We start from the raw sequence: 119,445 nt of genomic DNA on the forward strand, positions 1-119,445 counted from the left end.
TTCCTAATATCGGAAGGGAAGAGCGTTTCAGACGACCGCAGAAGCGCATCTGAAAGCGCTGCGCGATGCAGTGACCGTCTTTGTTCGATGGCTCCCAGCCAAAAGCCGCCGCTGCTGCCGCGAGGATGACGACCAGATGAGATGGCGTAATTGATGGTGTATAGCTCCTTGACGAGATCAACAACGAGATACTATGGGTTAATTTGTGGCCAACACTTTGACACACCATTTTATCGCACAAGGCTATAATAAATGCGCTGATGTTTCACAAATGGCCATAGCTTGCAGTTGTTTTACATGGAGGGATGATGTTACCAGGAAGTTTTACCCAATTGGGTAATTTGCGTGGGTGACCTCATTTGGCAGATGTGGACCATGACACCGGCACACGTGGCCTCCTCTTTTGCGAACACCATCAATGGATCTTTATCGTCCACTGTGACGTGGACAGCACGTAATAATCACGTTCAACACACCCCCACCAAATGTTAACCGGTGCGCCTGTGAGCTTGAACCTCAGCTGTGTGTGGGACAGTTCGAGACCGAGACCAGGAGGTGATATTTTACTCATTACAGACGTTGATTCACCAGGACTGTGCCAAGATTCCTCCAAGACGCCCCGTGATGAGATTCTGGAATCGATCTTCTACTCGCAACTGAATGAGTTCGACGGACCGAATGGCCTCTCATTTGTTACCCGTTCTGTGTTCTTGTGAACCACGACCTGAAATAAACGACGAACGTGCTACCCCGAGGCCATGTCACTTGCACGTTTCCCCACGTTGCAAGCGCTTTCCGCAAGGTGTGTGCTTAATTGAGATGAGCCCCGTCAAGAATGGACTTGCTCAGTGGTTAGTACCAGAGGTGTGGACTCGAGTCATGTGACTTGGACTCGAGTCAGACTCGAGTCATGAATTTGATGACTTGCGACTCGACTTGGACTTGCATAACAATGACTTTGTCCCACCTATGAGATGTGGACTCGAGTCATGTGACTTGGACTCGAGTCAGACTCGAGTCATGAATTTGATGACTTGCGACTCGACTTGGACTTGCATAACAATGACTTTGTCCCACCTCTGGTTAGTACGTTTTCAAGACACTTTTACACTTTCAACGGGAGATATCACAACGTCATCATTGTAAACCAATTAGAGATATTTGCATCAGCATGCCCACGTGATATTAGCTTGGACGGTGGTGGCCTAAGAATGTGATCTAGCACTGAGAGGCGAGGGTTGGTGGATCACTGCACAAATGTTCTGAAACTTCCCTTCCCTTGGGCTTCCAGAGGCGCCATAACCCTGGCTCGCCAAGAGATGGCGACGCAGAAAATGGGGACCTCGCCTGTTCCCTCTGTCCAGGGATAGAGCATTGCCCCCTCGCATGCGTGGGTTTTTTCCGGGTGCTCTGGTATCCTTCCACATGTAAACACTCATTAATTGGCCGATAACACCTGCATATGTAGAGGACCACAGAGCTCGGGCAATTGGTGGCGCCGGCTCCTTACCGCCTGGCTGTCTTCCTGCCTGTCTGTCGTTCCTCGCGCCTCTGAATATTTCCCTTTATTCGAGAATGAGTGAAGACTGTGCGTTACAAGCCGAAATTATATATATGGAAATTATATATTACATGCGTACTGCCGGTGGCTATGCACGCTTATAAACCTGCACTGTCGAAGCGAGGGTTGGTGGATCACACAAATTCATGAAACTTCTTTACCTACCCCCTGGGTATGTATGTATGTTGAACTTTCACATCGTACGTAGCCAACCTTGCTAATCGGAGATGCAAAGGAAGGACAAGAAACTCAACACAAGCAGTCCTAAAAAAAAATTGTTTTCAATCTAGATGATTTAAAAGTGCAAATCTACAGTGGCTTCCTAACATTGGAAGAGCGTTCCAGACGGTCGCAGAAGCGTACCTGAAAGCGCGCGATGTTGTTGTTCGATGGCCAGCCAAAAGCCGCTGCTAGGATGACCGGAGTTGGCGTGACGGTATCAAGGTCACCATCTCCTGGCTTGCCAGGGTTTGATGGCAGTACGGCAAGTGGACTCACTTCCATATGTATGGAGATTGAGTGTTGCTCTCCTCGCACGCGTGAGTTTTCTCCTGGGACTCCGGTTTGTGGGGAATTTTCTTTTAAAGGCACAGCACTGAAATGTCTTGCCCACAGCACTGCTTGGCAGAAGGGCCTCCAATCGACGGACACTTTCAAGCTGGCCAGACATCTTGGAAGCAGTTTGGAGTACCTACACTTTACCCCGATCAACAAACTATGGCGTACCCATGTTTGCTGCTGGGTGGAGAGCGGCGGGGGGGTTAATAAACTTGCACCAATTTAGCAAACTGCCGTGCCAGAAGATCGAACCGGTGGTCTTTTGCAAGGCCAGTGTGCTAACCGTTACAATGGGACAGCATTCAGGTTCAGAGAAACATTTATTTTCTATTTTACCCAGTAAGGCCTACTGAGCTACGTAACTCATTTTCAGAAACGACCTGGCCACAAATGATAGCTCAACGGAGTGGCTTATCACGTGGATTTTTTTTTATAGCAGCCAAATATTCTAAAATGCGTGATGTCGATTCTAAATGTGGAGGAGAAAACCAGAGGACCCAGAGAAAAATTAACGCTACCACTGAGAGACATGCAGACTCCAAATGTACAGCAGGCATCAGGGTCGGGATTGAACCCACGATCTCCTGTGCATACCAGGCGAGGTAGTTAACATCTCACCACCGTGAATCATCTACGATTCACTCTGCTCATACGCGCGTGGGGCGGTGCTTATGTCCAATGGTGGCCTTCGGCGGGCGGTGGATGTTCCTTGTTCCCTCACGACGGTGCCCAAACTTAAACGTCGGTTGGACAACCGATGTTGACCCTCAGTTATTCATACACGACAAGAATATCCACTCACCGCAGTTTCATGGCTGATCGAGACTCGCTGTTCATGACTGGGTTAAACACGAAGGAACGTCACTGTCGTTTTCGGCCAGGAGGTTCAGAAGTCAGAGCGCCGCTCTGTTATACTGCCAAGAGGCCTGGATTCCAATCCAGGTCTCAGCCGCCGGTGATGAAGTCATGATCTCAAGTTTTGAGGGTCGATGGTCTCTTCTCAGTAAATGCTTAATCCGGACACATTTACAGCTCGAAGGATTATAAAGTGTTTTTATTATACGACAGACATTTTACAGGCCAGGTGGGAAAATGCTTCCCCTTCTACTGTGTGGGCCAGAGGTCAGGTGAAGGATTTCAGAAGTGGTTCTGCTATCTCCTTCTGCGTTTCATTACATGGCACCGATGGGGGAATTGGGACAACATTGGGGGCATTTTTTTTTATTAAGGGTGGACATTTTTTTTTATAGCCGCACCTCACGACGTGCAAACCTGTGTAGAAATGGAGACACGGCAATCCTATCCAGTGCATCCCCAGGACCCCTTGGCCATCTGTCCTGGCACCAGAGTAAAGAACGATACGATTCGTCGCAATCGAGTAAATGTGCTTTACGATGTTGGACCTCGCAACATTACACACAATCTTACGGGCAGTCAGGACCACCTGTAAGTCAACTAAAACCGATGATTATGAATATTTCACAATCACAAACGATTAATAAACTTAATATCTTGAATACTTAACATCAACATTATTAACATACTTATCTCAGTTTAAAGCTTTCGTGACTGCAGGGATTCATCTTCTTGGTTGTTTCGGTAAAGTCATGTAGAAGGGAAATAATAAAATAATAAAATGAAAACATAATAAAATAATTCTCACGACAGCTGTCTTTCCGACAGACCTGTTCTTCACCTGAGGACGGCTACTTGCGTTGTGGCCGAAACGTCGTGAGAACTATTTTTATTATTTTATTATTTCCCTTCTACGTGACTTTACCGAAAGAACCAAGAAGATACTTATCTCAGTCGGACGCGCATTTGGAATGATGACGTCATGACGTCCATGTTGCATGGGGGTTCTCCTCCCCGCACGTGATTGGCTGGTGCGGTGGGAATTATGACGTCCCGAGCAACGTCTCTTACGATCGAGTTAAGATCTCGCTTCGATCGCCGCGTTCACCGACTGGCGATCTGTTTTCTCTCGAGACATTCTAGGAACGTACGCCAATTTGTGGCCTGCCCATACTTAAGACAAATCACAAGAGAATCGTCCGTACTTCAGCGCGTGTTTGTGTGTGGGACACAAGTGTACATGGGGAGTGAGAGAGACAAACTGACACGGGAAACAGCCCTTCCGCTCGTGATAAAAAGAAAGCTTATTTTATTCTTGTTTACTCAGCGATTCAGTTATTATTCACGTTTAAGGGATATATTTCTTGTTTAATTGTCCCGCATGCAGATCATTACCACGCTAGCTAGACTAGTTAGTAGGCCTAAGAGGATGAGCTTGGCATAAAGCTTGTTTTTTGTGCGCGTAAATACAAATCATAAATCAAAAACCAAATAAAACACAAAGCATACAAATAAAGACGACAGTGTCCTTTACGCGAATGTTTTTAGTTTTTACCACAAAATGCATCCGTGTGATCGAAAAGCTACAAGACTTTGTTATGTGAAGGTGGCCAAACGTGGCTCGTGGCAAAATGGACGCTTATTTCTCTCTCTTTGATAAATTAAGCTCAATATTTATCAGTGTTTTGTGAAAATCAACGTTTTACACAAACGGTCGTTCCCCCGTCGTCTTGATCTGCATCAGCAACATTTTTTTTACTTTTTTTTATTGTCCACTAAAGACAAGTAACCCTTAAGCCACTTCTTGTTCAGCAACAAAGAAATTGACAGGTAAGTCACAGTGTCAATTCCTGATTATTTCGATTTAACTTCCGTACGTTTTTCAAGGCATTGGAAAGTTTATATCGAATGAAAGTGCATCGTTAATAACAACAATAATAACAGCAATTATAACGGCGACAAAATTAATTGTAGAACAATAATATCTAAACAAAGAATCAGTAATGGCAGTGGTTATTGTTTTTAAATACATTTTCATACAAGTGTTATTCTTTTTTTTGGTATATACAAAGAAGCATGCTGCCAAAAATCTGCAACAGAAAGGATATATTACAGCTATTTATATATAGATCATAATCAGACAACGTCATAAGCAGAGATACTTTGTTAAGTTGTGCTGTTTACACACGTGTGTCTGTACACAGATTTTGCCTGGTTCCTTTAGCAGGAGGGCACTTGGAAACGAGCAGCACATTCGGTGCCCAATATTGCTTCGTGACAACAATAGACATCATAAAAGAGGGGGCCCTGTCACATTTGTGTGTATCGTTCGAACTTCATAGTGGTGGTGGTTGGTGGTGGTAATGTTATTGGGTTTCAGTTGTCACTTCATATATTGGCCAATTGGGCATACAAGCCAAACCGGCTTGACTTTCTGTAATTCTCCGAGCGTCACATATACATGCAATTGGAAGATTGTATATGATGCACAATGCCCACACACGAGGCTCTGGTAATATAGCGTATTAGTGCGGAAATCAACAAAGAGGGGGGAGGGGGTGGAAGGGGGGGTTAAGGGGGAGGCCTCTGGCTCGGCGTGGCGGATGATGGCCCGGACTCATCCACCACGACCACTGTGGTTTTTAAGTGCCACACACTCACATGCACACCCTAACCTAATGTACAGCCCTGGGGTCCCCCCCTTCCCACAAAACCCGATAAAGTGATACTGCTCATTTCATCTTCACAGTCGCTGAATTTTAAACAAATATATCCCATTTTTCAGGGGTTGGCGATGCGCCGAGGCCCAGTGTTTAGTTATTTACAAATATGCATCGCGGGCTGCGGCGGGGTGCATCCCTTCCGTTTGGTGTGGCGAGCGGTGGGGGGGGGGAGAGTTTTGCACAATTTCTTTTGAAAAATGCACGCCAATCGTGAACCGCACGAGGGGGGCACCATGTAACCAACTGCCCCCCCCACCCTAACCCGACTACTCCATCCCTAGCCCAGCCCCTCCCCTAACCCTCCCCCCCACTGATAAACCAAAGTTAAAAAAAAATCTCAAACTCAAATCCAAAACCACAAAACGCAACATTGCACCGGGTAAACAGTGGAACACAATGATTGGCTATCGTTTTCCGCACTCTCGCGCCGAAATTCATTCGTGACATTCCTGCCCGGTTATCACAAAATAGCGCCGCGTATCCCCATCTCGCGTAGGGTGGGGCCCACGTGTTTTAGAGGTCAATCGCAACTTGCATTAGACATTCAGAACGCATGATTTCATGCAGTCCATGTTTTTTTTTAACATAACGCCTCGGCATGCCTCATGCTGTTACGTGCGTGGAACGAAAACAAACAAACAAAAACAGCGCTCACAGCCGCCGTGAAACGGCGACGCGCCAGCTAGAAAAAACAAAACGCGTCCCTCACAAACGACGGGCGATGACAACGCCAACAAAACAATAACCAAACACCTCCCAACTCCGGAAAGAAAACATTCCCCGGCACTTTTACAAACGGTCGACGGCGACCGCGGTGACAAAATCAAAACGAAAAAACCTGAGAACAAAAGACGGGAAAAGAAAAAAGAACATCCAACGGCGATGGAAATTTTTACGTGAAAACAAACGTACGCGCCACCACCGCTTCCACCACCACCGCCAACACCCCTGTCCGCGTGACTCTTTTGGACGTGCCTCGCGCGTGTGGCAGCAGAGGACGCGCCAGGTAGCGTCGCAAGCGTCACAACACTCGGGGGGCCTTGCTGCTTTGGTTCCAGCGTCCGTCGTGATTCCCGTCGCCGAGCGTCCGAACGGCATCGGACTGCTCACAGCTCCGCGCCGACATTTTCGCCTTGCTAGCCGCGTACGTACCCGCTCGCTCACTCGCGCGCCTTGTGTCGCCACTCCCCAGGTCTTAACCCTGGGATGGCCACACTTGCACTTTCAGGGGGGGGGCCCGTGTTGGCCGACAAGTAGGTGTGGTGTGGACGCAGTGCGGAGCGTGGGGAACGGGTGATGGCGCTGGACGGGATTACAAATAAAAATCAAAGACGGAGAGAGACGCTAGGTTGAAGTGACTTGCAGCTAAAAGCAGTTTGGTGGATGGGGTGGGAGGGGTGTTGGAAGAGGGCGGCGTTTGCAGTGCTGCGCGTGTGACCTCTGTCGCTGTAGTCGTGTTTCTGTAAACATCAATACGGTACAGTCTCATTTTTGCTAAAATTGATTGCCTCCCAGTGCCCCTAACCTGCAGGTAAGTTCTCGTATTTTTTGTTTATAATTCTTTTCTTAAATTTGTTTTTCCCTTTGCGTTTTTTTTGTTTTCCTTTGGCACAAACGTGCACTCCACGCTAATCCTTCTGCTGGTCTCGTTTCTCGTCCTTATCGGGGTCCTTGTCGTCTTTGCTCTTGTCCTTGTCGGACTTGGTGACGCTGTCGTAGGAAGGGGGGGACCCCGCCGGCAGGTTCAGCTCCTTGTCCTCGTAGCCCTGGCCGAAGTTCGCGTTCAGGTTGTCGGCGATGAGCCCCTTCTTCTCGGGCGCGTCCTCCGTGATCACGTTGCCGTCGCTCTCCTTGTTGCGGAACATGAAGGAGGCCTGCTTAACGGAGCGCTGCAGCAGGTGGCGCCGGTACGCACGCTGGATCACCGTGGCCGCCACCTCCTCCTGCTTGCGGCGCAGCGTCGTCGTGATGGGCTCGTAGGACACCTTGGACGGGTTGGCTGTCATGAAGCGCTCCTCCATCTGCTCGCGCAGCATGTCCATCTCGCCGCCCTCGCCCAGCACGCGCTTGGTGAACGCGAAGAGGATGTCAAGGCAGTGAATGCGGTCACCGTTGACCATGGGCAGGTCCATGGTGATGAGCTTGATCCGGTTGGGCTTTGCGATGCGCAGGGGGTCCTCGAGCGCGTCGGCAAAGTCCGGCAAGCGCTCGAAGTCGATGAACTGCGTCGCGTCCGGGTCGAACTTCTCCCACACCTCGTAGAAGGTCTCGAAGTCGTCCTCGCTTAGCGGCTCGGCGCTCTCCTCCGTGGCCACGCTGAAGTTCTCGAGGATGATGGCGATGTACATGTTGACGACGATGAGGAAGGAGATGATGATGTAGCTCACGAAGAAGATGATGCCCACCATGGGGTTGCCACAGTCGCCGGTGTAGTTCGTGCCCGGGTTGTCAAACTGCGGGTCGCAGTCCGGCACGGCGCTGTTGAGGATGGGGTTGAGGAGGCCGTCCCACCCGGCCGACGTGGTGATCATGAAGAGGCAAATCATGCTGTTCCCGAACGTTTCAAAGTTGTACATGTCGTCGATGCCCGACTCCTTCTTGACGTAGGCGAAGTTCGACATGCCGAAGATGGAGTAGATGAACATGACGAGGAAGAGCAGCAGGCCGATGTTGAAGAGTGCGGGTAGCGACATCATGAGGGCGAAGAGCAGCGTGCGGATGCCCTTTGCCCCGCGGATCAGACGCAGGATGCGGCCAATACGAGCGAGGCGGATGACGCGGAACAGCGTCGGCGACACGAAGTACTTCTCAATGAGATCAGCAAGCATCAATCCTGTGGGGGGGTAGTGTGGGAGAGGAGGGGCAGAAGGTGTAGAAGTGAAACTCGGTGGTGGTGCAGAAGTAAAATTCGGCTCAATCGACAGGCCAAAAGGGTCACAGTGTGAAGTGATTTCCTGCTGCTGAGAGCCAGTGGTGAACATTCCAAATTCCTGTGACGGGGGGCGAGTCTATCCACAGGACAAACACTGCCTGATTTCCCCATGAAGTGGTAACCATTTCACTGAACCCCCCAACCGGGATTTGATCTCTTAAGTAACAGGTAGGGGTCCACATACTATAACAATTTATTCAGGAAAGCCACAGTGAGTCTGAAAACTCCTTTTAGGAGGCTCCTGCTGCATCCAACACCAATGACGTTGTCTTCTTGGCGATGGCAGGAAGCCGTGGAGCCCAAAGGAAACCCATTCAGAACACGCGGGGAGAAAATACAAATTCCACACAAGACAGCGCGCCCGATTTCGGAATCGAACGCAGGCTCTTCTTGCTGCAAGGCCACGGGTCACCACTGTGCCACCAGAAGTCAAACAGTCCAACTTTACGGATGTATATCATAAAATAAAAACAACGCACGGTCATTTTGTTCATCGACTGCCGGATGAAGTCCCCTGCCATTACAGTGTCAATCATTGGAGGGTTGTTTGACCAAACTTTCCCGGGCTGACCCACTTCCGTTTGAAGTGACAGGGTGGCGGGCAGTGCCAAACACTTGTGACTCACGGCACAAAGGGCCCAGGTTCGATCACTGACTGGAGGCGCCGTGGAGTCTTTATGTTCTCCCCCTCTTCTGCATGGGTTTCATCCGGGTTCTCAGATTTCCTCCCATAGCCAAATAAACGCACACGCGACGTCACTCGTATTGAACTAACATCCCGATGCTGAATTATTACCTGCAAACTACTCAATTGGGATAAACAAATAGCAACGTCACCCCGTCCCCCCTAGTACTGCCAAAGTTGGCAGGACTCACCTGAAAAAAGAGTCTTGAGACTTTGTGAGCTTTCTTGGAGTGTAATGACGGTAATAATAATGATAATAACCGGCTATGCCAGCGGTTGCAACCTCGGGTGCACCCACCCCCGAGATGCCCTTTCTGGGGGTGCTAGACATGCAAGATTTTCTTTCGAAGAGAAATCATCGAAAACAAATTAAGCACGGGCACGTAAGTACAACTACTTTGTGTCATCAAACCGAGGTATTTATTAACATAAAGCATTTCACAATTGAACCTTATGGCGGGACGCACAGGGTCCCATAAGCCCCCGGCTCTCGCATAAACTGTGTTGAGACGTCATTTTATGTCTGTTGAAGGCGAATGATAGGGCAATCCATTCCTCTCGACGAGCTCTGCACGATGCACTAATCAAAGTTTCAAAGTTTTGTTTATGACTATGGAATTTTGCCAACGACGGGTGCTTGGTGAAGAACGAGAGGATTGAGTTCTGGTGGGTCGTGGCGTTGATGTGCGCAATGGGACGGAGTCGACAAAAATACATTAATTTATTCGTTTATTTGGGATGCTGGGGTCCCGCCATAAGCTTCAATTGAGAACCAAAGGGGTGGAAGGCTGCAGTAAAGGTTAAGAACCACTGGTCTACGCCTCCCTAGCCAGGCCGTCTCCACAGCTCCCACTGACAGCGCTGACACGACAACAGGAGGCGCTTATGAGACGTCTCCCTGTGAGCGTAGGCTGCGAGCGGTGGCTTGAGCCGAACAGAGTCGGCTTGCCCCCCCGCCCTTCGAACGGATTCGCCGGCCCGAGTGCCAACCACGTGCGGGAGCGCTCCGCGAGGCGAAACGTCTCGGAACTGGCGAGAGAGAGAGTGTGCATTCACCCCCACTGGCAGAGCGCTTGGGCCGCTCCGCCAAAATCGGTGAAGCCGTGCCATCTAATTTATTCAGACGATTAACATCCAGAAACGTACGTAGATACGTACATATGCTGAACTTCTTTCGCACCGTACGTAGCCAATCATGCTAATCGCTGGTGCGGGGAGGGGGGGGAAGGACCACAAACTAAACACAAAAAGCAGTCATGAAGAAATGCGTTTGTCAATCTAGAGGATTTGAAAGTGCGCAGCTCCAGTGGCTTCCTTATATCCGAACGAGAGAGAGAGGGCAAGAGGTCGTCCCCACCACGCACTCTGCCAGCGGCCCCACCACGCACTCTGCCAGCGGCGACGTTGGTCAATCACCACCGTCGCCGCCACCATCGCCACTCACCCAGGATGGAGAGGATGACCACGACAAAGTCAAATACGTTCCAGCCCACGGTGAAGTAGTAGTGGCGCAGCGCCAGCATCTTGCAGACGCACTCGCCAGTGAAGATGACGATGAAGACCATGTTGACCTTGTATAGCGTGTTCTCCATCTCATCGCTCTGGTCGTCCGTCTCCACCATCATGGTCACCATGTTGAGGCAGATGAGGATCATGATGGCAATGTCGAAGGCCTGTTTCATCACGAAGTCGAACACTATGCCCTGGAACTTGTTCTGTCGGCCGCAGACGGGAACAGGAGAGAGGGGGTGGGGGGTACGAGGCGGTTACCGGCCGATCGTCGCACAGCAGCGATCCACTCCCCTCCTCTGGGCTGCTCGGAGGGAGGTTCCTGGAGGCCCAGAGTATGATGCCACATGGAGCCCCCTCCGACCCCCTCATTCATTCGCGACAAAAAATACAGACGGAGATGACTGGAAAATGCACCACGTGTGTTTCCCACTGTGCCATCTGTGTTCGAGCCCCCCCTCCCTCTGCTCATTGTCGTGAGTGCCGTCCCCTCCATCATTGTTGGAGGGCGACTGCTTCCAACTTCAACTGCGAACCTCCTCCACAGAGGCTGATTTTGACATCGCTTGTACCAGTCTTCAGCAAGTCCACTCAGCTCTACATCCTCCTAGGAGGTACCACTTCAGTGCATCTCTTCTCCAGCCCATGCCATGCCCGTTTAGCCCCCTCCATCCGGCCAAATAGAAGCCACTTGGGCATGCGGTGGCTGGGCATGCGGGCTATGTCACCCAGCCACCGCAGCCTCGCCTGCTGGAGGAGCTCACCGACGGGACGTGTGCAGTTCTCCGAGCTCTTCACACTGTCACCGAGTCTGGTTTAACGCAGGATGGATCGTAAGCAGGTCGGCCATGACAGCAACACCTGCGCCGGCATGAAGCTCACGATCTCCATACACAAATGCCCATATGCACACAGCCCCGTGGGAGTCTGAGGAACCTACCATGGGCCTCGGGATCGGTTTTTGAGGCTTCTTGGAGCCCAGCTTTTTCATGGCATTGTAGTATTTCTTCTGCTCCTCCGTCATGAAGATATCCTGACCTCCAAAGTGCACAGCCCGGCAACAGGAACGTGGTTACAACCAAGCACTGCCCACGTGTACAAACAGCTCCCATTGAGGATAGAGATTGACAAAGTAATGATTTAGATTAATCAGGTTGCTGCAATGGCTTCAGCAACTCAACGAGCATTGCATTATATTTCAACCAAACCAATCCCATGCTGCAATTTAGCCAATAAGGGGACACCCCCAGTTGCAGCTGCCCCTGTGTGGCACAAGGTGCACGCAGGCAACGGGCCTGCACGTGGGCTTCAGTCGGTCACAATAGGGACAGTGTTGCTATGTGGCTTTTCCCAATAAAGTAATTTGTGAGTAAGTTATTAAATTTGGCGAATTCGGAACCATGGCAAACGTGTTCGGTTGGAAAGTCTACATGGCAGGGTTTTTTTTACTTTGTTTTTAATCTAGTAAACCCCGTAGTTATATTAGTACGTGCAGGCGGACTACGTGCCGTCATAGTGTCACATGTGCAGACGCTATGACGTCACAACGACGTCGTGGTGTCACAGCGTCTGTACGTGTGACCGCTGATCTCTACATCTCACACCTCGTCATCTCAACACATTTGAAAGGGGGGCACACCCTCCCCACCCACAGCTCTTATCAATAACAAATGATTGTCGTCATCGTTATCATCATCGTCATTGTTGTCCACGTACAGCTCTTTTTGTCAATGTGTGGCTGGATGAAGGCCTCCGTGCATCATGTGGGGGGGAGGGATTATGTTAACATACTTCAACACGCTGGTCAGTGCGGGTTGGCAAAGGCGGAGAGCAGAGGAGTGCAGTGCAACACCAGATTTCACCGCGCTGTTTTTCTGCCGCCCCTACCGCGTATCCCCACAGCCTATAGCACCAATTACGCACGTCGGTCACCCCCATCCACGCACGAATACCGAGGGTCCATCCCGCTCAGCGACCCAAGGTTCTGGACACTTATCTTTTTCTTCTGCTGGTTGAAGTTGTCGATGATGACACCGATGAAAAGGTTGAGTGTGAAGAAGGAGCCGAAGATGATGAAGATGACGAAGTAGATGTACATGTAGATGTTGCCCTCGTAGGTAGGCTGCAACTCCACCTGCGGACAAACGGAACGTCAGCATCGACAGGCAAACGATGGAGCTCGACAGGATAGACAGAAAGAGACGGGCGGCCAATACGCCTCCTCGTTCACACACCAAGGATCAACGCGATCCAGCACCGCCCCCTGCACCGACGATTCACAGACAATGGATCACGTGATCCAGCACCGCCCTCTGCACCGACGATTCACAGACAATGGATCATGTGATCCAGCACCGCTCCCTGCACCGACGATTCACAGACAATGGATCACGCGATCCAGCACCACCCTCTTCACAGTGGATTCACAGACAATGTCACAGGCACCCAGCAAGCTTCCGCAGGGGCTACTGATTGGCTTGATGACCTGGATATCCACACAGATAATGCTGCTAAATTCACCTTGCCATACAAAAGAGAATTATAATAACTTCAACTTGTAACGCTCCGCCGCACAGAATTCACCTCACTCTCGGAGGGACAGTGACTCGAAGGTGCGAGGAGGAACCACGGACAAGCAGCAAGGCATCCACGGGGTGATCCGGCGGCCAACAATTAGCGAAGCCCTACAAGTCCTCTTAATGAGTGTGAATGAGATCATGATGACTATTGTGAAGATGATCCAATAATACATTTCATTTTTGTATCAAATAACAGTTAAATTGATGAAAGAGTTGTGAACTGGTGATACAACCAGTACGAAATGGATGAGCCATTTCGGCCAAAGTGCTAATGTCACATATGCATGCTTTTTCTTCCTTGTTGCAGCCGGCACCACTTACATCTCTCGAGTCGACCGCCGCGTACATTATGTCCATCCAGCCTTTGAAAGTGGCCTGAAGTGAAATGACACAAAGACAACAATCAGCCGAAAAACAAACAAAAATAGTCACGTGAACACAAACTTACAGAAACTAACAACAAATAGCGGCTGTCACCTGTTAGTCGCCACCAACGGCCATCATCTCTTATAGCAAATGATGTGGGCGCCAAGGTGGCGAGATGTTGACTACCTCGCCTGGTATACAGGAGGTCATGGGTTCGCTCCAGGCCCTAACGCCGGTATGTTTGGAGTTTGCATGTTCTCGCCGTGGTCGGGGGAATTTTCCTCCACATTTAGAAACATTCCACACGATGAGCCACCTCGTTGAGCTGTCATTTGTGGCCAGGTCGCTTCTGAAAAAAGCGCTAAAGCTCAGTGGGCCTCACCTGGTAATATAAAGATAGGTAACAGTAAGAGCGTATCCGTCTCAAGCCCTCATGCTTAACAGTCAATATCAGTCGGGTCAGCTTGTGGCAGGAAAGCTATGCTGCTGCCTGCTGTATGTATTTGATTATCTTTTGTTACCTTAATTCAACAGGGAAGTTCAACCGATGTAGGCCCCACCCCTTCCTGATCAGTCCCCGTCAAATCATCCTCCTCCAGCCCTGCGCCCGTCCCTTCTTCTGTAGGCCACGCCTCTTTCTGTTGACCCACCCTCTTCCCCCGGACAAGGGGTGGGGCTGATTTGGGTCGTGGTGTTGGTGTGTTGTAAAAGAGAGGGGAGTGGATGTGCAGCAGTAATTGTGGCGAGCGGTAGTGTCGTAGCAGTTAGTGCCCTGCGCCACAAACCCGGTAACCCGAGTTTTATTCCCGCTAAGTCTGAACCGGTCCTGGGCCTCCCCTAGGTCGACTCGGCCTCAATTGAGTAGTGTGACGTGTTGAAATATTGCCACTAGAGAGACAAAGGCGACCAGGTGTGATGCTGGCCACCCACCCACTCTGTACCGTGCTCGCCAACAGCACTAGCCCCAACAGTCTCTTCAGGCAAGACAGGGGATCTTTGTGGTGGGTGGGATCAGTAGGGGTGGGGCAGCTTCACGATGACGACGAAGATCCCTTTTGGGGCAGCAATAGAACAAGAACAGATGTCTCTGAAATTGATTTCTGATCCATGCGTCTGTCTCTCAGTCGCTCAGCATAATTCCACGCGTGCACACCTCTCCACACTTATACGCGCACTTTTGATCTTTTGTCCCGTTTTCTTGGTAAGCGTCTGCCATTTCTGGTCCGTGTGCATCACAGCACGGTGATGCGCACCAATTAGTCAAGTACTCAGACTTCACTCCACAACTGGGGGACATCTGTCAGAGGTAACGCAACCAGAATTATATGGCACGTTTGTCAATAGCACTGTGTGTGGCCTTAACAGAAAAAATTATATAATCAGTGAGGTTTTGGGCAATGGACCTTCATGTGCTGCGAAGAAGAGACCTGCTCAACAGGTTCCGTCCATGTGCGGCCAATCTCCATCTACACCTGGGGCCAAATGCGACCACGGCCCACTCTGTGGACGTGGTCAGCGACAGACTGTTGTGTCAGCTCACACTATGCACGAGTGGCCTCCCGCCTCCATTGATCGGACTCGACGGTGGCCTCAGGTGGCCTCGGGGGAGAACTCGGATGGGCTCAGGGCCTTCCCTCCACGCTGCTCATAAACGATCGAGTACCAACAAACCGCCAAAAGCGCGCCGCCAACCCCCCCACCCCTCACTCTGCAACTCTCCGCGTCCCCCAACTTACCACCTGCAGCAGCGCCAAGTACCCCATGCCCACGTTGTCGAAGTTGATCTTGACGTTGACCCAGCGCAAGTCGCCCGAGGAGTTGACGTTGATGCAGTCCGAGTGGTTGTTGACCTGCGACAGCAGCATCATCTCGCCGTCCGTCGTATTGACGCACTTCCAGTACTTGCCAGCGAACAGGTTGACGCCCATGATGCTGAAGATGAGCCAGAAGATGAGGCACACGAGCAGCACGTTCATGATGGAGGGGATGGCTCCCACCAGGGCGTTCACCACCACCTGGAGCACCGCCCCCGCCCACCGAGCCGAGCCGGTGGTGCCGGCGTTGTCAACGTAGGAGAGCGTGTTCGTGATGGCGGCAGCGTGGTGGTGGTGGTGACGGTGGCATGCGGTGGTGACGGGTGCAGTAGATGGTTGTTGGCATCAGTTGTTCCGTGGAATTCGCCCATCCGTCCGTCCGTCCGTGGGAAGGTCATCGGGGAAAAAGCAGAAGGCAAAGACTTTAGCAGGAGAGCGATGGCGTGTCGCACGATGCTGGGCGGCCCTAGCCAGCCTATCAGAGGAGCAGAGGGCGTGTTCACGGGACACCACATTGGGACACTTCTACACATAGACACAGTCTTGTTAATTATATACTAAACTACCATTATATATCATTATTATTATTGCGACATACAAAACTAAAATTACATAACACATTATCATTATATACAAAAAATATATATTAGGAATTATATACTGAAGTTGTATATTAAATTATTAATCATTATAAACTAAACTGTACATTCACCGATCCGCATTGACCAGCTAGGTGAAGTATGGTCAAACGACATCCCCATAACCGGTAACAGCCTGGGTGGGCCCTTCATCCAGCGGTGGCAATTATCGCTGTATGAAACCATAATGACGAACTCAATTATCGTCAGAAACAAGCTGCGATTAAGCCCCGAGCTCTGATTGTGCTGGTATCACAATGTGGGAAGCCAACAGTAATCAGTAGCTGTTAAGTACCGGCGACTCATCGGCTCCAATATTTTTTTATATTTATCGTTTCACCCAATTTAATACAGCGAATATGCTGGCCGCAGAGAACAAATAAATAACAAAACCCTCGCTACCGTCAGCATCGTTAACCCTACCTTATGCTAGAATTTATTTTATTACTTTTTAATGTACACCGCTTTCAGATGTTACGATATGACAGACGCTTTGTTATTTATTATCACTATCATAAAACTAAACTGTTGGCCATATTGGGCAGTGACCTCTTTAAAAAAAAAAGATAATGGATTATCATTACTATTTGAAAGGATGTCTTATAAAAATTTTTTACGATTGGCTGTGTCCCAACCTGATACCAGATGAATTCCCCGGCAAGGATTTTGCCCCCAGAAAATGTTACAAAAAATAATTGGTGCCAAAATGCGAGTGGCGCAAACATATCAATTTGCGCGCCACGAAAATGCACGTTTCAAACATTGAGCCAAATGGACTGTGGGCCACGAATTCACGATCACCTCTGTTGCATTACGGAAATAAATCCGTCAATGAATTGGAAATATAATTTGGTGGGCCATCTCTGTGCACATGGCACAATACACGGCACCACCATCGCCACTGCCACAATGGCGGCGGCGGCAGGCGCCGTGCCCCGAGGCAGCATTTTCGATTTACCATCGCTGAAACTTTGCAGAGAAGGCTGGTGGCAAATAATCTTGTCGGGGCTGAATACGGTCACGTGAACGAACGGGGCCCGCGACGCACGCCAACGGCGAGCCTGGCCAACGCAAACCGCCGCGGCGGAGGCCGGTGCACTTCAAATTGATGGCAGCCGTCCTAAAATGTCAAATTCGTCACAAGCTCGCCCTCGGAAAATACCGATCGTTTCCAAAAAATATATATATCTACAAACCTCAAGCATGCCCCTTGAGATCAGCTCGTGAGCTTTGTTGAAGTTTTTAGTTTGTTTGGCAGAACCAAAACGCCAAGCCAAACGGCACTAGCCGTCTAAAAACGGTACATCTCAAAGTGCCGTCTGCAAAGTGTCAGATTTTTTTACATCACATTTATCCACATTGCACACACGTAGTATATGTATACATACAGTATATATAGTCTGCTTCCTCTAAACCACACGCTGCGTAAATTGTACGTACGTATTCAAATTGCTTCAACGTCTACGAACAGCACTTGCTCCAACATTCTGTTATGGCTACATGGGGGATCTTTGTCTATATCAGACACGTGCACGTTGAAGCAGCATGCTGTGAGCTAACACGTGAGGGTTAGAGGAGAGGACTCGAAAGCATCTCTAGGAATCTACGTTTAAATATTAGTTATTCACCATCGTTCTTGGAGTAGAAGCTTCTTGAACAATTGCGCGGTGCGACTGAACGAGCACGGCTTTCTTTGTTTCTTATTAAAATATCCAACATCGTCGTTCTTAAACGATCGGAAGGGAGGCCAAACCGACCCGACTGGTGTTCTCGTCCGAAGCTTCTACCGCAGCAAGTATGGTGTGAGTATTTTACATATCTATATACCAACGACACACTGGGGAGAGGTCAGGCACGGGGGGCTCAGTCACCGTACACAGTTATAGATATATAAAATACGCAGTCGATGAGTAAGAGGGTGAACCTGGCAAGCCGTACGACGATGTGCGCTTCAAGCCACTCGCGACCGATCGGGCGTCGGTAACAAATGGGCGGGCGAATGCGTCCATTCAAAAGGGTGCGACGTCTTTACAGAGGCATTCGGGGTGGCTTTTTTTTTCATTGTAGATTTAAAGAAAAGGTGCGGGGCCGGGCGGCGTAGTTCAGTGGCCGGGCGTGCGACTAACTAAGAGCGCGTGGGGTTCCCGCGCTCGCGCTGCTGCCGTGCCCCTTCTACCAATGCTGTGTTTACGTTGGTACCGCGCGCCGTTTTTGGCACGAGGTCCGACGTTTCGCTCCCCTTGCCAAGAGCTTCTTACTGAGTTGAGCTGTGGGAGGCCAATTCCTTCACTTCCTCAAGAATATAAAAAACAAATTCCCAGATCGATTCAGTTGCTGAAGAAGCTCCCACCGGTAAGTGGAGCGAAACGACATTGTGTCAAGAGGGCGACGCACGGCACGATGCGGACGCTGCATCGGTGGGCTGCGCAACAGCGCGACCACGGACACCCACGCGCGGTTTCACCAAGACGCTCGCCCCACCACTGCACTGCCCAACCAGTTTTATTATCTCTTAAACTGCACTCGTCAAAGATTTTTAAAAAAAAGTTTACTAGGTGAAGGCCCACTGAGCGATGTAGCTCTTTTTCTGAAGCGACTTGGCTATCACAAATGATATCTCAAGGAAGTCACTTGTCACGTGGACATTTATAGCAGCCAAATACTCGAAAGGCATGTTGATTCTAAATGTGGAGGGATAAACCGGAGGAACCCGGGGAGAACACGCAAACTCCAAATGTACAGGTGTCAGGGTCAGGATCGAACCTACGACCTCCTGTATACCAGACGAGGTAGTTAACATCTCGCCACCATGGCGCCCTAAATTTGATCCGAATAGATTATCGTGAACGTCACATCCTTTGGAATTCTCATGACCTGACGCGAGTGCATATAGAATTTTAAGCCTTTGAACAGTGGGCGAATAATTAACAGAACTCCATTTCTGCGCCTCCACGTATAAAAATATATTTGAGGCTACCAGCCTATCGGCTTTTCTCACCACCAAAATTTACAAAACGGCATTTGTTTGGATCGGTTTCAATCTGTCTGGGTCTCATCAATCGGGCCCATTGAACAAATTCTGCCAGATTCAAGCAAATGAAGATATATTTGTATACAACGTAGGGACGACGCAGACCAGAGTTCGGCCTCATGTTTGCCCACGGCCGATATGAATTCACGGCGACAACACAAGTTTGCGTGTGCCTCACAATAACGACAAGCTGAATGGATCAAATGATGTCCGTTCTTCTCGAACATTCATCGCCGCCCAATTCGGTTTGCATCCCTTGTGAACAAATCCTCTGCCTCGGGAATGGACGAAGAAATCAGGAAAAAAAAACCAAGCGCGTGAAACCAACAGGTATAACAATAATTATACAATAATACAAATTAAAGATAAAGTGAAAAAAGGAACAAAAAAGTGTGTGTTTTTGCAAAGCGCATTTTGAGCACTTTTAGGGGTCGTTAGGGGCCATGCACAGAGTTCCATGGGAACCGTCCCAAAATCGTGGGCAGGCAGACCATACCAGTGTTGCCAGACAAGAGGGATCATTACCTCTATCTTAATGAGAAACCAAAAGGAACCCTCTAGATTTGTAAATATTACGCTACATGTTACACGACGCAATTACCCGGGTACAGTCCTCTATAGAGTCGTCCAGATTGCGAATGTCCAACCAGACTTTTTAAAACAAGTGAAGACTAACTTCTCAATGAACAAAGCTACACGACCAATCGCGACAAGTGATTTGTAGATGGGTAGGGAAACTACATGGACGCCCAGTCACAGACTAATAATCTGATTTAAAAAGGTCACACTAATAAAACACAAAGTGTTCGCCACAAATGAACCCCAATACCTTGCTGAACTCGTCAAAGAGCATAAACCATCATGCAAACTCCGGTCATCCTGGCAGCGGCTTTTGGCTAACCATCAAACAAAACGGTCAATGCATCAAAGTGTACCTAAGCCTGCGGCACAAGCGCTGCGGTGACATCACTGCCACTTAGTGTGCGAACGGTGGCTGTTATTGTTGCGTTTGTGTGTATCATAAACACAGTTTGACACTGCACGTGGCCTGAAAGTGCCCCTATCCTGCCACTTTGTGTGCATGTTGTGCCAAATCTCAACCGTGTTCGTCACCACAACACCGTACTAATGGCAAACGTGACAACCGTTTTTTGGGTTGCTAACTTAAATTTTGGTGGGTGGGAGTAATGTCGCAGTGGTTAGCACACTGATATCACATCGCAGCTGTGTTTTTTGAGTTGTCCAAATCGTCTTCGTAGGCCTTAACGACCAATATGATTGAGATTCATAATTAGTTTAGTTTTTGTAAGATCATGGTCCGGTGTACATTGTATGTATATTCAACTTTTGCACCGTATGTAGCCAACCGTGCTAATTGGAGGTGCGGGGGAAGGATAGCATACTAACACACAAGAAGCAGTTCTAGAGAAATTCGCTTTTTCAAACTAGATTAAAAAGTGTATAGCTCCAATTGGCTTCCTAACATCGCTTAGGAAGCCACTGGAGCATTCCAGACGGCCGCAGAAGCGCATTTGATGTCAATTGTTTAACTATCGCCCTCCACTACCCAGCGACAGAGAGCCAATATATTGTTATTTTTATTTTGACAGGTAAGGCCCACTGAGCTATGTAGCTCTTTTTCAGAAACGACCCAGCCACAAATGATAGCTTAACTAAGTTATAGCAGCCAAATACTCTGAAAGCACGTCAATTCTAAATATGGAGGGGACCCAGAGAAAAATCTACGCGACCACGGGGAGAACATGCAAACTCCAAATATATAGCAGGCATCAGAGTCAGGATCGAACCCACGACCTCCTGTATAAGAGGCGAGGTGGTTAGCATCTCACCAACGTGGCGCCCGACAATCAAGTTATCACATCGTGGGAAAATACGCGCCAATTTGTTTTGTTTATCAACAATACTGGGGGAGAGGTAGGAGGCAGAACGTTTAAAAGCCAAAGCAACATCTTTTGACAATTTTCATACAAAAGATAGAAACGTTTGTCAAAATCTTTACTCTTTGGCTCTTTCGGTAAAGTCACGTAGATATAAAATAAAATAAATCACGTTTCGGGTGCAACACAAGCGTCCATCATCAGGTGGGAAAGCATGGTCTGCTGCTGAGGCAGACTGTTTTTAAAGGTTTGAAATGGGTGTAGCTCAAGGGTCATAAAGAAGTGGCCGGGGCTGGTGATGTTAATGTGAGAGATTAGCATGTAACTGTAAGATAGGAGAGCGGCCTCCTCGACGAGGGCACGGAAGTGGCTATGTTAATGTGAGGGATTAGCATGATGTTAATGTGAGAAATTAGAGGGCACGGAAGTGGCTATGTCAAAATCTTGCTTACGTCTTTCAACATTCCTCCCCCACCTCCTGCTCCAATTTCCCGATAACCAGATCAATCGGCGCGTATGATTTTGCCCACGGTGTGACAACTTTAATTTGATTGCCTCTGCCGTTGTTGGTTGCTGGGGGCTGCAGTTCAACATTGATGTCTTGTCTACGTGACGATCTAACCCAAGATAAAAACAAAAACGAATTAGAAATCACACAGTAGTTTTTGTTGCAATTACAAAAATCAGTTGCAAAAGCCATTTCGATAATCCCCAGCTCAAGCCTTGAAAATAAGGCCCTTATCCTGGTTCTCTCGACTTCGCGCCTGGTTAAACAAAGTCAACCCTGAACTCAACTTATGGCCCGGAGCATCTTTAATCTGCCACCGGATTTGACAAAAATGCCTTCTCTCCAAGACTATAGCGAGCTTCAGCTCTGAAGACAAAACAAAAACTCGCTCTTTAAAAAACATTGCAGACTCCCCCCCCCCGACCAATGATCCCCCACCCTGTGCACGCACACTTACTCGCTCAGTCACTCTCTCATTCGCTCGCCCTCTCACACATTCACTCGCTCTCACTTATGCAGTCATATGCTCGTCCTCTCACTCGCACAGACGTTCACTCTCATGCGCTCATTCGCTCACTCTCACTCATGTGCTCGCTCTCACTCATGCGCTCGCTCTCACTCATGCGCTCATTCGTTCGCTCTCGTGCGCTCATTCGCTCATTCATGCGCTCGCTATCTCGCTCTCACTCATGTGCTCATTCGCTCGTCCTCTCATTCGCTCGCTTTCACTCACGCGCTCATTCGCTCGCTCTCTCACAACCTTTTCTTTTGTGACCAGGACAGTGATATTTTGAAATGTACCTATTTTCCAGAACATTCCAGATAGATTCAGTGCTGAGTAAACTTGGAGTAACTTCTAGAACATTCTAGAAGTTTCCAGTAATATAAATAGGAGTATAAATACAGTGGCCTTAAGCCCACCAGTTCAGTTTAGTTCCAGTTGCCTAAGTGGATACATATCTGTATTTTTCTGAGATGGTATCAAGAGGCTGCAAGCATCCGGCAGACGCATTTTGCTATATCTGCGGCCAATTTATCAAGACAAGAAGCATCTGCTAAGATGTGTGAGGCCTACAAGGCATATTTCGGCATGTCTGTAGGGGATCAAGACAAACCCTGGGCACCTCATTTCACCTGCGAGCAATGCAAACAAAAACTCCGGAAGGTAAGATGGACAATTGTTGCTCAGAATTTTACGTTATAAAATTAGTTAAAAGTAAACGTTTATAATTTTAAAATGATTTACAATTTTCAATGTTATTGAAAAAATATATCATACATGAAAAATGTTGCGATAATCTCTTACAACATTAGTCATGGGTGAAATAAATGTATTTTTGTAGGATGGTACAGAGGAGAAAAGAGAGCCATGAAGTTCGCTATCCCAAGAATTTGGCGGGAACCCACTGACCACTCAAGCAACTGCTACTTCTGCATGGTGGACCCTTCCAAACGTCGGACTGACAAGAATGCACCTGCTATCACGTATCCGGACCTTCCTTCATCCATGACCCCGGTGCCACACTGCCATGAGCTCCCCGTACCCACTCCTCCGGAGAGAGAGCAGCCGTCTTTAGAAGAGAGCAGCAAGTCAGAGAGCGAGGAAGACGTTGTAGATCCAGATGACAATTTCAGAGGTGGAGCTGAGAGAAACCCATACTAAAACCAAAAAGACCTCAACGACTTGATCAGAGATCTTGGTCTCACCAAGTCCAATGCCGAGCTTTTGACGTCTAGGCTCAAGCAGTGGAACTTGCTAGATGAAAGTGTGCAAGTCGCAGATTCGAGGAAGCATCACCAAACTTTTTGCAGCTTCTTCACCCGTCAAGATGGGCTCTGCTTCTGCCACAATGTGACCAGTCTGTTCGAGGCAATCGGAATCGCCTGTAACCAGAATGAGTGGAGCCTCAAAGCCGTGCTGCTCCATAATGGTAACAAGTACCCGTCTTTTCCCCTGGCTTACTCGGTGCACCTCAAAGAGGATTACAACAGCATCAAGACCTTGCCGGACGCCTTAAAGTATGAGTACGGCTGGGAGGTCATCGGAGACTTCAAAATGGTGGCATTCCTGATGGGTCTCCAAGGCGGTTTTACCAAGTTTCCCTGATATCTTTGCCTTTGGGACAGCAGGGACACCAAGGCGCACTACCACAGGGCGGGACTGGCCACAGTAGACCGAGTTCTCTGTAGGGAGGAACAACGTCAAATGGGAGCCACTGGTGGACCCCCGGAAGGTGCTGATGCCACCACTGCACATCAAATTGGGCCTCATGAAACAATTTGTCAGAGCTGTAGATAAGGAGTCTGCAACCTTCAAGTACTCTCTGGTTTTTTCGGTAAAGTCACGTAGTTAGTTTATTTCTAACCACGTGACTTTACCTAAAGAACCAAAGACTATGGATTCCTGCAGTCACAAAAGCTTCAAATCAAGCCTTCAAGTACCTTCAAGACTTCTTCCCTAAGCTGTCTGAGGCAAAGGTCAAAGCCGGTGTCTTCGTCGGACCACAGATAAAGAAGATCCTGGAGTGCGATGAATTCCCCAAGAAGCTCACTAGCAAGGAGAAAGCTGCTTGGGACAGCTTTGTCGCAGTGGTTCGTGGCTTGCTGGGAAATCACAAGGTCGAAAACTATGTGGAGCTGGTTGAGACTCTGGTGAAGAACTAGGGCACAATGGGCTGAAGGATGTCCCTCAAAGTCCATATCTTTGATGCTCATTTTGATCAATTAAAGGAGAACATGGGAGCGTACTCAGAGGAGCAAGGCAAGCACTTCCACCAGGATATACTGGACTTTGAACGCCGCTACCAAGGACTGTATAACGAGAACATGATGGGAAACTACATTTGGGGGCTAATTCGTGAAAGTGATGTATAGTATAAATCTCGAAAAAAGACTCACTTCTAAATCTTTTGTAGTAATTTTTGTATTACTTTAGTATAAATACATGTTAATTTTCATTCATATGTTGTTGTTTTCTGACTATGTGAACGAAAAGACACAAATTCGCTCGTTTTCTCATGGAAAATAGGTACATTTCAAAATATCAAAAATATCACTGTCCTGATCACAAGAGCAAAGTTTGTGGGGAATAATAACCATTTTCTATACTTTTTAGGCATAAGCAATTTGGAAATAACACTTACTACCCAGGAACAAAAATTGTGTCACATAGTGTTATTTAACAAGCGTGACATCACCATCTACTTTTATTCGACGCACACGGAAACTGGCATCGCTAAATATTCGCCACTTCTAGCGGTCAAAGTTTTATATGACAAGAAATTCCCCATCGTGACGAAAGAATCTAGCGCAGGCCGGAAAACGGTGAGTGTCAAACGACGGCCACAGACAAGCGTACAAACAAGCACTCCGCATTTGCGCGTTTTGAAAAAAAAAGTTCCTGCAGAACTACGTTGTGGCCCTCTTCTCTTTTAGTGGAACCGGATTCTTCCCTGGCCCATGGACTACCTGCCTAGCACGCTTGCCCACACGCACACACACTCACACGCTCGCACGTACGCTCACACGTACATACACGCCGTCACAAGTGAACAAAGCTAGTCTCAGAACTTGATGGATTCCTCGATGAGTTGGAGCATTGGTCACAAAGGAAGTGCAAATACCAACAAAAAACTCAACACATTCCATGTTAATAACACAGTGTGTGGCCTTAAAAGGTCTACGATGTTTGGGTCTCGAAAGGTGTTAATTTTGGACTGTATGTGCAGTAAAATTGCATTGATTCGGAGATTTGTTATGAGCAATGCCAGGTGGCAGCGGTGACGGTGGTGGGGATGGTGGTGGTGGCGGTGACAGTGGTTGTGGTGGTTCTGGTAGTGGTGGTTGGTGGTGGTACGGCGGTGGTGGCGGTGATGGTAATGGTGATAGCGGTGGTAATGGCACGGCGGTGGTGGTGGCAGCGGCGTTGGTGGTGGTGGCGTTGGTGGTGGTGGCAGTGACAGTGGTGGCGGCGGCAGTAGAGATGGCGACGGTGGCTCCGTGGGCTGCAAGTGAAACCGAGCGGTTGCATTGTTTGCATTGCCGACCCAAAATCAACCCGCGAATCAGAGAAGACACGAGAGGCAAGCAACGCCCGTCGTCACAGCCACGTCCAACGGACATTCGCGGAGCCCCAACGTAGCAGTTGTGGTGTAGACCATGCCGTACATGCCTTTAACCTGGACACAACCACGCTGCTGTGCCCAACGAATGAACTCCGTGCCTTACTTTCAAATGTCATGACTTAATCGGAGCCATTTTCCTTCCCTCAACTTTTCCCTGAAATTCCCCTTTCGCAAATCCCCTTCCTCTATTTCTCTGGCCGTTTAATAAATTAATCCGATATTACAATATCAAAATGAGTGTTAAGTACTGCTACTTATGGCTGTTATAGCGGTCCTTCTGCAAGCTTCCTTTCAATCACATTCTGCTCGAGGGTTTTGTTTTACTAATCTAAGGAGAGAATTGTTCCCTATTGTCCGTCGTGTACCAATATGGTATTTGTTTAAAAAGCGGAAAGAAAAAAAGCTGCAAACACTTCCTCTACCAGAACGTTGGGCATTCTACACTGCTCAGCCCCCCACAATCAAACACCGTATTGCAAATCAGCAAAACACAAAAAGACAAAAACAACAAAATACAAATTATGAAAACCTAACCGCTAACGAGTGTTCGCTCATGGAGGGAAGCACCCAAGGTCATTTGCAAGACAACATACGAAGCCCAACCACTGTACTGGAATTCTACAAAACAACGTTAACCCCCAACCACAATGGCCCCTCTCACTGTTGTACAATAACAGTGCGCCTCTCAAATCTATGGGGTGCTTGGGGTGGGGGGGCAGGGTGGGAGGACAAGGGGGTGGGGGTTGGGAGTGGGGAAAAATAAAATGTAAAATCATTTTCACCCACGACCTGTCTCCTGTCTGAGCAGGGCGCGTGAAATGATCGCAAGCAGCCTTGGAATGGAGGAAGAAGGTTTGGGACTCCGGGGGTGGGGGAGGGCAGGGCAGAGTCGCAACAAGCCTTGGGAAACATTCAGAGATTCTCGCCATCGAGAAAAGCATCTCCCAAAAGCAGGTAAGGTGGGGGGGGGTTCGTGATTTAGAAGGGGTTTGGCAGGTCCGGGTTGTTTCACAGAATCACGCGCCCACACCGGGGTGGTTGGTGCCAGGAGCCAGCCACCAGTTGGTCCAGTCCTCGCCTTCCTTGCCTCGTCAGGGGGGGTTACCGATCATTTAAATTAAACTAACTAAGCTATTTATTTTACCAGGTTAGGCCCGTTGAGCTATGTAGCTCTTTTTCAGAAGTAACCTGGCCACAAATGATAGCTCAATGAAGTGGCTTACCACGTGGAAATTTATAGCAGCCAAATACTCTAAACGCATGTTGATTCTAAATGTGGAGGGAAAAACCAGAGAGAGCCATGCAGACTCCAAATATACAGCAGGCGTCAAGGTCGAGATCGACCTCCTGTATACTTCGCGAGGTAGTTAACATCTAGCCACCGCGGTGCCGGTGGATGCGGTCGATCAGCGCCTATCGCCGCCGAGCGAGACGACTCAGAACGCCAAACACCGTGCGGGTTATCGCACGGCGTTTGGGCCAACATCCAGGGGGACGAGGGGTTGGTCACCACCTCCGAGGTAGGAGGACCGTGGAGCCATCTCACGGGAGGAGGAATATCTTACGACGCCAGGAGAGGGGGGAGAACTACTTGCAAGCGAGGTTGTCTCCAGCGAGGGCGTGTGGTTATGCTTATTACACAATTGACAAAAACGGGGGAGGGGGGGTACTTATTCAATTGATGGGACTATCCCAGGAACAGCCACTGCCAGCAGGGAGGCAGGTGGCGGTTGCCTGCTGCTGGAGGACTTGACGCTCGCGTTTCGGAGAGGAGTCCCGTGGAAGCTGCGAGTCTGTGAAACCGCCCGCCCAACCCCCTTCCCCCCCCCCATCTTCCCATTTCTCCCCCCCTCGTTCGATGAACGACGGGAGTCAAGCGGTGCTGGACAGGGGGGGGTGCGGTACGCGAGCTCGCGTGGGAGCAGGGGGAGCGGGGGGGAGAAGGGGCGGGGGGCCAGGAGAAATCGTGTGCTTACAGAGACCGCATTCGGTCGAGCCGACAGCCCTGCTCATGGATGGATCACCATTCCCGCATGCGACGCTGAAAAGTGGCGAGCGGGGGAGGGGGGGATGTTTTTGTATTTTTTTGCGATTCTTTTTTACTTTAAATGTTTTTTTGTTCGCTCGCTTTTGTCGTTAAATTCAAATCAGGTTTTTGTTGTTGTCGTATCATGCAGGATGACGTGTCACGGTTCGCTCTTACCCTCATCCCTTCAAACCGCGACAAGGCCCTTAGAGGTCTCAGTGCTCTCAGAGTCCTAAGGGACTTAATAGCCCCTAGCTCCGAGTAGCCCAGTGCATTAGCTGTAAGACTGACTAAAGACACCTACACAGAGAACAAAACAGCAACAGTCCAGCGCGTTAGCATTATCGGAAGAATTCCTTCTGCCCAACACCCACAGCCTTGAGCACAAAATGGCGCGCCAGAATTAAGGCCTTGTGCTATTTCGCTTAAGGCCCTGTGAATAGGAGGCCGCACCATTCCGGGGCAACCTGGAAAGCAAGGAAGGTAGGAAGAAAGGAAGTACACAGGGTAACCGGTCGTCGTCGTCGTTTTTAAACAAAAAGAGGCCAAGAGACAGAGAGGATGGCGGCACACGACGCACACAAACGGACACAGCTTGAGTCGGAGTCGGTGGGCAGGGATAAGAGAGGAAGCACCACGACAAACATCTAGCTACGACTGTGCTTTTTAAGGAGGTGAAAAGTCCTTACCCTGTCGAGTTTTGCCTGAGAGGGGAGCGGAGGTCAGCCAGGGGCCATAAGGCCCAGAAAATTAACCCACACAAATTAAACGTACCTACGAAACAGAATAACAAACGATAGGTCGAACACCTGTTGTTACGCCGTTATCGATTGTGAACGGCACGCAGCGTTACATTGACATCGCAACGCCGCCCGCGCAGCGCACCAGGGCCTCCTCTCCCGCTCCCGCTCTCTCTCGCTCTCGGCGCGTCCCTGCAAAGAAAGCGGCGGTGTTAATCAATGACATCGCACAGCATTCTCATCCACGCACGGCTCGTGAACGAGGGGGATCAAGCGGCGGCGATGGCAGCGTCAGCCGCTGCAGGGCTGCGCGCTCCGCGAACTCGATGGCGCTGATGCCGTCCACACGCGCACTTACACATCGGCCATGTGATCTTTTATAAAATGAAACGATTGCGTTCGGTCACGTGACTAAAATCGATCGATTGCGTTCGGTCACGTGACCCAAATTAATCGATCATATGGGTCATGTCACCAAAATTCATCAATCGCGTTTGGTCATGTGACCAAAATTAATCGATCGCATTCGTCACGACCTAATTAAAATTAATATTGAGGCAAACGACGGTGCCTTTTCAATTTCCTTCAGAATCTACAAGAAGCAAACCAAACTGGTTCCCCACTGGGCTGCGAGGTGGCCAGCAGATGGCAGTAAATTAAGTGGGTTTCAACCAAACCAGAATTCTCTGCATCATCAGGTGATCGATGATGCATCGATTTGCCTATTCAAATTGATTATTAATTTTGAACCGTGTATGTGTAATAATGCTTTTAGATTCATGTCCGGCAAAACAACCCCCTACCTCCTCGTTGGTGCCGGACGGCAACGCTGTGGTGAGCAGTGCCGTGGGGCGAGGGACAATTTAAATTGGCCATTTCCCTCATGGCGTTTGTAGCCACCACAGTGGCCAAATGGGGGCTGGTAACCCCTCCACCTTCAAGTAACTTACCACGATACCACGGAATAAAAATCTAATTAAGCTTGTGCCGGAGGCCTCGGGGGGACAGGCGTCCATGACGTCTCCTGGCCAAACCCCATTTGGCGGAGCCAGGAGATTGAATCCTTACCCTCGGGGTTCCTCCAGAAACAGCAAAAAAACCACTGCGGGTGACCACGTGGAATGTTCGAACGCTCACTGCAGAGGAGGCTGCCACTGCTCTGTCGGGAGCTGGACCGATACCTTCTGGATCTCTGGTATTCAGGAGATCCGGTGGACCGGCTCTGGCTCCTGCCACCATGAGGGGTGGACAGTTCTCTACTCGGGTCAGGAGACTGCCAAACAACAGGGTGTGGCTCTTCTTCTGAACAAAAGAATGAAGGGGGCGTTGGAGCGTGGCGGTGAGGTGTGGGAAGTTGTAAGCCCCAGGCTACTTTGGGCTCACCTTCCCATCAACCAGAGGCGAGGAGTGGTGGTCGTGGTTACTTATGCCCCCACCGACGATGAACATCCGTGGAGGGATACAGGCAAAGCTGATGAGTCAGATGCCTTCTATGATCTCCTTTCCTAGGTGCTAGCTAAAGTGGCTCCTCGGGATAGAGTCATCCTGTTTGGTGACTTTAATTCCCGAGTTGGTCATGATGCTGACACCTGGTCTGGAGTGATTGGAAGGCATGGGCCAGATCAGCTCAATCACAACGGTAGGAGGCTGCTAGATTTTTGTGCAGCCCATGGGCTTGTAATTACCAACACGCTGTTCTGGCATCGGCGCATCCCCACAACATCATAGATGCATGCCGGGTCTAATCAAGCACATCTGCTGGACTACATAGTGACGGAACAGTGGATGCGGGCCTATGTCCTTGACACCAGGACCTACGTGGAGCTGATCTACCCACTGAACCATCGACTTGTCATCTGTAAGATGCACCTGCCATTCTTCCACTCCGGTGGTGGGTGTACACCCAGGTCCCCATTCAAACCCAGAGTGGCCTGGTCTCAGCTAGCTGATGAAAGTTGCAAGCGAGAATTTCATCATCGCTTGCGGCTGGGGTTGGCATCGTCCTCCACTCCTCCTGATGTTGAGGGAAAATGGGCGAGGTTTAGGACTGTGGCTCATGCAGCTGCAATGGCTGCGTTGGGTACATAGTCCAGGCCTCCCCAGAGACCCTGGCTGACAGAGGAGGTGTTCAGGCTGGCTGAGAAAAAGTCACATGGCCCACTCTTATCGTCTACAGCATCCCACGTCAGCAAATGAGGAGGCTTACCACAGCCTTCGCTCAGATATTCGGAGAGCCGTGAGGCACTGCAAGGATGGGTGGTGGTCGCGGGATGCTGAGGAGATGGAATCTGCCTCAGTGGCCCGTGATCACAAATCGCTCTTTCATTCCATTAAAAAGTAACTGACAGCACCACACCTATTATCATCATTAGGGAAAGAACGGTGATCCAAACTCCGACCCCCAGGAACTGGTTTGCAGATTTGCTGAGGATTTCTGTGAGGTCCTGGGGGAGGGGAAATCCCTCAGCCTGGAAAACATCATGGGGCAAAGTGGGGATGACCCTGCTGAGGCTGCGTTGCCTCAAATATTAGAGGAAGAAGTCACCCCTTGTGAGTGGCTGGCTGAGGTGCCATCTGTTGAGGAAGTACTGAAGACAGTCCAGAGACTGAGACCAGGAAAGGCACCTGGCAGAGGTGATCTCCCAAGCAAAATGCTGAGGGTGGGTGGCATTTGTGCACAGACTGCCCTACATGACATCATAACAACAGTTTGGACCACTGGACGGGTTCCGCAGGATTGGAAAGATGCCCTGCTGGTCCCCCTCTTTAAGAAGGGGGACCGCACAGACTGTAACAACTACAGGGGCATCTCACGCCTCAGTTTGCTGGGAAAGGTCCTGGCAAGGATTATTCAACATCGCCTTGCCAGATATTCTGAGGAGAGGCTTGCAGAGCCCCAATGTGGTTTCAGGAAAGGGCGGTCCTGCACAGATGCCATATTTTCTGTCCATCTGCTCCAGCAGAGGTGTCGGGAATTCCAACAAGACCTGCATCTCTGCTTTATTGACCTGGTCAAGGCCTATGATACCATCAGTAGGCCTGGTCTCTGGGGCATTCTTCGTGTTTTCGGAGCCCCTGACCCTCTGCTCACGATCATTCAAGACCACCATGATGGTGAGCGGTTCAGGGTAAAAGTATGTGGCCGGGAGTCGGAGCCATTCACTGTTCACCTTGGGATGCGACAGGAATGTCCTCTGTCTCCCACATTATTTAACATCTTTTTCAACCACGTAGTTCGTGAGTCCTTGATGGCTGTACCGGAGGAATTTCCATCTGGTACAGATACAATGGGAGGCTGATCGATGCCTGGGTGAGGTCAAGGGATTGCTCCCTATTGGTCAACCATGTTATGTATGCCGATGATCTGGTAATTTCCAGAGGTGTGGACTCGAGTCATGTGACTTGGACTCGAGTCAGACTCGAGTCATGAATTTGATGACTTGCGACTCGACTTGGACTTGCATAACAATGACTTTGTCCCACCTATGAGATGTGGACTCGAGTCATGTGACTTGGACTCGAGTCAGACTCGAGTCATGAATTTGATGACTTGCGACTCGACTTGGACTTGCATAACAATGACTTTGTCCCACCTCTGGTAATTTCTGCTCACTCAGAGGAGGCGTTGGAGGTGCTACTGATGAACCTGAAGCGTGCCACTAAAAGGTGGGGCCTACCATCAGCCCCACCAAAACTAAGCATTTACCTGGGTATGTTGTACCATTGGACACTCCACCCCCACGACTCCCAATTGGTGATGGGGCAGTTGTGGAGAGAGTGGAGAGTTTCCCATACCTGGGAAGTGTGTTCATGACTGGCTCCGGTTTGACAGCAGAGGTCTCATTCCGAATCAGTCGAGCAGCATTATTTTTTCATCGGTTGCATAATGCTGTGTGGAAGCTACCTAGTCTGTCACTCCACACAAAGCTTCAGGTCTTCTTGGCCACAGTCATGCCCTCCCTCCTCTACGCTTGCGAAACGTGGACCCCCCCTAATGGAACATCTTCGCCGGTTATAAACATTTAGGTTGGCCTGCCTACGATCCATCCTGGGTTTAACCAGGTTGGATTGTGAGGAGCTCATAAATCTTCTAAAGATTTGGACCAAGTCCCATCGGTGAGCTCCTCCGGCAGGCAAGGCTGCATTGGCTGGGTCATGTAGCCCCCATGCCCAGCCACCACATGCCTAAACAGCTTTTGTTCGCCCGAATAGAGGGGGCTAAACGGGCGCGCTCCATCTCCCACGGCGGGCGCCCTCTTGAATGCATTTCGTTCTCTGGACCACCAGCCACGCCGTCATTAATCTTGGACCATGAGCCACCGTCGTCGTCGCGTTCTCGCGACACGTGAATCTTTCCGCGCGTAACCACTACAGCGGCATCAGCGTCGTCGGCGTCACAATCTGGCAACAATACAGGTGTTCAGAATCAGACTGGAGGAGGAATTCGATGAGCGCATTAAGCTATTTTTCACGGATGTCCAGTGGTAAGAAGTTCCAACACCAAATCGACACCCATTACAAGGCATCAAGTCTGAATTAAGTATGAGCCTTGTTCCGTTAGTAAAATTTTACTGTGGAATTGTTTGGAGGTGCTGTGTGTTGTTGTCTTGGTGTAGTCTGTTTTTGTTGCCTTTCCCAAGCTCAGGAACTGATGTACTTAAGCAATTTGAACCTCTGTACTTGTTTTAAGGGGCGCAACGGCGGTGTGATGTTATCCTCCTCATCTGGTATGCTGGAGGTCGGGGTTCGATCCCGACCCCGATGCCTGCTGTATATTTGGAGTCTGTGTCTCTCTTCCCGTGGTCGCGTGGATTTTTTTCTCCTGGTCCTCCAGTTTTTCAGACCACATTTAGAATCAACGTGCGTTTAGAAATAGTTTTTATTATTTGGCTGCTTTCAATTTCGTTGAGCTTTCATTTGTGGCCAGGTCGGTTCTGAAAAAGAAGCTAATCGTTCAGTGGGGCCTTACCTGATAAAATAAAAGGTTAAAATGTTTTGAGTGACTGGCTTACCTTTTTTCTACTTAGCACTCCTATTGTGTTGCTTGTATCGTTTGTTGTTGTAACTCGCTGAACCCCGTACCCCTGCTGGACATCAGTGAAAAAGAGCTTCATAGCTTTCCTCCTCCAGGATCAATAACGATTCAGAATCTGATTCTGCTTAACCACGCGTACTTGAAGTGAATCATGAAAACAAACGATGATTTGATAATGTACGCATTGTCCTTAAAAACTGATTGGCCTACACCAGAAACAGCTGCTTTGATGGCTTTATTAAAGCATATGTGTTTGCACATTTTACCACAAGTATGTGTGGTTAATGCAGACTTGATGCCTTGTGTTTTAGCATCTGTACACCTCCCGTATTGTTTCCAAACAAGGGTAAAGCCTTTTTATCTTTTTAAGCATCTTAATACCGACAAAAGGGTCCTGTAGATAGCATCACAATCATCATCACAATCATCATTATCAGCATCGTCATTGTCACGGTCCAATCGCGAAGTTCGGCAGAATCTTCCGCACCTCACACCACGATGCACTCAGCTCCAGGAAGCTCTCCGGCAATCTGGCGACTCGGCACAGTGAGCGATACGGTGTGGGTTAATTTCATGGCAGTTCAGTGCCACCGCGCCCCCGACGACTGCAGATTTCCCTCGCTCTATGCAGGTTTGGTTTGTGCGATTCCGCGTACCTAATGCGTATGCGGCTAACTTATTTCTGCCCAAAATTTGGTCTTATGCAGTGTGAATAATTCACTCTACATGCGGCTATGCGGTCGAACGTGGGACAACATTGTGTGTACCGTGTGTGTACCGTCTGTACTGTGCGTAATGTGTGTACTGTGTGGGCATCTGTGAAAGACTGGACATCTGTGAAAAAAAGCTTTATAGCTCATTGCATTCCTCCAGGAAAAATAACTTCAGATTCTGTGTACTGTGTGTGTGTGCCGTGCGCACTAATCAGCAGGCAGCCGTCTCCTCGTGCGGTTACACTTTGCGTGGCCTTTGTTTTGAAAGCATCTACTAGTACTACTACCGCTGCTACCGCACAGAGCGAGGGGAACCTGTACATCCACAGCTGCGCAGTCGTCGCAGAGTCACGTCACCATCCACGTAGAGGTACAAGGGATTCACTCCCACGGCGATTCGATTTAACTATCGCGATCCAGGGCTGCAACGCAATTCGAACAACAAATCGTATTGTCCGGTTTCACATTGTGGCGAGCGTAGCAGCCCCTAATGGGTGCAGGGGTCGAATTAAGTGAGTCCATCGTGCGTGCAATGCACGCGAGCCGAATGGATTCGCACGCACGTGCGGACGATCGATTATTATTTGGCCGCGAGCTCCAGAACCGATGCCAACTGAGGAATCGCTCACACCTCTACGCTGAAGGAACGAGAAACATCGTTCTATCTCATTCTCCCCCCCACCCCCCACCTAACCAATGATGACAAAACGCCACGATGGCTTGTTTTAGCGCATAACGATAAAAAAACTCAATAGCAGCAACACCGTGCGTTGCTGCTGGCGCGGCGGCGTTGTGTAGCCGCTCGTTCCCCGGGGGCGGCCGTGTGACGAGCGTTGCGTTCAGAGTGGTTGAGCTCCAGAACCGATGCCAACTGAGGAATCGCTCACACCTCTACGCTGAAGGAACGAGAAACATCGTTCTATCTCATTCTCCCCCCCACCCCCCACCTAACCAATGATGACAAAACGCCACGATGGCTTGTTTTAGCGCATAACGATAAAAAAAACTCAATAGCAGCAACACCGTGCGTTGCTGCTGGCGCGGCGGCGTTGTGTAGCCGCTCGTTCCCCGGGGGCGGCCGTGTGACGAGCGTTGCGTTCAGAGTGGTTGGGCTACTTTAACTTTCCCAATCGATGGTAAAGCGACTTCATTAAGCTATTAATTGTGGCCAAGTCGCTTGTGAAAAAGAGCTACATAGCTCAGTGGGCTTTACCTGGTTTAAAAAAAATACAAATACCCATTGTTTCTGCTGCTTCTTTTCCTCTCGAGCTTTTCCCCACACACTACTTTGCTGGCATCTTGGGCTCACTGCGGCTTCCGCTCCGACGCGTGAAGGATGCCCGCAAGCAGTGCGTGGCGGCGCAAGCTGGAGGAGAAGCCTCAGGAGCCACGCTCGACACCACGGCGCCCCCCCCCCCCCCCCCCCCGTGATACCTCCCAGGTTACATCGTGACCGCCCGGCCGCTTCCGTCAAGATGCCCTAGAATTATTAATTTTAGGGAACACCATCGGAAGTGAGCCCGCGGAACTTACGTCAACGATGAGGAAGTCGAGCCAGCACCAGGCGTTGGTGAAGTACTTTTGGAAGCCGTACGCCACCCACTTGAGCAGCATCTCCACCACGAAGATGTACGAGAAGACCTTGTCCGCGTACTCCAGCACCGTCTGGATCGTCTTCCTCCGCTCTATGTAGATGTCCTCAAAGGCCTGTGCACAGGCCGTGGGCAGGGTCGGCGCAGACGGACGAGACGTGTAAGTACGTACGTATGTTGAACTTCTTTCGCACCGTACGTAGCCAACCATGCTAATCGGAGGTGCGGGAGAGGACAACAAACTAAACACAAAAGGCAGTTCTAAAGAAATGAGTTTTCAATCTAGATGACGATTTAAAAGTGCATCGCTCCAGTGGCTTCCTAATATCAGACGGAGACGCGTTAACGCCGCGAGGATGAGGAGTACTGTGCCAGGCGAGCACGTGGCACAGGGCGGCAGTGCAGTCGCACCGCCCGCACCCTCGCAGCAACGAGAAGCGCCTGGGCTCGATACCCGACTCGGGTGCCCATGTTCTCCCCCTGTTCTGCAGTGAAAGTGAGTGAGTGGAGTTTGTATGATCTCCCCCTGTTCTGCAGTGAAAGTGAGTGAGTGGAGTTTGTGTGATCTCCCCCTGTTCTGCAGTAAGAGTGAGTGAGTGGGGTTTGTATGATCTCCCCCTGTTCTACACAGAGTGAGTGGAGTTTGTATGATCTCCCCCTGTTCTACACAGAGTGAGTGGAGTTTGTATGATCTCCCCCTGTTCTACAGTGAGAGTGAGTGAGTGGAGTTTGTATGATCTCCCCCTGTTCTACACAGAGTGAGTGAGTGGAGTTTGTATGATCTCCCCCTGTTCTGCAGTGAGAGTGAGTGAGTGGAGTTTGTATGATCTCCCCCTGTTCTGCAGTGAGAGTGAGTGAGTGGAGTTTGTATGATCCCCCCCTGTTCTGCAGTGAGAGTGAGTGAGTGCAGTTTGTATGATCTCCCCCTGTTCTACACAGAGTGAGTGAGTGGAGTTTGTATGATCTCCCCCTGTTCTGCAGTGAGAGTGAGTGAGTGGAGTTTGTATGATCTCCCCCTGTTCTGCAGTGAGAGTGAGTGAGTGGAGTTTGTATGATCTCCCCCTGTTCTACACAGATTGAGTGGAGTTTGTATGATCTCCCCCTGTTCTGCAGTGAGAGTGAGTGAGTGGAGTTTGTATGATCTCCCCCTGTTCTGCAGTGAGAGTGAGTGGAGTTTGTATGATCTCCCCCTGTTCTACACAGAGTGAGTGAGTGGAGTTTGTATGATCTCCCCCTGTTCTACACAGAGTGAGTGAGTACAGTTTGTATGATCCCCCCCTGTTCTGCAGTGAGAGTGAGTGAGTGCAGTTTGTATGATCTCCCCCTGTTCTACACAGAGTGAGTGAGTGGAGTTTGTATGATCTCCCCCTGTTCTACACAGAGTGAGTGAGTGGAGTTTGTATGATCTCCCCCTGTTCTGCAGTGAGAGTGAGTGAGTGGAGTTTGTATGATCTCCCCCTGTTCTGCAGTGAGAGTGAGTGAGTGGAGTTTGTATGATCTCCCCCTGTTCTGCAGTGAGAGTGAGTGAGTGGAGTTTGTATGATCCCCCCCTGTTCTGCAGTGAGAGTGAGTGAGTGCAGTTTGTATGATCTCCCCCTGTTCTACACAGAGTGAGTGAGTGGAGTTTGTATGATCTCCCCCTGTTCTGCAGTGAGAGTGAGTGAGTGGAGTTTGTATGATCTCCCCCTGTTCTGCAGTGAGAGTGAGTGGAGTTTGTATGATCTCCCCTTGTTCTACACAGAGTGAGTGAGTGGAGTTTGTATGATCTCCCCCTGTTCTGCAGTGAGAGTGAGTGAGTACAGTTTGTATGATCCCCCCCTGTTCTGCAGTGAGAGTGAGTGAGTGCAGTTTGTATGATCCCCCCCTGTTCTTCAGGGGGTCTTGCTCCTGGTTCTACGGTTTCCTCCCATAGCAAAAAAAAACAATATAACCGGTCCTGGGCCAAAAAACATCCTAGTGCTAAACGATCATCTGCAAGCTACTGAATTGGGATCGCACACAGGAGTAGCAGCAACGGCAGCAGCTGCATCACCTTCTGCCTGCCAACCTCTGCGAAAACTTGGCAGGACCCTCCTGAAGGCAGTGTCTTGAGGATTGGCGAGGCTTTCGTGGGTAAACAAGCGGATTGATCGTCATCATAACGACGACAACAACAACACGACACGTTAGCACGTACCAGGGCACCACTGCTGAGCAGGATCATGATTATGATAAACGACTCGAACCAGTTGTGCTCCACAATGCGGTAGCAGGTCTTGCGAACGTTCCACCAGGTGCGCCACTTGCCCTCCTCGGTGGACACCTGGCAGCACTTGAAGCGAGCGACGCAGCCTGCGCACGGTACACACCGAGTCGCGGGCGGAGAGAGAACCACGGGACGCGGAACGCAAACTCAGTGCCCGATTCACAAACACGGAGGAGGAGGCGTCATCGTCATCATCAACATCACAGCAGCAATGATTCACCACTCCCCCACTCTTGACTGCACAATCACCTGGCTCATCAACCACCTCAATGTTAAATTGCAGCTGCTGTTCAACATCAGCAGCCATACGGAGAAGAGACCCAAAGACTCACACAGAGACCCATCGACTCGCAGAGATCTCTATGAAGGAAGCATTATCACAGCAGCGACGATTCACCACTCTGCGCAATGATCCAGCTCGTCCACCTCGCCGATGTTAAATGTACACCTGCTGCTCGACAGCATCAACAACAACAACAGCAGCGGCCGTACGGAGAAGATTACAACCGGCGGGGCGGCCACCCTCCCAACGGGGAGACGTGATGCTCGCCGCACGCCCTCTCCTCCCATAACCTCACCGCTCACCGCGCGTCAACTCGCCTGGACCAACATCGCTCTCGAGAGCGACTCTCACCGCCGTGGGCCTGCACTCACCGTCGGTGAAGCAGGCGTCGGGCTCCACGATCTCGTCCATCTGCTCGGGCAGCACCTCCACCTCCTCGCCATCCTTCTTGATGTCCACCGTGCTGCCCTCCGACGAGCTCATGTCGTTCAGGATCTGCCGGGGCAACGGGGCAGCGAGGCAGGGGGGGGTGGCAAGGGGGCAGAAGGGCAGGGGTGCAGGTTTACAGACGAACTCACCACCGCCACCACAAGGCTCACAGGCTAACTCACCACCACCACCACAAGAATCACCACCACCACCACCAGACTCACAAACTAACTCACCACCACCACCACCAGACTCACAGACGAACTCACCACTGCCACCACAATATTAACAGACTAACTCGCCACCTCCTGCAGGACGACACTTCACCAGCGAGCCAAGTCACCTCTTTGCTGCCGTCGAGGTCGGATTCGCTCGTCTGGTCCTCGGTGTCGCGCGTCTCGAAGTCGGACTCGCCCACGGCGATGGGCACCATGCGGGGGTAGAGGCCGGTGGTGTCCACGTGCGCCGCCACTTCCTCGTCGCCGCGGCCAATGTCCACCGAGGTGTGGTTCAGGTTGCACTGCTCCTGGGAGATGGAGCGAGGGAGGGAGCGAGGGGAGGAGGGAGGCAGGGGAGGGGAGGAGTGGAGGGACGCGCGCGAAGACAGCACCGCACGCGGGCACGTCGTGGCGGAGAGACCCGTCGCTTTAAAAAATACGCGCGCACGGGGAACAAGAACCGCGATCCAAACAGCGCCAGTGCAGAGGGACACGCTTGGGAGGGACGCAGGGACGACGATGGAGATTAACGGGGACACCGAGACGTGGCCGATCGGTCAACTCGTTACCGTCATTTAACCCACATCACAAGCGACGTGCGATCAACACCGTGCTGTGACCCGGAGTAAAATCCCAAAATAAGGTAGCGGGGTTAGATGGGTAGTGGGGTGACAGGGTAGGGGGGTGACAGGGTGACAGGGTAGTGGGGTGACGGGGTAGTAGGGTGACAGGGTAGTAGGGTGACAGGGTAGTGGGGTGACAGGGTAGTGGGGTGCCAAGGTAGCGGGGTGACAGGGCGTCGTCTCCCGACCTTCGTGTCTTCGTCGAGGACCTTGACGTCCTCGTCATCCATCTTGTTCTTCTTGAAGTGCTTCGCGAAGAAGGCGCGCATGAAGACCTTGAGCCACGCGATGCCGATGTGGATGCGTTGCATGGAGATCTGCAGGTTGTTCATCTCCCCGTCATCGTCCGTCGCCGCCAGGTTGTCCGCGCTGAACGAGCTCAGCAGCAGAGCCAGGAACAGGTTCAGCACCTGGGGTCACGAGGTCAGGGACATGGGGTCACGGGGTTAAGGACACGGGGTGGGAGGCACAGGGTCATGAGCCGAGCTACTTGAAGTCAAGGGGCCACTAGGCCATGAGCAGGGGGGCACGGAGTCTTCAGGGTACAGGGCGGGGGAATGTAGAATATGGTGACTTGGGTCTGAAACACAAACGAGTTATGGAATTCTTGCGACACCTCGCTAGTCGTACCTCCAATTAGCACAGTTGGCTATGTACGGTGCGAAACAAGTTCAACATACGTACATACGAAGCCTTCCAATTAAGGCAGAACACGTGTATACATTAGCAGAATCAGAATATTTATATTAATATACTGGAGGAATCTGATGAGCTATAAAGCTCTTTTACACAGATGTCGAGTCGGGGCGGGTCAGAACATTATAACGACAAACAATACACAAACGCGATAGCGCTGTCCGTCCAGCCACGGCAGGGGAGGACTTGTAAAGACAATCCATTGCGAAGTTAAAGCCATGATCGTCATGGCCAAGTCAACATGGGCAGAGACAGCAGGACGCGCTGTGGTGTGCCGGACGGAGGCCAAACGTAACACGACCGAGCTGTAGCAATCAAAAAGACCGAGCAACAGGAAATGGCCTTGCGAAACTCTTCAATACAACTCAAGCGCCACCGTTCATCTAAACGAGTTACAGGGACTAGGTGAGGGCATGGCTAGTACTAGTGTCTGGCGAGCTAGTTGGATAGATGGTTAGGGTCATTGCTAGTACTCATGGCTGGTTAGCTATTTAGTCAGGGCTAGTACTAGCGGGTGGTGAACTAGTTGATTCCGATTAGTACTCGAGGTTAGTTGGTTAGGGCTAAGAGTGAGAGAGAAGGGAGGGGGGTGTCTTCGCAGGAGAAGGGAGGACGCACCACGAGGTTGCCGATGACCATGACCATCATGAAGACGATGAGGCACATGGCCTGGCCGGCCACCTGCATGCAGTCCCACATGGTCTCGATCCACTCGCCGCAGAGCACGCGGAACACGATGAGGAACGAGTGGAAGAAGTCGTGCATGTGCCAGCGCGGCAGCTCGCAGTTGAGCGCGATGCGGCACACGCACTCCTTGTACATCTTGCCGAAGAGCTGCATGCCGACGACGGCGAAGATGAAGACGATGATGGCGAGCACCAGCGTCAGGTTGCCCAGGGCGCCCACCGAGTTACCAATGATCTTGATGAGCATGTTGAGCGTCGGCCACGACTTGGCCAGCTTGAACACCCTCAGCTGCGCGACAGAGGGCGGGCGCCAGCGGCGGCGTTAGTGGAGGCCGCAGTTCAACATACATACAACAAACAAAGATCCCCCATATAGCCTTAACAGACTGTTGGAGAAAGTGCTATTAAGCGAGCCGGCATGGCATATGAGGGAATGGGTGGCCAGCACCATGCCCGGCTCCCCAGTAGCAATGTTTAGACATTGCACCAGGTCTACATTTCAGGCTGAGTCAAACTAGGAGAGGCCCAGGACCGGTTCAGAAAATTGTCACTGTTGTTGGTGGCCATGAGCGGGAATCCCGGATAACCGGGTTCGTAGCGCAGCGCACTAACCACTACACGACTGCTCCACATACATACATACGTACAGACCAATACATTTTTAATTGACGAAATAAAAACGGAAAAAAACGACCCGAGGCTGCGCCATCGCGCCGCACCAGTCGGAAGGAGCGAAGCACGGACAGGCCCTCCACGTCCTGCAGGCCGAGCTCCATGAGGCTGAGCGAGACAATGAAGCCGTCGAAGATGTTCCAGCCCTCCTGGAAGTAGAAGTAGGGGTCCATGGCGACGAGCTTGAGGAACATCTCGGCCGTAAAGATGCCTGTGAAGACCTGCGGGGGAGACAGACGGGTGGAGGTGGGAGGGTGATGTCGGTTCGAGACCAACCACCTCTCGGCGACGACAGCGCTCCAGGAGAAAAGTTGGGGTGGCCGCTTGGGCATCGGCGTTCATGGTTCGAATCCAGCGGCCCGCCCTGGTTCATATTTTTGGAGTGTATGCCTCTCTCTCTCTTCCAATGGTCATGCGGATTTTTCTCGGGGTCCTCCGGTTTTCCTCTCCACATTCAGAATCGACGTGCGTTTAGAGTATTTGGCCACTGTACATTTCCGCACGATAAGCCGCCACTTCGTTTGCGATATTCGGGTCGCTTCTGAAACAAAGCTACACAGCTCAGTGGGCCTTACCCTGGAAAAAAAGAAATCATTTTAGTTTATAGTTTTATTTGCCACCCTAGGTGGTACCGATCGACGCCTTATTAGCGATGGTCAGGGACGGTGGCGGGCAGGCAAAACTAAGGATGGGAGCAGCAGCCGACGGAGCGTCCGCCACGGAGATGGAGCGCGATGAGGTCGGCACGTGCACAGGAGCCGGTGCGGGGGACCATCGCAGCGGCGCCATGGCAACGGGTGGAGCGGCGGCGCAGTGGTGAGCGGACTGCGGTGATGAATGCACCCGACTGCCCGAGTTCGATTCCCGGCCACGGCTAACGTGAGTGGCGAGTGGCGTCTGTCAACCAGTCCCCACACCCCCCCCCCCCCCCCGACAATTTCAAAATCCCCGCACTGACCAACGCAGTGAACTACACATGAACTGCGGGTGAACTATGGATCGGACAGCCCCCCTATGACCGACAACGGCATTGAGAAGGCCTTCATCCAGCAGTGGGTGGACGACGACGATGACAGCCCTGAGAGGGCGGGGGGCCTCACCAGATTGCCGACGGTCAAGACGTCCTTGAAGTGTGGCGTCATGGGGTAGTGCTCCATGGCCATGAAGAGGGTGTTGAGCATGATGCAGATGGTGATGGCGAGGTCTACGAAGGGGTCCATGACGATGATGAGCACGATCTTCTTGATCTTCAGCCACATTGGGCAGCAGTCCCAGATGAGGAAGATGTTGGAGAACTTGTACCAGCACGGGGGGCACTTCTTGCGCGACTCCTCGAGCTCCGCTGAGAGACAAATGCAAATGGGGCATGGAGAGGGAGACGGGTTATTTTATTGTCGGTACTGCGCAGGGTGACCGACGCCAACAATGGCCGCCTCTTTAATGCCACGAGCTTAAAGGCAGAGAGTGGGAGTTTAAAGCCAGGAGGTTCCCGCCGACACGGAGCCTATCGTGGAGATGCGGCATACTGGAAGATTGGGGAAGGAGTCGGGCGCTGGGGGTATCAGGAGTCAATCGCTGTCCCACGGGATTTTAGCTGATGATAAGTTCACTTGGCGCACGTGGTCTCCCCCTACCCGCGTCCCTCTCCTCGTATCTCCCCCCACCCACCCTGTATAAGACTTCACACCCCTGCACGAGGTCCCCACTTGGCAATGAGCCCAATATTTCCCCCTTAAAAGGCGTCATGTCGCGCCCGCATCAGGTCGCTGTTGGCGGAGTTTCGGTTTTTCCCGCGGCCTCCCCCACCACCGTTTTGCGATCAGTATATTGTATACCGGGGCTCGTGTTGAGTTGGAATAAAAACGCTTAAAAAAAATAAAAACAATGATCACTTTGAAACGTTTCATCTCTCGGTGATAATATTTGCACAATGGCAAGGTCACCATGTGAGCTCTTTTACAGGAAAATGATCGTTCAAGGAGAAAGTGGTCAGTGGGCCGGAGCGCGGCGAGCGGCGCATGCAGTTAAGGGTGGCCCATGGTGCTCATGGGCCACCCTTAACCGCATCCAACGAACAAACCGTGGCTGCAGATGCAGATATCTGATGCACAAATGGAAAGTTAAAAACTCTCCAGTATTGTGCGGCTGTGGTCATCCAGAACAGACCGAAATAACATCTGACGACGCAATGCCCGATCCACAAATACGAAGGAGACATCCCGGCGATGATGCTACACTCTGCAGCTCCCGACGCGGTTGTCTGGCTTGACTGCCTGAATGTGAAATCGTAGCTGTCGCTCTGCATCGAGATTAGCCACAATACGACAACAAGTACAGCGCTCATTTAATTTACACGTCCCGGAAGAGTGCGGCGGCACTGCGCTTAATAACCACACACTTTGGAAGTGGTTATCGCTTAATTCACTCTCACTGGCGCCACAGTGATATTTAAATCGATCAAGTTACGTCACCCCGGGTGGTACCGATGGCACAAGCGAGAAATATCCCTGCCAAGTTACCGCATCAAGGGGCGCGATTGATGCTGCGGTTGCAGCTGTGTGATGGTTATCCCAATCGAGTTAAAACAGATAAAATACCCAAAATTACAGCTTGTCCTCAAAAGACTGGGGAGTTATTGAGGGGTGGGGGCCCCAGGGGGAGGGGCCACCCCTGAGGGCGAATGAAGGTAATGTTTAGCCCATTCACAGTGATGGTGCGCGGTGGTGGTGACGGTGGTGGCAGTGGTGGTAGTGGCGGTGGCGGTGGTGGCGGCGGCCGTGGTAGAGGTGGTGGCAGTGGTGGTCAGTGGCGGTGGTGGTAGTAGCAGTGGTGGTGGGAGTGGAGGTTGTGATAGCAGTGGTAGTAATGGCGGAGGTGGTGGTGGTGGCAGTGGCGGCGGCAGTGGTGGTAGTGGTGGTGGCAGTGGTGGTAGTGGCGGCGGTGGTAATGGGGATGATGGCGGCAGTGGTAGTGGTCGTGGCAGTAGTGGGGGTGGTGATGGCAGTGGTAGTGATGGTGGAGGCGATGGTGATGGCAGTGGTAGTGGTCGTGGCGGTAGTGGGGGTGGTGATGGCAGTGGTAGTGATGGTTGAGGCGATGGTAATGGCAGTGGTAGTGGTCGTGGCAGTAGTGGGGGTTGTGATGGCAGTGGTAGTGATGGTGGAGGCGGTGGTGGTGGCAGTGGTAGTGGCGGTAGTGGGGGTTGTGATGGCAGTGGTAGTGATGGTGGAGGTGGTGGTGGTGGCAGTGGTAGTGGTGGTGGCAGTGGTAGTGGTGGTGGCAGTAGTAGGGGTTGTGATGACAGTGGTAGTGATGGTGGAGGCGGTGGTGATGGCAGTGGTAGTGGTGGTGGCAGTAGTAGGGGTTGTGATGGCAGTGGTAGTGATGGTGGAGGCGGTGGTGATGGCAGTGGTAGTGGTCGTGGCAGTAGTAGGGGTTGTGATGGCAGTGGTAGTGATGGTGGAGGCGGTGGTGATGGCAGTGGTAGTGATGGCGGAGGCGGTCGTGGTGGCAGTGGCGGCAGCAGCGGTGGCGGCGCCGGCGGTGTCCCGCGTGCCGGCGCCCCGCACCCTCCATGGTGTTGGTGAGGACGCTGATGGCGCTCGCCGTGCGCTGCCTCATCGGCGGCTCCTCCAGCAGGTCCATAGACGGCAGCCGCGACACCGAGCGCCGCTTCTTCACCATCTCGCTGTCCGGCGTCGTGGTCTGCGCCACCGCACACAGCCCACGCGGGCGCTCGCGCTCAAAACCAACAACTGCAACAACGCCGACGACGGCGGCTACGGCAGCTACGGCGCCAGCGCCGCGCTACGTTTTCACGGCGTTCGTTTGCCGTGAGGAAACGCTGGAGAGCAAACTCACAAAGCGGCCCCAGTTTGCTCGTGCCACACCAACGCTTGCCGAAACGTTTACGCACCATGGGGCTGATGGGAGGTATAATATAACAACATTAAATTAGGTGAAGGGACAGATACGGGGAAAGTAAGGAGTATTTTCCGCTTCTAAGATTGCATTGCCTCTGACACAGCAGAGAGTTCAGTGCCTGTGACCCAACCGGTCACCGAATGTACATCTCTTCAATTCCTACCATCTCCTCTTCATGAGGCTGCCGCTATCGTGAAAAATTTTCCTTGGACATAAGCGGTCCGGGTTTTCCCGTCAGCTGCATGGCAGTACATCACATTCACACGTCGCTCGACCCTCTTTCGGTATCGTGACACATTCCTTGTCCTCCTCCTCGTCTTCCAAGCAAAGTGTTGTCCTGGTTTTCTTGTACCTCACGGGGGGGGGGGGTGACCACCAACCCTCAGCGCTTGGACAACGGCCCGCGGGCCGGCGCAGCGGCAAAAACCCTGCGCCGTGTCAAACGCAAGTGGCGTTGTCACAGCAGCACGTCAAGACAAAACACGCCCCCCCCACCCTCTCGTCGTCATGAGCCGTCCGCGTGCTGCAAGAAAGCAATCACAACAAACATCGCAGGGTCAACTGGCGGTGGAGGCGGCGGTGGGTGGCTAGAGCCGTACAGGGTCGGCTCTGCCCCCCGCACCCCTTCGAACAGATTCTCCGGCCCGAGCACCAACCGCGAGCGGGAGGAGCCACACGCGGCAAAATGTCTCGGAGCCGGCGAGAGAGAGAGAGCTGGCTGCCGCTCTGCCCCAGTTGGTGCAGCCGTGCCATATAATTTATTCAGACGATTAACGTCCAGGAACGTACGTACTAACGTACGTAAACTGAACGTCTTTCGCACCGTAAGTAGCGAACTGTGCTCATCGGAGGTGCGGGGGAAGGACGACAAAATGAGCTCACCCGCCAATTATTTGCGTGGAATATATACACGTAGCAATAGTTCCTGAGCAAACAAGCCTAACAGCAAAAGATTTAGGAAAAATGTTTTGCATTTATAGGGAACTTGAAGGCCCCGGCAAAAGTGATGTTTTCATCACATCTCAATCTACTGGAAGCTGTCCCTGCGCGTTTGAATACTTCCCGCTCCACCGACGCCGCGCATGAAGCACAGGGAACACATTTTAGTAGGAGCAGAGTGTTAATACCGTTAACGCGTAAGGTCGCACGGTTGTGTCGTGGGTAAAGACTTTTACGTGACTGAAATATCACGGAATAACGTTGGGTGGGTTGGGCTGGAAGTGCGAAATTTCCTACAAAAATGTAACAATCTTTTATACAAGTCATTTTTATTCGTAGTTGTTTCTCAGATTAGCGTAATCAATCGTAATACTTGGCTGAGAAAACCTACGTCGGTCATTTGAATCAATTCAGCTGGAATCGGAATTCTATCTGAGTCCGTCGAAACCAATCAAAAGGCCGGGAAAGCCTGCCCATGACGGTCGGCACATTTGAAAGAAATCGCAAGAAGCAAACCCCATCCAACGCATTTCTACGACCGCCCTGACAAAACCGCGGCCTTATGACTTGCGTGACAACGCGGCGACAAACACAGGGAGTGAGGGAGGGAGGGATGCACGCAGGGAAACAAAGTTTGGGATCTGTGTGGTGGGGGTCATAATGGCCAGGAAGGGCGCAGGAGGACTGATCCATGCCAAATAAACCGAACATGCTGCTTTGGTTGGAGAACAAAACCATGCTCTTGTCTTGTATTTGATTCTTTTTTTTTGGAAGAAATTTGTCAATTTCCAAAAAAGGTGGGGTGGGGGGTTGTTTCTCAAACCTTTAACGTCGGCTTCATCTTTTACAGGAAGATGTGGCCCGCCGACAAAAATAGGAGAGGCCTTGTCTCGTGCGCGTCGCCCAGGCCGGCGGTGTGTGCGTTCCCCCCACGCTCAGCTGTCCGACACGAGTCTGAAACCCCGTTAATAATGGCGATCAACTGACGAACGAGCGCCATTGGTGTCCACGCTGTGCTCGATTTTACCCAATTAAATTATATGCCGTGGTAATCATTTTTTTGGGATCGTGACACCAACACACAGTGGCCTACTCCTCTCCGCTCACGCTACTGCGCTTCCACAATCTCCCCTCTCTCCTACCTCTCTCCCCTCTCGTCTCACTCTGCTCCCCTCTCACACTCTCCTACCTCTCTCCCCTCTCGTCCCACTCTGCTCCCCTCCACGCACGCTCACGAAGCTCCCAGTCGACCACCGCTCAGTGGAAGGCCGCTCGTTCTCTTCTGGTGCCCCCCGTGGTCTGCAACTCCCTGCCACTGTTCGATTGCAGGCTCCACTCCTCTGCACGTGACTGACCGTCTCTCTCTCTTTTTCTCTCCACGAAAGAAATGTGCCCATGGTTGTCACCGTTGTTGCACAGAATCGTGGCGACGTCGTGTCGACGCGGCGATGTGCCCCGACCTTGGAAACGAAGCGTTTCCCCCCCCCCCTACTCGCGAAAACGTGTCGGACGGCGCTAGGAACCGCACACACCGCACCGCCCGCGGCCTCCGCATTGCCACGAGACAAACCCTCAGCGGAGGTCCCCCGCCGCTGGGCCGGCCGCATCTTCCTCCAAGAGAGAACTCCGCAGCCCGCGGTGCACATCCCAAACTCTGCTACGTACATAATCCTCCTTGGACGCCTTGTCCACGATCACCTCGGGCAGCAGGTATCCCAACGTGGGCGACCTCCCGTCCGGCTTGCCGCCTCCCTCCATGAGCGACACCACGCCGTTGCAGTCGACCGAGCTGTGGTGCTCGATGGCGCGCCCGCCGTTGGTGGCGAGCGGCGCGGCCAGCAGCGCGTTGGGGCGCGCCGCGGCGCTGTGCGCGCTGCTGCGCCGCTCGGCGAGGTGCGGGAAGAAGAGGGAGCCGCGGCGGCTGCCCGCCTGGCTGTGCAGCTCCGACTGCTCGTCGTCGGCGAAGTCGTTCTCCGAGCCGCGGTCGCGCGCCCGGAAGCGGAAGCTGAAGACGCTGCCGCGGCTGCTGCGCCGGTGCGACGGCGTGAAGGGCGAACCGCGCCCGATGCTCAGCAGCGACTGCGCGGAGCGCAAAAAGCGCACGGGGCGGCAATCGGCGCCGCTCGACGCCTCGAGCGTTTAAGCCCCCACCCCCCCACCCCCCGTGGTCTTTCGTCAACCGTCGGCCGGCCAGAAGGCGAGGGAAAAATTCCCCGATCAAAGATGTGTCAAGCGATTGAAGAGACGACGACTTATAGACGGCGCGCGAGCGCTTAGTATGTCGACATTGTTATTACAGGGCAACTGCCTCCAACAGCCCGCTAGCGCGTCCTTCACGAGCCTCCTCCTCTACAGAGGTCGATCTTGACACCGCCAGTAGCGGTCATCGGCAAGTCCATTGCCCACGCAACAACAGCTGCCATTCGCCACTAAGTGGCGGTAACGTCACCATGGCACTTGTGCCAGGATATGTGCCCACACAAAGACGTGATAGTCTCTCGTGGCATGTGCCAATAGCAAGCACATGCTCCTAGAGGCCGGCACGATGCACGAGGATGTGGGTGGCCAGAACCACGCACGGCCGCCTTTGTCTCTCCAGTGGTGATATTTACACACCGTACCAGGTACACATTTGAGGCTGGGTCAACCTTGGAAAGGCCTAGAACCGGTTCATCACTGGTTTCGGCCATGAGTGGGAATCGAACTCGCATCGCCGGTTTCGTAGCGTAGCAAGCTAATCGTTACAATACCACTCCCCTTTCCCAAGTCAAAGATCCCCGTATAGGCCTAACAGACCGTTGGGGGCAAGTGCTGTTAGCGAGCAGCACCTATGAAAGTGCTCGCTAACAGTGACACACACACCCCACACAACACACACACACAGTGCGTGCAAACCATTACGCTACCGCTCCCTACGCTGACACACACTACACACACACACAGACAACACACACACACGCACACCCACACACACACGCGCACACTTCACACACGCCACCCACCCCGTGTGACGCGGACCCCTTCTTCTTGAACAGGAGGCGGTTCTCGTGCAGCAGGTTCTCCTGGTTGCGCTTGATGCTGTCCTCCGACTCGGACTTGTGCAGCTTCTCCAGGTCGCCCTTCTCGGAGCCGTCGAGGAGGCCGCCCTCCGTCTGCCGCCGCTTGCGCCGCCGGTTGCGCCGCTCCTTGGCGCTCTTGGAGCTGAGCCGAGACATCTCGGAGGAGCTGCGCGACACCGTCCCCTCGCCGGCGATGCACGGCACGCTGCCGGCCGCGGCCGCCGCCAGATCGTGGGCCTGCGCCGGCACGAAGACAAAGGTCCCCCGTGTAGCCTTAACAGACCGTCGGGGCAAGTGCCGCTCACGAGTAGCACTTGCGAAGGCCGGCAGTGGGGGGTGGGTGGCCGGTACCACCACGCCCGGCCGCCCTTCGTCTCCCGAGTGGCGATGTTTACTGCACGCCGTTCAAGGCACTCATTTGAGTCTGAGTCGACGTAGGGGAGGCCCGGGACCGATTTGGATAATCGTCACAGGTGTTGGTGGCTGTGAGCAGGAATGGAACTCGGATCGCAGCGGCAGCTGCTGATGCGGATACTCGCTGATGATGTTGATGATGCACAATCGAGAAATTAAAAACTCTCCGGGCAGGATGCGGAGACGGTGGTGACCACCCAGAACAGAACCATGGAACGCGTAACGCAGACTCAGCGCCCCATTCACAAACACGGAGTCATCATCATCATCACAGCAGCGATGATTCACCACTCCGCTATTCTTGACTGCGCAATCACCTGGCTCATCAACCACCTCGATGTTAAATTACAGCTTTTTCTCGACACCATCAACAGCACTGGTCATACGGGGGGAGAGGAAGAAAAAGAGGAGGAAGAAGCAGCAGCAGAGGAAGAAGTGAGTATGTATGACTGGTCATCGCAATCCTGACCGGGCCGTTTAACTTCCCCGTTGCACAAGCGCTGGCTCAGCGCTGGACAAAGCGGCGGAGTGCCCCCAACCCCCCCCCTTCCCCACCCGCCTTCCCCCCCCCCATCACCTGCTGCTGCTGCTCCTCCTGCTGCCGGTGGAGGTTCTCCAGCATCTGCTGGAAATCACGCTCCTTCTGCTCGGCCTCCTCCAGCGTCGCCTGGTTCTGCTCCTCGTAGGCCATGGCGACGACGGCGAGGATGAGGTTGATGAGGTAGAACGAGCCCAGGAAGATCACGAGCACGAAGAAGATCATGTAGGTCTTGCCCGCGGCGCGCAGCGTCTGCCGCGTGGCCAGCGGGGGGGGGGGGGGGACACACCGCTCGCGCTCGTCATCGTAACCACAGCAACAACATCTCCCTCTGTGAGTGTCAGAGCCACGTCCTTTCTCGCAGACTATGGGCAGTGTTAGTCTATGGGCTGTGTTAGTCTATGGGCTGTGTTAGTCTACGGGATGTGTTAGTCTATGGGCTGTGTTAGTCTATGGGCAATGTTAGTCTCTGGGCAATGTTAGTCTATGGGCAATGTTAGTTTAAACGATAACAACTGGCGCCTCCGGTTGAAATGCTCGCACGCCAGGTGGCGATTACGTCTCGTTGTAATGTATCGATCGGATGGTGGAGGGCCCCACGACAAATCTGGCCGGATCGTTGGGCATGGCGGCCGAACCCCGCGAATCGCCTCCGAAGTTTGCCTTAAGCGGTGAACATTTGTTCGAGTTGAACATCGACCGCATTGTGCCGCCCCCGATCCCGAGATGTTGCACGTGCTGCGCCGTAGCTCACCAGCATGTAGAGGTTCTCCCAGAAGTCCTGCGTCATGAGGCGGAAGAGCGACAGGAAGGCCCAGCTGAAGGTGTCGAAGCTCGTGTAGCCGTAGTTGGGGTTCCTCCCGGCCTTCATGCACGTGAAGGTTTCTGGGCACGTCCTGTGCGCACCGCACGCCCCCAGCGCCCCGTTATTCAACCGGTGCGACCTTTCCCCCGGTACGTTCGCTTTTTTTTGTCGGCGCGGTATCCCCTATCCAGCCCCACAGCTGTGAACGGAAGTTTTGAATATCGGTGGCTTGTTTGGTTTCGTAAAAAGCAAAGTTTAGTCTTGGAGGGCATCTATTTATCTTTATATAGATTTCTACGGCCCCCTATGCTGTGGCGCTTTACAACAATCGTAACATTGTACATGAGATGATAGTGGTTGAGATAAAGAGTAAGGTTGTTATTAAGAGTGTTGGTGTAGCTGTGGTGACAGTAAGGAGCATAGGTGGGACTGGTTAAGGAGGGGTAGGGGTAGTGATAAGGTAGTGATAGGGGTAGTGATAAGGGTAGTGATAAGGGTAGGGGTAGTGATAGGGGTAGTGATAGGGGTAGCGATAGGGGTAGTGATAAGGTAGTGATAGGGGTAGTGATAGGGGTAATGATAAGGATAGGGGTAGTGATAGGGGTGGTGGTAGGGGTAATGATAAGGGTAGGAATAGTGATAGGGGTAGCGATAGGGGTAGGGGTAGTGATAGGGGTAGTGATAAGGGTAGGGGTAGTGATAGGGGTGGTGGTAGTGATAGGGGTAGTGATAGCAGTAGGGGTACAGATAGGGGTAGTGGTAGGGGTAGTGATAGGGGTAGTGATAGGGGTAGTGATAAGGGTAGTGGTAGGGGTAGTGATAGGGGTAGGGGTAGTGATAAGGGTAGGGGTAATGATAGGGGTAGTGATAGGGGTAGTGATAGGGGTAGTGGTATACATAGTGGTAGGGGTAGTGATAGGGGTAGTGATAGGGGTAGAGTAGTGATAGGGGTAGGGGTAGTGGTAGTGATAGGGGTAGTGATAGGGGTAGTGGTATAAATCGAGGTAGTGGTAAGGGTAGTGATAAGGGTAGGGGTAGTGATAAGGGTAGTGATAGTGGTAGGGGTAGTGATAAGGGTAGGGGTAGTGATAGTGGTAGGGGTAGTGGTAGGGGTAGTGATAGGGGTAGTGTTAGGGGTAGTGATAGTGGTAGGGGTAGTGATAGGGGTAGGGTAGTGATAGGGGTAGTGATAGGGGTAGCGGTAGTGGTAGGGGTCATGATAGGGGTAGTGGTAGGGGTAGTGGTAGTGGTAGGGGTAGTGGTAGGGGTAGTGGTAGGGGTAGTGGTAGGGGTAGTGGTATACATAGTGGTAGGGGTAGTGGTAGGGGTAATGATTGTGGTAGGGGTAGGTTAGTGTTAGGGGTAGTGATATAAATAGGGGTAGCGATAGGGGTAGTGTTAGTGATAGGGGTAGTGATAGGGGTAGTGATAGGGGTAGTGTTAGCGATAGGGGTAGCGATAGGGGTAGTGTTAGTGATAGGGGTAGTGATAGGGGTAGTGATAGGGGTAGTGTTAGCGATAGGGGTAGCGATAGGGGTAGTGTTAGTGATAGGGGTAGTGATAGGGGTAGTGATAGGGGTAGTGGTAGGGGTAGTGGTAGTGGTAGGGGTAGTGGTAGGGGCAGAGATAGGGGTAGTGATAGGGGTAGTGATAGGGGTAGGGGTCGTGATAGTGGTAGGGGTAGTGATAGAGGTAGTGGTAGGGGTAGGGGTAGTGATAGGGGTAGTGATAGCGGTAGTGGTAGGGGTAGTGATAGGGGTAGTGATAGTGGTAGTGATAGTGGTAGGGGTAGTGGTAGTGATAGGGGTAGCGATAGGGGTCGTGATAGGGGTAGTGGTAGTGGTAGGGGTAGTGATATAAATAGTGGTAGGGGTAGTGATAGGGGTAGGGGTAGTGATATGGTTAGGGGTAGGGTAGTGATCGGGGTAGGGGTAGTGATAAGGGTAGGGGTAGTGGTAGGGGTAGTGATAGCGGTAGTGATAGGGGTAGTGGTATACATAGTGATAGCGGTAGTGGTAGGGTAGTGATAAGGGTAGGGTTAGTGATAGTGGTAGGGGTAGTGGTAGGGGTAGTGATAGTGGTAGGGGTAGTGGTAGTGGTAGGGGTAGTGGTAGTGGTAGGGGTAGTGGTAGGGGTAGTAGTAGTAGTAGTGGTAGGGGTCGTGATAGGCTCTCGAGCGTCTGTGTTTCCTCCTCCTGGCACCCCCGAGTTGTCCCCTCTCCGTCGCTCTCCGTGGACTCGCAACGCGTCACAAGTCCACGTTGATCACCTCGACCCCGCAGAAACCCCCCGTGGCCCCTGCTAACGCCGCCACCGCGGTGCCCTTATTTGAGCCCCGCTCCCCCCAAAACCGCCCCCCCTGCCCCCCCTGTCCACCACCAACAATAAACCATCGAATCGCGATGAGGGCCGGCCGCGGGGTCGAGGGTGTGCGGTTCGTGGCGAGAGCTTTTTGGCGAAGGGGGCACGGTGGTATCGTACCCCGCGTCGCTGCCGTTGCCGCACAGCAGGGCGTCGAGGGCTCCCTCCACGAAGTACTGGTTCACTGTGGACGGCGAACGACAAACAGCGACAGGCGTGGTGAGGCGGCGGCGGCCGCCACGAAAACAAAACCGCCGTTGATCCCGGTGACGCCCCTCGTCAGATCCACAGCTGGATGAAGATGTTTCCATAATCGTCGCCGTCATCGTCATACTACAACTACTGATCTCCCCACGACCTCTCCCCCTGCCACCCTCTCCTCCCCCCACCACCCCACCAGGTTTTATCCTAAACCCTGCGTCGTCACGAGATGGAGGATCCATTCAGATCTCACGCAGAACAGCACGACGCGGTGTTAGAGAGCGGCCTACGGAACCGGATATCACAGAGCTACCGCTGAGATCCCTTCTTTAAATTAACTCTGGTCCACACAGTCGAGGGTAGCACTGTCCCACTCGAGACGGAGATAGAGGCTCGTCGCATGACAGTCAAACCGATATTTTAATTCTCAGATCTGGAATTTTGTGAAATTAAGCACAGAACCAAATGTCACAGTCTCAGGTCGCACTCATTACACACAATCCTCATAGCAGCAGCTTTTGGCTAACCATCGAACAAAGACAGTCACCGCATCGCACGGTTTCGGACGCGCTTCTGCAGCTGTGTGGAACGCTTCCGATATTAGGAAGCCACCGGAGCAGTGCACATCTAGAGTGAAAACGAATTTCCTTAGAAATTCGTTTTGTGTTAAGTTTGTTGTCCTTCCTCCACACCTCCGATTAGCACGGTTGGTTACATACGGTGCAAAAGAAGTGTAACATTTATACATACAATATGTTCAGGGTTTGTTGTTTTCTTTGGCCAGGCAACCGGGCTGAGACCATCAATTTTCCACACTCGAGAGCCCAGTGGCGCATGCCAGCACTGTGGAGGCAGCAGCGAGGGTTGGTGGATGACCGCACAACCATTGTGCAACTCCCTTCTCGTGCGCATCGAGGAGGAGGTGCCCTACCTCTGGCACGCCAGTAGAAGGTGGTACAGCAAAGTGGAGTAATCACCATCTGTTTCCATCTGTACAGGGATCGAGCGTTTCCCCCTCGAGCAAGGCGTGGGTTTTATAAAAACCCTAAAGAAGAGCCCTATGACTCAGTGTGGCTCTCCTGGACAGATAGATAAATCAGCAAATTATGAATAAATATTATAATTCTAATAACCTCTATTTCATAAAGCACCTTGCATATAGAGCAGCGTTCTTTGTTACAAGGCCCCACGAGCCACCGGTGGCCTCTGGTGGCCTTTAGTACGGCTCCACGAGAACACCCCCCCCCCCCCATCATCATTGTGCTGCTGTCAAACCCCCAACGGTTTAAAATGTGTGGCCATCCCCCATACTGATGGTCTCTTATTAGCGAAAGTGCCCCCCCTCTGAAATTTAGTGAAGAAGGCCTGTCTATAGTAGGTGGCAGCCCCCCCCCCCCCCCCCCCACAGCCGGCAGGGGCGGCACACGTCCTCACTGTCATTGCTGATGTACTCGTCGAAGTTCGACCACACGGATAAGTTCTCGGCGTTGATGGAGCCGTTGCCGGACTCTGTCCCGTTGATGACGATCCCATAGGGCACGGGCCAGCGGATGCACTTGTGTCGCAGGTTGCCCATGAAGAGCTGCAGGCCGATCAGGGCGAACACGCTCAGGCAGAAGACGGTGAGGATCATTACGTCCGACAGCTTCTTCACCGACTGGATCAGCGCCCCCACGATGGTCTTGAGGCCTGCGAGGGGAGGGGGGGGGGAGTTGTGGTTTCATCGTTTGTGCCGATGAGATTTAGGGTGGACCATGAGCTTCATGGAAGATCAAACCCGGTAATGTTATGCGTTGGGTCTTTCACAAGGTGGTGTTTACGAGTTATTTTGAACTCCATTCAAGTTCTCCAAGCTTCATCAATGACACTGCAAAGGAATGCGCAGTGTGTCATTTTTCAATTGTGATTATACACACACACACAGCAGCCATCATGCCTCCCCTACTGACAGAGTAATGCCCCAGGTCACTCTTGCAGATGAGACTCTATCCTGGTCTCTTGTGTTCTCACCTAGTTAAACAACATAAAACTTGGATGCTTGAATCGTTATTCTCATCTTACCCGGGATGACGGAGATGGTCTTCAGCGCTCTCAGCACACGGAATGTCCTGAGTGCAGACACGTTCCCCAGGTCCACAAACTCCGTGACGTACCTGCACGGTCGCACGCAAACGTACAAACGATCGGTCCGCGCCCGAGAACGTATTTCAATCGCTTGTGACTACTTTGCCCACACCTGAGCGAGTAGTTGGCGTCCGGACATGACCAGCGTCTGGCCCCGCCGCCCCCTTTACACGTTAGCTCCAGCGACCATTCACACCCCCCCCCGCCCACATCAGGATTGTAACGACCAATCATTGTTATAGGCAATCAAGTGGAGAATTGAAGACAGCGTGACTGTGGCCGTGCAGCCCAAACTATGGTCAACAGAGTGAACCACTGGAGTCTGTGCTCCTTTAACGGAGTAAAAGCAAAACGACATGAACAAAGTCCCCTGAAGCCTCTCGGCATGGCCAGCACACCTCGACACTGGCGTCTAGCTCCTGAATGCATTGCTGACGTCATCGTGTGCAAGAACAGAATAATACAGTTGAACAAATGTCAATTTAACACGAAGAATATCGTGACCAATATCATTCATAACAACATTTTTTGGGTTAGATAGCGTTAATGTAAATTTTCGTCAACCCACCTCCACCCGACATTGCCAATTAATCGTGAGATTACTAATTAGGAGTATAGGTTACTAAAAAAAAGTGTATCTTGAATAAATGTGTCACGGGATGGAAGTACAGTATTCCCTCGTTATTCATGAACTTGCTATGCGCGAATTACATCGAAAGAGAGAAAGAAAATGATGAGATAAAGTGATGAGAAATAAAGTGATGAGAGATGAATTGATGAGAGATAAAGTGATGTATTATGATAATTTCCACGTATTTAATATAATATTTACATATTTATTTAAGGCAATTATTCATAACAAATAAATGTTTTTATCGGCCAACATCATCATCCGTGAAATTCCCTATTAACGAGGATCTCCGGAACATTAATCCTCGCGAACAATGAGGGAGCTCCAGGCCCAGTCACAAATTGCCACAGCGGATCGACGCTCCGGAGAGGATCGATACTCCGAATCGGTATCCGAGCCACTGCTCGCGAGCCACCGCTCGTGCAGCCAGTTCGCGGGGATGGCCCCCGCGGTCACACGCTGGCCCGGGCGTGGCAAACGCCCACGGTGTAGGCGTGGGCCCGGCTGAGTACAGACCGCCCGCACGGCCAGAGGACTCACGCCATGGAGATGACCATGAAGTCAAGCCAGTTCCAGGGGTCGCGCAGGAACGTGAACCCATCGATTGCGAATCCTCGCGCGAGGATCTTGACCATCGACTCGAAGGTGTAGATCCCCGTAAACGTGTACCTGTGAAGAAACCAGCGGCAGTGGCGCTCACCGTCTCGCGCTGGCGGTGGGTGCGGTGCCGTGTGGGCCGAGCGGCGAGTGCGGTGCCGTGTGGGCCGAGCGGCGGTGCCATGAGCGGCGGTGTGGTACGTACTCCACCTGCTTGGACCAGGCCGGCGGATCGCTCATCGTCATAAACACGCAGTTCGTCAGGATGGTGCACATGATGATCATGCTGAACAAGGTGCAATGACCGCCATTAAGGACCACCAAACACCAGTCCTGGTGCAAACACACGGCGCCGATCGCGGCTGAACCCGCCGGTTATTCATTACAGACGTGAGTTGGCAGCCAAGGAGTCAACATGCGGAGGAAGTGAGGCTAATCTAGTGACCCACTCACTCACTCACCCATACACCAACTCGACAAACTCTGACCTTTCCACCCGCACATGGACGGCGATGGTCAAACCACCATCGACTCATTCAATAAATCAGCCACATTTAAAAAAATAAAACTATCTAATTTGTACTGCTCCCCCATTAACTACACTCACGGATGCCTGCTCACCAACCCACTCGCTCGCTCGCCCACTCACTCCGCTTTCCCTCCTGCTTTCCCGGCCACTCACTCCACTCGTCCCGGTCCGCTGGCTCACAAAGGATATGAGTGGATTAGGATCTTGATGGCGATCCTCCGCAAGGTGCTGAAGGGGCTGAGCATGTAGAGCGCAGGCGTGGCGCTAAACCGGAAAATCGCCTTCCCGGAGTTGAGCACGATGAACGTCTGCACGGGGAGAGAAGGCGGGTGGGGGTGGGACAGGGTGAGAGCAGGGAGAGAGCCAAGGTGGGGGGGGGGAGGGATTCCTGCAAGCTAAAGGAGAAGCAGCATCGTTAAGCAAAGAGTCGTTCCCCTGCATCCTGGATGCGAAACGACCGTTCCGCCACGCGCGCGACGCCGCTCGTGATCGCCGTCGAGTCTAGCGGAGGGGAATACTTGCTTCAAATCCGCGGTAAGAAATAAATAGAATATCAACAGCCCCGCCCCTACCCCCCTCCCCCTCACTCGCGACCGCCGCCACCTCCAGAATTGGTTGGCGGTTGGCGTCGCGAACTTATCGGCTCTGCGGCAGCAGCAGCAGCAACAGACGGCAGCAGCGCGGGCGACCATTCGCCCCTTTCTCAGCGGCAGAGCCGCTACGGGGGCGGAGGAGTCGCTGCTACCACCGTCGCCGCGTGAATGGGGTGCGAGCGGGAAGTGTGAACGGGGAGCGCACGGGAAGCCAGCTAGCCAGCTAGCCGGACATCTAGTTAACCAGTCAAAGAGCTCAACCAATGAACCAGCCAGCCGCTCTGCTAACTGGTCAGCCATTCGGCTCACCAGTCAGCCAGCCTGCTAACCATTCAGCTATCCAGCCAACCAACTCATCAGCCAGCCATCCAGCCAGACATAGGCCCCATGGCAACAGCAGCAGCAGCAGCAGCTGGTGGAGTCAAACCTGACGGCTGTCCCTATGAGCGGACCGGGCCTCACCTTCTTGTTCAGGTAGAATGGATCCAGGTCCTCCAAGGGCGTGGCGATAAATTTGGAGGGGACGTCGCCGTAGATGAGGGGCAGGGACTTGCCCACCTCCAGATCGCTGTTGGGCTTGGGCCCATCATCGTCACGACGCGTGTCCTCCTGCGGGTAGAGGTGGTGGTGTGTTAGACGGGAGGTGGTATGTATATACCGTACATAGCCAACCACGCTAATCGAAGGTGTGGGGAAAGGTGGTGGTTGTGGTGCGTTCAAGGGAAGGTTGTGGTGATGGTGCGGTAGACTGGAGGTGGTGGTATTTGTGTAGCAGAGGGAGGGTGGTGGTGATGGTCTGTTAGGGGGTAGGTCGTGGTGGTGGTGGAGATGTGAGAGGGTGAGCACACTTGCCTTAGGAGCCTTCGCTTTCTCCTCGGTGATGCGCGCCTCCATCTCCACCAAGGTCTCCTTGGTGAGGAGGCGCAACGAGTCTGGCCCCGGTGCCGTCATTGTAGCTCAGTTGGTCGCGGCCTCCGTTGACGGCGCTGCTGTTTCCTCTGCCGCTGCTGCTGTAGGCACCACCGCTCGGCAGCTCCGGGCTCTGCATTAACCCACTCTGCACCAGACGCAACGCCGAGAGAGAGAGAGAGACAGAGAGACACGGTGGCACATTTATAAGAACAATATTTTTTATTCCGCTTGTTGAGCCAGGAAAGCCTCACTGAATCTCAAGACCTGTGTAACACACTGCCGCCTGTTTACTGCCCCCCCCCTGCCTTATCAATCCACTGCTGGATGAATATGTTTTCATCATCAGCATTATCATCATAAAGGATGTGTCATCGTTATCATAATACCACTGTTGCTACCGCTGATTAAGTGAAATATGGGTTTTTTCTCCTGCTTTGCACTCAAGGTCCAAACATCAGAATCAGAATATTTATTTATACTGCAAGCAGAATCTGATAAGCTATACAGCTATTTTTCACAGATGTCCAGCAGAGGCAGGTCAGAAAGTTACAACAACAATACAAAAAACACGAGAGGATTGCAAAGTATAGGAAAGGTAAGCAAAACAAAAAACAAATACTATTTTAATTTTACCAGGTAAAGCCCACCGACATATTAGCTTCTTTTCCCTAAGCAACCTGGCGACAATTGATGCGTTGAACTTCTGAGAGGCGTGAGTGTTACCACTTGCGCTGTCACTCAAAGGAAGGAGGAAAAAGCAGTCGCGTTTATTGGGCGTGCTGCTTAAATGCTGCCCCAGTACCTTCAATCGCATTTCATCGCCATCATTCCAATGCCCAGCTGTGGCTTCTCTATGTTAGCCCAGTGGACCCCCTTCTCCTATCGTATGGCGGTTGATGTAGATGCAGGGCAACAACTACAATTTAAAGTGTCGGTGGTTCAACCAGATAACCACGTCAGGAGCCAGCGGAGTGTTTCAGGGGAGCCCCCGATGACAGCTGTCCCTGCGTGGCCGCAAGGCGAGAGAGCGCCCGGCGTACCAGCGCCCTAAATCATTGCCCGCCGCCTTTGTCGTCGTTTCTCCAACGCCGATGATAACGCAGCCGCGTAAGGTGTCCCTTCGTCTCCAACTCGGGCGAGGCCCAGATTACTCGACGTGACCACGCGGCCGGGTACAGAACCCCGCTTGACGTTTCTTAAAGGTCGATGATGTTCCCCCGACCCAGCAACACGGGCACCCCCCTGACTGATGAGGCAAATTTCGAGGCCTCCATCCATGCAGCAGTGGATTTGACAATTGCAATGGGAAGTACACAAGTGATGCAACACGCGCGTGCACTCACAGCTGTTTTACTTGAAACGCGTTGCGAGCGCAGCGCTCGCATTCCTACTGCGCAAACTGTAATGTGATTTGCGTGTGCGCTGTCCAAGTAATTAAATTCCGTTAAAGACTGGGGGCGTTCGTGATACGTTCGGATTAATAGGCAGATGAACGGTCACGCGATATCCTTAAGTGAGTGCCAGAGAAAAACAACGCTTTTCGAACAACGTGCAACGGTCACTTGTTGTAGTGAAAAAAATGATCGGCTTTACCCTTCTCCGTCAAGAATATGGGCATTAACATGTTGATGCCTTGTGACAAAACGCGTATGAATGTACGTTAAACATCTTTTGCACCGTACGTAGCCAATCATGCTAATCAGGTCTATTTTGTGTTTGAGCATCTTAACGCCTCCCGTTTTCTCACCGGAAAGGGCAAAGCCTCCTCTTTTTATTCACCATCTTGACATCGTCAAACAAGGGTCCCGTGTATTTGTTGGCGCTTCGCCGTACGGCGAGGGCCCCGCGGTGACAACGGACGACCCCCGGCCTCGCGGAGAGAACTGCCAGTGTCTGAATGGCGGCGACGCCGTCTGCTGACCTCAGCACCGCGGACAGCGCACGCGGCCATTAAGCCACACGCCCGCTGGGCGGTGCCGCGGCGGTTTTACTGCAACGCAGGCCCACGCCGCAGCTCCTGCTCCGCGGGCTCCGGGGGGAGAGCCGTCGAGCCAGCCACCGACCCACCCAGCCAGTCGCCCAGCTAACTACACAGCTAACTAGCTAACTAGCCAGCCTGCCAGCTAACTACACAGCTAACTAGCCAGATAACTAGCCAGCCACCCAGCTAACTAGCCAGCCACCCAGCAACTAGCTCGCCAACCATCCACCCAACTAACTAGTCAGCCAGTTAACTATCTCGCCTGCCAGCCAGCCACCCAGTTAACTAGCTAGTAAGCCAGCCATGCAACTAGATAGTTAAACTGGCCAACAAACGAACCAGCCAGCCACCTAGGCGGCAAGAGAGTGAGCCCCAGCCAGCCAACTCGCTTGCCAACGGGCTAACCAACTCATCCATCCGTGAGTCATCGGTGGAAGTTCCACTTTCCTATGGCAGGGGCAAGTCTATTCATAGACAACCACTGTGGACATGCCCCGAAGTGTTATCCTTTGTTTGACCCCCACAGGGATGAAAGACCGAGTGGAACAAAGACCCCCTGTATATCCATAACAGACAGTCGAGGCAAGTGCTGTTAGCAAGCACCACCTATAGAGGCGACGGCACATGAAGGCGAGTGGCAAGCATCACGCCTGGCCGCCTTTGTATCCCTAGTGATGATGCTTACACAATGCACTGCATTGTGCTGTTCCAGACGCGCTTCAGATATTAGGAACCCACTGGAGCTATTCTCTTCCTTCAGATATTAGGAACCCACTGGAGCTATTCACTTCGAAATCCAGATTGAAAACAAATTTCTTTAGAACGGCGTTTTGTGTTTAGTTTGTTGTCCTTCCCCCGCTCCTCCGATGAGCACGGTTGGCTAAGTACGGTGCGAAAGAAGTTCAACACACATACACTCCAGGTACTCATTTAAGACCGGGAAGTCAATCTAGGGTCGCTGGGTTCGTGGCGCTTGTGCCTCGTGTACACAAAATTATATCTAATCTTCTTGTCAGCAACAACAGCAGCTGCCGATCTGGAACATTCACTTATTGTGGCCAGTAGCCTTGGCTATGCCTCATCCAGAGTGGCCGTGCTCAGTGAGGGTCGTGTGGGGACACGGAGTGAGGAGAGGAGACTTGTCCCAAATGAATAATTAAAATAATTTATCGTTTACGACATTTCTTTAAAATGTAATAAATGAGGCGGAAACGCGGCTGGGAAGAGAAGACGAATGTGGCAGTGAGGGAAATATTCATCTAAGCAGAGGAGGCCGATGAGATGAGAAACTTTCTACACAGATCTGGGGAGACCGAGAGAGAGAGGACAGCATCCCGTGTGGCCTGTGTACCGAATGCTGCTCAAGACCTTCCTGCCAGCGACACTTGACAAGGCCCTCAAAGTGCACCTAGCCTGGCACAAGCGTAGCGGCGACGTCACCGCAGTGGTTCTTGTTGTTGACAAAATGGGGAGCGGTAGTGCAGATTCCTGCTCACCAACATCGGTGACGATTACCTGATCCGGTGGTGCCGGGCCTCCCCTGGGTCGACTCAGCCTTACAATGAGTACCTGGTGTGTAAGCATCAGCACTGGGGAGACAAAGGCGGCCTGCGGGCCCTCACGGGTGCTCATGCTAACAGCACTTGCAAATCCCGGCCTCTGCCTTGTCTCTGTGTAGCGTGAGGAACTTTAACAAAGTCCGAAGCCTTTCAAATGGGTTCCACTTGGTCGTGGGACCGGAATTACCAGCGTGGTGAAGTATGGTCAAACAACCCAACCCCCCAGTCCGACACGGCGTAGGGGGCCTTCATCCAGCAGTGGATCAACAAAGAGCTGTTACTTATTTTGAAATAATTAATTGTACCTCAGTAACTTCCTCCACATTCTCCACATTGAAAGCGTCTGTACCGCCACAGTACAATGGTCATGTGCCCATGTCTCTACATCGTGTACAAAGGTCCCCCGTGTAGTCTGTGACAGACTGTGGGGGCAAGTGCTGCGAGCGAGTAGCAGCACCTATGACGGCCGGCACTGTGGCACACGAGGGGGTGGGGGTTGCCAGCACCACGCCCGGCCGCCTTTGTCTCCGCAGTGGCGATGTTTACACACCGCACCAGGTAGTCACTTGAGGCTGAGTCGACCTAGGGGAGGTCCAGGACCGCTTCAGAGAATCGTCACTGGCGGTGTTGGCCGTGAGCTGGAATCGAGCGCTAACCACGACTACACTACCGCTCCCCATGATGTCTCTGTCCCAGTAGACTCACAGACATTGTTTGGTGATGCGACAAGCACACACACTCGTCAATGACAACACTGGCCTTTTAAATTAAATACATGATAGGCGACGTTTCTGGTAATGCCCCTATGTGATATGGAGAATTTCCTGTAATCTCGCTATATATACTGCATTCAGTGTATTTCGTTGGCAGAGTTTTTTGACAAACATGTTGAGTTTTTATACTGACAACCCCTTATCAGACCAATTCAAATCTTATTTGTCACCTCGTGCCCTTACACATTTCAACGTTCATCCTACAAAGCCCCACCACAAGGGAGAAACACAAACAAACACACAAATAGACACACATTTTTCCCGTATTGAAACGGCTGTCCGCCGCATGGACGTGAAAACAAAATCCATATTCCCTGTACAAGAATACGGAGCCACCAGTACGGGTTGGCAGCTATGGTCATCGCTTATCTGGGCTACGTTTTGTTGTATAATTAATTGCCCCATTTACGCAGGCAACCCTCACCGAGTCCCCGGGTCACGATCTCTCTCGAGGAGGAGCAGGAGGAGGCTGCCTGCCCGTGGCCGGGCACGAGTCGCCCACAAGGAGGACCCACGAATCAACAGATAAACAAATAACAAGGTGCTCAGAAATTGCGTGTGTTTTAATGTGTCCGTTAAAAATTACCTGCGGTCTCCCACAATGGACCAAGCCCGATGATTATTAACGCGTCTGGACATCGTAGAGCGACGGGCCCGGCATGAAAGCAAGACGCATTGGCAACTTGTGACGACTGTACCCTTCACGTTGTTGTTTCTACTTCACACTGTCACTGTAAGGCTCTCCTCCTCTAACCCCCAATGCACGGTGCCACTCAAATAAAGATAGTTATAGCTGACACACAGGTTGTTTACGGGGTTAAAACCAATCCTAGCTATGTCAGTGAACGCGAGTGGGGAGAAAGGACGTTGCCTAGCCCCCCCCAAGCTGGAGTAGGTCGCCAGCCCCTGGCTGCACCTCACAGCCCCGCAAGGCTTCAACGCCCCCCCACAAGCCCCCCCCCCCTTTTGCGAGTGATTTAGTGGGAGGCATGCATGCCAGTAGGCAGAGAACCCGGAGGGAGCCCGTGGCGAACAGGAGGAGAAGCGACAAACTCCGACACGGGGGGGCACCCGGGTCGGGATTCGAACCCAGACCCCCTTCTCGCTGCGAGGCACAGACGGCGTTACGCCACTGCGCCACCCCGCCGCCAAGATGCTCGACGCTGCACGTCCACAGCAGTGGCATATCCCTACAGAGAAGAGGCACGTATAGGAGGAGGAAACGTCTTGATCCTGTATTTGTATGGACTGTATGTTGAACTTCTTTTGCGCCGTACGTGGCCAACCGTGCGAATCGGCGGTGCGGAATATGGGCAGGGAGTTGACAGCAAGGATGACGCGGGGTGGGGGGGTGGAAATTCCAGAGCGTGGGGGCAGCAGAGGACAATGAGCGACCTCCCAGTTACTCTTAACGCACGATAGCTGAATCAGCATTAACGACATCGCTATAAATCACATGGGGCAGGCAGTGCACACTGCAATACAGTTTGAATGTAAATCCACGCTGTGCAGAGAGACAGGGGGCATTTATTTTATAGAGAGTCATTGGCAGAGGGGAGAAAAGTAAGGTCTTGAGTCTGGACTTGAACAGGGGAGCAGGGAGTCGGCAGCATGGACTGCTGGGGTTGAATCGTTTCATCTCGAATGGACGCAGAGGTAAGAAGCTATCGACGCGAAAGAAGAGGACCACCTTGAGTCGAGTCAGGGGTGGTGTGGACGACCAGGAGAAGGGAGGTTCAGACCCTGGGAGAAACTCAGGAGGATTAACGACGACTCACTAAGACACCGAGAAAAGAGGGTCTTCTCCGTATGGCTGGTGATGTTGATGTCGAGCAGCAGCTGTAATTTAGCATCGAGGTGCTTGACGAGCCAGATGATTGCACAGTCAGCAGTGGCAGTGTGGTCCTCCGTGTTTGTGACTCGGGCACTGAGTCTGCGTTACGCGTCCCGTGGTTCTCTTCTGGGTGTTGACCACCGTCTCTGCATACTGACCCGGGAGTTCTTAATTTCCCGTTTGTGCATCGTCACCAAGCATCCACATCTGCTGCTGCTGCTATGGTTTGTGCAGAGTAAGCTGTTTAGGGTTGTGCCCATGAGCTTCGTGGAATACTTGAGGGCCAGGAGATCTGCGTCGGGTATTTTACGAGCTGTTTGAGAGAGACGATAGTGGATGAGACACGTGGAGCGAGAGAGAGTTATTGGTGAAGGAGAGGGACCGCCTTGCACCAGATTCAGTCGTGAGGACACGAAGGGGAAGTATATCCTAGACCCTAAGAGCAGCAGCGGAGGAAGTAATGGCCTCCAATTGAGAGAGTTGTGACAGGGGGATGGAGTGAGGGAGTGAACACACGACGGAGGGGAACCGGGAGGGGGCTAGAGGCAGCAATGTCAGACAACGAGAGGGATTTCCAGACAGTGAGCACAGCAGAGGAGAAGTCGGCGCTCTCCCACTGCGCCATCGAACAGGGAGATGGAGGTACCGGTGTCAGACAACAGTAAACCCAGTAACATCTCTGGGACCTTTTAGCCAGTATAAAAGTATGACAAATAACAATAGGTTTTACCCTTTCTGGCCATAAAACAAGTGGTGTTAAGATATTCAAACACCAAATAGACACCTTTTGCAAGGAATCAAGTCTGCATTAACCACACGTACAAACATGCTCTGATAAATATATCCATTGTCTTTGAAACAAACCCCGTAAACATGCTGCAACGTTGGGCCCACGTTGGCATATATTTGGAACCGTTGGCACAACGTTGGCCCTACAACGTCCCATGTTGTACTGGGAAGAGGGATGTCCAGACCCCTGGAACAGCAAAGGAGAAGGAGCGACCTCCCATTGGAACAGAGAGGGTGAGTGGAGAAGGCTTTATGGAGAGAGCCACGGGCAAAGGCAGTGTAGACAATGAGGGCACGGATTGTGGATGAGCAGAGCAGAGGGGGGAAAGAAATAATATCCCGTGAGAGGGATGGGACAGTGGGCACGGTATGATGATGACGACGACGAAGAGAGGTAGTGGGTCATTGGCGGAGAACTAGAACACGGGGGATGTTGGACAACATCAGTATATTTATTTATACTGGAGGAATCCGATGAGCTATAAAACTAGTTTTCACAGATGTCCAGTCGGGACGGATCAAAACGTTACAACAACAAACAGTACAAACCACGACAGGAGTGTAAATAACTACACAGTACATGAGAGGTAGACAAAGGGGGGGACGGGTCCCAAACGATAGGAACATCAGAGGAGAAGGAACGACCTCCTACTGAGCGTCAACACTGTCAACTGGAGGTGGGAACAGGAGGCCCTGGATGGCGGAAATAGAATCCACGGGGAATGGGGGGGAGGGGATTGGGGATGAGACGGGAGAGTCAGGCAGGGGTGAGTCCAAGGTGGAGCTTGATTTTGTAATGAGTCTGTACACATGTGCTATGCAGAAGGGCCATTGCCCGAACCGTTGCCTGTTATATATGTATACATGTGTATCATGCATACGTGATACACATACATGTGACACACATGCATACGTGTGATATACAGCGTCACAACACACAGCGTCACACACAGCGTCATCACCATCACCCTTAATTCCAGATCTTCCACCATGAAGCTCTCACCTCTGAGAGGGAGCACAATCCACCTCCTCCAACTCGTCTGGCTCGTTCCCATGAAACCTCTCTCACGCGTGTACATGCTAACACACGTGTACATGCTAACACACGTGTACATGCTAACACACGTGTGTATGCTATCACACACAAAGACAAAGATCACCCATTTAGCCTGAATAGACTGTTGGGGCAAGTGCTGTTAGCGAGCACCTACAAATGCCAGGACGGCACACGAGGGGATGGGTGGTCAGCACCACGCATGGCAGCCTATCACATACACACACATCCTCTAACACAATAGGTATACCCTATAATACACACACACAGGTAGACACTGTAAGACGCGGATACCATATTTAACACACGCTGGGATACCATATTTAACGCACACAGGCAATTGCCATAACACACACACACACTGACATGCATATTTTATAACGCTGAAAAGCAACACATTTTAACTCATCACGCCAAACCCACAGACTCACTCTCAGGCCTGTAAAATGGAGTAACGTTCAACAACATCGTGTAGAATAACGGTCGTACGCTACCTCAGCAGAATTCGCATGAGTAAATAAACTGTCCCCCTCCCCCATGCATTTAACGGAAAATTATTGCCCATCATCTTCTTCAGCCATTGTCTATCCACTGCTGTATGAAGAGAACTCCCTACGCCATTGCAATCTCGTAGGTCGGTGCTGCCGCCCACGCGACCCCCATCCATCCGTCCACCTCAACTCGTCCGCTGCATCTCAGCGGCGAGGGCCCTCTGGCGAACGCGTTCGCTCCTTTGACTGCCACTCCGCCACCAGTCTCGGCCATCAACTACATCCCCTTCTCGTCTTGCCACGACGCGTTCGTACTGCCCAAGCACATTTTACTGTATTGTCATTGTGATGTCCGATCCGTGCGTGTTCAGTAAGAGTGGGCAATCCAGCTGCCGTGTGCTTGACAGACCACCCACCTTGCTGGTGAGACTCAAGGCAAGTCGAACCCGATTTGGAGTTTGCCTCCTTTAATAGATGCTGCTGGAACACATGGAGCTGGAAGGCCAATACATAGGCTAATACCTAAAACGTCGTTATATTTTATTTCTTGAAGGACGTGACAAACTCATGTACACCCCCACGCCAGTGCCGATCGCGGGGTATTGTTTGACCGTACCTCGCCACGATCCGCCACAGTGCGGCTTAGTAGTTCAGATATCGCTCGCCAACTGGTGTTAGCCGTGGCCGAGAATCGAACTCAGGTCGCCGGCTCCGTGCACTCTGCGTGTGAAGTGTCTGGCGCGGGACTCGGAGAGCAGTAGCAGCAGTGATGTTGGAACTCGAGGCTGTGCGTGAAACCAATCAGCCTCTTGTGTTGTAATTAATGGGGCCCACCATCTCAAATATTGGCTTACTTATGTTCCCTGTGACTGCAGCTAATCACCTAACGCGTCCACCATGCCTCTCGCTATACAGCTGGTGCCTATACTTACTACTCTGGTATACCCAGCGAAAACGTATATTCAGTGAGAAATTACGCTCTGAACATCAGCACGGACTAGTCTAAATGTGTACAGAATTTGAGCTCTCTAGCCCTTCTAGAACATTATTGTAATGTTTCCCAGTCACTCTGGATGGTCAGTGTGTGATGTATCATGTACTAATGGGTTACATTGCCTTCTATATTTAACAATATACTGACCGTGCAGTGCAAACTCTGTCAAAATACGCTATGTAAGACAATACCTAAGCATAGCACGAAGAGGTATCACAAGGCCAATACGTGGACTGAGCATACTGAAGCCCACGCTCATTCATAGAACCATTCACAGACATCCAGAGCCCTGAACACACACACCTTCAATTAACTTTGAGCGCACGCACACCTCTATAGAACACTTACAAACACACCTCGATAGAACCATGAACACACACCTTCATATAACCCTGAAGGCACACCGATATCGAACCCTTACACACGTGCACACCTTTATAGAACCTTGCACGCACCGGCATAAAACCCTCACCGTCAAAGAACCCTTGCACAGACCTTTATAGAACCATTAACACACACCGTTACATAGCCCTTCGCACACACCTTTATAGGACCGTTAACACCTTCCTAAAACTCCTAATCACAAGACAAAGATCCGCGTATCGACTGCAAAAAACTGGGCAATAGCTGTTAGCGAGCACCTATGAGTACTGTACTGAGTACTATACTGAGTACTGTACTGAGTACTGTACTGAGTACTGTACTGACACGGCACATGCCCCAACGCCTTTTTCAGCTTTCACACACCGCAATCGGTATTTATTTAAGGCCGAGTCGATCGAGAAGAGGCCCAGTTCTCATATCACGATCAAGTGATGTTTGCCGGGTTTCGTAGCGCAGTGCGCTAATCACTGCGCCACCACTCCCCATTCACACCCAAAACCATATGCGCAATCACAAAGACAAAGATCCCCCATACAGCCTGCACAAACGAATGGGCCAAGTGCTGCTGGCGAGCACGGCCTACGAAGGGGTAGGTGGTGTTAACACCACGCCCGGCCGCCTTTGTATCCCCAGTGGAAATGCTTACACACCGCGACCAGGTACTCATTGTAAGGCTGAGTCGACCATGGGGAGGTCCCGGACACACGCACGCACACATGAATGCCGTGAAATGAAACGTAAATCGGTCACGAGCGATCACCTGTGACACGTGACACTGCAAGGGACCGCAGCAGCTCGCAGGTAAACGGTTCAATATGTGTGTGTGATGAACGTGTGTGTGTGTGCGTGATGAATGTGTGTGTGTGTGATGAATGTGTGTGTGTGTGATGAACGTGTGTGTGATGAACGTGTGTGTGTGTGCGTGATGAATGTGTGTGTGTGTGATGAACGTGTGTGTGATGAATGTGTGTGTGTGTGATGAATGTGTGTGTGTGATGAACGTGTGTGTGTGTGTGATGAACGTGTGTGTGTGTGATGAACGTGTGTGTGTGATGAACGTGTGTGTGTGTGATGAATGTGTGTGTGTGTGATGAATGTGTGTGATGAACGTGTGTGTGTGTGATGAACGTGTGTGTGTGTGATGAACGTGTGTGTGTGATGAACGTGTGTGGGTGTGATAAACGTGTGTGTGTGTGATGAACGTGTGTGTGATGAACGTGTGTGTGATGAATGTGTGTGTGTGTGTGATGAACGTGTGTGTGTGTGTGATGAACGTGTGTGTGTGTGTGCGTGATGAATGTGTGTGCGTGTGATGAACGTGTGTGTGTGTATGTGTGTGAGATGAAGGTGTGGGATGAACGTGTGTGTGTGTGATGAACGTGTGTGTGTGTGATGAACGTGTATGTGTGTGATGAACGTGTGTGTGTGATGAACGTGTGTGTGTGTGATGAACGTGTGTGTGTGATGAATGTGTGTGTGTGATAAACGTGTCTGTGTGTGTGATGAACATGTGTGTGTGTGATGAACGTATATGTGTGTGTGATGAATATGTGTGTGTGTGGGTGATTAATGTGTGTGTGTGTGTGATGAACGTGTGTGTGTGTGATGAACGTGTGTGTGTGCTGAGAAGTAATTGACGGTGCGTCTGTTAGGGGTTCTATGAAGTGGTGTGTGGAAGGTGTATGTGTATGCATGTGTGTGTATGTGTGTGTGTGTATGTGTGTGTATATGTGTTCCGATCCGACCTTCATAGATGCTCGCCAACAGCACTTGCCCCAACCGGCTGTTCAGGCTAGACGGGGGAGCTTTGTCTTTGCTTTGTTACAATTATAGAAATGTGCATGTGGGGGGTGGGTCATCGAAGGTGTGATGGTTCTATGCGGGGCTGTGTGTTGTGCCGTGTATGTTTCGCTCTATGAATGGGTGTTTGCACCAAGGATGTGTGTGTGTGCGTCATGGGTTCATTGACTGTGTGCGATCATCGGTGAATAAAGGTGAGTATCGTATGGGTTCAATTAAGGTGTGCGTGTGTGTGTGTGTTCGCTAGAAGGCACCGTGCAAGCGCATGTCTATCCGTGGGTGATTGTGCACGCGAGTGTGGATGTGGGGAGCGGTGGCGCAGCAGTTAGCGCACTGCGCTATGCTACGAACCCGGCGACCCGAGTTCGAATCCCGCTCGCCAGTGACGATCTGAAACGCTCCTGGGCCTCGCCCTAGGTCGACTCAGTATCAAATGAGCACCTGGTGCGGTGCGTAAACATCGCCACTGGGGAGACAAAGGCGGCCGGGCGTGGTGCTGGCCACCCACCCCCTCGTGGGCTGACCCGGCCTTCATAGATGCTCGCTAACAGCACTTGCCCCAAAAAGTCGGTTAAGGCTACACGGGGGATGTTTGTCTTTGGTAAGGATTCAATGAAGGTGTGCGTTCACGTGTACCGGCAAAAGGTGTGCGTGCGTGTGTTGGTGCACACACGCACACACACATTGCACGAACACACACCACACACACCCAGCTCGAGATAGCACACCAACACGCACCCCCATAACCACACACGTTTCCTACATATTGCCCCCCATGCTCATCATCCCGCATCAGGCACGCGCGCGCACACACAATTATACATCTTTTTTTAAAGCAAAAACAGCAGCAACAACAGCAAGAACAGAATAAGCATCGCGTTATTTATTATCTGAGTAATTCAGATCGGCCCGGTTCGCATCACCCGGAGAAGAGAGAGAGGGAGAGACTCATCATTGTACTCACTCCGTTGCCGCAGAGTGTGAGGCGTAGTTCAAATGCAGCAGCTATCACAGCGCCATGTTGCTATGCGGATACGAGACGGGCTTTCCGAGCCTCTACACGCGAACACACACTGGCACACACACACACGCACACACTGGTACACACACACACACACACGGATACACACGCACACCGGCACACACACACACACGCGCACTCGAGCGGACGGGCAGGACAGGAGGGGGATACGTACGGACGGATGCACACACGGACGAACTCGGCCACTCACGCTCTTGACACACACACAAGCAGGCGGGGGGGAGGACACAGGCGTGGGCACACACACACTAACACACACACTGGCACACACACACTAGCACACACACACACACACTGGCACACACACACGCAGGCGCGCAACCGATGAACACACGGGCAGGAGCGGACGGACGAACGGACTCACGCTCTTACACGCACACGCGCACACACACACGCACGCGCACACACACACGCATCCACGGAGAGGCGCGGGAGGACAGGCGTGGGCACACACTCGTGCACATACACGCGGATACATACCGCGCTCCCCACCCCCTATACAGACACAGACTTACATACAACATATACACATCGCAGACACACGAACACACACACATCCTCATGACACACACATGTACAAACACACCGGCACAGACACCGTTACACGCACACGGCGAGAAACACACCGGCACACACACACGTAGACGTAGAGTCAGCAGACAGACACGCCTCAAGATACACACACAGATACATGTACACACACCTGCACACTGATACACTCACACGGACTGGCGGACAGACGCGTATACAGATGCATGCGCACAATCACGCAAAGACAAATAGCCCCCCGCCCGTGTAGCCTTAAGAGGCAAGTGCTGTACATAGACACGTACTGATGATACACACAGTACTGTAAACCAAGGCAGTCACACACACAAACACCGACACATTCACAAAATGTGCACTTACATCCTACAGACACAGACACAAACGCATCTACACACAGACACGCGCAAGTGCCATCGGGGCAATTGCTGTTCGCGAGTTCCTATTAAAGTGAATACGACAGAACATTTATACCACTCCAAAGACAAAGATCCCCCGGATGGAATTGATCGACTGTAGGGGCAAGTTTCTGTGAACGATCACCGATGAAAGCCGGCCACGGCACACGAGGGGGTGGGTGGCCAGCACCACGTCTGACCACCTTTGTCTCTCCAATGCTGATATTGACACGCGACACCAGGAATTTATTTGAGGCTGAGTGGACCTAGCAGAGGCCCAGGGTGGGCACATATACTCAACCACCAATCCACAGACACAATCACACACACACCAGCACAAACTTACACACACACACCAATCCACAGACACAATCACATACACCAGCACAAAGACAAAGTCCCTCCGTATAGCCTGAACAGACTGTTCGGGAAAGTGCTGTTAGCGACTGGCACCTATGAATGTCGGCAAGGCACACGAGGTGGCCAACCCCACGGGCGGCCGCCTTTGTCTTCCTAGTGGTTTACACACCACACCGGGTACTCGTTTGAGGCCGAGTCGACCTAGGGGAGACCAGTGGCCAGTTCAAATTATCGTCACTGGTGTTGGCCGTGAGCAAGAATCACACAGCCACCAATGCACAGACAGGATGCGATCATCTAGCCCAGGAAAGAGCTCCACTCACCCATCAATCCACAGACAATCACATTCACCAGCACAAACCTTTGCCGATGCTTACACACTGTAGCATGCTCTCATTTGAGGCCGAGTATACCTAGGAGACGCCCGTGAAGGATGCTGATACCACTTGCCACTGGTGTTAGCCGTGGTTGGGAATCGAACCCATCGAGTCAATAGTATAAGCTCAATGCGTGAACCACACGTAAAAATACAAAGATCCCCCGTATAGCCTTAACATAATGTCAGGGCAAGTGTTGTAACTTGTAAGCGAGCTCCTATTAAGATCCGTACGGCCTTGAAGTGATGTGGCCAGGACCAAGCCTGGCCGCCTTTATCTCGACATTTACACACCGCAGCAGGTACACATTTCTTCAGGCTGAGTCGACCTAGGGGAGGGCTAGAACCGGTTCAAATAATCGTCATTTGTGTTGGCATTGAGCGGAAATCGAACTCGGGTCGCCGGGTTCGTAGCGCAACACGCTAACCACCGCTCCCCACACAAAGACAAAGATCCCCCGTATAGCCTTTAGAGGCTTGTAGAAGGAAGTGCTGTTAGCGAGCACCTCTGAAGACCGGCTCGAAACACGAGGGGCGTGTGTGGCCAACACCACGCCCGGCCGCCTTTGTCTTCCTAAGTGGCGATGTTTACACACCGCACCAGGTACTCATTTGAGGCCGAGTCAACGTAGGGAGAGACCAAAGGACCGGTGCAGAGAATCGTCACTGTCACTGGCCGTGAGCGGGAATCGAACTCGGTTCGCCGGCGAAACGCAGCGCAGTGCGCTAACCACTGCGCCACCGCTCCCCGTACAGGCCACACACACACCGACACACAGCGACATATGCACACACGCACCGTGGGCGAGCCCTGCGCACAGCACCCGTCTGGGCAATGGCACGAGCAGTCGACAATCGTACCGGGACGAGGCAGTACGCAGGGCTTGGCTGTGCTCGATCAAGGCCTCCCGCGCACTGTGCCACGATCATGGCGAGGGGGGGGGCGGTTTGACCATACTTCACCACGCTAGTCGCTGATGGCGAGTGGTGTGAAGTGGACGTAGACTGTAATGCAATGGCTTCACAAACTGTGAGCTGTGAAATCTGAGTTCAATCCCCGGTCACGGCTAACATCAGTGGCGAGTGATTGACCAACCCGTGTTGACCAGCGTGGTGAAGTATGGTCAAACAAAGCCCCCCCCCTCCCCCAACAGACGTGTTGGGGCAAGTGCCGTTAGCGAGCACCTCTGAAGGCCGGCACAGCACGCGATGGAGCGGGTGGCAAGCACTACGCCCGGCCGCCTTTGTCTCCCCAGTAGCGATGTTTACACATAGCACCAGGTACTCATTTGAGGCCGAGTCGACCTAGGGCGACGCCCAGGACCGGTTCAGATAAGCATCCCCGGTGTTGGACGTGGGCGGGAATCGAACTCTGTTCGCCGGGTTCGTCGCGCAGTGCGCTAACCACTGCGCCACCGCTCCCTAAAGGCACCCCCCCCCGCGCCAGACATTGGCGGACGATGCTGATGATGATGAATCGAAGACGAGTGACATCATCGTCGTCTTCTTGTTGAATAAGCTCGGGGCAGTGGTCATCTTAGGTGGGAATGTACACGTTCCCAGGGCGGGGCCTAGTCCACCCACATGATACGGAGCACAACATAGATCGTTGTGACGTACTTTGATTGAGATATCATATTCATCATCAATGCTTTATCATAATGTACGTGTTTAATTGCAAATGTCACCACGGTGGCGAGATGTTAACGAGCTCGTCTGACATACAGGAGGTCGTGGGTTCGATCCCTACACGACCCTGACGCCTGCTGTATATTTGGAGTGTGCGTGTCCTCTCTGGACATGGCGAAAAATCCACATTTAGAATCAACGTCAAGCGCTTAGAGTCTTTGGCTGCTGTCAATTTCCACACGATGGTATCAGCCATTTCGTTGAGCGGTAATTTGTGGGCGGGTCGCTTCTGGAAAGAAGAGCTACACAGCTCGGTGGGGCCTTACCTGGGCTTACAGAATGAGTTGAATAGTCGGGGTGGGTGAGGTCGGGCTTACAGAATGAGTTGAATAGTCTGGGTGGGTGAGGTCGGGCTTACAGAATGAGTTGAATAGTCTGGGTGGGTGAGGTCGGGCTTACAGAATGAGTTGAATAGTCTGGGTGGGTGAGGTCGGGCTTACAAAATGAGTTGAATAGTCGGGGTGGGTGAGGTCGGGCTTACAGAATGAGTTGAATAGTCTGGGTGGGTGAGGTCGGGCTTACAGAATGAGTTGAATAGTCTGGGTGGGTGAGGTCGGGCTTACAGAATGAGTTGAATAGTCTGGGTGGGTGAGGTCGGGCTTACAGAATGAGTTGAATAGTCTGGGTGGGTGAGGTCGGGCTTACAGAATGAGTTGAATAGTCTGGGTGGGTGAGGTCGGGCTTACAAAATGAGTTGAATAGTCTGGGTGGGTGAGGTCGGGCTTACAGAATTAGTTGAATAGTCTGGGTGGGTGAGGTCGGGCTTACAGAATGAGTTGAATAGTCGGGGTGGGTGAGGTCGGGCTTACAGAATGAGTTGAATAGTCTGGGTGGGTGAGGTCGGGCTTACAGAATGAGTTGAATAGTCTGGGTGGGTGAGGTCGGGCTTACAAAATGAGTTGAATAGTCTGGGTGGGTGAGGTCGGGCTTACAAAATGAGTTGAATAGTCTGGGTGGGTGAGGTCGGGCTTACAGAATGAGTTGAATAGTCTGGGTGGGTGAGGTCGGGCTTACAAAATGAGTTGAATAGTCGGGGTGGGTGAGGTCGGGCTTACATAATGAGTTGAATAGTCGGGGTGGGTGAGGTCGGGCTTACAAAATGAGTTGAATAGTCGGGGTGGGTGAGATCGGGCTTACAGAATGAGTTGAATAGTCGGGGTGGGTGAGGTGTTTATACAGAAACGCTTGGACATCTAAAACAAACCCACAGTGTAACTGGTATTGGCCGAAAAATCCCCAATGCGGCATCATTATTTGCAAATTACTCAATCCGGATCACACATCAGCAGCAACATTGCCCCCCTGACTGCGACAACTTGGCAGGATGCTGCTGAAAGAGAGTCTTGAGACTCAGCGAATAAGGGGCATTCTTATTATATTTGGGAGCGGTTGTGCAATGGTTAGCGCACTGCACTGTGAACCCAGCTACATGACTGGGCGCTGGAAGGGCGAGATGTTAACTCCCTCGCCTGGTATGCAGGAGGTCGTGCCTTCAATCCCGACCCTGACACCTGTATATTTATAGTGTGCATGTCTCTCTCCCCGTGTTCGTGAGGATTTTTCTCCGGGTCCTCCGGTTTTTTCCCCTCCACATTCCGAAACAAGCACTTACGAGTATTTGGCTGCAATAAATTTCCACATGATGAGCCACTTCGATGAGCTATCAATTTTGATAGCCAGGTTGCTTCTGAAAAAGAGCTACACAGCTTACCTGGTCAAATAAAAATAGAATAGAAATAGATTCTCTACCACAGCTGATCTCAGTGACGAGTGACATCTAAACCGGTTCTGGGTACCATCCTTGCTGCACCACAACCTGTTCATCAACACGCATTGGACAGCGTGGCGAAGTACGGTCAAACAGCCCCCAAGACCAACAAATCCAGCTGCGCGTTGTCACATTGTAGACGGACACATGCAGTCCCTTCATCGATGGCCAACATCGGCTTTCGAACGGCCAAGGAATGGAACGCATCCGAATCGCACGACCGCCAAAGAGAGACGGAGCTATGAAATCAGTTCGTGACCGGATGGATTGTTACATCAGAGGTGGCGGCGGTGGCTTGGGGGGAGGGAGGCCTTCATTCAGCAGTGGCTTGACCGTGGCTGATGAAATATCAATGTCCCGTTCCAGCATTCGTAATTCGCTGGCAAACTGAAATTGCTTCGGATGGGGGGAACGGGCGGGGCTGACCGGGGGTGGGGGGGGGGATGATTTGTGCACGACAAGAATCTCAACACATTCATTAACACCGGGAGACGTTTCGGGCGATGGCCCTTCTCAAAGCAGGAAGGGTCATTGCCAGAAACGTCGCCCATTATATATATATCATTCCCGTTTAGGCCCGGGTGTTGTTATTTACGAAAGTGTTGTTGCTGTTGTGTTGTTATTTGCGTTTGTGTACCATCACTTGCAACGCAGCAGCGGCGTCACCAAATAATCTGTGCGGCGTCAAAGATCGGCATCTGAGTGACAGATGTGGCGATGGGGGCGAGTTAGCCGAGCCCCCCTCGCTTGCCCCCCTTTTCCGTCTCCCCGTGCCGTCCCATGGTGCCGTCCCATGGTGCCATCCCATGGTGCCATCCCATGGTGCCATCCCATGGTGCCATCCCATGGTGCCATCCCATGGTGCCATCCCATGGTGCCATCCCATGGTGCCATCCCATGGTGCCATCCCATGGTGCCATCCCAGCCATGGAATGGAACGCGTCCTCGAGAGGATGCACACCGAGGAGATGGAGCGATGGAATGGGTAATCATTAGCAGGTACAAGAAGTGGATTATGACATCGCAGGGTCGGTGAGAAGTGGGGCAGAAGCTGTGGAGGAGGCCTAAAACGCAACTGTTGTGTGTTTTACCAGGTACGGCGCACCGAGCTACGGAGCTCCTCTTCAGAAGCGACCTGCCCACAGATGATCGCTCGACGAGGTGGCTCATCGTGCGGGAACTTACAGCGGCCAAAAACTCTGAACGCGTGGTGATGTTAAATTTCGATTTAAAGCTTTCGTGACTGCAGGGATTCATCTTCTTGGTTCTTTCGGTAAAGTCACGTAGAATAGGAAATAATAAAATAATAAAAATAAAACATAATAAAATTATTCTCACGACGTTCCGGCCACAACGCAAGCAGCCGTCCTCAGGTGAAGAACAGGTCTGTCGAGAAGACAGAGTGGTGATGTTGATTCTAATTGTGGAGCGAAACACCGGAGGACCCGGAGAAAAATCCACGCGACCACGGGGAGAGAGATAGACGCAGACTCCAAATATACAGCAGCAGCAGGCGTGAGGGTCGGGATCGAACCCACGACCTCCTGTAGACCATGCGAGGTGGTTAACATCTCCTAGCCACCGTGACGCCTTCGTTCAGCCTGGACTACTACCACGAAGACCAGGCGTCTTGGAAGAGATGGGCATACCCACATTTACTCCGACCGATGAGCTGTGGGGAGTGCCCATTTATACCGCTGACTGGACAGAGACGGGAAGATTTAAGAAACTTGCCCAATTGTTTCAACTGCAATGGATTATTGGACCAATCTGTGTGCAGATCCGAGTGTAACCCCCCTTCCCCCCATACGTGGTGGGTCTTCTCTGGTTTCCTCGCACGAGAAGAAAATCATCGCTTGGTGGACGTGACCAGACCTCTCAAACTCAAGCTGCAGTGAGGCTTCGGGACTCGCTGCAGCGTTCCTATCAAGCACCAGTTGTGCATCTGTTCAAATGCGCGTCGACCCTTCAGGCCCGCGTGGTGGGGCTCCCAACCAACAGCGCGCTGCAGTACACTACTACACTCGCCCGCGGAATTGGCGAAACGTCCGAACGTAGCAGCGGGGCCCTCATTAACAACAATACAAAACCCTTGAGATTCGTCGAGGCTTTTCTGGATACATCAATGGGTTATTACTCGTAGTGTACCATTATAATAATTATTACTAAACGTGCTCTCATGCGGATAAAGAGGTGTTTGAATGGGACAGGTGCGTGGCTGTTAGCAACATCACCGTGCCACTTTGGCATCGGGCGAGGTGCAGAGTTTGCAAAGAGAGCCGAATGAATGGGGCTCTCGGCTCGAAGCAGCCCCCATCTCGGGCGCTCGTGTGGACCGCGCGCGGGTCCACGGACGACTCTCTCCACGGACGACTTTTGCGCGAGTGTGTTTGTCTAGGTGAGTGGGTGAGTGTCCGAGTGAGTGCGGGCGGGTTCTGTAGTTAAACGCTTCGCGCTATTCGCCACACCAAGGCGACCATCACATCGTGGTGAATACTCTGCAACGCCGCGTCACGAGCGGCACCGTCGTCACCCCCCCCCCCCCATCATGGATCCACGTGGAGATTGCTCAGACAATAACTGGCGATCGGCGTTCCCACGTGCGTCTGGTTACGCATTTATTAGATTCGCAGTGATGTCGTTTTAGTGAAATCAGCACACGGATTTATACGAGAGGAATCCTATGAGCTGTAAAGCTCTGTTTCACAAATATCCAGTCGTGTAACTGGAAGCGCGGTTCAGTGTGTTTGCGATATCAGCATCCACCATCACCCAATCAGCATCCACCATCACCCAATCAGCATCCACATCACCCAATCAGCATCCACCATCACCCAATCAGCATCCACCATCACCCAATCAATATCCACATCACCCAATCAGCATCCACCACCACCCAATCAGCATCCACATCACCCAATCAGCATCCACCATCACCCAATCAATATCCACATCACCCAATCAGCATCCACCATCACCCAATCAGCATCCACATCACCCAATCAGCATCCACACCACCCAATCAGCATCCACCACCACCCAATCAGCATCCACCACCCAAACAGGATCCACATCACCCAATCAGCATCCACCACCACCCAATCAGCATCCACCACCCAAACAGGATCCACATCACCCAATCAGCATCCACCACCACCCAATCAGCATCCACTACCCAAACAGGATCCACATCACGCAATCAGCATCCACATCACCCAATCAGCATCCACCATCACCCAATCAGCATCCACACCACCCAATCAGCATCCACCACCACCCAATCAACATCCACATCACCCAATCAGCATCCACCATCACCCAATCAGCATCCACACCACCCAATCAGCATCCACCATCACCCAATCAACATCCACATCACCCAATCAGCATCCACACCACCCAATCAACATCCACATCACCCAATCAGCATCCACCATCACCCAATCAGCATCCACACCACCCAATCAGCATCCACCATCACCCAATCAGCATCCACACCACCCAATCAGCATCCACACCACCCAATCAGCATCCACCACCCAATCAGCATCCACCACCACCCAATCAGCATCCACCATCAGCAAATGTGGAACCGCAATTTTAAAAACTTAAATCACACACGCTCGCCACATCGCACGAATCTCCCGAACATGCGTGGTAGAATTAATGATTTTGTAGAATAAAAATGAGATGTGGAAGTTTGCGTGTTTGCGATATCATTTCATTCTGTCACCGTTTTGTAAGCTCGATCAAGCGCCGTGAGTGGAGGCGTTCAATGTAAACTTAACATTCGATTAGATATCACAACACTTTTCATCATCGACATTATCGACTTAAAGCTTCGTGACTGCAGGAATTAATATTCTTTGGGTCTTTCGGTAAAGTCACGTAGACAGGTTCAAAGAAAATGACAAAAAAACGACGACGACGTTTCGATCGCATCACGAGCGGCCGTCGTCCCCTTCTCCTGACGACGACCGCTCGTGTCGCGATCGAACGTCGTCGTTTTTTGTTATTTCCTTTGAATCTTTCTACGAGACTTTACCGAAAGACCAAAAGAATATCGACATTATTAATATCATCCTCGAGACCCATCCGTGTGAAATGAGAGAAAAAAAAACCCCGCACAGAACACGGACGCCACTTTGCCCTCTGCGGAGCGGGGTGCGATATTACCAGCGGACATTAGCAAACAAACACAATGACGTTTCTGGCCTGGTGACGTCATCCATTGTATTATGACGTCATCCATTGTATTATGACGTCAGCCATTGCATTATGACGCACCCCCGGGGAGCCACGCGGACTCCGTTGACCCTTCGAGGCAAGGCCCCACACGTGACGAGACGCCAGTCGTTGGCAGCGTGCGCGGCATTGTACGGCTCACTCGGAATCACAGAATGTTTATTTATAGTGGAGGAGAAATCCGATGAGCTATAAAGCTCTTTTATTAACAAATGTCCCAGTAGGGGCACAGGGTCAGGACGTTACAACAAACAATACAAAAACACACGGAGTGCAAAGTATAGGAAAGGTAAACAAATCACTTTAAAACATATAAAATACAACCAAACTTTGTTTTATCCTGCCAGGTAAAGCCCACTGAATGTATTCACTTGTTTTTCGGAAGCGACCTGGCCACAAATCAGAGCTCAAGTGGCTTATCGCGTGGAAATTCACAGCAGCCAAATCATCTAAACGCGTGATGTGGATTCCAAATGTGGGGGGGGGGGACAGTCGGGCGGTGGCGTCTTGGAGGGGCGGCGGCGGCGCAGCTGATCTCACGGGGCGTGGGGGGGGCGGGGGGCAGGGCGTGGGGGGGGCAGGGCGTGGGGGGGGCAGGGCGCGGGGGGGGCAGGGCGCGGGGGGGGGGGCAGGGCGCGGGGGGGGGGCTGCGGGCGCTGAGCGGTCGCGTCGCGCCCAGCAGACTCTGGGGTGGACCACACCCCACAGCTCGCACCGCCTCCACCACCCCACAGCTCGCCTCGCCTCCACCACCCCACCGCTCGCCTCCACCACCCCACAGCTCGCACCGCCTCCACCACCCTCGTCGCCTTTCCCTCGCGCTCCCTCGCTGGAAGGAATTTTGTGACGGACACAGGGACGATGGGGGGGGGGGGACATTTGACCGTGGGCTCGTTCGTACGGGACGACTCATCCCTCCATTCCTTCATTCGTTATTTCGCTTGTTCGTCGAGTCAATTGTGTAACCCTCCGCGTGTGTGCGTGCGGTAGGGGGAGCGGTGACGCGGTGGTTCGCGCGCTGCGTTATTCTCCGTGTGGCTGCTGCTGCTGATGTTGTTGTTCTAGGCATGTATGTTGGAACTTCTTTCGCACCGTACGTAGCCAACCGTGATAATCGAGGTGGTTCACGAGCCGGATGATTGTGCAGTGAGGAGTGGCGGAGTGGTGAATCATCGCTGCTGCTGCTGCTGCTGTGATGGTGGTGGTGATGACTCCTCGGTGTTTGTGAATGGGGCACGGAGTCCGCGTTACGCGCCCCGTGGTGCCGTTCTGGGTGGTCACCACCGTCTCCTCCGCACGCTGCCCCGAGAGTTTTTAATTCCCCCATCTGTGAATCATCATCATCGACTATCATCGTCATCATCATCATCAGCTGCTGCTGCCATGGTCCGTGTGTGGATGACGAGCTTCGGGGGTAGTGGTCCATGACCTTCAGGGCGGGCGATGAAAGCCACGGATCTTCTGCATCGAGGTGGTCTCTCACGAGGAGGAGTTCGTGACCTCTCGTGAACCCCATTCGGCTACCCAAGCGTCATCATCACGGGGGTTGAGCCGTGCTCGGAGCCCGGCGACCCCAGTTCGATCCCCAGTCTCTCAGAGCACAAGCATGCACACGTCTGCTAGATATCGATTCCATATTGAGTGACTGATTGGTGACGCAGTGGCCGCAAATGAGACCATGCCTCATGGTATCCGTCTCGACGTGTCGCGTCCCATCTCTTGGTGACGTCAACTGTCATTCACCGACTTTAAATCAACGTATCGATATTCATCCAGAAGTCGATGCATCGTCACGCCCTCTCCATAATCATCTGCAGCAGCCAGGGTCAATCCACTGCTGGATGACGGCCTCTCTCCAAGACGAACCCCACCTGGCACATCGTGACCCTGCTTGCGATGCAGCAACAAAATCCACCCAGGACCGAGCGGAACGGACCAATTTGACCGCTCCGTCTCCTCTATCCACGTCCTCTCGGACGCGATCCCGTCCCTTGGGCTACCTATTTAGCCATTTAAACTACTTTAAACTATTTTTTTTTATTCTACCAGGTAAGGCCCACTGAGCTATATAGCTATTTCTCAGAAGCGACCTGGCCACAGATGATCGCTCAACAAAGTGGCTTCTCGTGTGGAATATATCGCAGCCGAAACTCTAAAATGCGTGAAGTCGATTTAAAATGTGGAGGGAAAAACCGGAGGACCAGGAGAAAAAGCCACGTGACCACGCAGAGAGAGAGAGAGACGCGCAAACTCCGAATAGACAGCAGCAGGCGTCAGGGTCGGGATCGAACCCACGAACCTGCTGTATACCAGGAGAGGTCGTCGACATCTCCTAGCCACTGTGGCGCCCACCCTCTCCTCCCTGGCTACCGCCATCTCTGCCCGAGGAAGTGCTGCCGCTGCTGCTGCGGCTGTCATATTCATCACGGGCGCACGTCACGCGACCCCGCTCTAATCACCGAATGCTTCATTGAGCAAATTAATTATCAGATTTCCCCATCGAAAGTAAATAAGCGAATGGTCGCGCGTACGCAAATGACCCTCGGTGACTCTCCGTGACTCTCCGTTAGCCCCGTGCTCTCTCTCGACACACGGCGGCGTGGACACGGGGCCGACCCGCACCGCCCGCCCGGTCTGTGTCTGTCTGTCTGTCGTATTTGGCAGGGGGTGGGTTACACAAACACCGCGGTAGAGGCGCAGCCCCTGCAATTGCCGGCTCGCGCCACTTGCTGGCGGATGGTGCCTCCACTTCGAGCGGGGGTCGGCAACCGAAATAACGAGAAGACTTTTTTTCGAATTCCGTGAGAAAAAAAAGGTCAAAATTTCAAGAGCGGTGAATACGAGACGGTGGTGGCGGCGGCCCTTGGTGGATAACGAGTCGCGCAGCAGCAGTCCTTGAAGAGCCACACGCGGCTCCCGGCTCGCAGGTTGCCGGCCCCCCCTGGCTTAGAGGGAGCCCGAGGCAGCCCCCCTTAGACGGGAACTTGGTCCGCTCTTCCACACTCGCCAGGCAGCCCGCACACCCCGATTAGCACGGTTGGCTTTGTACGGTGCGAAAGAAGTTCAACATAAAGTACATCCATCTTCGTAGAGGTGGGAGTACCCACACTTCCCGCTGACCTGTCCATCGACACAAGTCTACGGTATCGTGGGCCCAGTTACCGTGTCCTGCGCCGTGCTGCTCTGTGGGCCGTGGGGGATGATGGGGATTTATTTCGTAAATCTGCGCTGTTGTTTTCACTGCCGCGACGGGAGATACAATCCCTGGGTAGGCAAAGTCCAGCGTGTGAACCGTCACGCCAGGGCAGCGTCCACCATGGCGCCATGTCGGTTTAAAATAAAAACGTGTCCTCTTCCCACCGGGGTGTTCCACAATTTTGGGACATTTCAGTCTCTCGATCCCCGCTGCTCTTCCACGTGGTCTGGAACTCCCCCCAGCAGAGGTCCGTGCTGTCGACTCCCTGCCCCAAGACCTCCAAGTGGCAGCTGTCCCTGTGCGGCACAGGGTGACTCGGCTCGCAGCAGACTTCCAAGGGGAGGCGACGATTGCTGCGCCGTGTGTGTGTGTTTGTGTGTGTGATAGTGTGATAATGTGTATATGTGTTGGTGTGTATGTGTGTTTGTGATAGTGTGTGTTTGTGTGTGATAGTGTATTTGTTGTGTTAATGTGTGTGATAGTGTGTATGTGTGATAGTGTGTATGTGTGATAGTGTGTATGTGTGATAGTGTGCGTTGGTGTGCGTTTGTGTGTGTGTGTGGTGAGCGGCAGTGTAGCAGTTATCGCGCTGCGCTATGGACCGGACTTTTCTCCGGGTCTTCCCTCCACATTTAGAATCAAAGTGCGTTTATAATATTTGCCTCCTACTATCAATTCCCACTTGATTAGCCACTTGATTAGCCACTTCGTTGAGCTATCATTTGTGATCGCCAGGTCGCTCGTGATAAAGCACTACATAGCTCAGTGTGCCTTACCTGGTAACATAACAATTGCGTAGTTTTTTTGCTTAGTCTATATTTGACTCGTAACCGCAACGGTTTTTGTGTTGAATCCCCATTCAGAGAGTTCGACTTTGCCAATCATCCTCATCGGGTCGATAAAATTGGTACCGGTTTTGTGAGAGATTAATTTTGGTCACCTGATGTACAGAGTGGTTTTTCCCTATTGTCTCAGATATGTATATATTCATACTAGCATAAGTACCCGGCGTTGCCCGGGTGAAAAATATATTTCTTAATAACCTTACATATATACACAGATGGGCTGCTACCCCTGCCCCCCCCCCCAGGCACGATCTCCTCGGCCGCTGTGCAGTAATATGTACGGCCTATAGTGTGGTGGGGTGTCGAGGCCTAGTACCGTGCAGAGCCTCCGGCCTCGCCTAGATTGCCCACCCGGCTGAGGCTGGGTACCAGGGCCGTTACCCCCCCTCCCCCCGCGCTACAATAATACTGTCTAATCGCTATAATTTTATAATCTACCGACCCTATAATAGTAATTGCACACATTGTGGTGGGGGGGGGAGTGAAGAGGACGTGAAACTTTGATGAATTTACCTCAGAGTCGCGTGGTAATGCGTGCGCATATTTTTTACGGGAATTAAAAATGGCGTCCACCCCGCAGCGAATGCGTCGCTACCCGTTGCCAGGGGCAACCGCCGTGGAAAACCAAACGGACCAATCGTGTCTCGCAAATCCCTCACATTTCGTCCAATGAAACTGCGTATGGTCCGGCGACACACAGACAGACAGACAGACTTGCGATTTTATATATATATAGATATATCCAGGTACACAGACAACAGCAGTAGCCAGCATGGTGAAGTATTGTTAAGCAGCCTGTATGAGCGATGTGGTGTTAGGAGGCCTTCGTCCGGCAGTAGACTAATAAAGACTGCAAATTACTGTTGTCATGAATCAAATATCTCCACAATACTCACCTATAATTATGTGAGTCTCTACGTCAATCTCTAGCGCTCTGTGTAAATCCATGCACATCTGTGGATCCTCATGTACGTCTCTGGGCCTCTATGCAAGTCAAATGTGTCTCTGCACAAGTGTCCGAGTCTCTCGTGTAAGACTATGCAAGACGCTTGATCCATATGTAAGTCTGTGGGTCTCTGTTAATCTATGGGTCTCTATGTAAGTCTATGTAAATCTATGGGTCTCTATATAAGTCTATACTTGAATCGAGTTTGCGCTTGTGCACCATTGCCAACGCAGTTTCACCAAATAATTAGTTTAACGATGCGAGTCTATGGGTCCGTATGCAAATCTGGGTCTCTATGTAAGCGTATGCAAACCTATGGGTCTCTACGTAAGTCTATGGCAAGTCTATTTTGAGTGTAAGGCCACATGTACGTGTACGACTTGGATCACAGCGGATGACGATGCTAAAACCGCTAGCATCAGGCAAATGACCGAGTCGCTCAGATAACATTACACGCTCGGCCATCTGATCCAGATCGCTGGGAAGCGTTGAGTGAGTAGAAGCGGAAGCTTGGGACAACTTGAGCCGGATTTTTGGGCAAGGATCTCCACAACGTTGTATCAGCCAGACGCTCACTCTGAATTCCAGACGAGTCCCCACCACCTCGACCACCTTCACATGTGACTCGTGTCCCCGCGAGCATGATGGACCGGCGTGGTGAAGTATGGTTAAAGAACCTCCTCTCATAACTGCTCACCACTGCACCACCGCTCACCACACAGGGTAGACTTTACCAGGCTGTTGGGGCAAGTGATGTTAGCGAGCAGCACCTATGAAGGCCGTCACAGCACACGAAGGGGGTGGGTAGCCAGCACCAAGTACATCCGACTGTGTCTCCCGAGTGGTGATGTTTACTTTACTACACATCGCACCAGGTACTCATTTGAGGCCGAGTCGACCTAGGGGAGCCTCAGGATCGGTTCAGAAAATCGTAACTGGTATCGGTGGCCATGAGCGGGAATCGAACTTGGGTCGCCGGGTTAGTAGCGCAGCGTAGCGCTGACCACCGCACCACCTCTCTGCATGACAATCCCACACACAAACGCACATGTAGGACAAAGATCCCCGTGTAGCCTGCATAGACTGCTGGGTCAGCAAAAATCTATCTAGGCAGCAATGGCGCAGGACGGGGTGTGGTGTGCCCAGAACCAAGCCCGCCCGCCCGCCTTTGTCTTCCCAGGGCTGATATTTCACATGCCACATCAGGTTTTTATTGAAGGCTGAGTCGACCTCGAGGAGATGCAAGACCGGTTCTGTAACTATTTGACACGAACATTGCAGAGGCTGGGAATCAAATTCAGGTTGCCAGGTTCTTTCGGGCAGTGCGCTAACTACAGTGCCACCGCTCCTCTCACACACATGCCACAAAAAACACCCCGTAATAGCCTCCACAGGCTTTTGGGGTAAGTGCTGTTAGCAAGCACCTATTAAGGCCTGCAAATCCCACGGGGGTGCACACGCATAGAGAACCCATATCAAAACCCAAAGCTGTACACTCTGTTGGCGCAAGTGCTGCTGGGGCAAGTGCTGTTGGCGCAAGTGCTGCTGGGGCAAGTGCTGTTGGCGAGCACTGATTCAGGCTGGCACACAACGAAGCTCTTACTCTATGGCCAGAATAATGCAGCATCATCATCATCATCTTCACAGGCCCTGCCTAACATCACCACAAGCGAATAGGGCGTGGGACGCGTGTATGTGCCTGCTGGGTTTTTCTCCAGGATTTTTGGTGTCCAATCCCCACACGAAGCCAAACTCGCATTCATGGAATTATAAAATAAACTATAAACTACCGTATTTTTATTTTACCAGTTAAGGCCCACTGAGCTATATGGCTCTTTTTCAGGAGCGACCTGCCCATGAATGGTAGATCAACGAAGTCGCTCATCATGTGGAAATTGATAGCAGACAATACTCTAAACTCGTGATGTTGATTCTAAATGTGGAGGGAAAATCCGGAGGACCCGGAGAAAAATGCACGCCACCACGGGGAGAGAGACACGCAAACTCCAAAAATACAGTAGGCATCAGGATAGGGATTGAACCCACGACCTCCTGCATACCAGGCGAGGTGGTTAACATCTCCTAACCACCATCAGTGACCAAACATGCTCAATGTAACGGGCCTCTGGTGGCAAGAAAACACGTGTGCCGAGATTCAGCGAGGCTTCCGCCCCATGTAAATATATTTTTGGCATTAATAATAAGAAAACAAACAAATATTGATGAGGGAACACAATGCAGTATAAAAAGCCAAAGTATAGCATTGTCAAAATGCTGCTTCGTTTACAACAGCCCTCATTTGATTGGCTGAGAAACCAAATCCATCCCCGTCAACCCATACAGTTTACCCGTATTCTTGTACAGGGAAATTGAAAAAATCATATGTTTGTCTATTTGTTTGTGTTTCTCTCTTGTGATGGGACTTTGTAGGATGTACGTTGGGATTTATAAGGGCACGGGGTGACCAATAAGGTTTTAATTGGTCTGTAATAAGGTAGGGCACTGATTAGGGGTTGACGGTATCCCAATCAATCGGCACGTTTGCCCACGTGACGTGACAACTTGATTTGATTGGCTCACTCGTTGGGTGGTGGAGGGATATAATTAAAAATAAAATGCGTTACATCATACACTACACGAGGATCCGACATTTAATTCTGAAACATACAAACAATATTGGTCATGTATGCCTAGGTACCAAAACATATAAAGTGTTAAAGAGAAAATACGACATTGTCTGTTGCTGCTGCGATGGCAGAGATGCACAAACAACAAAAACTCAGAACCTGACCGAATGTATTGAGTTTGATTAAGATTGGCTTTAGTAACAACTATGACCGAGGGTCAAGAATAATGTATAATAATTGTCAGGCGATGATGATCACACTCATTAGGACGGTGTATGCACCATCTTCCTCTTCAAAGCTTTCATAACCATAGATATTGGGCCCCCAATGAGCTAACAACGCGGCTGACACGTGACCTCTGAGGTCTGAACTTTAGTTTAGGCCCCCCCCTCCTCCCACCACCAAAGGCCTGAAACGTTCAGCGGCCAGCAACAAGGAGCACTATCACAATCGTAATAGATGACAGTTGTTTTATATATATGTATAGAGATGAATATGAACGTTGTATGAAAGACGATGGTGGAGGGAGAAGGGAGACAGAAGCAGCAGCAGGGAACGTGGTGTGTGGTGGTTGAACTCAGGCTGTGGAGGTGTGTGGTGGTTGAACTCAGGCTGTGGAGGTGTGTGGTGGTTGAACTCAGGCTGTGGAGGTGTGTGGTGGTTGAACTCAGGCTGTGGAGGTGTGTGGTGGTTGAACTCAGGCTGTGGAGGTGTGTGGTGGTTGAACTCAGGCTGTGGAGGTGTGTGGTGGTTGAACTCAGGCTGTGGAGGTGTGTGGTGGTTGAACTCAGGCTGTGGAGGTGTGTGGTGGTTCGAACTCAGGGTGATGGTTGTGGTTGAACGCAGTGTGGTGGTGGTAGTGGTGGTGGTAGTTGACCGCAGTGTGGTGGTGGTGGTTGTGGTGGTGGTGGTTGTGATTGAACGCAATGTGGTGGTAGTGGTGGTGGTTGAACGCAGTGTGGTGGTGGTAGTGGTGGTGGTTGTGGTAGTGGTGGTAGTGGTGGTGGTAGTGGTGGTGGTTGAACGCAATGTGGAGGTAGTGGTTGACCGCAATATGGTGGTAGTGGTGGTGGTGGTTGTGGTTGACCGCAGTGTGGTGGTGGTAGTAGTGGTGGTGGTCGTGGTGGTGGTGGTGGTGGTAGTGGTGGTGGTGGTAGTGGTGGTGGTGGTAGTGGTGGTGGCCCAGTTCCCTCGGCAGGGGTACAGGAAGCGGTGAGTGAAGTTCACGGGAACGGCGATCGCCATGCTCGTAGCGGTCGTAGCAGCGATACGGGAGTGACAAGCTGGCGACTTAGAGGCTTGAGCACAGACAATAAAATATACTGACGCTGTGGATTTCACACCCCTCCCCTCCACATATATAGCCGCCCTCGAATCACAAGTTCAATGTAATCGTGTGCGAGTTGCAACACCGATCACTCGCTAATCGCCAATATTACAACGCAGATTGTGATATCGTGAATGAGTCAGCCCCACGATGCAACACCTCCGAGAGGACATCCACGGAGGAGATGGAGCGATGGAATTAGCTCCTGTGGGGACAGACGGTCGTGGTCTTGAAGGGAGGAGAGGCGTTCACCCAGCAGTAGCACAGCCCATGACGAGGCACCTTGGTTAATGTTCTCGCGTACAGCAGCACAAGAAGGTTAAGTAATCCTCAGAGTGTGTTTAGTTTTAAAAGTACGTTGTACTTAATCTGATTTCAGGCTGGATTACTTTCATTACCGATTTATTTTTGTCAAAGTAGCGTGTGTATAGTGGGCGAGAAGTCTATATACCCCTTTTCTTCTGCGAGTCGATTGCAGCCGTGAAGACAAGGGGTACAGGGATTTCTCGTCCACCGTGGTGCCTGCTGTTGTCTTTGCCTTATAACTGAAACTGCTGCTGCTGACTGAAGGTAGTCGGTGTGGGGGCTGTATTCCCTCAAGAATAAATTCAAATATATATGTAAATTAAACTCCGGTACTGTAATCATGAAGGTAATCACGCGGTAAGTGTGCTAACTAATTAGCTGATGGTGTCGAAAAAAAACTGGAGGTAAAAATTACTTCGGCTGCTTGCGGCTATCGTTCAATGGTAAGGCTGTGGTAATCCGATAGTAGCAGCAGCAGCATGAGTAACGCGTTACTCCATTAGAGCTGTTTCTGGGAGACTTCGAGGCAGAGAGACAAAGACGGAGGGGGCGATGTGGCAACATTCGCCATCTCTGCGCGACGCTTTGTAATCCGGTATTGATTTTCGCAGCGGAGAGAGTCTGCGGTTTTGCCTGTGATTGAAGCAAACCGACTTTGTAATTTATTAATGTATGAGGTAATTCATCGTTGGGTAAAGCACAGCCGTCCATACATCATCATCGTCGTGATGAATATCGCCTTCATCAGTATCTTCACCGCCAGCACTATCCTATACACGATGACCCTGGTCAGCACCACTCTATAACCATCACTCATCATGATGACGGTGATGATGCTCGTGACTTTGTCACCATGACTTATCAGCTTCCTTACTATGATAATGATGATGATCACCACGAACATTTCCGCCCTCATCATCAGAGTCGTCATCAACTTCAACATCAGCCCCAATGTTCATGGCCATAAATGAGAATGATCACCATCACTACCTTCACCACCATGATCTTCATCATCACCATCACTTTCACCTCGGTGAATATTATATTTACCATCACTAAAGCGCCATTACCACCACCAACGCCTTCATCGTTAGCTTTTTCATCAACACCGCTACCTTCAATCGCCATTCATGGTCAATCACCTTCTTCACGATGATGATGAGGAAGGTAGTGATAATCATCATCGCAAGCACCACCATCATATCTACCACCACATTCCTCACAACCGTGATCACCACCAGCATCACAACTACCATCATCATTCTACCACCACCACCACAACCTTCATCACAACTACCAAAACCACTTGCTCCAACATCATCACCGCCACCATCAGAACCACCACCACCTTAATCACCCTTATTACCACCACCACCTTAATTGCTACCACCCCAATCATCACCACCACGACGACCTTCATCGCCAAAATCCGTATCACCATTTTCACCACCGTAATCAAAACAACCACCAGAACCACCACCACCACCTTCATCACCACCACTTCATACTCGTCACCACCTTATTCATCCCTACCACTACCACCATCCACTCCCATCCCCGCCATCAATACCATCACCGATACCATCACCGATACCACCATCCCCCCACGACTACCGCCGCTATTGCGACCAACACCAAAATCACCACCAGCATTCCCTATCACTATGGACATCAGTCCTACTACCACCTTCACCGTCAAATATCCCCCGTGTAGCCTTAACGGACTGTAGGGGCAAGCGCTGTGAGCGAGTAGCAGCTATGAGGGCCGTCAGGGCACACGCGGGGGTGGGTGGCCAGCACCCACGCGCGGCCGCCTTTGTCTCCCCATGTGGCGATGCTTACACATTGCACCAGGCACTCATTTAAGACTGAGTCGACTTAGGGGTGGCCCAGGACCGGTTGAGATAATCGTCACCGATGTTGTCCGTAAGCGGGAATCGAATGCGGGTTGCCGGGTTCGTAGCGCAGCGTAGCGCTAACCGCTGCGCCACCGCTCCCCCCCCCTTCACCATCACAACCTTTACCATCACAACCTTCACCATCACAACCATCACCACCACGCCCGCCTCACGCCACCACTCGGCTCCTCGGCCTTAAACAGCAGCAACGAGAGCGACGGGAGATGATGGCGTAGAGCCCCGTTTGCTGACTCGACAAGAAACGCGTGATACGAAGCGCTGCCATCAACTCCCATCCGCATATCCCCTCGCTCCCTCTCCACTTCCTCCCCCTTTAATAGGAAGGGAGAGAAAAAAAACCCTCCGCTCTACCCTCCAAAAGAAGGCGGAGTGTGGGAGAAGGTGGTGGAGCTGCGGCAACCAATGGAGCCTCCCGAAGCGAGATGAATAATAGATCACAGTCCGCGCTCGCCACGACCCGACACAGTATTGGCGTAAAAAGACGCATGGACAGAGAATCAGTTGTAAGCGGGCCGCCGCTACTGCATTGCGAGTTCACACACACACAGATCTCCCTCGCCACGGACTCATCATCTTGCCTTTGCCCTGCCAGCAGCATTCGTCGTGAGCAAGCAACCATTACGTCGATGGATAATCAAAAAAACTGCATTGTCATCAGCAGCAGAATAAAAATCGTGATGACGAGAAGCGGTGGGAGCGGGATTAGCTATCGCATTCTCCGGTTCGAATTTTTCTGTGCCCCACCCCCAGCAGAAAATTATTTTAATCTTTCCATCATCAGCAGCATGATGATCATCGTCAGCTTCATCGTATGCAGGAGCATCATCATCAGGAGTATCCCTTTTCTCAGATTCATAATTGCATTTCCCAAGGAATAATTACATCAGCTATATTATCATCAGCAGCGGCATCAGCAGCAGTGTCATCAGCGGCATCATCAGCAGCAGGATTGTAATCAGCAGCAGGAGTATTCATCATCAAGCAGCACGCGATGGAAACATCCTGGAGCAGGCCAGTCCGGTCGGACGAAACCGGTGCGGGATACGAATGAGAATAGAATGCATTGCATCATTCGTGGATTGAGCATCACGTACACACGTGTGTGTGTGTGTGTACAGACACGTACACACACGTACATGTACTGTTCTGTACACACGTACATGTACGTGTGTACAGAACATGAGTGTACATGTCTGCACATGTGTGTACACACACGTACTAATACAAGATTCCTCCCTTACCCACACACACGTGTACGCACACATGTACACAGATGTGCACACACGTGCGCCGTACTGGCCTTGATAGGTACTCGCTAACAGAACGTATGCATATACACACGTACACACACACACGTGTACAGACACACACCTACATGTACACACACGTACATATACACACGTACATACACACACGTACATACACACACGTGTACAGACACACACCTACACACACGTGCGCACGGACCGTAAACGCTTACCGGTATTTGCGTGAGAGCGCGAAGGCAGCAGTGCTGATGATGATGATGGCTTTAGCGTAAAAAAAAACCACACCCTTACAAAAAACCTTCCTAAGAATGCTGCTCCTGTGCAAAAACAACCCGCTCTTATATGCCGGTATAGTGCAGCGTTACAATACAGCCCGGATACTACTCGCACCAATACCACTACGACTGCTGCTATCCCATATATTGTAACCCTATGTAGAAGGGGGTGGGTGGGTTATGGAAACCTCACTCACTGCGTGATTGCTCGTGGACTGCCGCTCACAGCAGCCAACCCCCCCGGCTTTGCTGTGAATGCAAACGGAGCACCCCGCCCGCCCGCTCCAGCCAGCCAAGCTTGGAGGTGCTTCTTGGGTTGATCTGCTTGCTGCTGCTGGTGGTGGGTGGCTGGTGGTGGGTGGGTGGTGGTGGGTGGTGGTGCAGGGTAGTGGCTGGATGCTCATTTGCAGGGAGGCGGCAGCGCCTTCTCCGCACGTCTCTCCGTTGGTGTTCGCTCCAAACCAATAGAGCCGCTCCATTGGCTTAGAATGCGGCAGGCGGTGCGGACTGGGGTTGGGGGGGGGCGAGCCGCTGATGTCGGCGGAGGAGGTGTGTGTGTGTTGCCTAGTGTCTGGTGGAGGAGGAGGTGTGTGTGTGTTGCCTAGTGTCTGGTGGAGGAGGAGGAGGGGTGTGTGTGTTGCCTAGAGTCTGGTGGAGGAGGAGGAGGTGTGTGTGTGTTGCCTAGAGTCTGGTGGAGGAGGAGGAGGTGTGTGTGTGTTGCCTAGTGTCTGGTGGAGGAGGAGGAGGGGTGTGTGTTGCCTAGAGTCTGGTGGAGGAGGAGGAGGTGTGTGTGTGTTGCCTAGTGTCTGGTGGAGGAGGAGGAGGTGTGTGTGTGTTGCCTAGTGTCTGGTGGAGGAGGAGGAGGTGTGTGTGTGTTGCCTAGAGTCTGGTGGAGGAGGAGGAGGTGTGTGTGTGTTGCCTAGTGTCTGGTGGAGGAGGAGGAGGTGTGTGTGTGTTGCCTAGTGTCTGGTGGAGGAGGAGGAGGTGTGTGTGTGTTGCCTAGTGTCTGGTGGAGGAGGAGGAGGTGTGTGTGTGTTGCCTAGTGTCTGGTGGAGGAGGAGGTGTGTGTGTGTTGCCTAGTGTCTGGTGGAGGAGGAGGAGGTGTGTGTGTGTTGCCTAGTGTCTGGTGGAGGTGGAGGAGGAGGGGTGTGTGTGTTGGGTAGTGTCTTGTGGAGGAGGGGTGTGTGTGTTGGGTAGTGTCTTGTGGAGGAGGAGGTGTGTGTGTGTTGCCTAGTGTCTGGTGGAGGAGGAGGTGTGTGTGTGTTGCCTAGTGTCTGGTGGAGGAGGAGGAGGTGTGTGTGTGTTGCCTAGTGTCTGGTGGAGGAGGAGGAGGTGTGTGTGTGTTGCCTAGAGTCTGGTGGAGGAGGAGGAGGTGTGTGTTGCCTAGTGTCTGGTGGAGGAGGAGGAGGTGTGTGTGTGTTGCCTAGTGTCTGGTGGAGGAGGAGGAGGTGTGTGTGTGTTGCCTAGTGTCTGGTGGAGGAGGAGGAGGTGTGTGTGTGTTGCCTAGTGTCTGGTGGAGGAGGAGGTGTGTGTGTGTTGCCTAGTGTCTGGTGGAGGAGGAGGAGGTGTGTGTGTGTTGCCTAGTGTCTGGTGGAGGTGGAGGAGGAGGGGTGTGTGTGTTGGGTAGTGTCTTGTGGAGGAGGGGTGTGTGTGTTGGGTAGTGTCTTGTGGAGGAGGAGGTGTGTGTGTGTTGCCTAGTGTCTGGTGGAGGAGGAGGAGGTGTGTGTGTGTTGCCTAGAGTCTGGTGGAGGAGGAGGAGGTGTGTGTTGCCTAGTGTCTGGTGGAGGAGGAGGAGGTGTGTGTGTGTTGCCTAGTGTCTGGTGGAGGAGGAGGAGGTGTGTGTGTGTTGCCTAGTGTCTGGTGGAGGAGGAGGAGGTGTGTGTGTGTGTTGCCTAGTGTCTGGTGGAGGAGGAGGTGTGTGTGTGTTGCCTAGTGTCTGGTGGAGGAGGAGGAGGTGTGTGTGTGTTGCCTAGTGTCTGGTGGAGGTGGAGGAGGAGGGGTGTGTGTGTTGGGTAGTGTCTTGTGGAGGAGGGGTGTGTGTGTTGGGTAGTGTCTTGTGGAGGAGGAGGTGTGTGTGTGTTGCCTAGTGTCTGGTGGAGGAGGAGGTGTGTGTCTGTTGCCTAGTGTCTGGTGGAGGAGGTGGAGGTGTGTGTGTGTTGCCTAGTGTCTGGTGGAGGAGGAGGAGGAGGTGTGTGTGTGTGTTGCCTAGTGTCTGGTGGAGGAGGAGGTGTGTATGTTTGTGTGTTGGGTAGAGTCTGGTGGAGGAGGTGTGTGTGTGTTGAGTAGCGTGTGGTGGAGGTGGAGGGGTGTGTGTGTGGTGGCTGGTGGAGGAGGTGTGTGTGTTGTTTGTGTGTTTGTGTGTTGGGTGGTGTCTGGTAGAGGAGGAGGGGTGTGTGTGTGTGTGTTGTTTGTGTGTGTGTGTGTTGTTTGTGTGTGTGTGTTAGGTGGTGTCTGGTGGAAGGGAAGGGGTGTGTTTGTGTGTTGTTTGTGTGTTTGTGTGTTGGGTGGTGTCTGGTGGAGGTGGAGGGGTGTGTTTCGGTAGTGTCTCAGGTCGCACATGAATCACTACACCCTAAGGTGGCACAGCAATCAGTACCACCCAACTCGATATCAGGACCCATCAGTTCACACGGCTCATACGAGTGAATTTCTCGATAACCCCACTCATTTCAAATGCTTAGCAACATCATCCACTGTTATTTGCCACGTAGAGAAGTGGGCGGTTCAAGCTGTTCCACCGCGGGGTGGTTACAGCAATACCCCGGTTTACGTCGTGGAGACGTTCCTGAAAGGCGCGACAACGAAGATGTAAACGACGCAACTGAAAGCGACGTGCATGGTCGTCGTGGGTGGGTGGAGGCGAAGGCTGAGAGGTGACGATAACGAGAAAGAACGGACGATGCTGTCAGCGACGTAAGTGTGGGTTGAGGCGACGTTAATCAGGTCGCGGTGTTGATACCGTGACGACGTATTTGTGAAGCGACGTGAAATGTGGAGCCGTAGATCAGGGTCTGACTGTCTATGCCTGTATCTGTACAACTCGGGGTGTTGCTGAACCTTCGAAGGGAGCATCTGGTCGGCGCTCACGGACTAATACTGAGAATCCTCGGGACAGCCCCACACCGACACTCGATTCAACGAGCGAACAAGAGGTGGGATGATCCCCTAAATGTCTTGTATGTTAAACTTCGTTCGCACCGTACGTAGCCAACCGTGCTTATCGGAGGTGCGGGGGAAGGACAACAAACTAAACACAAAAATGTATTTCTAAAGAAATGAGTTTTCAATCCTTGAGTGGATCAAGAAGACAAAACCAGAGAGAGAGATGATGATGATCCCTGCAGGGACCACGACTTTGAGAAACACCGGCGAACCGCGACGGAAGGTTGTGACTCGAGGGACGGTCCCAGGATAGTGGAGGGCGGGGGCCGACCCAGGCGATCTTGTGCTGTACGTAGAACGTTGAACTTCTTTCGCACCGTACGCTAATCGGAGGTGCAGAGTGGGCAGTGCCGGATTATCCGAGTCGCAAAAGTAGTTACATAAGTAGCTACTTATGTAGCTACGGGCGCCGCACTTTCAAGGGCCCCGCGCTAAATACTTTCAGGCTATCAATTCCGGTTCCGTGATTCTGCACTTGCTCTATTACTATAGTACTATACCGCCTTCGACTTTCATGAACGACCGGGTGTTTAAGGTTAGCGATTTGTCCTATTATCTGGCTGTATAGCAAATGAAAAAATACAATTATTTTACTATGCAAGTAAAAAAAGTCGTGTTTTAATATTTACTTTTTTTTATTTAGGGCCCCTTTATAACATCACGTGCTTCAGGTCCCACACCAGCTTCATCCGGCACTGGGAGTGGGTGCTGATACTGCCGCTGCTGCTGTTCCTTGGACGTGGCACCAGCATGAGACAAAGCCCTGGCAGGACCCACTGGAGGCTGGGTCCTGTGGAGTCCGTCTCGCGGTCTCACCCCTGAGGGAGGCTGGAAGCGATACGAGAATTCCCACCTTTGTACTCTGACGTCAGAGCGTTCTGGACTACAGGTTGTTTTTTTTTACACTGAATCGAATTCCATTTTGTAAACTTTTCAATCGACATGCCTCGTTAGAGTTGATCTTCTCTCAGTGTTATATTTCAATTAAAATATCGTTTCATAATGTTACTTGTAATTTAATTAATAAAATACAACAATAATACGTCGTGTTTTATAACGGGTCCGCAGAATTGAATGAATATTGCGGGGGTCGCGATTGGTTTTAACCCTCATCTCGCTCGTGGTGTCATCGCCATCATCTCGGTAGTCTCGTCTTCACCATCTCCTTTGTATCGTTTTGCTTGTTTGCCATTTCCCATTACTGCAGCTTCGTTTCCACCGCGGGCCTAGTATTCGTGTATAATTAGCATATCGTTTGCATAAAATCGTAAATAATTGATTATCACGCGCATGATTACCTGCCGCGTGGCTCAGCGGTAGAGCGGGCGGGTCCCAATCGAAAGGTCAAGAGTTCAAAGCCTGGCGGGGGGGGGGGGTTCACTCGGCCCATCATCCCCTCCCACCGGGGCCAATGAAGTCAGCAGCGGCTGTCAAATGGACAGGCTGGGATGAATGTGTGTTTGTTGAAATTCGTTCGTACCGTACGCAGCCAACCGGAGGTCTGGGAGAAGGGCAACAACAACCTGAACACAAAATTCTAAAGAAAAACGCTTTAAATCGAGATGATGCTGATGTGAAAGTGCATATCTCCAGTGGCTTCCTCGTGTCGGAATGGGAACGGGGATGTGAATTGGAGATTATTTATTTATTTTTAACTTCTGTGTTGATTAGCTTGCGCAGCAGCTGATGACGATGTTGCTGCAGAGGTGGCCTTAGTAAGGATTTTAACTCATCTTCTGACAACTGGAAGACCTTTTTCGATTTTTTTTATTAGTTCTTAATAGTTCCTTGCAATAACGATTACAAGATTCTGGGGAGCGGTGGTGCAGTGGTTGGCGCACGATGCTTGGAACCTGGTGAGCTAAGTTTGACTCCTGGTCACGGCTAACATGAAAAGTGAGTGATGTCTGAACCGGATCGTGTGACCTCCCCCCAGCCTTCACTAACCCGCACTGACCAGCGTGGTGAAGTATGGTCAAACTATCCCCATTAGCCGACACGAGATGCAGAGGCCTTCATCTGGCAGTGGATTGACAAAGGGGCCGTTCATTGTTCATATTTTATTTATGGTAATTATTGAGATAAAGACGTGTATATTAAAGGAATACACAAAATCTAAAACACATTTTTTTACAATCTCTTAGGCAGTTCGAGACCAGTATTAATCATCAACAATGTTTAATGTTGTCATTCTGTGAGGCAATGGGTTTTTGATTCTGTAAGGCAATGAAGCTATGATTCTGTAAGGATTAGTGGATGAGTGATAGGATCAGTGAGTGATTGGGTGAGTGAGCGAATGAGTGATTGGATGAATAAGTGGATAAGTGAGTGAGTGGGTGAGTGAGTGGGTGGGTGAGTAAGTGATGCTAAGAATTAGAATCTGTGATTCTGTAAGAATGTAAGGCTATGATTCTATAAGAATCAGTGAGTGGATGAGTGAGTTAATGTGTAAGTGGGTGAGTGAGTTGATGGGTGAGCGGATGAGTGAGTGGATGGGTGAGTGATACTAAGAATGAGAATCTATGATTGTGTATGAATGTGAGGCTATGATTGTGTAAGAATGAGTGAGTGGATGAGTGAGTTAATGGGTAAGTGGGTGAGTGAGTTGATGGGTGAGTGGGTGAGTGAGTGGGTGAGTGAGTGGGTGAGTGATGCTAATAACGAGAATCTGTGATTGTGTATGAATGTGAGGCTATGATTGTGTAAGAATGATTGAGTGGGTGACTAATAGGTGAGTGATGCTCGGGACACGGCTGTGTCGCTATTAAAATGTCGCCGCGTCTGCTAAATTAGGGGCCGGGAAGAGGGGTGGGTTTGTGAATGATTGAGTGATCTGAAACACGGTGAGTATTTTAGTGAGCGAGTGAACGGGGCAATGGATGAGAGCTGATGATTCTCTCCGACTATGATTCTGTAAGGATGTGAAGCTATACGAGTCTATAAGCACGAGTGAGCGAGTGAAAAGATAAGTGAGTGGGCGAGTGAGTGAGGCTAAGGATACACGTCTATGGTTCTCTAAGCTTGAGTGAATGAGTGTGAGTGAATGAGTGTGAGTGAATGAGTGTGAGTGAATGAGTGTGAGTGGATGAGTGTGAGTGGATGAGTGAGTGAGTGGATGAGTGAGTGAGTGGATGAGTGAGTGAGTGAGGCTTGGGATGCGAGGCCAGATTCTGTAAGCATGAGTGAGTGGATGAGTGGGTGAATGTATGAGTGAGTTAGTGAGTGAGTGAGTGCGTGGTAGAGGGAGTGGGCGAGCGAGTGGATGAGTAAGGACGACAGGCCATTATGTTGTAAGGCCATGGAGCAGCTATGCTTCTGTAAGGGTGAGACTCCGTCATTCTCAAAGGACACACAGGGCCGTGTCTCTATTAAGATTTCGCTGCGTGTGCTGTATTAGGGCAGGGAGGAGGAGGAGGAAGGTGGGGTGGGGTGGATGGGTGGGTTGGGTGGGTGGGGTGAGTGGGTGAGGTGGGTCGGTGGATGATCGAATGGCCTGAGACGCAGAGCGTGGTGGGTGGGGAGCGTCGCCACTCAGGACAGCATCGCGTGCGGGGAAGGGGGGGGTGTTGCCACCTCTGAGCTGTAAAAAAAACCGGGATACATCACGCGAGGTCGCAGAGAGAAAAAAAATCGAATTGACCGCCGTTTCGAGCAATGACCCTTCGTTGTGTGCGATATCCAATGTACATATTTGTGTGTTGTAAAATATACAGTAGTTTTATGGCCACCACTATTATGGTTTTATTCATGTGCTGTGAAGAAGGACCATTGCCCGAAACGTCGTCTATTATATGTTTCCCTTTGAAGGCTACTCACACAGTGTTGGTATTGACGATTTTGTCGACGTTTATCTGTTATTGGCTATGCCTGTGCACCACTGCTAATGCAGCAGCAGAATCACATAATTTGTTGAACCATCATCATTATTTTAGTCGCAGTATTGCACAACCGACTACAACTCGACACTTTGAACGTCCCGGAGAAGGCCTGCAGGCCTCGCAGTACAGCTGCTACCGCCACAAGAAGATGCTCTTGCGAAACACCGGGACGGGTGAAAACTCCAGTGAGGGGTCACTCGACCTCTGCGTGACCTCAACGTGACCAGCTGGTACGCGCGCTGCCACGCAGTGTCCACTCACTTTCGCTCAGAGGGGGAGGGTGTCTACAGGCGAGCGGGGAGGCAGCAGCAGCAGCAACATCCGGCGCTACTACCACCAACTGCCCAAGGTCTGCGGTCCTCGTTATATCAAAGTGTTATCGGCCAAGCAATGAGTGTGTATACGTGTGGGAGGCACCCGGGGAGGGGAAAAAAAAACCTCCCGCGTGCGAGGTAGCAACACTCGATCCCATGCAGATGGAGCAGTCCACGTTGAGCCGCACCGCACTCCCCTGGCGAGCCAAGCGCGCGGCTCCTCATCGACGCCGCACGGGCTGGGAGTTCCACAACACTCGCTTCTGCTGCTGCCTCTGCAGTGCCGGACTGCCCCCGGCAGTGGCGTGAACTCAGCCATCGCCGTCACCGCCCGACCTCTAAGGGGGGCACGGGGGGACACGGTGGGGGGGGGGACACGGTGGGGGGGGGGGACACGGTGGGGGGGGGGACACGGTGGGGGGGGGGGACACGGTGGGGGGGGGGGGGCGGTGGGGGGGGGGCACGGTGGGGGGGGGGGGGACACGGTGGGGGGGGGGGCGGTGGGGGGGGGGGGGACACGGTGGGGGGGGGGACACGGTGGGGGGGGGGGGGTCACGGTGGGGGGGGGGGTACCCGTGGCACTGTAACGACGGGAAGGTGAGGAGAGTCAAGGATGTAATCATGTGTGGAGGGGGGGGAAGAAGAAGTCACGAAGGCAACTGAAGGGGGAGAGGAGTGAATCGTCTCTGCCGTGAGCAGGGCACGAGCTCAGCTTGCGACTGCCTCGTGACATTTGCCGCGCCTCATTGGGTCTCTCCCCGTTCTGTAGAATCTCATTTTTGGGGGAGGGGTGGCCGTCTTCCGATTGGGAGAGCCAGCGAACTGCTTCCTGTGCTCAGTTTGTTGTCCTTCAGCCCGCATCTCCGATTAGCACGGTTGGTTACGTACGGTGCGAAAGAAGTTCAGCGTACGGTACATTCTTAGTGGTCGTGAGAGGTAGTTAGAGGTGCATAGCCAACCCCGTGCAGAGGTGCGGGTGGTGGTCGTCGTCTTTGTTTCTGGAAGGAAAGTTGTGCAGAAGGAAAGCAAACTCAACTCAACTCGACTTTAGTTTTACTGTCACCAGGTGAGGCCCACTGAGCTACGGAGCTCTTTTTCAGAGGTGACCTGGCCACGAATGGTAGCTCAACCAAGTGGCTTACCACGTGGAAATGTAGAGCAGCAAAATACTCTGAACGCGTGGTGATGTTGTGGAGGGAGACATCGGAGGACCCGGAGAAAAATCCACGTGGCCACGGAGAGACAGAAAGACACGCAAACTCCAAATACACAGCAGGCGTCAGGGTCGGGATCGAACCCACGACCTCCTGTAGACCAGGCGAGGTAGTCAACATCTCTTAGCCACCGTGATGATGATGATGATGAGAGAGACACGCAAACTCCAAATACACCGCAGGTGTCAGGGTCGGGATCGAACCCACGACCTCCTGTATACCAGGCGAGGTAGTCAACATCTCCTAGCCACCGTGATGATGATGAGAGAGACACGCAAACTCCAAATATACAGCAGCAGGCGTCAGGGTCGGGATCGAACCCACGACCTCCTGTAGACCAGGCGAGGTAGTCAACATCTCTTAGCCACCGTGATGATGATGACGAGAGAGACACGCAAACTCCAAATACACCGCAGGTGTTAGGGTCGGGATCGAACCCACAACCTCCAGTAGACCAGGCGAGGTAGTCAACATCTCTTAGCCACCGTGATGATGATGATGATGAGAGAGACACGCAAACTCCAAATACACCGCAGGCGTCAGGGTCGGGATCGAACCCACGACCTCCTGCACACCAGGCGAGGTAGTCAACATCTCATAGCCACTGCAGACGGAAGAGGGACAGAGCGAGTTGAGCGGCACAGGGGAAGGGAGCCCGGGACGGAAGTCCCCGCAGAAGGCTCAGCTCAAGATGAGCGGCGTCTCGAGATGAGGAGATAGCCCCCCCGGGATTCATTTAAAGATAGAGACACGTATTGTACATGCTGCGCTCAGAGAAACTGTAACCCACTTGCTGTACTGCCACCGAGTAGTCACATTGCAGCACAGCGAGTTGAGAGTCTGAAGGCACCCGCGGGTCTTTGCGTGATCCACCAACCCTCGCCACTGACAATGCCGCGTCACAGGGGAGCGGCCGCACGGCCTCTTGGTAAAGGCGCAGGCCCTCGAGAGGGTGTTTTGGCCTACTCTTCCACGATGACGAGACGGCCTGCGAGGCGATGAGAGTAGCCACTCCGCACCTCGCCACGCGCGACCTGCCGAGCGGCTGTGGTCGAGGCCACGCTCGTGGTGGTGCCGATCAACTGTCGCGCCGGCAGATTCATTGATTCATCGATTATTCAGCTCGCGCTCGGCGTGACGTCTGCAGCCACTAGAGGTCGCAATACATCCACCCAGCCCAGGGGTTGACGACCAAAACAACGAGCAAGAGACATTTATTGAGACAAAACCAACCACAACCTGCAGTGTGTCAGGAGCTCACACGTGAGTGACGTCACTTACGTGCACGTGAGTGACGTCACGACGTAGCAGTCCTCAAAGAGCCGCAGGGCGGCGAGCCCTGACCCAGACGAGCGATGAACCTCCACCACCACCGCCTCCTCCACCACCTTCACCACCACCACTACCTCCACTACCACCTCCACCACCACCACCTTCACCACCACCACCTCCACCACCACCTTCACCACCACCTGCACCACCACCACCACCTTCACCACCACCTTCACCACCACCACCGCCTCCACCACCACCTCGACCACCACCACCACCACCTCCACCACCTCCAACACCAACTCCACCACCACCACCTCCACCACCTCCAACACCACCACCACCCCCACCACGACCACCTCCACCACCACCTCCACCACCACCACCTCCAACGGCTGTAGTTTTACATTGAGGGTGTTCATGGGCCATTTTATTGTGCAGCGGGATGGTACATCGCTGTGATGATGGCCCCTTCTTCGTATTGAACTGGGTGCGAGTTTATGGGTCTCTGTGTGAGTCTATGGGTGTCTGTGTGAGTTTATGGGTCTCTGTGTGAGTCTATGGGTGTCTGTGTGAGTTTATGGGTCTCTGTGTGAGTCTTTGGGTATATGTGTGAGTCTGTGGGTATATGTGTGAGTCTATGGGTCTCTGTGTGAGTCTGTGGGTCTCTGTGTGAGTCTATGGTTATCTGTGTGAGTCTATGGCTCTCTGTGTGAGTCTGTGGGTCTCTGTGTGAGTCTACGGTTATCTGTGTGAGTCTATGGCTCTCTGTGTGAGTCTGTGGGTTTCTGTGTGAGTCTGTGGGTCTCTGTGTGAGTCTATGGTTATCTGTGTGAGTCTATGGCTCTCTGTGTGAGTCTGTGGGTTTCTGTGTGAGTCTATGGTTATCTGTGTGAATCTACGGTTTTTATGGGAATCACACTTAACAATGTAATTACCTTCCATTGTTATCCGCTACAGTGGGGTAGTAATAGAAGCACGTGGGACTTGCGATCCAGAGGTCGTCGTTCCGATTGGATGAATCTCGCTTTTAAAAACCCACCCACCCACACTGCTGTCCACCGTCAGTGTGAGTGGCAGCACCACGTGATGCCGATCGACAGGTGACGCGTGTGTGGTGGGGAACAGTGTGGGGGGTAACCCCCACCCCTACCCAAGACGTCTAAGGTAGGGGTGGCCGGCGTGCATGAGTAGGTCTCTCGACGGCTCCTCGAGCCAGCCCCGAGTGGAGGACGTTCCGCCAACAGCGGCACCGTCAGGCTGCGACTTCACCCTCTACCGTTGCCGCATACACAGCAACTCGCACATTGCACAATTGGTCTGCCACTTGTGGATGTGAGTCCATGACTCGGGGGACTGGCTGGGGGCCTGACGTCGTTTGCCTCCTACTGGTGTACGTGCGTGTGTGTGTGCGTGCGTGTGTGCGCGTGTGCGCGTGTGTGCGTGTGTGTGTGCGCGTGTGTGTGCGTGTGTGTGTACGGTTTCAGGAAAGGGCGGTCCTGCACAGATGCCATATTTTCTATCCGTCTGCTACAGCAGAGGTGTAGGGTATTACAACAAGACCTACATCTCTGTTTAATTGGGGTGCGACAGGGATGTCCTCTGGCTCCCACATTATTTACCATCTATTTTGACCACGTAGTTCGTGGAGCCTTCAATAGCTGTACCGGAGGAATTTCCATTTGGTACAGATATAATGGGAGGCTGATCGATGCCCGGGTGCGGTTAAGGGATGGCTCCCTATTGCTCAACCACGTTATCTATGTTGATGATTTGGTAATTGCTGCACACTCAGAGGACGAGTTGGAGGCGCTGCTGCTGAACCTGGAGCTTGCCACCAAGAGGTGGGGCCTTACCATCAGCTCCACCAAAACTAAGCACCTGCCTGGGTATTTTGTACCATCGGACACTCCACCCCCACAACTCCCAATTGGTGATAGGGCAGTTGTGGAGAGAGTGGAGAGTTTCCCATACCTGGGCAGTGTGCTCATGACCAGCTCCGGTTTAGCAGCAGAGGTCTTGGCAGTCGCCCTCCAACAACAACGGAGGGTGGAGGAGCGACGCTCACAACAACGAGCGGAGCGCCGTGTGGCTAAAGCACAGCAAGTTGGTACAGGTGGTGCATCAGCCAGTCATCTCGGTCATCTCAGTCAGTCGACCCGTGGCACCTGCTGGGTCTGCCCCGTGACCTACTGCCAGCGGGCGTTCGACACTTCACGTGGCCTCAAGGTGCACATGGCCTGGCACAAGCGTCGTGGTGACGTCACCGCCACTTAGTGGCGAATGGCGGTTGTTGTTGTGTGTGCGTGTGTGAGTGTGTGAGTGAGTGTGCGCGTGTGTGTGTGTGTGCGTCCCCAACCCGCGTCTCATCCCCCGTGCCATCGAGAGTCGCAGAGAAAGGGCCGGGCGGGGCCCGGCGGGGCTGGTGCTGGGCAGCCGCCCCGGGCCCCCGACCCCTCTACGTTGGGGCACCACCCGAACGCGTCACCGAATTGTTGTCGCCCAGAGATCGGCAACCAAAACAAGAGGAAGAGAAGTTTGTTTTAGAATTCGGTAGCCCCCCCCGCCCCCCGCAACATTTCAAGAGCCGCGATGCGCTGTGGTGCCGAGTGCGAGGTGGTCCTTCATCAACATCGTGGCCGAGCAGTCCTTCAAGAGCCGCCGCACGCAGCACCGGAGCCGCATGTCACCGACCCCTCTTTTCTCGTTTCTTTATTTCTGCTTCTGCTTCTTCTTCCCCATGCATCATCAACATCCTTGACTCGACTCCCCTTCCCATCGCAACAGTGCCACCGGTACAAAAAAAACCCAAAAGGTTGCTTTGCTGAAAGCTTTGGAGCGGCGTTCTTCGCCGATAAGACATCAGGCGAGTGACGAAGTTGGTGGCTCAAGTTGTGTGTTGGCGGTGCCACAACAACAGCAGCAGCGGCAGCAGCAGCAGCAGCGATTTTAGCACCTCGCCAACACGCTTTTAGCTCCGTCTCTGGGCTCACCCCGTGCGCAGGTAATCGCAGGGCTGCAGCTTTGCCTTTGCTCCGGATCTGCTGGCGGTGACCACGTGACTAGGAGCGGAGTGCAGGTTTAGCACGCCGAGCTGCGCGACTCCGATAAACGCCGCGAGCGCGGCCAGGAGGTTGTGGTCAGAGCGCCACGCAGCCCGGACACCCGAGTTCGATTCCCGCTCACGGCCAACGCCAGTTGACGATTACGGGAAACGATCCTGTGCCTCCCCTAGGTCGACTCAACCTCAAATGAGTACCTGGTGCGGTACGTAAACATCGCCACTGGGGAGACAAAGGCGGCCGGGCGTGGAGTTGGCCACCCACTCCCTCGTGTGCCGTTCCGGGCCTTCATAGGCGCTACCCGCGAACAGCACTTGCCCCTACAGTCTGATAAGGCTACACGGGGGACGTTTATCTTAGCGGTGCCACCACTGGCGACCAGGTGGTGGTGGTGGTGGCGGCGATAACGGCCGCACGCCCACGCCGCGCGAGGCGGCACCACGGCAGTCACCGCCAAAGTCACTGCCAACTCTGCGACCAAACACGGGCAGCAAACTGCAACGGAGCTCACCCCGTGCTCTTGCCAACCACCACCACGATCACCAAGCGAGAGCTCGACAATGTCACCTCGTGATCCTCCCACCGCTTCTGGCATCGCGTTGCTGCTGCTGTCACCCATCCTGGAATCTCACCCAGACCCGGAGGGACGCTGCTGCTGTGTGAACAGAGTGGAACAACGCGGACGCACAGAAGAGTAAACTCCTCCTCCTTCGAGACCCACAGATCATCGCAACACCTCCTGTGTTTGACATTCCTCCTTGAAGACTCCGGTGGAATCACCATCAGCTGCATCTGCACATCATCATCATCATCACCACCGGGCGCATGCTGCGGAACTTATCTCGTAAATTGAATATTGAAGACAGCCACAGCGGTGCCACTGTGGTTTTGCAATTCAAACGATGGACCACACATAGTAAATCCATAGAAGCACATACAGACCCACAGAGATACACAGAGACCCACATAGATACACAGAGACCCACAGAGAATCACAGAGACCCACAGAGATACACAGAGACCCACAGAGATACATAGAGACCCACAGAGATACATTGAGACCCACAGAGATACATTGAAGACGAGCCACAGTCGTGCAATCGTGGGCTTGCAACCCAAGCCATGGACCGCACAGTAAACCCACAGAGATACATAGAGACCCAGTGAGATACACAGAGACTCAGAGACATACATAGAGACCCAGTGAGATACACAGAGACCCAGTGAGATGCACAGAGACCTACAGATATACACAGAGACCCACAGAGATACACAGAGACCCACAGAGATACACAGACACCCACAGAGATACACAGAGACCCACATAGATACACAGAGACCCACAGAGATACACAGAGACCCACAGAGATACATAGAGACCCAGTGAGATACACAGAGACCCAGTGAGATGCACAGAGACCTACAAATATACACAGAGACCCACAGAGATACATAGAGACCCAGTGAGATACACAGAGACTCAGAGACATACATAGAGACCCAGTGAGATACACAGAGACCCAGTGAGATGCACAGAGACCTACAGAGATACACAGAGACCCACAGAGATACACTAAAGACATCGCCACAGCGGTGCGGCTGTGGATGCACCCCAAGCCATGGACCGCACAGTGAACCCGCTGTGGTCTGGAGGAGGAGGAAGGGCGACACGACACGAACTCTGCCTCTGTCTCTGCTGAAGCCCTCCCGTCGTGCCAGCAGCAGCAGCAGCGGGAGGCCTCCACACTGAGGCCGTCTCGCTCCTGAGACAGACGCAAGAGACAGCAGCAGCAGCAGCTCGAGAGAGAGAGAGAGACGCAGAGGTCCGCAGAGACGCGATGAAGACTGTGGCCACGCAGCCCAAACCGTGGACCGAGATAATAAACCACTCTGGCCTGAAGCCATCGAGTCGTGGCAGCAGCAGCAGCAGAAGACCTCCACACCGGGGCACCGATAGCTCCTGAACCAGACTGATACTGCTGCTGCTTCCATCACGTCCACGTCAGTGTTGGAGAGAATTCAGGCAACGCGAAACAAATGTCATTTATTTTAGGCAAGCCTTGACGAATAAAGTACATTTTATTATTGCTTATATCATTTATTTACCCAAAAATGTTGACAAATTAGAAAAAAACCACAAAAATACTCGCAAACCATTGATATTGTGAGACCACGTAGTAGCAGCAGCAGCAGCAGGCTGATTGATCATCGCGGTCAAGCTGTGAAATCTTGGCAGGCAGAACCCTCCTGAAAGCAGTCTTGAGACTCAAAGAAGAGGCTTTTCTGAGAAAATAGTTGAGGGCATTACTGTAATTGTTTGGTAAAAAAATAAAATCATTTCGAGAATGTGTGAAATTGCAGTGTCATTGCAATTGGTGGAAATTAAAACACGAACCGAAAGTGAATGGCACTCTGCAACATGAAAATGTATCAAATAATGTTTAGTTTTTATCAAATGTCGAGCCGTGTCCCTCGCTGCAGGGCCTGCGGGCTACTGGCGGCCCCTGTGGCCTTCAGTGCGGCCCGGACAACCACACACCGCGTGACAACACCTCCCATCATCATCACAACACCCCCCCCCCCCCCCCCCCCTTATCATCATCACAACACTCCCATCATCATCATCACAACACCCCCATCATCATCATCACAACACCATCATCATCATCACAACACCACCATCATCATCACAACACCCCCATCACAACACCCCCATCATCATCATCATCACAACATCCCCATCATCATCATCACAACACCACCATCATCATCACAACACCTCCATCATCATCACAACACCCCCATCATCATCACAACACCCCCATCATCATCACAACACCCCCATCATCATCACAACACCCCCATCATCATCACAACACCCCCATCATCATCACAACACCATCATCATCATCACAACACCACCATCATCATCACAACACCATCATCATCACAACACCACCATCATCATCACAACACCATCATCATCACAACACCACCATCATCATCACAACACCACCATCATCATCATCGTGCTGCTGTCAAACCCAACAATGGTTGCAAATGTGTTGCGGCCCTCCTCTTACTGCCCATGTCCTATCGTCATCAGTGCCCCCCCCTCCTCTAAAATCGAGTGAAGAACGCTGGTCTAGAGTAGTCGCCTCCTCCTCCTCGTCGTCCTCCGTACAAGTTGCATCTCTCACGAATGTTGCGAACCTCCCCAGCCCCGTGGACGTCGATGGGGAGCCGCACCGCGACTCGCCGGGTGGAGGCCGCCACAGCAGCGGCGTCGCCATCCCACAAGGACGCCTTTCAGATGCGCTTCTGCTGCAGCCGTCTGGAATGCTCTTCCGATATTAGGAAGCCACTGAAGACGATGCGCTTTAAAATAATCTAGAAATTATTCTAGATGGAATACTCATTTCTTTACAACTGCTTTTAAGCGTGTCGCGTGTTGTTGTTCTTCACCCGCACCTCGGATTAGCGCGGTTGGCTACGTACGGTGCGAAAGAAGCTCAACATACGACAGAGTGTGGGCTAATTTATATCTGTCCCTTCTGTGTTGGATAAAGTGTTGCACCCTCGCACGCGTGTTTTGTTTTTTTACCAGTGCTCTGGTTTTCCACCCACATTCGTAAAAACACTCACGAATTCCCTGAAAACAGCAGAATATATAGAGGACCGCAGAGCTTGGGTAATTGTTGGTAGTGTTCGCTACCTGGTAGCGTTAGCTACCTTCTAGCGTTAGCTACTTTCTAGTATTAGCCTCGTGGTAGCGTTAGCTACCTTCTAGCGTTAGCTGCCTGGTAGCGTTAGCTACCTTTTAGTGTTAGCTGCCTGGTAGCGTTAGCTACCTTTTAGTGTTAGCTACCTTCTAGCGTTAGCTGCCTGGTAGCGTTAGCTACCAACAGTTGTGGGCCCCTCAGCGACTGTGAGAGATGCAATCTGCACGAACGACGGCGCTGCGATGTATAACGCCAAATCATCTCGTTACAATTATCTAACGAAAGATAAGGATCATCATCATCATCATGATACATTGACGGCCTAATGTGCTGTGGCACGTGACGTGCTTTCTCCCCAGGGTGGCGCTACAACTCGGATTGCCGGACGCGTCGCGTGGTGCGCTCACCACTGCGCCACCGCTCGCCGCGAGAGGAGCGGGGTTCACGAAGCTCTGCTCTGGGAGATAAGCGGCGTTGGTCGTCGTGGGCCGCTCTAATCGCAGTGCTCCATCCGTGCTGCGGCGCTTCGCCAATCAGCCGCTCCATCTCCTAGCGGGCGCGCCACGTGTGTGTGTGTCGTGTGCGTGCGAGCGTTGAACGTATTTCGCACCGTACGGAGCCAACCGCGCTACTCGGAGGTGCGGGTGGGGAAGGACAACAAACTAAACACAAAAAGCAGTTGTACAGAAATGCGTTTGTCAACCTAGACGATGATTTAAAAGTGCGAAGCTGCAGTAGCTTCCTAATATGGGAAGGAAGAGCATTCCAGACGGCCGCAGAAGCGCGTCTGAAAGCGCGCGACGCGGTGACCACCGCCTTTGTTCGATGGTTCGCAGCCAAAAGCGGCTGCTGCTGCGAGGATGGCCGGAGTTGTCGCGACGGTTCAGGCCGCTGCTTCCTCGTGCGTGGTGTGGGGGGCGGTAGCGCAGCAGCGGCTCGCGGCGCGCTGCGCTACCAACCCGGCAACCCGAGTTCGATTCCCGCTCACGGCCAACACCAGTGACGATTATCTCAATCGGTCCTGGGCCTCCCCTAGGTTGTCTCAGCCTCAATGAGTACCTGGTGCATTGTGTAGACATCGCCACTGGGGAGACAAAAGCGACCGGGCGTGGTGCTGGCCACCCAACCCCCGCGTGTGCTGTGACGGCCTTCATAGGTGCCGCTCACCAACAGCACTTGCCCCCAAAGCACCTGCCCCAGCAGCACTTGCCCCAACAGCACTTGCCCCAACAGCACTTGCTCCAACAGCACTTGCCCCAAAAGTCTGCCAAAGTCTGCCAAAGTCTGTCACAGGCTATACGGGGGATATTTGTCTTTGTGTAAATGCGTGGGCTGTGGCTCTTGGTACTCCCCCCCCGCCCGCGTCTCCGCCCCTCGCGAGTCGTGAGCCCCCACCCTGAGTCCCCACCCATGAGCCCCCACCCTGAGTCCCCACCCTGAGCCCCCACCCTGAGTCCCCACCCTGAGCCCCCACCCTGAGTCCCCACCCTAAGCCCCCACCCTGAGTCCACGGAGTGGCCGTGCAGTGCGCGACTCGCGGTATAAAACGGTCAGCACCGAGCCACTCCCGGCCCTGATCCACCTCGATCTCTTCAGACGGTCACGCAGTGAGGGTCATGCAGTGAAACTCCCCGGCTCGCTCCGTCTGCTGCTCGCCCTGTGAACGTCCAGGAATCGTCCGCCTCTACCTCGCGGGTTCTCGACAACAACAACAGCCGCCGACATGGTGAGCCGCATGTGCAGCGCAGCGTACAGGACATCTGTGAAAAGAGCTTGATCGCTCATCGGATTCTTCCTCGAGTAAAAGACAGATTCTGATTCTCGCGTAGCAGCAACCTCTTGACAAGAGTCTTGAGACTATGAGCTGAACTAAGGAGGGCATTGTTGTTTTAATTACAGTGGCGTGTTATAATTGTCAGGCTGCGTGGCATCGCAGATCACCGTCCATGCGATTTGGGGAGGTGGTGTTCGTCTGGCAGGCTCAATGCATTCCCGCTCACGGCGAATACATACATAAGTGGCGGATATTTGAACCGGTCCTGGCGCCCTCCGTTAGGTTGACTCAGCCTTAAATGTGTACCCGGCGCGGTGTGTCGTAAACATCAGCACCGGGGAGACAAAGGCGGCCGAACTTGGTGTTATCCACCCGCCCCCTCGTGTGCCGTGCCGGCCTTCATAGGTGCCGGGCGCTAACAGCACTTGCCCCTACGGTCTGTTGAGGTTACACGTGTGGTGGTGGTGGTAGTGGTTGTTAGCGCATTGCGCTACTAATGCGGTCACATGAGTTCGATTCCCGGCCACGGCTAACATCAGTGGTGAGTCGTATTTGAACCGGTCCTGGTCAACGCGGTGTGGGGGAGGCCTTCATCCAGCAGTGGATTGAGAAAGGGCTCGCTGCTCATCTCGTCAAGGAGCTATAATCCATCGTCACGCAAACTCACCCGGTCGTCATCCTCGCAGCAGCAGCGGCAGCAGCAGCAGCAGCGGCTTTCGGCCACTCGCCATCGGACAAAGGCGGCGGTCACCGCATCTCAGACGCGCGGCGATCTCGGGCGCGCTTCCGCGGCCGTCTGGAACGCTCTTCCCTCCCGCTATTAGGAAGCCATTGGAGCTGTGATGCACTTTTAAATCAACGTTCAGATTGACAAACTCGTTTCTTTAGAACTGATTTTTTGTGTTTAGTTTGTTGTCCTTCCCCGCACCTCCGATTAGCGCGGTTGGCAACGTACGGTGCGAAAGAAGTTCAAGGTACCTGTACATACAAGGTTTATTATGAGTTATCCAGATCTTTTTTGTGTCAGAATGCAACTATAAGTCACATTGTGTGGCGATGGCGATGAGGCTGCTGCTGCTGCTGTGGCAGAGTTGGCAGTACGCGTCAATAATTATGCTGTGTCCTGTAAATAAATAATGGGCGACGTTTCGGGTAAGGGACCTGCTGCACAGCACATGAAAGTCAAAGCCGACTGCCTTCTCCAACAAGCTTGGGTCGGGACTGTGCTCGTCTCGGGTTGTGGTCCCTGAGCCAGTGATGGAATTCCACATTCCTATGGCCGGGACCTCAGTGCCGGCATCAGATGACCGCACTGAGTGGACACAGTGCTGATATTATTTACTGCAGAGGGAATATGGAGGGGAGGATGGATATGTGAGCTCAATTGATGACCGTCCAGTTATGAGGAGAGTGCTCTGGCCACAGCGCCACACGCCCCGGAGAGCGCTCGCTCACACTAATTAATAATTCATTAACAATAATCAATCAGCATCAGTTTGTATTATTAATCAGGGTTCGTCCGTACGCTACCCTGTGGTGAATCCATTGTTCGATTAACAATGATTTGTTTCAGAGGTTTCGGTGAGTGTGCGCGCACGTCGCGCTACGAACCCGGCCACCCGAGTTCGATTCCCGATTACGGCCAACACCCGGTGACGATTACCTAAACCGGTCCTGGGCCTCCCCTAGGTCGTCTCAGCCTCAAATGAGTAGCTAGTGTGGTGTGTGGTAAACATCGCCACTGGGGAGACAAAGGCAGCCGGGCGTGGTTGCTGGCCACCCACCCCTCGTGTGCCACAGTGCCGGCCTTCATAGACGCTACTCGCTTACAGCACTTGCCCCAACAGTCTGTTACAGGCTATACGGGAGATCTTCGCCTTTGTTGTCTTTGCACGCCCAGCCCTAGTTTTGGTCGAATGCACTGCTGGATGAGGAGCACCTTCCGACCCAGGCCGTGCGAGTGGCAGCCACGGCCTTTTGACGCCACGCAAATCAGAATCCGACTCTTGGTATAGACTGCAGCAGGAGAAATCCGATGAGCTATGAAGCCCTTTGTTCACAGCCGTCCAGTCGGTCGGGGTGGTTCAGCATCTGCAGAGTCGGTGGCGCACAGCGGGTTGCGACATCACAAGGCGCAGGGGGCAATGCGGCCCCAGTGACTGTGCTCGTGGAGCCAGACGGAGGCACCTGGAGGAAGCTCACGGGGCAGCGGCAATGATCAAAACTCGTCTGGCCAGACGAGGCGACCTTTAGCGTGCGTGGGGTTCAGTCCTCATGCCCATGGCTCAGCGAGCCAGATTAAGGCAACGTTGGGGTTCTTGTGGTGCGGTGTTAATACCCCATACTTCGGGTTCACTGCCCCCCAGTGTTGGCTGTACTGCTGCATCTCACCCAGCGCCTCGCCCCACACCTCACCCCACACCTCACCCACATCTCACCCAGCGTTTCTCCCCACACCTCCCCCCACGTCTCACCCCACACCTCACCCTACCTCTCACCCCACGACTCTCCTCACCTCTCACCCCACGTCTCACCCCACACCTCACATCTCTCTCCACGTCTCACCCCACGATTCTCCTCACCTCTCACCCCACGTCTCACCCCACGTCTCACCCCACACCTCACATCTCTCTCCACGTCTCACCCCACGACTCTCCTCACCCCACGTCTCACCCCACGTCTCACCCCACACCTCACATCTCTCTCCACGTCTCACCCCACGTCTCTCCCCCCCCAACCCACCGTGCCCCGAGCGCAGCGCGAGTGCATCTCCGTGCACATCGGCCAGGCCGGGGTGCAGATGGGCAACGCCTGCTGGGAGCTCTACTGCCTGGAGCACGGCATCGGGCCCGACGGGCGGCCGCTCGACGCCACGGCCCCCGTCTCCAAGGACGACTCCTCGTCCACCTTCTTCGGCGAGACCGACTCCGGCAAACGCGTGCCCCGCGCCATCTTCGTCGACCTCGAGCCGTCCGTCATCGGTACGGTATTATTAAATTGCGGGGTGGGCAGGAGGAGTTGGTATTTGCATGGAGATTGCGATAGCGAGATTCGAGGAGGAAGCATCTGGGGCGGACTGCAACCGCAGGAGGAAGCCCTGCTTCCCGCTTCTGCTGCATCGAGTGCAGAGCGCCATAGGGGCGAGATGTTAACTACCTCGCCTGGTGTGCAGGAGGTCGTGGGGTTTAATCCCGACCCTGACGATGCCTGTTGTATATTTCGATTTTGCGTTTCTCTCTCTCCCTCATCATCACGGTAGCTCGGAGATGTTAACTACCTCCCCTGGTCTACGGGAGCTCGTGGGTTCGATCCTGACCCTGACTACGCCTGCTCTATATTTGGAGTCTGCGTGTCTCTCTCCTCGTAGTTGCGTGGATTTTTCTCAAGATCCTCCAGCTTTTCCCTCACCATTTATAATCAACATCACACGTTGAGAGTATTTGGCTGCTATAAATTTCCGCATTATTATGATGATGATGAGCCACTTCGTTGAGCTATCATTTATGATGGCCAGAGGGGGGGGGGTAAAGTGGACGATCGCCCCCCACAAACCCTCGCATTGTTTAGACAGCGCATGCCCTCCAAGAGACAGGCACAGGTCACGTGGATGCAGCTTTGCACTCGTCGCAAGACAATCATCTGGCCGCTCACAAGATGTTCTGCTGGCCGCGGCCACTCCGTGTGCGCGTTGCCCCCCGCCCGTGTGCCCGCCCAGGCGAGATCCGCACGGGCGCGTACCGCCAGCTCTTCCACCCCGAGCAGCTGATCACGGCCAAGGAGGACGCGGCCAACAACTACGCGCGCGGCCACTACACTGTGGGCAAGGAGATCGTGGAGCCGGTGCTCGACCGCATCCGCAAGCTGGTGTCTACCACGCACCGTGCACCGCCTGCCGCGTGCCACCTACCACGTGCCACCTATCACGCACCTACCACGTGCCGACTTCTACGTGCCACATACCGCGTGCCACCGCACAGCACCCGTTGCATGGTCCGTGTCCGTGGCGGTGTCGTAGCCAGCGTCGGCGTCACCGACGGTGCCAGCGCTGGCACCGTCGTGGGCTACAATGTTAGCACCAGCGGAGGCTTTAGAATCGGCGTCAATGCCAGCATCAGCACCGGCACGAGCATCAGAATCGCCAGCAGCAGATGTGTGTCTACAGAGCACGAGCCCCGTCTAAGATTGGAAGTTTCCATCTCGGTGCCGAGAGCAGCGATCACATTTGTCCAGAATTGTGCCGCTACATTTGTGTATGTCGACAGAATCTTGGTGCTGTCACCGTTTACCGCTGGCAAAGATCGCCAGCGCCGGGCCTCCTCAGGGCTAGAAGGGAGGGGGCGGCGTCCGCCAGTCGAGACAAACAACAGAGAGAGGCAGCCACAGACTAAGGAGGGAACACGGAGCGCGGAGACGGAGCGACGAGATCGGCTCGTGCGCCGGTGCTCGACGGATCGTGGTGTCGCGTGACCGTGAGCGATGACGGTGGGGGCTCGGGGGGGGGGGCAGGTGGCCTCCATCCGGCAGTGGCTAGAACCTGACCGATGACGACGATGACGTCACCCGTTGCATGTGCGTCCTCCTCGCAGGCCGACAACTGCTCGGGGCTGCAGGGCTTCCTGATCTTCCACAGCTTCGGCGGCGGCACGGGTTCGGGCTTCACCTCGCTGCTCATGGAGCGCCTCTCCGTCGACTACGGCAAGAAGTCCAAGCTGGAATTCTCCGTCTACCCGGCGCCACAGGTGTCCACCGCCGTGGTAGAGCCCTACAACTCCATCCTCACCACCCACACCACGCTGGAGCACTCGGACTGCTCCTTCATGGTGGACAACGAGGCCATCTACGACATCTGCCGCCGCAACCTGGACATCGAGCGGCCCTCCTACACCAACCTCAACCGCCTCATCGGCCAGATCGTGTCGTCCATCACCGCCTCGCTGCGCTTCGACGGCGCCCTCAACGTCGACCTCAACGAGTTCCAGACCAACTTGGTGCCCTACCCGCGCATCCACTTCCCGCTGGTCACCTACGCGCCCGTCATCTCGGCCGAGAAGGCCTACCACGAGCAGCTGTCCGTCGCCGAGATCACCAACGCCTGCTTCGAGCCGGCCAACCAGATGGTGAAGTGCGACCCCCGCCACGGCAAGTACATGGCGTGCTGCGTGCTCTACCGCGGCGACATTGTGCCCAAGGACGTCAACGCCGCCATCGCCGCCATCAAGACGCGCCGCACCATCCAGTTCGTCGACTGGTGCCCCACCGGCTTCAAGGTACCGCCGCCGCCCCGGGCGTGGTTGTGGCTGGGTGACTTCGCTGTGCCGGTCGGTTGCCAGTTATCGAAAGTCGGGGGGAACCGGCCACTGATGGATGCTCGGAGTGAAACTTGCCACCGTCGTCCCGTGGCGCGTCGCTGGCCGTCACGTCACCGCTGTGGTGGCAGCGTCCTTTCATTTCTCGGCTACAAACTTTGTAGCTGAAACCCCATTTCTTTAGAACCGTTTGTGGTCCTTCCCCCGCACCTCCGATTATTACGATTGGCTACGTACGGTGCAAAAGAAGTTCAACATACACGCATACTAAACGGTTGTGTTTATTGCTTTAGACATCTCTACGTGTGTGGCAATCCGATAACCGATGTTATTTTTGTCTCGCGGTTACCGCCGACGCAACATCCCGACTGCGGAGCGACTTGGCCGCTCGCCGCGGGGTTATCAGTGCGTGAAGGAAGGGGTCTCTGAGAGGCAGCAGTGCAGTCCCCATTGCCGTGTGGATCGCACAGCCGGACAAGATGCTGCTTGGTCCTCCTCCGATTGGCTACTCGCTGGGTTCATCGCGCAGCGCTCAAACCACTGCGCCGTCCACCTGTCACCCCCCCCCCCCGGCACGCCGTGCCAACGCAGGTTGGCATCAACTACCAGCCGCCCACTACGGTGCCGGGCGGCGACCTGGCCAAGGTGCAGCGCGCCGTGTGCATGCTGAGCAACACCACGGCCATCGCCGAGGCCTGGGCCCGGCTCGACCACAAGTTCGACCTCATGTACGCCAAGCGCGCCTTCGTGCACTGGTACGTGGGCGAGGGCATGGAGGAGGGGGAGTTCGCGGAGGCGCGCGAGGACATGGCTGCACTGGAGAAGGACTACGAGGAGGTGGGCGTCGACTACGCCGACGGGGACGGAGAAGAGTGCGAAGAGTACTAGGGCCACCGTCGTCATCGTCGTCGTCATCGTCAGCCGTGATCTATCCACCATTGCGTGCTAAGTGTGCATCATCACCTCCATCACAAGTAGTTCCGTAAGGACCTCTTCCACGGCCCATTCCCTGACGACACATTGCGACGATCAACTGTTTACTGTGAGAGTACACGTTGTATCTGTCTTGTCGCGATACAAATACAAGATGGTTAAGATTTGTATTTTTATGAAAACATTAAAAACATGTATTTGAAAGTAGGCGCTGATGTAGAGTGGATACTTTGTTGATGAGGCTTAGTTTGTTTTGCTTGCTTCAAACTGAAAACACGATCAGAACCTTGGGGCCACTTCAGGCCTTCGCACACCGCACACAGAAACTTACGCAGAACCCACGTCTGAGCAATCAACTTGGTTGCATGCAACTGAACTGCGTACATGTGGACGTATCTGCAACCGATTGCTCAACGACGATTGATTTTCAGACCGAATATCTCAACAATTATGGGGAAGGAAAGCTGTCGTAATATCACCTCCAGACTTTTTGACAGCCAGGAGGTGTTTATTCTGGACATCGGCATTTTTAAAAATCTAAATAATTTAAACACGCGTTTTTAATTATTTAGATTATCTGGCTGCTATAAATTTCCACATGAGCGACTTTGTTGAGCTATCATTTGTGGCCAAGTTGCTGTTGAAAAATA

At 52.4% G+C, this 119,445-nt stretch overlaps 2 protein-coding genes across 10 annotated transcripts; one reads left to right on the top strand and one right to left on the bottom strand.

The window, feature by feature from the left end:
• Window positions 1-4,260: 4,260 nt before the first annotated feature.
• Window positions 4,261-94,578, bottom strand: LOC144951454 (sodium channel protein type 2 subunit alpha-like). Of its 9 annotated transcripts, none has more exons than XM_078881729.1 (30): window positions 94,356-94,578; window positions 71,990-72,098; window positions 59,307-59,511; window positions 58,917-59,063; window positions 58,051-58,169; window positions 57,538-57,627; window positions 57,276-57,404; window positions 56,042-56,133; window positions 55,415-55,669; window positions 53,900-53,963; window positions 51,368-51,509; window positions 50,653-50,865; window positions 49,605-49,898; window positions 48,268-48,681; window positions 45,309-45,444; window positions 42,840-43,081; window positions 41,787-41,960; window positions 41,000-41,356; window positions 39,874-40,095; window positions 39,188-39,370; window positions 38,787-38,910; window positions 38,064-38,218; window positions 35,829-36,002; window positions 27,985-28,107; window positions 15,505-15,783; window positions 13,724-13,777; window positions 12,820-12,957; window positions 11,764-11,868; window positions 10,759-11,029; window positions 4,261-8,530 (listed from the first exon to the last, which is right to left on the bottom strand). In XM_078881729.1, the coding sequence occupies exons 3-30, from the start codon at window positions 59,403-59,405 to the stop codon at window positions 7,326-7,328; spliced, it is 6,000 nt and encodes a 1,999-aa protein (XP_078737855.1). In that variant the 5' UTR covers window positions 59,406-59,511; window positions 71,990-72,098; window positions 94,356-94,578; the 3' UTR covers window positions 4,261-7,325. The 9 variants fall into 9 exon arrangements, with proteins under 9 accessions (XP_078737855.1, XP_078737858.1, XP_078737851.1 ...); XM_078881732.1 differs by having other exon boundaries at window positions 48,301-48,681; window positions 94,096-94,578; XM_078881725.1 differs by having other exon boundaries at window positions 94,096-94,578.
• A 17,738-nt stretch (window positions 94,579-112,316) lies between these two features.
• Window positions 112,317-118,883, top strand: LOC144951411 (tubulin alpha-1 chain-like). The gene is made up of 5 exons (XM_078881650.1): window positions 112,317-112,508; window positions 115,315-115,537; window positions 116,272-116,420; window positions 117,143-117,823; window positions 118,454-118,883. The coding sequence occupies exons 1-5, from the start codon at window positions 112,506-112,508 to the stop codon at window positions 118,748-118,750; spliced, it is 1,353 nt and encodes a 450-aa protein (XP_078737776.1). The 5' UTR covers window positions 112,317-112,505; the 3' UTR covers window positions 118,751-118,883.
• Window positions 118,884-119,445: the final 562 nt, after the last annotated feature.

Source organism: Lampetra fluviatilis, chromosome 62, assembly GCF_964198595.1.
Source record: "Lampetra fluviatilis chromosome 62, kcLamFluv1.1, whole genome shotgun sequence".
Taxonomy (NCBI): Eukaryota; Metazoa; Chordata; class Hyperoartia; order Petromyzontiformes; family Petromyzontidae; genus Lampetra; species Lampetra fluviatilis.

Bases quoted from the DNA above. Each gene is read 5' to 3' on its own strand.
- LOC144951411 (XM_078881650.1), top strand. The intron at 116,421-117,142 runs GTGTCTACCACG...TCCTCCTCGCAG, and splicing joins TCGACCGCATCCGCAAGCTG to GCCGACAACTGCTCGGGGCT. The intron at 117,824-118,453 runs GTACCGCCGCCG...GTGCCAACGCAG, and splicing joins GGTGCCCCACCGGCTTCAAG to GTTGGCATCAACTACCAGCC.
- LOC144951454 (XM_078881730.1), bottom strand. From the start codon at position 59,405: ATGACGGCACCGGGGCCAGACTCGTTGCGCCTCCTCACCAAGGAGACC. The intron at 55,670-56,041 runs GTAAGATGAGAA...CTCCCCTCGCAG, and splicing joins GACCATCTCCGTCATCCCGG to GCCTCAAGACCATCGTGGGG. The intron at 50,866-51,367 runs GTGAGCTACGGC...GCCACGCGGCAG, and splicing joins GGGAGAACCTCTACATGCTG to ACGCTGCGCGCCGCGGGCAA.